Genomic DNA, 144,179 nt, shown 5'->3' on the forward strand with positions numbered 1-144,179 from the left:
CCCAAGTCAGGGCAAGGGAGTTACACGCCAAGATAACCCCTACTCACCCTCTAGCTAACGTGGCGCGAGCAGCAAGGCTAAACTTGGAGGCGATGTAGGCTAAGTATTTGCGCACGCACCCCAGCAACAACAACCAAAGGCCCACCACAAAGGAAACTCCACACAAGGTTATATAAAAATAGCCTTTGTATTACACCAAAACACATTTAGATAAAACACACACTTTACAATGTGCCAGAGGCACGGGCAGAATTTACAAGGGATTATTTACAAGACAGGGCCACCTGGACCACTGTCAGGAATCAGAAGTAGCACTTCCAGAAATAATACTTTCAGAAATAAAGCAATACCTTCAGTAATAAAGCAATACTTTCAGTAATAGCACTTTAGCAATACCTTCAGTAATAAAGCAATACTTTCAGTAATAGCATACAACCAGTCATTACTGGTAACAGGGCCTCACTAGCACCACCTGTACTAGGGAGAAAACAACCACCTACACGTCACACTACCTGTAGGGGTGCAAAAGCAACACACATGATGTCGTAACATTCAGAGGTGTAAAAGGACAAAGAGAACACATGATGAATAATCTACCCATTCAGAGGTGTAAGCAAAACACATGATGCCGTAACATTCAGAGGTGTAAAGGCACATGACGCATAATCAATACATTCAGAGGTGCAGAACAAATACCAATTTCCCCAAACTCACCAGTCACCACCTGTGACTGTCCCGGTGTCCCAATGTCAGGGCCTAAACGTGGCAGTTGCCCACAAAGTGCTGGGCAACTGGAGCAGGGAAAGTTAGCGCAAAGTTGGAGCCTCTCTGGGCTCAAAGAACCACAACTGTGGCACTGGTGAGCCTCTCTTAGGCTCCCTCACCAGCAAGGGGGGCTGCTGAGCCTCTCAGGGCTCCAGCAACAGAAAGGTACAGCCTCGCTGGGCTGGGGGGTCCCTCGCTCTGGGGACCCAAAGCAATAATGCTGGCCAAGAGCCTCGCTGGGCTCTAACGCTACTGGTGCCCCCGGGGCACCTCGTGGCTCCACAAACGCGGAGGTGCTTTCTCTCAAAGTTGGAGCCTCTCTGGCTCGGGTTGGAGTCCCCCTCTTGGGGACTCGGGTCGCTCACCAGTGCCCCCTGAGCCCTCAGGCTCAAAACACAAAGGCGCGAGGTCGCGCTACAGAGAGGGGGCGGGGCGGACACCGGCAATGGGTCCCGACGCTCCCCTCTCTTCTGCAGGCACCTACCGGGTTCGCGCTGGGCTCTCCAGCGACGGCGGGTCTCTCCCGCTGGTCCCGGGGCTCTCCTCTTCACACGGGAGCCTCGGGGACCCGGCCGGCAGCTTCTCTCTCCCCGGCTCGTCGGAGGAGGCGGGACTTCCGGTCGGCCTTTCCTGGGCCGCGCTGCGATTGGCCGGGCCGCTTAACTACTTCCGGGTCGCCGCGGGCAGCGCGGCGGCCCGCTTCCTAGGCAGGCAGGCGGCTTCCCAGGATCCGAGGAGTGGGCTCCCTCGTAGATCAATAAATCGGCACAACACCACAGCAATAAGCGGGGTGGCACCCGCGCTGTCAACTCGCCACACGGGGCGATCGGATGCCGGGTGGGCACCGGCCTCTGCAGACCACAGCGCTCCCAAGCGCTGCAGGCACAAATAAGCGCTCGTAAGCGCTAAAACAGCAGCAAAAAGCGCTCCCAAGCGCTAGGCAGGCAATCTCAGCGCTCCCAGCGCTAGAGGGGCAACAAAGCGCTCTCAAGCGCTACAGGGGAAATCCAAAGCGCTCCCAGGTGCTAGGGCAACAGCAAGTCCTTCAGGGGCCCATCAGCAAGCCAGGGGCTGGGCAGGGCTCAGGGAGGCAAGCCATCCCTGAGCCCAAGCAGCAGCACGCCCCTGGCAGATTCAAGCAGCAAACAAGAACCTTTTCATGGGGTCACAGCCCCTCTTTTATACACCTTTTCCCTTTGTCTTTAGGTGCAGGGTGGGGGCAGAACCAGTCGCAGCTGGTTCTGGAGCACTCTTGATGGCCCAACCACCCATTCTATTCACTGGCAGGGCTTGGGTCATCAGTCACACCACAGGGGGGCGGAGCCAGCATTGTGTGGGGAAAACCCAGCCCATCCAGGACACAGGTACACTCCTCCCACACATCACTCATGCTAATCTCCCACTCACCACCGGGGCAGACCCACACAGACTTCCTGGAGCCTGGCATCCCAGCCAGCTCCAGCCAATCACACGCCAGCACCCTCACAGCACACGTACAGCCATGTCTAGAAATGGCGCTTCGCTACTAGACACATACATGCTGCATACACCATCTCGCAGCATTCACTCTCACGAGTTCACACATACCAGACTCAAGCCTGTACACCCCACGCATCAGGAACTACCAGGGACACATACATTCCCCATGCATTCCTATGGGCGGGCAGGCCTAGCTCAGCACATGCACTCAGAGTGCGCACGCACTTTCCACTGGGACACAGTGAAAGTGCGCAGTATCCAAAAATCACCATCTCCAGGTCACCATTTCAAGCAAAAAGTCTAGGGGTGAACCTGCCCTAAGGGCCAAAGTCCAACATAACCCCCTTCCAGCCAAAACGCAGGGGAGACCAATCACCACCGTGATGGACTTCCCTGCTTGGGGCGATAGAACACGGACGCAGGCCCGCAACTGCAGGGACACCCTCCTGTTCTACGCCACGGTGAACCCATGGGATTCCTTCTAAACACACTGTCTGGACCAACTGGGCTACCCCACTGGTACTCCCAAGCTGTCCACGGCCAGGACCAGGCCCTAGGCCACCCAGATACCACTGGTCCATGCCCATCCACAGAGTGGGGGGTAGTAACCCCTGGCCTACAATAGCCATTCTCCACTCCCTTTCTCAGTCTAGTTCCAACTACCACTGATCCTTCAACCTAGGGTCCGCACCCTCAGGCTGACCAGAGGTCACGGGCAGGAATGCCCCACCCTACCTCTATTTCTGAAGCACCCTCCAGAACACAACTCTCCCACCAGTTTAGGACCTGTCTTCCTCAGCAGCAGTGACCACAGTCAGACCACCACCAGAACGGTGTAGCGAGGCGTTGCACGCCGCGGTGCCCCCCAGTTGCGGTGCATCCTATGGCTCGTTGACGGCGTCGAGACGACGTCGGTGAGCGCAGAGGCGGCGTTGCTCGAGGGGGACGTTGCTCAGTGCGGTGCCTACAGGACACCAGGGTGGTCATGACTGAGTCACAGCTCCCTTAACTGGTTTACCACCTGGGATTCAAATTCACCGGATGCACAGGGGTCAGACTTCCTCTGACCCCCTTCCAGAGTTCTGCACCCTCCCACTGTAGAACAGGGTCCCTCCACTTAAGGTAGGCCCCACCTGCTCTCAGGGTAGTACCACAACACTCAGCCAAGAACCCTAAAGATCCCTGCTAGGCCTGTACCACCCCTTCTGGGAAACACAGGGTCTTCTTCACTTAAGATGAGCCCCACCTGTGTTCACAGGGGTACCCCTAGAAGACAAACCGGCCAGGACACTGGCTACAATCGCCCTGCCGTCCAGGACAGGCAACACCTGACCCTGGCTCCCCAACCTAGGGATGCTACCCTTTGGTTAGATGCCTGGCGCACCAGGACTTCTACAAGTTGGAAACAAAAATCTAAGACTTTCTCTCCTCCTTCAGCAGCAAGGCAACCACTGCAGGTCAATACCCCATACAGCTTACCCGGTTCCTTCTCATCAGGCAGGAGTTCCCTCTTGTAACTTCAGGACACTACATACAGTTGCCCTTACGTCCAGATCCGGAAACACCGGCTACTGGCTCCCCAACCGAGGGACGTACCCTTTGGTCAGATGCCTGGCGCACCAGGACTTCCTTGAGGGTGACACAACTAATGTGTCGTGTACAAGTCTGCCTGACACTCAGGACAGAAGTGGCATCACCATGGTCACTCACTGGCGACACAACCCTTCTGGCTGGCCCCTGACCCACTGGCTCTTCCACTGAGGAACCTATCCCCCTCGCACCCCTCCATCTGGACTTCTGCACCCTCCCAACTGGAGCGGTACTGCCAGACACCAGAACTACTGGAACCCTGGTTACAGAGGTTCCACGTTCTCCAGACACTCTGGAAGATCCTCCTCAAATGACCTATTGGTACAGCCTAGGCCCCCGACCTGATGTTCCCTTCAGAAACACTCCAGGCCCTGACACTGGGTTTCGGGCACCTGGAGACATGCAGTCCCACCCACTCCTTCTCCTCTTGAGACAGGACGTGAGCCCCTACACCGAGACCTAGCTGGGCTACACTGAACCTCTTCCACCACGCTGGGCTGGAAGACACCTCAGACACTCCTTTTGGAATCACTCCATCCCCTATGCCTCTCTCCTCCCAGAACATTACCAACTCCAAAATTCTGTCTCTCAACAGACCACAGAAATCAAAAAGCAGGCTCCACTATCTGCAGACGTTCTTGGGAAAAGTTCAACACAAAGGACTTAGGTATCTGAACAAAACTAGCATTCAGCAAGCTCCCCATCCAGAGAACTCACAAACACATCCAGTGCCACACACCATTCATCCACACACACCCCTCCCCAGACTGGTAAGGCAGTTTCTACCACCCCTGACTTCTCAACCTGACCACACTTGACACAGGTACCATTACTCCAGGGCAGGGACGGGGGACACATGCACTGGACACACTTATGCTGCCACCACTGGATCCCACCCTTCTGGTGAATCCAGAAAACACACTGCACTTAGGGGGATGATCTACCCTCCCGAGCTAGGGACACCTAACTCAAAGTGCACAAGAAACACATTTCCACAGAAATGACATTTTTAGCAAACTCCATACAATAATCCCCAAAATGTTTTTATCTAAAATGCAGAGTTTTGTGGTGCAGCCAGCTGCTACTAAGGTACAACGCAAACACAAATCCTTATCCCACCGCTTGCCGCCAATGTTGGAAATGGGATCCCCGGCTGGCCAGGGCTTTCGCCAAAGTCAGTCAGAGACCACCACTCCCAAGTCAGGGCAAGGGAGTTACACGCCAAGATAACCCCTACTCACCCTCTAGGTAACGTGGCGCGAGCAGCAAGGCTAAACTTGGAGGCGATGTAGGCTAAGTATTTGCGCACGCACCCCAGCAACAACAACCAAAGGCCCACCACAAAGGAAACTCCACACAAGGTTATATAAAAATAGCCTTTGTATTACACCAAAACACATTTAGATAAAACACACACTTTACAATGTGCCAGAGGCACGGGCAGAATTTACAAGGGATTATTTACAAGACAGGGCCACCTGGACCACTGTCAGGAATCAGAAGTAGCACTTCCAGAAATAATACTTTCAGAAATAAAGCAATACCTTCAGTAATAAAGCAATACTTTCAGTAATAGCACTTTAGCAATACCTTCAGTAATAAAGCAATACTTTCAGTAATAGCATACAACCAGTCATTACTGGTAACAGGGCCTCACTAGCACCACCTGTACTAGGGAGAAAACAACCACCTACACGTCACACTACCTGTAGGGGTGCAAAAGCAACACACATGATGTCGTAACATTCAGAGGTGTAAAAGGACAAAGAGAACACATGATGAATAATCTACCCATTCAGAGGTGTAAGCAAAACACATGATGCCGTAACATTCAGAGGTGTAAAGGCACATGACGCATAATCAATACATTCAGAGGTGCAGAACAAATACCAATTTCCCCAAACTCACCAGTCACCACCTGTGACTGTCCCGGTGTCCCAATGTCAGGGCCTAAACGTGGCAGTTGCCCACAAAGTGCTGGGCAACTGGAGCAGGGAAAGTTAGCGCAAAGTTGGAGCCTCTCTGGGCTCAAAGAACCACAACTGTGGCACTGGTGAGCCTCTCTTAGGCTCCCTCACCAGCAAGGGGGGCTGCTGAGCCTCTCAGGGCTCCAGCAACAGAAAGGTACAGCCTCGCTGGGCTGGGGGGTCCCTCGCTCTGGGGACCCAAAGCAATAATGCTGGCCAAGAGCCTCGCTGGGCTCTAACGCTACTGGTGCCCCCGGGGCACCTCGTGGCTCCACAAACGCGGAGGTGCTTTCTCTCAAAGTTGGAGCCTCTCTGGCTCGGGTTGGAGTCCCCCTCTTGGGGACTCGGGTCGCTCACCAGTGCCCCCTGAGCCCTCAGGCTCAAAACACAAAGGCGCGAGGTCGCGCTACAGAGAGGGGGCGGGGCGGACACCGGCAATGGGTCCCGACGCTCCCCTCTCTTCTGCAGGCACCTACCGGGTTCGCGCTGGGCTCTCCAGCGACGGCGGGTCTCTCCCGCTGGTCCCGGGGCTCTCCTCTTCACACGGGAGCCTCGGGGACCCGGCCGGCAGCTTCTCTCTCCCCGGCTCGTCGGAGGAGGCGGGACTTCCGGTCGGCCTTTCCTGGGCCGCGCTGCGATTGGCCGGGCCGCTTAACTACTTCCGGGTCGCCGCGGGCAGCGCGGCGGCCCGCTTCCTAGGCAGGCAGGCGGCTTCCCAGGATCCGAGGAGTGGGCTCCCTCGTAGATCAATAAATCGGCACAACACCACAGCAATAAGCGGGGTGGCACCCGCGCTGTCAACTCGCCACACGGGGCGATCGGATGCCGGGTGGGCACCGGCCTCTGCAGACCACAGCGCTCCCAAGCGCTGCAGGCACAAATAAGCGCTCGTAAGCGCTAAAACAGCAGCAAAAAGCGCTCCCAAGCGCTAGGCAGGCAATCTCAGCGCTCCCAGCGCTAGAGGGGCAACAAAGCGCTCTCAAGCGCTACAGGGGAAATCCAAAGCGCTCCCAGGTGCTAGGGCAACAGCAAGTCCTTCAGGGGCCCATCAGCAAGCCAGGGGCTGGGCAGGGCTCAGGGAGGCAAGCCATCCCTGAGCCCAAGCAGCAGCACGCCCCTGGCAGATTCAAGCAGCAAACAAGAACCTTTTCATGGGGTCACAGCCCCTCTTTTATACACCTTTTCCCTTTGTCTTTAGGTGCAGGGTGGGGGCAGAACCAGTCGCAGCTGGTTCTGGAGCACTCTTGATGGCCCAACCACCCATTCTATTCACTGGCAGGGCTTGGGTCATCAGTCACACCACAGGGGGGCGGAGCCAGCATTGTGTGGGGAAAACCCAGCCCATCCAGGACACAGGTACACTCCTCCCACACATCACTCATGCTAATCTCCCACTCACCACCGGGGCAGACCCACACAGACTTCCTGGAGCCTGGCATCCCAGCCAGCTCCAGCCAATCACACGCCAGCACCCTCACAGCACACGTACAGCCATGTCTAGAAATGGCGCTTCGCTACTAGACACATACATGCTGCATACACCATCTCGCAGCATTCACTCTCACGAGTTCACACATACCAGACTCAAGCCTGTACACCCCACGCATCAGGAACTACCAGGGACACATACATTCCCCATGCATTCCTATGGGCGGGCAGGCCTAGCTCAGCACATGCACTCAGAGTGCGCACGCACTTTCCACTGGGACACAGTGAAAGTGCGCAGTATCCAAAAATCACCATCTCCAGGTCACCATTTCAAGCAAAAAGTCTAGGGGTGAACCTGCCCTAAGGGCCAAAGTCCAACACTAAGGTATTGCCCAAATGGCAAATTATCTTTGAGGCTGCGTGGGTGGTTGCTTTTATAATGTAGCGCCTTATTGCGCTATAGTGGCGGATGTGAGGAATGAGCAGACCTGGTGGAACAAAGTTCTTTCTCAGCTATTGACGAATAATACCTGGGCACAAGGTCTTCAACACATAAAGGAGTTGTCCAGAAATCCATGGTTCTGCTTTATACAGTTTAACTACACACATCATGCACATCTTTCCCCCCAACGTATCAAGCGCATGTTCCCTACATCCACACCAGTATGGCAGAGGTGCAAGCTTGTAGAGGTCTGGTCATGTCCACCATTACAATCAATATAGGGGGAATTTATTACCACCACAGCTGAAATAGCAGACCATACATACACACCCACCCTCAAATTCTGCCTCCTTGGCCTCCGTCCCAAAGCGAAAGGAGATAAACACCTACACCTGTTTATCGACCTTAAGTTTGTTCTTTTTAAGCTGCAATTCGCAATGCAATGGAAAGCACCCTGGGTCCCAGACACTGATAACTGGCTGAAAATGTTACTACAATGGGGACGTGTGGAAACAAGCATGCTGAGCTCACTGCGTGCTAAGGGAATGGCAAGGGTGGGGGGGGGGTGAAAATTGGGACACCTACATTGGAAATACTGAAGCCAAGAATGACACCGCCCACCTTGAAGAGAACACTCTGCAGCCACGGAGACTATCACTACAAAAGTGTGTCATGACTGACCCACGGCCCCCCTATATAGTTAAAATCTACTGGACGACGGATACTAGACATATAGGGCCAGATGTAGGTAATCTCGATTTACCTACTCTTAAATACCGAATCATACCGATTCGGTATTTAAGAGTAGGTAAATGGGACGTAGGTAATTTCACTTTTGAAATTACCGAATCTGAATGATTCGGTAATTACCGAATCGGTATTTACCGATTCAGTAATTGCCATTGATTCCTATGGGCCTTGAGGCCCATAGGAATCAATGCCAATTACCGAAGTAAAATTACCGAATTTGCAAGGGGGACAGGGTGTCACTTTGACACCCTGTTGCACCCCTCAATTGTGCATGGGTGCACATGTTGCTTACATACATGCCCTTAGGGCATGTATGTGCAACATGGCACATTTTTTAAAGTAAAAAAAATGCTTTTTGAACGGTTTTCATTATTTACCGCCAACTTCTAGTTGGTGGTAAATAACGAATTCATAAACCCTTGTAGCACTGATTACAGTGCTACCTACATGTTAAATTACAGAATCGGTAATTTTACCGATTCGGTATTTTACCGAATCGGAAAAATTACAGATTCGGTAAAATTACCGATTCTGTATTTTAACATGCCCCTACATCTCAATATCCAAATACCGGTCGGAAACGGCCGAAACACATCTGGCCCATAGTCAGGACAACAAAATACATGGACGTTGAATTTAGCTCTGTATTCATCGGTTGTGTATACATGGTACTCACCAGGCCCACAACACTACTTGATGAGTAACTCTTACCCTACACCCCTCCCCCACAGGTGAATGAATATATCATGGGAATTGCTTCTATATTACTCTATGACTTTTTAAAGTAACTCGCACTATGACTGTAGTGTATACAGTATACATATGGATCTGCAATATATGCAATTTAACTGCCTTTTACTTTTGTTTTTAATGTGAAATAATAAAAACAAATATACAAAAATTAGCTCACTGTATTTGATGCATTGGGGATAGACCACATACACTACTTTGCACATAGCAAAGTACGCATAAGGGAATACTTTATTCAGGTACACTCACACAATGGGTCCTTATTAATGACCTCCCGTGAATGCTACATATTATCTATTTAAGACCATCTTACTTCATAGATGCACTTGGGCTCAAGTGGACCAGGCGGCAGTGAGTCCAGGACATGGAGGTATATGCCTTACTCATTTGGTCACTCTAGAGCTGTATATCTCCTTGCAAAATCCATGCCACACTAAGCAATCTACCTGTAACTGGGATTTTGTTGCATCACTTTCACTTCACATGTATCAACCCAAGCAGTTTACCAAACTGTGTGCACCATAGATATTCACACGCTTCTGAGATCATGACTAGCACCACAAGGTTCATTCCAGACCTCTATAAGATGGCCATTGGTTTGTAGTCCTGGCTTCTGGCAGTCCAAGCCTGTGCACTTAATTCTGTCATTCTATGTCAAGTTGGTTTTCAGTTCTGCTTGCTTGGATGATGGGTGAGCATGGCTGGCTGAAAATCATGACTGACTTTGTTCTAAATCTGTGAGCTCCAATCTTTCCTACAATAAGGGCTAGTCCAAAAGACTTTTATCAAAATGATGATACTCCTAACTGAGACATGACATGACATGCTCCTTGATAGGAGCCTCCATCACCCTGTTGGTGCAAGATGGGCTCATCTTGAGATCTTTCAAAGGGGAAACGTTAAGTTTTTATTTCAGTTGAGGTTCCAAGCAATTAGACCTGTGTTAGGGTAGAGGAATAAATAAGACTTTATTTGAAAAGTTCCTATCCTGTAAAAGATTAAAGACAGAGCCTGGGGAGTGTGGTAAAAGGAAACTATTAGGGGTTCTCCCTTACTCACCCATTACGGTCAATATGCTTCAGCCCTTTAGTGTACAAACTTATCCCTAGGCTTTCTTGAAGATCGAGGTGTAACCTTAATTATTTAACCGAACATATTAGGTTCCTACCAAATTAGATTCCTGGGCTTAGCTACTGTATTTATATAGCTTCTGGAGTTGGGGTGAGAGGGGGCAGAGGGTGGTGACAATATCTGTACCCACCCTGTGACAGATGCTGTGGGTTGTACTCAAGAAGCTGTCCTCTTTGTGGACATATGTTTCGTCTACCATTTCCATTTGTAAGCATCTTAGGCTTAAAGCAATGACTGATTCCTTGTTCTAGATGCCTGTGCATTTAAAATTCTCATCAACCATCCCACCGAGGTCCTTCAAAGGTTGAGGGGATGATGGACTGGGTATGGACCCCTCGGGCCTTTTGTTGTCTCAGGACTTAATTCAATGACCTCGAAATGTGATCTGCCCAAGGAACTGCTTCAGATAAAGCCGCAAACCGTCACTTATGATATCCATGTATTTTCTAGTGTTGTAGTTCTTATGATCTGTGGCAAGTAGAAAACAGATCTTATGACTTGCTGTAGCTGGAAGCTCATTTCTCAAGTTATATAACATCCCATACAGGCTAATATTTACACCTTCAGGACAGGAACATCACCTGGACATGATCTTTCAGTTGAGCCAGATCCAGTTAAAGCTCATAACAGGGTTACAACTACATCTGACATTACACAAGACCGAAACCTCATTTACAGTCTAGACAAACAGGAGGGGCAGCAACATCCACTGTTTGGACATTACCCAGGTCTCAAAATTATTTCTGTAGGGGTAAGAATGAATGCAGTTTGCTAACCTCAGGTCAATTATAGAGTGCATTCATCAATTACTTCTTGCTAAAAGAAAATTAATTCAGAGAAGGGGTGAAAAAAGCAATACTACAGAGAAAGATTGAACATTTTTGAAAAAGGTTCAAATAAGAAACCTCTCACCACAGTTGAATACAAATCACCGGACAAAGTTTTATATAAGACCTTATCCTCAAACAAGTTCAAGTTCAAGTTAATTTTTTATTGTTTGATTAATTAAAATCATTACAATACCCCACTGGAACAGATAAAAAGGATTACATGGACAATAACGTAACCATTCTGTATAAAAATACACATCATTTTTTTAAAAAGTCACTTGTCGTTAAAATTCATATGTAAGAGTTCTTACTTTTACAACTTTTTTTTTTTATGAAACTCAGAACAGCAGATTTACAGGAGTGTAAACCCCTTAGGGCGGATGATACTGTCAACATCTGTCCACTTTATGGTCTGGGGATTCAGCTTTTACGTAGTTGCATAGATCCAACTTATTTTGTTGGTTCTCCATCGGCTTGCCGTAAAAGTCTACTAACTATTTTCATGAATTTAACCCCCCGGGCAAGCCAAGATGATTGACGTGCCATCTAACAAGCGTATCACTGCTTGCCTGCTAGAGCGAATTTTCAGATTGTTAAAAATTAATTTCAGGTGCAGCCTCCTCTGGTCTAGGACGGCTGGACAGGCACATAGTAGGTGGATTAAGGATTCTTGTTTTCTTGATTCTTGTATCCTCAAACAAAGCATTTGTGCATCTTCTAATTAGACAGAAGAGGTTATACAAATTAGGCAACACGGCTGGGAAACTATTGGCAAGACTCCAGACAATTGGACCACACAACTGAGCACATACAGTCTAGACTGACAGGGGCAATAGCAGTGGTGGGGGACAGAAGGTTGGCTCAAATATTCACTGATCACCATTTCATGAAACCAAACTGCCTGTGCAAGGGGGTAGATGAGGGAAACTTTGTAACGAAGTGTCCTGTCCTGCGGCTAACTGAAGACTGAAGATAATTTCTGAAGACAGAATTATGACTCACGACGAGGCAGAAACTACTCTAATGCAGCTTCTAACAGGGAAAGCACAGAAACCTAGTGATCTATTGGCAGTTTTCCATAAGCAATTGGCATCAGTGGTAACTCCACTAATCCTAAAAATGTTTGACGAGGGAAGGGAAAGAGGAGATCCTGTGGATCTTCCTGTACCTAAATATTTTAGGTATAATCATCATACAGAATCCTCAACTGTTAATATAGATCTTTTGGTTGCATCAGCAACGTATTTCAATTACAGTGAAACCAATGTGGCTCCGCAAAAATGACAGATGATGGCTTTCAAACCATGAAGGTTTATTAGCAAAATTGAGTAAAGTTACAAAGAATTCATTTAGTAGGCCAGCCTATCCAAAAGCATGTATATTAACAAAAATATGCAAACTAAGGGGCTCATTACGATCGCGGACGGACACCCCTGAGTAGGAGGGAACCTCCGCATGGCCTGCGGAGTTCCCTCCTGTGAAATGAGGATGTGACCGCCACCCTGGCGGTCACATCCTCTATTTTTACCATTGCGGCGGGTGCGGCTTCAAGCTGCACCCGCCGCAATGGTAAAAATGCATACATTGCATTTGTATGCAGAAAGCGGCTGGCACCGTGCGGTGCCTGCCGATTTCTGCATACAAATACAGGGGGGGTACCATAGGTACCCCCCATGTGCACCCCCACCCCCCTATCACCCAGGGGGCCCGCAACGGGCCCCCGCAGTGAAGTTCCACATGCTTTTCCACGGCGGAAAACCCGCTGCGGAAAAGCATTTTTTTGGACACATCCTAATATAGCTGGCGGTGTCTGAGAGACACCGCCACCATATTAGAGCTTTTCCGCCGCGGTTGTAAGCCGACCGCGGCGGAAAAGCGGCAGACTTAAACCAGGACCCACCAGCCATCCTAATGTGGCGATGGGTCTTTGGTGGGTCCGCAGCGGTTTTCCCGCATCCTCCGGGCCGGCGGTGGCTTCCGCCGGCCCGGAGAATGCGGGAAAACCGCGATCGTAATGAGCCCCTAAATGTGTATATTATAAAGAAAAAGATGCAAGATATGCAGACAGAGGGCACAGAATAAGAAATAGTCCATAAAGGACTTTCTCTATTCTAAATAAGGCATCGAAAGTGACAAGGGGAAGTTCAAAGAGGACGGTGTCAACATCACCTTACAAAATAAATCTTACAGTACCAGACAGATTAGTCAAAGGACAAGATGTAATACTAATAGCCCTAATATGAAAGGACAGGCTCCCCTGAATAGCACACTAATTGGTCTTCGACCCATATCATGAACAGGAATCAAAAATGAATAGGCATGCTTTAGGCAACAAACGATATGCCCACGTATTGAAAACGGGATAGCCGGAAACACTACCCCCGGACCCTCAACTGGTAGTGTGGTGGTGGCACAAACTAACAATGGAAAAAGGGTGGAAAAAGAAACAGACACATAAAACACCATTATGGGCGGGAACCAAATTGCCGGAACCAAGTAATCTAGAGGAATTCCAGAGAAGGAACACCAGAGGTATGTCAGCACTGGGTGACATGTGGACGAGGTCAGGCATGACATTTTTCGACACTGCAAAGACACTCCCATTAAGAGACACGAGTATTCCATTCCAAAAAATTAAACATGCACTTCGCCCGCTTAGGGGGACAGGCGGCTAACTGAGAGTAGAGGAACGTCTACTGAAAAACAGACATATGGATTCACAAATGACAAAGACTGTCCCATGCATACATAACCTCCCCGTCCACACACAGACACCTAGTAGACCTATAAACACACTTGAAAGGTTGTAGGTGAACTGGAGGAAAGAATCTTGAAGAGGCTTTAAAATATCATTGGGAGGTCAGAATTGGATCAATTTTTTGACGAGTGTAATATAAAAGCCTTAACAGGACCTACTACACGAGGGTCCAGATTGTAAAAGTCAAGAGTGCAGGAATAATAAGTGCCTAAGGGGGTATAGGATGTAGGGCACCTTTAATGACACAATATGGTCCTGCTCCATTCTTGCTAAATACTGGACAAATATTCTGAGGGAAAGGCAGCTGGTATTGACAATGTAACAATCTAATGTAACTGAATCTAAAAAAATGTCAATACTGCTTGGAATATGGCAAACAATACATCACCAGGTATCAAATATTATTCGTTCACCAGGGTCTGGTAGTGGTGAGAAGATGTGGCACAAAAACAGGCAAGCCCAGAGTCAGCAACAATCAAAGGGTGGAGGAGTGAACTTATATGATGGTAGACACTCAAAAAATGTGAAACGGTATAGGGGGCCTTGGACAGCACGCCATCAAACAAAATATGAAAAGTTATAGGGAATTGGATAGCACACCATGGGTTCACTTAGAAAGACCATGTGAATGATACGAAGGACAAAGTAGGATATCTACTTTAACACAAGGGAGGCAGAAGATGGAATCTAGTGAGAACATTGAGACATACATGCTTTGATGGACCCTATATACATTTCGAACGATCACCTATAGGGCACTCAAACTCTCCACCAAACATAACGCGCCTTTACAACTGACTGCTTGTTAATCATAACACAATGACAAACTCTATATGGTTTGTGTTTAAACATTTTGTATATAAGAAAAAGAAAAATGTGGTTTAGAAAATATTATTGCTCATTTGGGTATGCCAATTCCCAATACACATTTCATCTTCTACCTCCATGACAAATTTTGAAACTTTTCACAAAGAACATGTGCAATCCATGCCTCTTAACAGGATCGGACTGGGGAAAAAAAATAGGACCGAGTGCCAAACTAAAAGTGGCCCTCGTTAGCAAACCAGTTAAAAAAGTGGCCCACATTTGAATATCAGGCCAGTTTTGAACTCATAAAGACACGCAGTATGTGTGGGAGACTGCATGCATTTGCATTGGCTGTAGGCAATGTTTGTGGCATTATTAGTGAGAACAGGTGTAGGAAAGTGCCTCTTTTGGACATGGTTAGCCCCCACGTTTTGCCTGGAAAATTATGTTGTTTTGACTGGAAGTCCACAGGGTCCCTGCCAACCAGGTCCCCTGTGCCAGATCTCCTTCCCTAAACTGTATCTTTTGTTTCCACAATTGGGACCCCTTTAGCTCACATATAAGTCCCTTGTAAATGTTAACTCTGGTACCAAGGGCCTTGTGGTTATAGAGGGCCTCAAGAGCTGCAGCCTGCATGTCTTGGTGCAGACAAAACTGAAGAGTTGACATGGCACACATCCCTGTATGCCATGGCCATGGCCACGGACACTGCATGAGATATAGGTAAGACAACCCTTTGCAGGCCTTAGCCCTAAGGTAGGGTACACTATAGCTCCTGTAAGCCTATATGCCCCTGCAATATCGTTGTCAATTCCTGGATATTGTAAGCCATCGTAAGTACATGAACTGGACACTCATCATTGCGAGTTCCCCAGATCTATGAAGGCTTCACTGAAATAGGGGATGTTTGGTACCAAACATCTCAGCATAATAAACCTGCACAGATTACAGTTTCAGATTTATCAAAAAGTGCACACAGAGGACCCCTTACAGGGGTCCCCTGGAACCTACCAGTCCTTTATGTGGTCACTGAATAGCCTGAGACAGTCTGCTACTACCAGAGAATTGTCTGGCCTCATGGGGAGAGTTCCTGTGCACTCTGAGGCCGAGAACAATGCCTTTCCTGGGTGGAGGTGTTCACACCTCTCCCTGGTCAGGAAAAGCCATCCCTGGCGGGGAGTTTCAAAAGCCTTGCTGACTTTGTATTGTGGCCCGAGCCTCTCCTTTTAGAGGGAGCAGGCCCCTTCCTGATTTCACCCCCTTTTTTGCTGGAAGACAGGAGGTAAAACGTAGACAGAATAGAAGGTGTGACCCCCCCCTCTGCTAACTCCATCCCTCAGGGGGTGCAATCTAGATGAAGTATACTTTTCAGTGAGATGGTGGGACTCTTTCAATCAGAGATAAGCCCACCCCCCACGTGGGGTGAGCATTGAGAAGTGTAGTCACCCTTATGGCGAGTAGCTCATTGGTTGCTACCTGGCACTTCCTTTAAATGCCCCTAAATGTAATATTTAGGTGGCACCTCTGAGCCCTGAATTTCAATTCATGATGACCTAAGAAGAACCGGCCACTACAGTGTCGCACCCAGCGGCAGCCAGCACTGATCAGAGGTAGGGGGGGCGGAGGGGGGAGGACGCTGTGGGAAGCGGGTATCGAAAAATCAAATAAAAACGTACCTTTTCGCCGCTTCCTCATCGCATCTCTCCTCCGTAGTCCTCCCTTGCTTGGCCACCTCACTCTTCACCCTCCAGTCATTTACCAAATGGCAGTTACAAGAAGACTAATTAACAGCTGTCTATATCCAAAGGAAAAAACAAGCATTGGCAAAACCAATAGGTCTTGCCTTCGACACTGTTGCCTCTGGCTTTTCCTTTTGTTCCTGTGGAGTGGAATTATTTGGTGTGGAGTGAAATTATGTGATGTGGAATTATGTGGTGTGGGGTAGAATAAGAGGTGTGGGGTGGAATTGTGTGGCATGGAATTGATGCGTTGAGTGTAATTCTGTGAAGTGTAATTATGTTGTATGGTGTGAAATTATGTGGACTATAATTACGTGGCATGGAGTGGAATTATTTGGAGTGACATTGTGGTGTGGAGTATCATGGATTGTAATTACGTGCTGTGGGGTTGAAATATGTTTTGGAGGGTGGAATTAAGTGCCGAGGGGTGGAATTATGTGGTGTGTAGTGGGATTACATGGTGTGGCGTGGAACTGTGAGGCATTGAATTGTGTAGCATGGATTTGTGTTGCTTCAAGTGGAGTTTTTTAGAATCAAATTATGTGGCGTGGAGTGGAATTATCTGGAGTTGAATTGTATTGTCTGGAGTGGAATTATGTGGATTGGAATGGAGTGGAATTATGTTGTGTTGAGTGTTATTATGTTAAGTGGAATTCTGTAGCAAGAAGCAGAATGGAAATATGTGGAGTAGAATTTGTTGGATTGTAATTATGTGGCACGAAGTGGAATGATATAGAGTGGAATTGAGTGGAGTTGAATTGTGTAACATGGAATTGTGAGATAGTGAAATGTGTTGTTTGTAGTGGAATTATGCGGTGTGGATTTGTATGTTGTGGAATTACATGGCACTTAATTTGTGGCATTGTGTTGTATTGTGTAGAGTTGAATTATGTCGAATGTAATTGTGTGGCATGGAGTGGGGTTGAATTATGCGTTGTGGAATTGTGCGGTGTGGAGTGGAATTATGTGGAGTGGGCCGGTACAGGATGGCGGGTGGGAGAAGATGAAGGAGGGACGGGTTCGAGGGTATGCATTCAAATGCGATTCTCCCAGTGCCAAAGAAAATACCATCAGCAATGTAAACATATGTATCTGCCATCTGATATCTGCAAGCAAGCCAGGGGAGAGAATGTGACATAACAGCCATAGCTGCCGACTTTACAGTTGAGGATCTTGTTCAAGTCTGGACGCCTGCTCAACATCTTGTGACTCTGGCCAAACCACTTAATCTTTCTGTACCTACACAAAATAAAGGTATCACACAATTTACTCCCAGGCAGCAGAGCCTGTTTGCCCAATATCAAAGCACTAAATTAGGTATTTGTGACTCTTGTGTCGCAAGAACTTGAATGTTGATTTTGTTATTTTTTCACCTGGTTCCATAGAAAAACCTTAAGATTATACAACTAAATTGAACATTGAATGCGTTTATTTGTAGACATATTCCTCCATAAAACTTTCAGGTAGAAATCAAATGTCAATTATTTTACAGAGAATCTTGTCAACTTGCTTCCCTGTTTCAACACATTTTTCCGCCATGAAAACGTAAACGAAAACAGCGTCAATTTCACGTTACGTCAACTACATTGCCCATGATGCAATTTACTAAAAAATTAACGCTTAATCTGCATTTACTAATTCCTTATACAGCATTTTGAAGCAATTGGTTTCGTTTCAATACATCCATGGGACATGGTGATTATAAACTAGATATGAATTGTTTTAAAGTCATTTCTCTTTCATTTAACACCGCTTCTTTCTCGAACCCAGGTGTTGCTCTGTCCGTGTGGATAGTTGGATGTATTGAAATTTAACATTTTCATGGCGGAAAAAGCTCATTATTGAGCCAATCAGGAGGGTTTGGCTAGGGTGGCTGTAGTTAAAGAAGGGCGGAATCTAGGGGCCAACAGACACTTATTGAAACGGAGAGGGTGATGGACTAGTTTGAACGTTGGAAGCAGGTATGTTAAATTGCCGGAATGTTTGTTTCGACTTAGGGATGATAGCGGAGCATCTGCTTTGAGTGGTGCGAGTCGTGAATGTTTGAATGCATGGAAGTTACGAGCACGCATGGGGGAGTCAAGCATTAAATTGAAATAGGGGGTTGTTTGAAGATAGGCAGTGACGGTTGTCGTAGCGGAGTGACTGATTGATTAATATGTATGGGGAGTGGAGATGTAATGTGAAGAGGGGGTGTGTGAGAAACGAATGTTGATGTAGCACAAGGGTACAGTGAGAAGTGATAAAATGTAAAGGGCAGATGTTTGTTCGGCGGAATGGAGGGATGTGAGCTATCTGGAATGTGTTTGAAAGGAATACCTGTTTGTCATGAGAACAGCGGGGGATCATCTACATTGCTTATAAAAGGGTTCACTGCACCAATTAAGGATGAGTTTAGATGTAATATTGGTATAAGTTAAAAGTGATTCATGGTGATGAAGTAACATATTGATTTATGGTCTTTATGGTAATGGATCTTTGTTTTATTGTTATTCATAGTGACCCCTGACGAAGGGCACGTGCTGCCCGAAATGCATTGGGTTTTTAAATAAACGCTGCTTTTGACGAACTTCTGCATCTGTCGTGTTTTGGCAAGATGTCCAGAGGGCACAGCCTCAACATGAGAAATTTGAACATGGCACAATATCCTGTGTGTGGATTTCAGAAAATGTTGAACAAAAGGAAAGGCTAAGAAAATATGGTCAACATGATTAAAAAAGGATGTATAATGGTGAAAAATATGAATTGTTGCTGAACTGGCGCGATGTAGCTGTGCTTTCGGTCTGGGGCAAGACGATGCCCCATCCCTTCACTTTTTTCATTTCTTGAAAGCCACATGCACAGGCCAATTGATGTGACAACCACATGCATGAGCTATCTGAATGTCTGGAGTGATTCCAAAAGGCCCTCTCCTAGAGCAGCGCATTCACGCTGCACTCTAGGCGAGACCTAAAAAGTAGTCCCAAAAGAGCAAGTATTGTAAGGACTCCAGTACTAGGGTCATGCTTCAGGGGATGGTCACATGTAAGAAGAGGGAACTGAGGACTGCAGAGCTGTCCAGCAAGAGCAAGCAATTGAGAGTGGCTTTGAAAACATCCAGTGGTAAGTAATGGGCTGCCTCCAAGCCTACTGACAGTTAACAACATGTCTCAAAGAGACAGCGCATATGCTGTTTACGCTAGACCTAACAACTTCTAAGGGAAAGCCTGTATACTCTTTCCACACTCAAGTGTCTGGTTTATGCCCTCTCATCTCAGGAATATCATCAATACACTTCTGCCGCCTGGGGAAAGTAAAGTCCCCCATCCTATACATATGCCCACACCAGGGGCTTCAAATTGGAACCCACAAGCCTGTATCATTCTGTCTCATTAAGACACTTATGTATGTATTTTACACTAACACATGCTCAGGATCACAGTACTATTATTCCAGGTTCATCGTGAGCAGCAGAACTGTGAGATGAATGGGCCTATAGGCTCACATGCATACAAATAGGTAATAAGGCTTGTCACTTTAGTCATTACAAAACATGGAATGCTGCCACCAGGGCAGTAAACAGTGAAGCCGGTGTCAGCAGTTTATCTGCCACTATCCGGCCACACTTTAAGCACCCTCCAGGTTTAGGGCACATCCAAAACCTATTGTCAGGTGGAGGCCTAGGCCTCCACCTACACACCAGATTAGTATGCGGTGAAGCCAAAAATCCAAAAACCAAGATTCTTGCACTTCTGGCAGGCAGGGCAGAGGACACGACTGTACATCAGGCAGGAGACATGTCCGTCCCAACAAACACAAATTATTTCACAAAAATTGAAAATTATTTCACAAAAAATTGAATTCATGTCTTAGGCCCTGCCCTTTTACAGTCTGAAAATATTAACACATCGTCACTATTTTACTCCAAGGTAATATTCAGCAACTCCTTTTGATCATACAGTGGTAACTCAGATCGTGGAGCAAAATGTTTTGCAGGTGGAAATTAAACCACGATCCTGTGGGGGGTAAACTGGACGAAGCCAATGATTTTAAGTGAAATTTGACAAAGGGGAGTCGTCCTTTGGACAAAGAGCCATTGGCACTGAAACAAGAGAAGTGCAGACCTGTACATGATCTGCAAATGCACACCCCCCACCCAGCTGCCCTCCTCCCAAAGCCGCCATTGTGAAATGGATTTGCATAGCACTGCAGCCGGGGGATAACGGAGGCACCGAGGCAGAGAATCTGCTGAGCCCTGACAAAGAGGCGCACTTGAAAAGGAGCGGGCTTCGAGAGCAGGCCCCGGCGCTGCTCTGTGAATTATGAGCGGAGGCTAAAGTTAGCTGCACCGGGTCTGCTTTCATTAATCAAAACAGAAGGCTGGGATGCAGATGATCGCCGGGTTCAGAACATAGGAAGGCGCCGAGAGATACAAACATAATTCTTTCACAAGGTGAACGGGCATTGGGGCACCGGGGTGAGGGGCTCGTTTTAACCCTGAACTGCAGCACTTGAAAAAGTTAGAACTAAACTTCAAGGAATGCATTTGTACCTCGAAGAATGGCAGGAATGTGTTAAGTGAGCCATAGTGGCCGGCGATGGGAAAAGGAGAAACCCAAACAGAATTCAGGTTACAAAATCGGGCTGGAGTGTATTTTCTGTGAACAGATGAGTCGCAATTGGAATTAAGTGTGTTTGTTGCCTGAACACTGTGAGGGCAAAAAAACGACAAAGTGGACACATAATTGTTAACTACTGATCCTAATTTCTCGCGTGGGTGGTTTCTGAGGGACACGCCATACACTGGCAGTGACAGCAGTGTTTTATCTCGTTGACAGGTTCTCATCTTCCTCGTGAGCGCGTGCTGGCGAGTGGCGGCGATGACGCGCTCAGTCCAAGAGTTTACGGTCAAAGACCTCCTGGGCCAAGATGTCTGCCTCGACAGGTACGGGGGCGTCGTGCTGCTGGTCACCAACCTGGCAACTTTCTGAGGGTCCACTCTGGAGCAGGTAAGAGACTGTTCTGACACACAAGGCGGAATGAATGACACTTTAGTGTGAAAGCAAGTGGTGTTTACGTTATGGGCGATGCTCTTGTTAAAGATGATAAATAGTTTTTTTAGCTGATAGGTTTCCTTTTGTGTATACTATTTTATCTTTAGCGGCTGTAACTATTACACCAAAACGAATCACTCTATTATAATAGCTACATTTATATCATGAGATGTAATGATAACATTGAAGCTCGCATTGCATTTTGGGTAGAAATGCTGGGAGCTCAGGCCACAACTGTTATTGAGTTAAATATCACACATATACGTCCCCCGCCACCGATTGTCAACATTTTCTTAGGAATAGGATTAAAAGACAACAAATAATAGTGCCGAAAACTGCATAGTAGTCGCCCTCGTAATGTGAGTGACAGAGCTGGGATTAGAATGCATAGAAAAGTACAATGAAAAGAAAGAAGAGGTGTCCTTTTACTGAGACGGGGCCTCATGTGGAGTACTGTGTCCCAGCTTCATGGGCTCACATGGATTTCAGAGGAGAAGCACAGTAGTTGGTACACAACGAGGCGTTCCTAGGAGCTCGGGGCAGCACAGTCAAACCTTGGCCGTGCCTCCTCAGATATATGACTGTAGCTGGACTATGGGGGCCGAGTATCAGCTCTATGCTGTAGTCTCGTCAGTCAGATATGATTGGAAGCAGTGTACTTACTTACTTTCAGAGAGCTACATGAAGTCATAATGGTTCACACACAACTCATTCAAAACACATCGATGGGAAATGAACTGCAAGAATTACTGTAGTTGACAAGCCTTCAAGAGTCATTGGCTAGTATACAAAAAGGGAAATGGCAACCCACCTACAAAAAACACGCTCTAAAAATAGAGTTGTAAATCTAATACAGAAACACACAAACGTAATACAATGGAAATATATATATATATTTCTATTGTTTTTTAAAGCATATAGACACGTTTTCAAAACAGTAATTTAAGCAAAAATCTATATAGTACGTCTCACCCCCACAAACAAAGAAAACATGTGTAACTCCACACAAACTGCAAGCACATCACTCATATCTTTCAAACCACCCTGACACAATAGAACCTTTAAATACATGCAAACTGCTCAACGAATTATCATAACTTAATGCAACCTCAAATGATACATATAGACCAGGCATATGAATTTACAGGTTGATCAGGACATCTGTTTCTGTACGCACATTATATTTACACTGTATTCACCAGACATAATAATGAGAGAAAAAACATATTTCACAGATACAAATTCAACTATTGTTTAGTGTCTGAAAGGCTGTAGCACAGGTGCCGATGCACGTTTCAGTGTAAAGTGGTAAGCCGACCACACACCTTCTTCAGGGCACACAAAGATGTTTCAACAATGAATAAAAACAGAGAAAAGGGGAGGGGGTGGCAACCCAACAGTTCTCTAAAAATAAAAATAAAAAACATATCAATAAAAACTCCTCACGTTTATGTAAATACCTCTTCTAAATCGAACATACAAAACAAAGAAAAGAACAAAGGAGAACACAGCATGGAAACACTTACAGACCCAAAATGTGCTCTCAGAAATCAAGTGCTTTAAAAAGCAGTGTACACTACCGGACACATCAGATCTATTTCAACACCTCTTTTAAAGGTTCTATTGTGTCTTAGGATGGTGTGCAAGGTATGAGTGTAATGTGGGTAGTTTGATTGTATGGAGTTATACATTTTTTCTTTGTGGGGTGAGATGGTCTACATATATTTATGCTTACATTACTATTTTGAAAACTTGTCTATATGCTTTAAAAAACAAAAGAAAGATGTATGTTTCCATTGTATTAAGTGTGTGTGTTTAGGTATTTGATTTATAACTCTGTTTTTAGAGCGTGTTTTTGTAGGTGGGTTGCCATTTCTCTTTTTCCTTAGTTTTTCCTCGTCCCTCTCCAATATCAGTTACTTTTTAGGGACCCACTTTACTCATATTATGGCTGATATATTCAGGGTGGGGCTGTCATGTGCGCGTAGGGACAAAATGCACATTTAGGAGCATATTTACAAGATAATGATGCAGCACAGCGCTGCAAGCCATCTTGCTTCGTGGAACAGCGTCACTGGGGAAAGTGCCGGTATGTATCGTAATTACAACAATATGACAAATCACTGTGCTTTCCTCTGTGCTGGTACACAATAAGCTGTGTAGCACCAAAGCAGGCACCCTTGCACCATGGGTTGGTTATTTTTGTGCAGGAAGGGACACCTTCTGACACAAAAACAATAATTGATGGTGTTTACCTCCTTCTATGTGTGCTGCAGAATGCAGCACATATAGAAAGAGGAACAAAAGTGGAGGAAAAAAGGTATTTCTCCTTGTTACACCACTCTAACCCCATGGGGAGGCATTCAAATCTGACACATTCCCAGGTTTACGAGATCTTGTAAATCTGGGAAATGAGTAAGAATCCATGGGTGTTGGGTGGGAACGCCCCTTTCACACAGAGTAATGCATGAAAGGGTGCCATTTTTACAAGGCCATGGAAAGCCACACAGGGTGACTTTGCTTGGCCTTGTAACTATGGACCAGCACATTGCGCCATCGGAGCATCAAAAAAAGTGACACTCTGGTGGCACAAGGGACTTGTATATAAGCCCCTTTTTTGCAGTTTTTATTGCACAGACCTGTCCCAAGGGTTTTGAGTGCTTTACAACAGATCCAGACTACACTACATACTTTTCTCATTGTTTTAGGCACATTGAGATATGGCAATTTGACCAGAATCACAATATGATGAGCCAAAGCTGGAATTCTCACATAGTCACAAAGTCTACACCTCAATCCACTAGCCCACCTCTCCCTCCATGTGAAGCATATAGTAATGAATTCATCCATTATTGTTATACGGCACCAAGAACAGTTAATTGAAATAAACATGGGTTTCTCACAAGGGCCCTCAGGTACTAAAGGTTTGAGCGAGCACTCATACATTTACCTATCATTTTAAAGGCAGGCTGGACTAGTACTAAATTGTGTTGCATCACACAAGCATCCCTGCTTACTTTCATGAATGAGGTACAGATGCGATTCACGTTTTGTCCGACTCTAGTCACATTTCGTCAGGGGTGTGACACAGACAAAAAAAAGCATTGGGAACATGTGAGTAGGTCTGATTATAAATTAAGGGGCCTTTTGTGTCATTGATGGGTTTAGGCTGTCAATAAGCCATCACGGTACAAAAGGGGGTGGTGATGGACGGAGCATCTGAACCAATCAAACACTCACACCCAGTCAAAAGATCTGGGTTTGATCCATCACCATTCTTTAGCCCACTCTGCCACCCCAGTTCAGACATGGCTATATGCAAATCAGTCTGACCCTGTTCCTCATGGGAACAGTCCAGCCCGTGAGTCCCTTGCTCACTTTGCCACGGGATTCAAGCAAGCCGGGCTGAAGACGGCTGTAATGCCAGAAACCGGTCCTCGGAAGCTTGTTTCCGGTCCAGGAAAGGCATGGCTTGGCAGTTCGGGCTGGACTGTTCCCATGCGGTACATGGTCAGACTGATTTGCATATAGCCATGTCTGAACTGGGGTGGCAGAGTGGGCTAAAGAACGGTGATGGATAAAACCCAGATCTTTTGATTGGGTGTGAGTGTTTGATTGGTTCAGATGCTCCGTCCATCACCACCCCCTTTTGTACCGCTTTGGCCGCCATAAGTGTGGCAGGGTATGCTCGGGCGTGAGTCCCTTGCTCACTTTGCCACTGGATTCAAGCAAGCCGGGCTGAAGACGGCTGTAATGCCAGAAACCGGTCCTCGGAAGCTTGTTTCCGGTCTAGGGAAGGCATGGCTTGGCAGTTCGGGCTGGACTGTTCCCATGAGGCACAGGGTCAGACTGATTTGCATATAGCCATGTCTGAACTGGGGTGGCAGAGTGGGCTAAAGATCGGTGATGGATCAAACCCAGATCTTTTGACTTTGTGTGAGTGTTTGATTGGTTCAGATGCTCCGTCCATCACCACCCCCTTTTGTACCGATTTGGCCACCATAAGTGTGGCAGGGTATGCTCAGACGCGAGTCCCTTGCTCACTTTGCCTCTGGATTCAAGCAAGCCGAGCTGAAGACGGCTGTAATTGCAGAAACCGGTCCTCGGAAGCTTGTTTCCGGTCCAGGGAAGGCATGGCTTGGCAGTTCGGGCTGGACTGTTCTCATGAGGCACAGGGTCAGACTGATTTGCATATAGCCATGTCTGAACTGGGGTGGCAGAGTGGGCTAAAGAACAGTGATGGATCAAACCAAGATCCTTTGACTGGGTGTGAGTGTTTGATTGGTTCAGATGCTCCGTCCATCACCACCCCCTTTTGCACCGCTTTGGCCGCCATAAGTGTGGCAGGGTATGCTCAGACGTGAGTCCCTTGCTCACTTTGCCACTGGATTCAAGCAAGCCGGGCTGAAGACGGCTGTAATGCCAGAAACCGGTCCTCGGAAGCTTGTTTCCGGTCCAGGGAAGGCTTGGCTTGGCAGTTCGGGCTGGAGTGTTCCCATGAGGCACAGGGTCAGACTGATTTGCATATAGCCATGTCTGAACTGGGGTGGCAGAGTGGGCTAAAGAACGGTGATGGATCAAACCCAGATCTTTTGACTGGGTGTGAGTGTTTGATTGGTTCAGATGCTCCGTCCATCACCACCCCCTTTTGTACCGCCTTGGCCACCATAAGTGTGGCAGAGTATGCTCAGACCTGAGTCCCTTGCTCACTTTGCACTGGATTCAAGCAAGCCGGGCTGAAGACGGCTGTAATGCCAGAAACCGGTCCTCGGAAGCTTGTTTCCGGTCCAGGGAAGGCATGGCTTGGCAGTTCGGGCTGGACTGTTCCCATGAGGCACAGGGTCAGACTGATTTGCATATAGCCATGTCTGAACTGGGGTGGCAGAGTGGGCTTAGGAACGGTGATGGATCAAACCCAGATCTTTTGACTGGGTGTGAGTGTTTGATTGGTTCAGATGCTCCGTTCATCACCACCCCTTTTTGTACCGCTTTGGCCGCCATAAGTGTGGCAGGGTATGCTCAGACGTGAGTCCATTGCTCACTTTGCCACTGGATTCAAGCAAGCCGGGCTGAAGACGGCTGTAATGCCAGAAACCGGTCCTCGGAAGCTTGTTTCCGGTCCAGGGAAGGCATGGCTTGGCAGTTCGGGCTGGACTGTTCCCATGAGGCACAGGGTCAGACTGATTTGCATATAGCCATGTCTGAACTGGGGTGGCAGAGTGGGCTAAAGAACGGTGATGGATCAAACCCAGATCTTTTGACTGGGTGTGAGTGTTTGATTGGTTCAGATGCTCCGTCCATCACCACCCCCTTTTGTACCGTGAATAAGCCATCATGCATGCACTCTGTCATTCATCTTTGCAGTCATTCATCTTTTAATCCACCAAATGATTTATTCTACCATTCGCCCTCTGACACCTCAAAAAAACCACTCACAAACTCAGCAAAATAAATTCAAATAATATAAGTATGGGAAAAGAAAGCATGCTGATGTCTAATCACAGTGGTAATATGCTTACAATAACATAACTAATCATAACAGCTTGTGTCCATCTTGCAATAGTATTATACATAGTCTACTGTTGTAAAGTTCCATCATGGGCGCCCTGTTTCAAAACAAAGTGTTAGCCACAATGGAATAGTAAAATAATGATACACAATGGACAACAGCCTTCCATAATGGTTGACTGGTTCAGGGAAAGTGAAAATGCAGGACCTGGCGAACTGCAGATAAAAAATTTAAATAAAAAAAGGAGAAGCAAATAATTCAAAGGGAAACTATAGAACAAGGAAACAAAAAAATAAAAGACATATCAACCTGCCCTAGTGCTGTAGCACACTTATACTAAGGTGGTTGTGCGCATGATCTGAAAATGACACAATTCACAGAACAAGACAGCCAATGACTGATGTGGGCTGAACCATTATCGAATGCAGTACACTGTCATAGATGGAAGCAGAGTGTGAATGGCACTCCTACAGACCAAAAGCTGATGAGTGCTGACCGAAAGGCCCTCTGTATCTATATGGATGTATGTATTGTTTAACTTTTTTTATCATAAGAACCTGGCAGACTGCTAAGCCTGTCAGGCCTTGCAGAGAGATTCTAGCAAGAAACATTACAGGGCAGATCTTCTACCCGTTGGGTTTGTCAAATGTGGTAACCAATTGCTTAAACCTTTTGTACAAAGGTAAGCTGTGAGATATCATGTTACAAAATACCTGACTGCAGGCTTTTAAATAGTGCAAAACAATCCCCCCATAAAGATCTATGGGCTTTAAGATATGTGTTACATGGTAAACACAAATTGGTATGGCCAATAAGTCTCACTTTTGGAACCTTCGGGCTTTGCTAATCCTTTGGAAATGCTGTCCTGCATCACCAAAGGACAAAAACAAAAAAGATAAATAGTGTGATGACAATGCTGTGTAAATGCTTGCATGCATGATGATTTATGCACGAACATGCATCACCATGCACGCGTTCAGCTATGCAATCACTTGGGCACTGAAGAACCGGACCTTTTAATGGCCCAGCGGCGCAGGGCACGCCTGAAATCTCTGAGTTCACCTGTCCAGGTATACAGCGACACGGAACACTCTATTCGTGAGAAAGAGTAAATATTTATTTGGCTGCAGCCATGAACAGTGATCCCAGAAGTAAAATACAGTAAGTTCTCGGGAGACTGCTGCTTCAATCTGCAGCGTACAATCTTTTATAGCGATAGACACACCCCATCCAACCCACACTCAAATAAATCTGAACCAATCACTAGCGACTTTCTTGTTTGCCAGAGTGCGGTGTGATCACTGCGTGTCTTTAGTTTTTTCTTGGTGCAACGTCTTTCGCAACAGAGTTAATTATAAACATTTATTAGTGTCTTACACCACCCACCACAAGGACAGCCGAGCCCAACGACAAACATGAGCCACAATACACAAGGACAGACGAACTCTACCACAAACATGAGCCATAATGCCGGATGGGTTTTTACACAATCCCCTTTGTGTGAAGGACTGAATCCTTCGAGCAGAGCTAACATAGATTAGTTTGTTTTCTTCAACGAGCGTAGCAGATGTTTTCAGGGACTAGGAGTGCTACGTGTTGAGCGTGTGACTCGGACAGCTAGGCCTGGGTAATGGCAATACAAAATGGAGTCTGAATGCAAGATGAACGCGGTATTTCGAGATTTTATATTTCCTCAGTCCTCCCTTTTGCCATACACAGGCAAATTTTAATCAGAATCTATATCGATGGCCATGAGTTGGGAGACTTGTTTTTGTAACATTATTTGTGTGCTCTTTTCTTTCTTATTACTTATCGGTCGGGGTATACACAATGTGGCACAAAGGCCGCAGATAGCCGGACCGCATTGTAGGCAGAGGCAACAAGTAGTTATTATAGCTAAAATGGCTCCAATAAATGTCATAATCCTCCAACCCCATGTGGACAGCATTCCCCAGAACCATCCTGTTAGTGATCAATTTCCCTCATCTTGATGGATAGACTCAGCTATTTTATGGAGTTTTGAGATGGCCTGGTATACCGTAGGGGCGTTATCAGGAATATAAATACAGCGGCTAGATCCGATTAATTTCCATACGCCTCCACGGTCAGCAAGGATAATATCTAATACCATCCGATTTTGGAGCGTGACAAGGCGGTCAGCAGCAAGCTCTGCTGTAATATTACTTAGAGCTCCAGCTGTTTCATTGACAGTTGCCTCTACAACTCAAATAAGTTGTCTTATGTCTCTACTGTTGGCTATTGGACCCCAGAATGGAAAGAGCCCTTTCAAGAAATCTCCTGCCTCTTGTCCTGTTGTGTCTACGGCAGATACCACTCCTCTTTTCTGTAGGTGGTGTTTGGCATCGGCTGTATATGTAGGGGGTTTAACCAGGCAATATAACAGGTGCCTTTCCAGTTACTGGGTAAAGAAGTGTAGGCTTTACTTCCACACACGAAATATGTGTTACGCGAGGGTTCCATGCGAGGCCAGTCTGTTCCATTGGGTGTTACAACATGCAGAGACTTACTAGTACCCTTGTTCTTTAATCCCCCCTTTTTAATACAAAATGGTGCCTGTTCAGACATTACTAAAAGAGTTTGTCCTTTGCGAGGTGTTTTATCAGAGGGCAAGAAACTGGTCACTCCATATACTCTTTTCCCATCTGGCCAACACAAATGGTACATATATAATCCAAAATCCCATACGTCTGTATTATCTTTGTTGGTATTAAATGCTTAACTCCCATCACGCACTACAGGAACCATTAAAAGAAAAGGGAAGAGGGATATATGGTATCCCCGTGCTTACAGATCTCAGCAGAAGGCCGCAAACCCAACAATTAATGGTGTTAATGGCCAGCTGGTGTTGATGCAACATAGAAACAAACATGTTGTTATGGAACTCGTTTCTTCTTGACTCAAGATGCGGGGATAGGGTAACATGGGAATGCATTTCACTAATGGTTTTTGTGGTAGGCTTTGTAAAAATTATGTGGAGCACCCATCCTATATAATAAATTACAATACATATTAGGACCACTATTATTAAAGTTATGATACAATGATTATGTAAAAATGTATAATATTTTCTTCGTTTCATTTGTCTTTTGTCCATTGTCCGAGAGACAGTCAGTTCCATTCTCTAGGTATTGCCCGCAATTTGGTGGTTGTTTCACCCAGCCGTGATTACTTGCAGTCCTATGTTCCTATAGGTCCTGCAGGCCTAAATACCACTACTCGGGTTCACGAGTCTGAAACTTAATCACGGCCCTGCAACTTGAGTCCAATCTCAGAATGTCATTGACAAAATAAAATTAAAAAAAACAAAAATCATGGACAAAATCATTGAGGTAATGCTGGAGTGTTCTTGCTTAATCTTGGCCTCAAATTGTATCTCTGTGAACCAGGTACAGTTTGGTCTTGAAAAAGGAGGTGAGGCTCAGTAGTATCAATTGTCAGTGAAGATGGCACTGCTGCTTGGAGAATCTCGTCGTCCTCTTTCTCAGATTTGGTGTGTTTTAAACGCGCATCGCTGAAGGGCACAAATCTTGGAACTTTTTCGCACTCAACGTCTCCTAGTCCATCTTTCACCCATTGATCATACGGTAAGGGCAGGGGGACCTTTTTACAATGTACCCATGCACCCAGTTCTTTCTTCCGGCAACCTTGACAGCTGTTCTAGTTGAAAGTAGGACCTGCTGCGGAGTCTTCCACCTTGGCTCGAGATTCTTGGTCCTCTGGAAATTTCTTATACAAACCCAGTCTCCGGGTTTTATGGAATGGCCCTGGTCAGTGGAAGCTGGAGGCAAAGCGTCATGCACCTGTTGATGAAGGACAGACATTCTTATAGTTAAATCATGCAAATAATCAAGTAATATAGGATATTCAATATCAGAATATTTTTTTGGTCTAGAGACGCCCCAGACATTGGCTGGACGTCCAAACACAATCTCGTAGGGGCTAAGCCCCATGCGCGAGTGTGTTGTAGTCCTTGTAGATAGAAGGGCAAGAGGCAATGCATCAGGCCATGCTAGGCCTGCGGTGGCCTGTATTTTTGCAAGTTTAAGTTTTAAGGTTCCATTATAGCGTTCCACTAAACCTGCTGATTGTGGATGGTTTGCTGCATGGAATTTCTGTCGAATACCTAGACCAGTACAAACTTTCTGCATGATTTGGCCAATAAATTCACTTCCATTATCACACCAGATGATTCGGGGTAAGCCGAATCTCGGAAAAAATTCCTTTAAAAGGGCTTTGGCAGTTGTCAGGGCTGTGTTGTCTTTGAGGGGGTAGGCCTCTATCCATTTGGAAAAGGCACATACCAACACAAGTACGTATTTTAGGTTGTTACACCTCTCCATGTGAATGTAGTCTATTTGGAGGACTTCAAAGGGACATGTTGGTTGTGCAAAGTGTCCTGCTGGAGTGGGCATTCCTTTTCCTGGATTATACATCAGACACACTATACAGTTTTTTACTAGATTGTCTGCATATTTGGGAATGTTGGAATTTTGCCAAACTGGTGCTAAAAGCTTGCATATCCCTTTGGCACTAATGTGAGCTGAACCATGTGCCATTGATACAACAGGAAGAACATGAGCATTGGGTAATAACCATCTCTGATGATCAGACAAATCTGTCCAACAACCGATGTCATCTAGTCGACCAGTCATTTCTCTCCATTTATCTTTCTCTTCTTGAGTGGCTTCTGCTTGTATGTTTTTCACATTTTCTAGGGTATCCTCACACATTCCTGTCTCCACAATCCACCGTGCTGGACCAGCCATATACATTCGGGTGGACAAATCTCTAGCTGTTTCTTTTGCTACTTGGTCAGCATAAGCATTTCCCCTTCCAGTGTCATCTGTTATCTTTTTGTGAGCACTACACTTAATGATTGCTACTTGTGCGGGCAAAGTAAGTGATTCAAGCAAGTGACTAGCTAACTGTCCGTGTTGTATTTTTGTCCCATGAGAGGCGAGAAAACCTCTTTCTTCCCAGAGGCGTCCAAAATTGTGCGCCACTCCGAATGCATACTGACTGTCTGTGTATATGTTAACTTTCTTTTCCTTCGGTAATTCACAAGCTCTCGTTAATGCTATTAACTCTGCTACTTGAGCTGAATTGTGTGGTATTTTAGCTGTTTCTACAGTTGTATGTAATGTTGTAATCGCATAGGCTGCTGTGGTATGGCTGTTAGGCAATTTAAAACATGAACCATCAACATATAGTGTTCCATCTGGATTAGGAATCGGAGTATATTTAAGATCTATTCTACCCTTTGTCTCTTCTTCGGTTCGAAAAATGCAATCATGATGTTCAATAGTGTCTGAATCTGATGGAAGTGGCAGTAAAGTGAGGGGAGGGGTGCGTGGCGAGCAATTCCACTGACATACAAATGAGTGCCCAATAAGGGATTGCTGCGAGAGCGCCATGGGTACGGAGATGCACACACATGACCAGGGGGAGGAGGAGAGTCGGTACAACAGAGACAGGGGATGAGTAACATGGAAAAAGGAGGGAGTTAGGGGCGGGCCTTGAGTACGGATCTGGAGGGGAACTTTGTACAGAATCCTGGTATTAATGCCGTGTTTAGATGTTGTTGTTTTCATGCAAATGTTTTGTTTGCGCCAGAGTTAAGCCTATACGAGTTGCCTCCCTATGAGGAACTGGGACGCACTGACTCTTGTATACTACGGACATGCCTGGGCGCCAAAGACATTGTCGCATTCCATGTGGATGTAACTGTAGTGGCGCTTCATAGGCTCACTGCACTGTTAGCGCATCGGCGCCTGGACAAGGTTGAAGACTTAGCTAAAAATAATTGATGTACCCAATGTAATGTTGAGAATTGAAAAATGCAAATAAACAGAGTTGACAAAAAAAATGGCAGTGGCAGTTAAGTGGCAGGATTTAATGTAATACATCTCTTTATGGTGATGTGGCTTGCTAGCAATGTTAATTCGTACCCAGAAAGACGGGCACTAGTAAGGTGTTGTGTCTTCGTTCTGTTTAATAACGTATCTACGGCATGGGGAACCATAACAGTAAGTGGAGAATCTAATACCAATCCTGCTGACTGGCGGATTGATACTGCCGCTGCTGCTGCTGCTTTTAGACAGCTTGGTAATGCTCTTGCGACAGGGTCCAAAACAGCTGAAAAATATGCACAAGGGCGTTGTTTGTCACCAAAATTCTGTGTCAATACTGATAATGCACAACCTTCTCTCTCGTGGACGTACAATGTGAAGGGTTTCGTATAATATGGTGTTCCTAGCACTGGTGCAGAACATAAAGAGGCCCGTAGGTCCATAAAACTCTTCTGACATTCTTGTGTCCAAGGGAGAGGGCGCGGTGTATCTTTTAGTGTCAAAGCTAATAGAGGCTTGGCTATCAGAGAAAAATTTGGTATCCACTGACGACAATAAGAGGTAATGCCTATAAAAGCACGTACCTCCTTTTGTGTGCGTGGGATCGTCATCTGTGAAATAGCTTGTATTCTTTCAGGAGTCAGTTTACGTCCTTCCTTTGACAAGAGATGACCTAAATAAGTAACCTCTTGTTGGCAATACTGTAATTTGGACAAGGAGACCTTATGCTTATATTGAAACAAGTGTTGTAGAAGCAAAAGAGTAGCCTCTTTGCACAAGGATTCTGAATCTGCTGCTACTAATAAGTCATCCACATACTGTATTAGGGCAGTGCCTTCTGGCAAGGATACTGCATCAAGCTGAGATTTAAGTGCTTGGCTGTAGATAGAGGGACTCTCGCAGTAACCTTGAGGAGCTCTACAAAATCTAAAACTACGACCTCCTAAAGAGAATCCAAAAATATCCCTGCTATCTTCAGCTATTGGAATGCTAAAAAATGCATTCTTGAGATCAACAACGGAGAACCATGAAGCAGTAGAAGGTATCATAGTTAGTAAGGCAGTAATGTCTGGCACAACAGGGAATTGAGGCAAAACCAACTTATTGATTTCGCGTAAATCAATGACAAAGCGATAAACAGGAGGCTGTGATGGATCTGTACGTTTAATTACAGGAAGAACAGGACTGTTACACATATTACCTCTTGTTTCTTCGACAACACCTTTCTGTATCAGATCAGATATTATTAAGAGCAGAGCCTGTTCTCCTTCACTAGATATCTTATATTGAGGAATGCGTGGTAACTTCATGTTACTCTTCAATGTGATAGAGTAGGGTGGAATTTGTAACAGTCCGACATCGTTAGGGCTTTGTGCCCATAGGGAGACAGGTAACTGTCGGAGCTCATGTGGTAAGGTATTACTGGACAAATATACTGGGGACACTATTCGTTGGCCTAAAGTCAAATGTACTCCTTGAGGAGAGCAATATAGTGTGGCATATAATCTCTTCAAAAGGTCAAGACCTAACAAATTCTCAGCACAACCAGTAGTAAGAATAAGAGGTGCCTCCAAATGACATGGTCCTACTGATATAGGCAAGGGGCTAGAAACATGATTCTTTACAGGTGTCCCAGAAAATCCTACTGATACATTTGTAATGCCAGACAAAGGTGACCCAGGGAGCTTGGAGAGAACAATGGAGCTTTTAGTTGCGCCAGTGTCCAATAGAAACTGTTCCTGTACCCCTAATGTAGTGACGTTAACATAAGGACCACGTTGATCCACAGGAATAGTCACGACTCCCTCACTTTGTCCTAGGCTGTCCTATTGGGAAACAAAAACCTGTCCTTCTTCAAAATAATCATCATTATAATAATTTCTTGTCTGTCCTAAAGATTGATCAAAATAATTCGCATTGGACTGTGGTAAAGGTCGCCGATCTTGTATCAACGTTCCTCGTCATCTGCCTTGTGGTACAGACTGATATCCGCCCCGGCCTCTAGGTACTAGTCCCATATTCTCTTTCTGAGCCAAGTGTGGCCATCTATTTTCCTTACAGTATGCACATTGATTAGGGCCAAGAGGTGGATGTGGAACATTATCTTCTTGACGTTGATACTGATACGGTTTCTGAAATTGAGGCGCATTCTGAGGGATCCTCTGTTGGTCCCATGGAGGATAAGCCTGTTGCAAAAGGACCTTCGTTTTGAGGTCTTTATTTTTCTTATCCAGTTTTTCTTTCTCCTCCAGATCCCTATTCTCATAATATTGGACCATCGTCTAAATCCCTGAGGGCGTTGTTACAGGCCATGCACTCTCAAACATTTTGAGTCTATTGGATAATTCCGGTAATAAGTTAGAAACAAATTTGTCCACAATTCCTCAAAACGAGTAAAGAAGTCGGATACCGACTCATCTTTCTTTTGTTTACATGCGGACAATTTATCCCAATTAACTGCTTGGGCAGGCATCAAAGTTTTCATAAGTGTTACTATTCTGTCGGGCAATTTTGTAATCATTGGTTCTGGTTTAGCTCCACCCACCTGCCATTGGTCTGCTAGCGAAATGGCAGCCCAGTTACCACCTAACTCAGCTGCGTGATCCTCTGTACGAATTTTATTCCATATTTTGGATGGGACTACTTGACCCATCAACATGTCTATATCGGATAATGTTAAAGTACAAGAGGACAATGTCTGCGTTAATTCCTTATAATAACCTGCCGGATTTTTACGTGGATCAGGTAATACTTGTTTTAATGCAATAACCTCTGATCTTTTCCATGGAACATGTACCCAAACTTGCTGGAAATAAGCAGCCACAGGGTTAGCTCCATCCACAGCATCACGCCATCATGGTTGTATCTCTCGCATAGGGTACGTTCTTTCTAATGCAATAATTCCTCCTGCTCCCTTATTTCTACATGACAGAAGGTCTCGAAATGTCACTAAATTTGCTACTGCATCTTGATAATCCTGTCCTACCACTGCTCCAGAAGCTACTTCCATTCGTAATTCCATTAATTCCCTAGGTGGGCCATCCTCGACTTGGTTCTCCCACATTCGAATTATTATTTCACACATGAGGTCAAAAACATAACGCTGAGTGGGTGGAAGCCATTGTATGGTCACAGTTTGGATATCGGATGACCCATACATGTTTCCATTTGTCATCCATTTTCGAGCCTGAGTTTGGAGCATTGCTTTTTCATGGAGATCAAGACGACTCTGACTCCGAAGAGTTCTTTTCATGATAGGGGAATTACGAACTCGGGCTATTATAGGGGAAAAGGCTGAAAAGAATCCACTCTCCTTTCTTCGAACCGTTTGTGAGGTAGAAGCTTGTGGCAAAGGAGTAGAGGTGGAGACATATGTCGATGCGGGAGGTATCACAGGGACTACAGGACCCACAGAAGTTGCTGGACCACTGTTGGTATCAAGGGCTGAGGCACAGGCGGAGGCACAATAGTTACTGGTGGGGGAGCAAGGGCTGGCACATAAGGCGGTGGAGCAGACAACATAAGGGACATTAAAGGGTCTTTTTCATTCTCCTCACCTATTGAAGGAGAAGTAGGCAAAGCCGGATAACACTTATCTATCTCCATTCTATGCTTCCTATCTACTATCTCTATGTTCTTTTCAATTTGATCGTTCTCATGTTTCTGAGCTTTTTGTATTACATACGAGCTTGCCTATCCTGAGATTTCTGTTGCTTAATTTCTTTCTGTTTTGATTCTTTTCGCCAAATGCGAAATGAATCAAACATTGCCGGCCGGGCTTTTCTTTTGTACAATCTCTCTTCTAAATTGTCCAATACACAGGGCTCGAAACTACAGTCTCTCGACCATTGTAAAATACCATCATTCTTAGTGTATTTTTCCCAAAGGTCCGAAAAAATGATAGGCCCAGTCCCATGCTTGGAGTAAACTTCATATTTTGGAGTTCCTACCGGAGGCACTGGACAAGTGTCTTCCAGTCGGGAGTCCCTTGAACAAGAACAACAACACCATTTATGAAATTTGCTAAAACCAGGCATCTTAAAAATCTCTGGCTCGAAAAACAAACATCAAGAGGTAAAATTAATCATGTACTTTTCTCAATTCAAGTACTTACCCCTCGGTTTCGCCTTTTGCAAAATGCGAACAAACAAACCATCTATAACTAAACCAGACAAGTAGGAGCTACCCACTCTTACCTGACCAAAATCTCTTCTCACCGATAGAGGTCCGTCTAATGTCTCGCTCTCTCAGCTAACGGGACCAAGACAGGGCGTCAGTCAGGGCGGCAGTCAGGCAGCCTTCGAGAAGGAGAAGCAGCGCTACAAAAACCTCGGGTCCAAAAAAGACATGCAGGGGTCTTATTAGATGGTGCGCTTCCTTAAGAGTTTGTTCACGAGACCTCTCACCAACCTCCGGCTTGACCGCAACCACTGAAGACGCCGCACGTTGGGCGCCAATTGAAGAACCGGACCTTTTAATGGCCCAGCGGCGCAGGGCACGCCTGAAATCTCCGAGTTCACCTGTTCAGGTATACAGAGACACGGAACACTCTATTCGTGAGAAAGAGTAAATATTTATTTGGCTGCAGCCATGAACAGTGGTCCCAGAAGTAAAATACAGTAAGTTCTCGGGAGACTGCTGCTTCAATCTGCAGCGTACAATCTTTTATAGCGATAGACACACCTCATCCAACCCACACTCAAATAAATCTGAACCAATCACTAGCGACTTTCTTGATTGCCAGAGTGCGGCGTGATCACTGCGTGTCTTTAGTTTTTTCTTGGTGCAACGTCTTTCGCAACAGAGTTAATTATAAACATTTATTAGTGTCTTACACCACCCACTACAAGGACAGACGAGCCCAACGACAAACATGAGCCACAATACACAAGGACAGACAAACTCTACCACAAACATGAGCCATAAGGCAGGCTGGGTTTTTACACAATCCCCTTTGTGTGGAGGACTGATTCCTTCAAACAGAGCTAACATAGATTAGTTTGTTTTCTTCAACGAGCGTTGCAGATGTTTTCAGGGACAAGGAGTGCTACGTGTTGAGCGTGTGACTCAGGCAGCTAGGCCTGGGTAATGGCAATAAAAAATGGAGTCTGAATGCAAGATGAACACTGTATTTCGAGATTATATATTTCCTTAGCACAGATCTGAGATTGTTTGTAAATATTAAAAAAATGAAATTTTACGTAGTTGCACTAAAGCCTTTCTCAAGGAGGATGGACCAGCAGCAATTAGATGCCTGGCCCTCCCAGAAAAATGATATGTTAGAAAAAAGGACGGAAGGCGTCAGAGGGGCAATGGAAGAGCAGGTGACGGTTTAAATAAAACAAAAGTAAAGCTGGGAGGAGGGGAGTAGCAGCACGTGAGGGAGACAACACCACACATGGTGGGGGTGAAGCACATGAAGGGCAGAGCAACATAGGAGGCTACTGGAGAATTCCACGAGGGGGAGAGCAACATTTAGTGTGGGGAAAGGGTGAGAAGTACAGAGGGAAAGAGCTAGAAAACACAAGAACTCTTTTGAAGTGCTTAACCAATAAAGAAAAAAAACGGATCCCTAAAAGTGAGCAGTGGAAGGCTACAAGTCAGCCAATCAAAAGGATAGTTAAGAGGCTATGCTCCATTGAAGGGATAAAAACAAGAAGAGGAATGGCGGCTTAATGAGGAGGTACTTGAGAAGGAGCAACATTGGTCTGCCATTGAATCGGCCATCAAAATGTACCTGGAGCATAACAAGAGGGGGGATACCACTGACTTGACCCGTTGGGAAGCCTTAAAAAGTACGGTCAGAGGGGTTATTATTAAAATAAGATCGGCCATTAACAAGGATCATAACAAGGCCCTAGAAGAACTAGAAAGAGAAATATCGGCCCTAGAGAACAGACACCTGTTTGATAGGAATGAGGATACACTGAATAAGTTGGCCAACAAGAAATATGAATACAATAAAATAGTAAATGAAAGAGCAGGGGTTTGGCTGAATAGGAGGAAACAATTTAAACTATGTGAATCGAACAAAGCGGGCAAGAGCCTAGCTGCATATCTCAAATAAATTTAAGGTGCAGAAAAACACGATAAATTCCATTCAAGACCAAGCTGGGGTGGCCCACTCAGATCCTGTCTAGATCGCAGATATATTTAAAGACTTTTATGAGCGACTTTATGAAAAGAATAAAGAGGTGGAGGAAACCAAAATCCAAAGCTAGACGCCGAGAAGGCATTTGATCGCGTGACCTGGGAGTTCATGTGGGCAGTACTGAGGAAAGCGGGGTGCGGGGAAAGGTTTCTGAAATCAATAAGATCAATGTACAGGGCTCCAACGGCATGTATAAGAGTAAATATGGAACGCTCAAGCTCAATTGAAATTTCGCGTGGCACTAGGCAGGGGTGCCCATGTTCACCCCTGCTGTTCGCACTATATATTGACCCGCTACTGGCTAAGCTAGATCAAAACGAGTTGATACAACCCCTGTCAACTAAAATGGGTTCCCTTAAAGTACTAGCGTACGCGGATGACGTTGCAGTTCTCACACCCACACCCATAGAATCTATCAGGGAAATAGAATCAGAGGCGGATCAGTTTGGAAGGGTGGCAGGGTATGCATTGAACAAAACTAAGACACAAATCATCTGTAACGTATACGCAGAATGTATCGACTCCCGGGTGGTGACAGAGGGGGTGTATCTGGGTGTGACCATCACGGCAGGTTTAGATCAATTAGTAGAAATCAACATTAGACCGATAATAAATAAGGCCAAACGAGATTTGGAAAGGGTACATAACATCCACATGTCTATAGTAGGCCGAGTGAATTTTGTTAAAATGAACCTGCTCCCAAAGTTCTTATATTTATTTAGAACAATCCCTTTATATTTTAATGTTAGCTGGTTCACTCTAATAGAACAAATGTTTAACCGGTTTATTTGGTCCCACGGTAAAACCAGAAGGGCTCTTAGATTTATGTCACTACCACGGGAACGTGGGGGATGGGCTATGCCGGACCTTAAGTTGTATTATTGGGCAGCCGCATTACAACAAATGACAAGTCTTCTGGGAGGATCTGAAATGGAAGCAGTACACCATACCGGATCTACCGAGATTTATGGATTGGTTTTAGGAGATGAGGTTGAGAATGTGCTACTGAAGCAAACGGAGCCGCGCTTTTTTAAAGATACTAAATCTAAGACAGTGGATGCAGCATATAAGATCTGGCAGGCGTTCAAGAAGAGCTTTGGCATGGGCAGATTTAATGCCCACACCAGACTGGCCAATAATCTCACATTACCACAGGAAATATTCGGAGACTCAACTTTTGGGGAGTGGGTAAGGCTCGGGATTAGGAACGTGGGGGACCTTATAGGCCCTGAGGGTATTTACCAATTCTCAGTACTGCAAGGGAAGTTTGGAATGAACTCAAGAAGCTTTTTCAAATATTTACAAGTAAGAAGCTTCCTCGCAGGCAAGACAGGGGGAGAGAGGGGTTTTGAACACAATATAATATTGCAGGTCATCGAGGCGGGGCAAGGATGCACAATTGGAAGATTGTATACAGAGCTGATTAACAATAGAGATGATGATTTGGAGAAGGTAGAACTGAAGTGGATTAACAGAACGGGGATAGAGCGGGGTTGTTTGGGAAATCACTAAAGTATGGCTATGAAATTCTATGCTCCTCAGCTTTGCAAGCACAGCACTATAAAACTTTGTATACGCTGTACTATACACCTGCTAAAATAGCTCAATGGGGGGAACACAGGGAATAACATGCCCCAGGTGTGATAGTAATGAGGGCGATATAATGCATATGTTTGTTGCCTGCCCAGCCTTACGACCACTGATAGAATCTATGGAGGTATTCTTGGATAAAACACTTAAATTGCAAATTAAGCAAACCCCAGAACTGGTCATGCTAGGGGTCACAAGCGATGACTCTTGTCGTAATCATGAATATTTTATATTCGTAGCAATGGCAGTTTATCGCCTATGCATTGCGACAGCCTGGAAAGATAAAACACCACCTCTGTTACAGCAATGGATAGCTAGGCTATTGCACAGCCGCAACTTAGAGAACTCAATTTATGCTAGGCGGGGAAAAAAAGGGAGAGCAATGGGTCAACAAATATGGGCTCCAATTAACAAATGGAAGGAAGGGGTGGGTTAAGACTAACCAGATACTATTGTGCTCTTGGAATGCACAGATTATAACTTTACATGAATATTGTTTCAACTTGACACCAGCTTCTCTCCCTCCCATTCTTATTTTTTTCTTCTTCTTTTTTCTCTTTTTCTTCTTTTTCTCTTTCTCTCTTTTTCTTATTTTAGTTCGTTTTTTATTCTCAATATACATGTCTTACATATTACATATTGTTTATCAATAACTGTGAATTGTGCAAACGAAGTCTGTTATGCAAAATTTATGGATTGCCTCAGGCCCGAACTCAAAGGAAAACTGTCCTTCGGGGGAGGTGGGAGGGGGCGGGGGTAAAAATGTATGAAAATTTTCTATAAAAAAATAAATAAAAGGAAACCAAAATCCAGGATTACTTAGGGGAATGCGACCTACCGTCTCTTTCCCTTGCTGACCAAGCCGACCTTAATAATCCAATCTCAATCTTAGAGATCGAAAAAGTTATCAAATCATTAAAATGCGGAAAGGCCCCCGGCCCGGATGGGTTCAGTGCTAGATTCTACAAGTGCTTCTCTTCTCTCTTATCACATCCACTCCTACTCCTGTTTCAGGAGCTCAATGACTCAGGGGAAGTGAAAGGCACACTAACTGAAGCTATCATTGCCGTCCTGCCGAAGGATGGGAAAGACCCAACACTGCCTAAAAACTATAGGCCTATTTCCCTTATCAACCTTGATTGCAAGCTATTAGCCATGATCCTGGCCAACCGCCTCCAGAAAGTTCTGCCCAAACTTATCCACCCATTTCAGGCAGGTTTTCTGAAATATAGAATATCCAGTGACAATACCAGGACATTAGCACATGTACTTGAAAAAAGCGAAGCTCATTACCACCCCCACTGTGGCAATCACGCTCGATGCCGAAAAGGCTTTCGATAAAGTGGACTGGAAGTATCTGGAAGCAGTGTTAAATAAATTTAACCTAGGAACGTCCTTCACGAGGATGGTCATGTCTCTTTATTCCTGCCCCTCAGCCAGGGTTAGAGCGGGGGGCTCGTTCTCCACATCATTCCGATTACAGCAAGGAACCAGGCAAGGGTGCCCCCTCTCCCCTTCATTATTCCTATTAGCAATCGAACCATTGCTTCACCACATACGAAATAATGAGGGTATCTCGGGAATCCCATTTAATGAATGTACGGTAAAACTAACTGCCTATGCGGATGACGCTCTGGTTGTCTCGGAAAAAGCTGAGGAGGTTATACCTGCCCTCATGTCTACTATTAGCGAGTTTTCGAGGGTATCGGGGTATAAATTAAACAAGGATAAAACGGAGGTTAAATTGCTGAATAATCTGGGCAATAAAGAGGTCTTGGGGGACTCTGGTCTAACTTGGCAGCCGAACTGCTTCAAGTATCTGGGGTTGGACTTTGATAAGGACTTAATTTCTACATTACGCATTAACGAAAATTTTACACTAAAGAAAATATCCAAACTGTTAGATGAGTGGTCTCCTAAGTATCTATCATGGTGGGGTAGGGCCGAAACCCTGAAAATGATGGTGACTCCACTGGTAAATTACCTGGCAAGTATGCTACTGATGACTTTCTCGGATGACTTTTTAACCAGGGTTGACAAGCTTTTTGGTACCTTCCTGTGGCAGGGGAAGAAACCCAGGATATCAATGACGAAGCTGCAGCTATCTAAAGAGAAAGGCGGCCTGGGTCTCCCCAGCTTCAGAAATTATCAAACTGCGTTCCTATGCAAACAAGGCGCACAATGACTAATTGAAGACTCGGCCTACACCCCGCTGTGGTTGGATATTGAGAAATCCCTCATTGATAATGTCCCCCTTCCTGCACTACTCACTATGGATCTCTTCCACCTTCCTCATTCTAAATACATTTTACTAAATACAAGACGTGCTCTCCTAAGGCTTGATCAATCCCACAAAACCGACTTGAAAATCAAAAAGACTATCTTGGTAGCCTTGTGGCCGAACCCCTTACTTAAGATTGAAGGGAAACCCCTCCAATGGGAATATTGGTCCAAGAAAGGTGTTAATCTAGTGAGTGACCTATATGATGGGATACACCCTCTACCGTTCTCCTTGCTCCAGTCCCTACATAACCTCGCACCGATAGATTTTTATGATTTTTTGAAACTGAAAGCCCTCTTATCAACATGCTCTCTTAAGCCCTATGACCCCTGGCTTAAGACTCATATACCACGAATCATGGCGGTTGGTCATTTTGTCTCGAAAGTATATAAACTCCTCCTCCCTTTACCTAGGAAGGCACACAAACAGAGTGAGACTAGGTGGGAGTCGGAACCCAATTCCACGGGCTTGATGTTTGACTGGGATACTATTCACACCACTGCTTTCTCGAACAAAGTCTCTCCGATACTGTCCCAAACCAAATACATGTTGCTAAACAGAACGTACTGGACACCATATAGGCTTTTTAAACTTCACCTGAGAGATAGCCCTAAGTGCTGGAACTGTGACTCAGCTGTAGGGGATCTGGCTCATATGCTTTTTAACTGTCCCTCCTTGAAAGAATACTGGGAGAACATTTTTGATTGAATAGAGCAGATTTTCGGTTTCAAATCTGCTAGGGAATTCGTTTATGTCCTACTGGGTGTCCTAGACCCGAACCTAGTCAATGCACATGAACGCCAATTGCTTGACCTACTGCTCACCCTAGCCTGTAAGGTAGTTTTATGTAAATGGAATAGCACCTCTGAGGTGTCTTTTAAGATCATAGAGGAACTAGCCAAAGCATTGGAAGAACTAACACAAGAAATTTCCAACACAAAGGCCGAGCTAACCAATGCCATGGAACCTGCAGAGCTCGCAAAAATCCTGGAAGACATCAATTTACAACTCCAAAAACATACACAAGAAACGCAAGAACGTAAGATACGCAAGTTTAAAGTTTAAACGAGACACCATAGACTATAAGCTCGGCGAGGTGTACACTTGGGCAGAAGTGTACGCCCGCCGACGCCCCAGTCGTACATATAACCCATACTCCGAAAACGAAACATCATCATCAGAAGGGGACACCAGACCCCAATCAACCACGCGACCAACTCGACAAGGAGACGCCACACCATCCACAGCGACAACATCTGCATCCACTGCAGTTCATTTTTTAGTAGAAGAACAGGCAGACCCAGGTGGGGCAAAACCCGCAGAAACACCAAAAGTACAATTCGAAACCAGGAACAAGAAGGGCAACAAGAGAAAATAACGGAAATTGACAATTTAGTCATCAATATTTCATCATATCCTTTGACTAAGGAAGAGACAAGAGCATTACAAAAAGGACAAACGTTTGTCCCCACGACCATGACTAACACTTTGGAATTGGAAGTCAGTGCATTTAAACTGACACGTAATATCAGATTAAGACACTATTTTCAAAATGTGGTTCCAACATCGATACAAGAAGAAGATATCTTGAGAGGTCTAAGACCGCATAGCACGTATATGGCACCGGTAAGCCATAAAATCATTGATACATTTGAGAACCTCATCAAACGAGACATCATGAACCTGAGTTTCCAACAGAGCACTAAAAGGAGGAACATGACTATCCAAGAGAGAAACATCCTTTCCAAACTGGCCAACAACAAAGACATCATATGTCAGAACGCTGACAAAGGCGGAGCCTTAGTCATAATGGATTCCTCATACTATTCCTCACAAGTTGAAGAACACACATCGGATACCAATGTGTACGGCTCACTAGAAAGCGATCCCACAACAGAGTACGCAGCCATACTCAACAACATCATTACTCAGGCATTTGAAAACGGTACCATCAATGATAAAGCTCAAAGATTTCTCATTCAAATCAACCCCAAACCACCAGTATTATTCATGGTACCCAAGATACACAAACACCCGACCAAACCACCCTTCCGACCGATTGTCTCCACCAGAGGAAGTATTCATGAATCAACTGGAAAGTTCCTAGATAGATATCTACAACCCTTTGTTTTGTCAACCCAATCTCACATCAGAGACACCACTGACTTCTTAACAAAACTCAATGCATGTTACACCTCAATTGAACCACAAGAAATATTGTTGTGTACAGTAGACGTCCGATCACTACACACCTCAATCCCGCACGATTCGGGCATAGAGGCTACTGAACAAGCATTGGTGAGCTCAAATCTAGATGGAGATCTTCAGACATTTGTCATGGAACTTTTGGTTTTCACGTTATACCACAGCTATTTTAACATCAACGACAAATGGTTCCAACAACTCTGTGGTACATCCATGGGCAATTGCGCAGCACCAGCCTACGCCAACCTATTCATGAAGTCATTTGAGGAGACACACATACTGACAGATCCCAACTGGTCAATACATGGCAAACTGTATCTGAGATTCATCGACGACATTTTCCTATTATGGTCAGGTACCGAAGTCACACTGAAATCTTTTCTACAAACATGGAATCAGAAAGACGACCGCATACAGTTTACCTGGGACACCAGTCCTCATCTCATCCACTTTTTGGATGTACAAATAGAACTACGTGAAGGGAAGGCAAAATGTCTACCACACTGTTTCGGAAGTCAACTGACCGCAACTCAATCTTGCATTACAACAGTTTCCACAGACCTGGTTTGAAAAAAAAATCTTCCTTTCTCTCAACTACTACGTGTCAAACGTATTGTTTCTAGCTCGGATGAATGTGAACAGGAGATGAACAGCATGATCGACAGATTTGCCTCTAGAGGGTACCCCCGTCAAGCCCTAGAAACATCACGAGAACGATGCAAAACGATCAACAGATCGGATTTATTGAAAGTGAAAGAAAAGACCACCGATACTAGACTAGTAGTGGTATCCAAATACTTTACAGCAAGTCATAAATACCGTCAGATCATACTCAAACATTGGCCACTTCTCAGTGGTGAACCAGACTTTCAAGGCATCTTTCAACAACAACCCATATTTGCTTACACGCGAGGTAGAAGCCTAAAAGAAATATTGACTAATCCCACAGAAACAGCAACATCAATCAAATACCAAGGCCTGAAACCATGCTACAATTGTAGCAATTGTAACAACATCATTCCAGGAAACTGCACTCAACACCCCATGAAGGGCACCAAGATCAAACTAAAAGTTAACGCCACTTGCAACACACCAAATGTGATTTACATGTTGAAATGCCCATGTGGCCTATGCTACGTGGGACATACAGAGAGGAAAATTCGTACAAGGATTTTGGAACATAAGAGCAATATACGAACAAGGAACGTCAAATCGAACGTTGCAGTCCACTTCATGAACAATAGTCATTCAGTAGCCCAACTGAAGTACTTAGTATTGGAAGTGATCAAACCAACTACGAACAACAAAAATATACTACTGAGAAGAGAAAACTTCTGGATCCGTTATATGGCCACGATGCAGCCTCACGGATTAAATGACAGGATGGAATTTATGTGCTATTTATAAACTGTGCAGCTTTAATGAATATGCGGGCACTTCACGCTTTTTGTTTATCAACATTCCACACATGTGTACTTAGAAATATTTGGTTTCCCAGCACTAGGTTATTTTATAATCATTATTTTTGTATAACCATGATTGTATAATTCTCGCTATGCAGACTATTCTTACACCACACACTAGAAGATATTTGGATGAGCACATTTTCACCATTCCAAGATGGCGCCCACACGTTCCGTCACTTTCTTAGTCCGTCATCGTCACTCATTATTTGTTTAACTCCCGGCAGAGTCACACACACCCACGACCCGGTTACACAAGTGAGAGATCCTTCAAGCGCACGTATCTACTTCACTAGTAAGTACCCCACGGGACCCCTTTATAACTCCTTACAGCCCTTATAACTCACCCGGTTAGCCTATACGTTAGCTATGTATTTATTTCTACAGGCGGAGGACGCCGCAGTGAACCGCCATGTAAGTGATCGTCTAACATCACCTACTTTTAGTTGGACACGGGGTCTTACACCGGAAAACACTTGCTTGTTTATTAATTTTGATATCTGACACTGACTAACGGTGAACTCTTGCAAGTTTATTATTCACTTTGAGCACAGTTATGATGGGATGCATGCCACTAAAAGCCCCGCACTTTTGTCGTTCCAGTTAATGCCTAGTCACCCATAGAGCACCCCCGGTATACCACTGAACATCCTCTCTCACAACGATAAGGACTACTCCTTAGGCACAGACCGATGTAACATATAGGATTCTTGAAGCATGAGCACACGAACATATAAACCATTTCCATCATAATTCTCCACACGGCAAGGTATGATTTCACATGGAATGTAATACGTGAGAAAATATTACATGCAGTTATACACAACAGATGTACTTTCTTTATTGTTTAGAGTGGAATCCCCTGACGAAGGGCAACAGTAACGCCCGAAATGCATTGGGAAAAGTAAACCCATGGCGATGTGATACAACAAAGATATTGACGTTTAAGGATTATGTGACCAATGATTGTGAATAAACAGCATTGAACATGAAGTCCTTCTGAAAAACTTTTTTATAAAAAAATTTAATTGAGACTGTTAAAAATACAAAACCTATTAAGGTTCCCCCACTGCTGTGCACGGAGGCAGCTTCCTCTACACTAGGGGTTGCCATTCATTTATATGTCTTTTAAGATGTGGCAGGAGTGGTTATCCTTTCTAAGGGGAGCTGACAACCCTGCGCTACATTCCTCCCAATGGCGCGCATCCCATAAGAAGCTTTGGAAATCTCTTGATGCATCATCATTTTCATTTGATCCTCTGTGATGTGCTATGGTTATGTGTAATATTCTGTAGTAAAGCGGTGCTTATGTATTATGTATTTGGGAGGGTAAATTGGTGTAACACGTGGGTAAGCACCCTCCCCAACTTAGCTCATGGTCGAATAAGTACACAGAATGTTGGATATAACTGGTAATTCGAGACCCAAGGACCTGGACAAGGACATTGTATATGTGGCATTCGCTTTAGATCCGGACTTCTTAAATTCGGACCTCATGGTATGAAGTTTTATGTAACAACACGAAACTGTGTATTACCCTGCCTGTTATGATTTTGTTATATTTTGATTTTGTTATGATCTTGTATGTAACTCATTTCATGTATTAGAGATTTTGGGTCTTTTATTTGCTTTTCCTTTCTTTTTCCTTTTCTTCTATTTGTTTTTCAATAAAAATGATTTGAATACAAAAAAAACAAGAAGAGGAAGGCAGGCCATTGAATAGGAAGCAAACAAATGAAAGTGATAGTAAAGCCAAAAAATGGTAAACAATGGGCGGGCTCTAAGTTCACCCTAAGTTCACAATTGGTCTTTGGCAATTAGCCAATTTATGTTTTCTAGTATGTGAGACCTCATAAATCAAGCCTACAGCCTTTGTCATAAATTTTCACAAATGATCAGACCAGCCATATGGCATCTGGAATACCTTTTCCCAGTGAACCAAGCAGATATATAACTGTTATCATATGGTTATCATCATAACAGACTCAGACTCAGGCCTAATGCATTGAGAATACATAGTTACAGTTTGCAAAGCAAAATGCCAATTCTCCTAGGAGGGTCTAACAAGGATTCTCACAATGTACATCTTCTATAACCAGGGCCACTGGAATTATGCGATAGGAGAGGGCCAAATTATGTGGCTGGGTTGACTAAATTATGTGCAAGGCCACTGGAATTATGCAATTGTGCAGCCGCAGTGCTTTTCACATTATTATGGATTTGCTGCTTTTGGCACATAATCCATCATCTGTTGCATAATCCAAATGTTTTGTTTCTATCTCAAACTGATCAAAGCTACTAAAAACGCAGTGACATGTTTTGTCCAGCAGTGAAAGGTCCTTTCCAAAGATTGACTGGTCACCTTTCTGTTGCTTAATCCTATATTTACGTTTGCAGCTGATAGCAATGAGGTGCAACCTATGCCTAGAAAGAGCTAGAAATTGTATAAATGACAAAATAATGAAATAATACCATCACAAAATATGACTCATTATGCCGCACAATTTGCCTTTTCTTGTTGGATAATTTAGGCACCCTGCCACATAATTTGGCCCTCCCATACAGCTTAATTCCAGTGACCCTGATTATGATGCAAGAAAAGGCAAAATATGCAGCATAATGCAGCACATTTCCTGATACTATTACTTCATTATTTTGTCATTTATTAGGGCTCGGGCCTCCGCCTCCACGAAGTGGGGAGGCGGAGCTTCCCGAGATCTTATGCTATCAAAAGAAGAAGGAATTCAGAAAGGGCTCTTGCCAGGCACATTCCTTAGATTTTTATGGCATCTGCCTAGTGATTCGTCTTCGCTGTTCTGTTTTTTTTGTAGCGTTGACCAGATAGGCTATAAGTAATTTACGCGTGGCCGATGTGGCATATTGTGTGCGCGAACGAGCACGGCTGAGTGATTAATCTTAATTAGGAGCTGTCAGAGTGGCCGTGTAATGCAATCCAGATGGTGCCGCTTTTAACATTTAAGTTCCCGTGTATGTTCGTTTCCCAGAGCCGCTCCTGACAGACACTGGACTGCGCGCGCCCTCACTACATTAGCATAAAAAACCACAAGTGTTCCTTCAACAGCAGAACACACTAAGCAATCCAGCACATATAAGAGAACGGATGTAAACATACAATTCAGGTCAGATTTATGCGCATGGAGTGATGTTTTCAGTATGACATACATGCAGTGCATAGAAGACCCTAAGATGCTGCAAAGACTAATCAATCGGGTGCCGTAGACCAGTGTTACATTTTCTCAAAGTCACATTTTAAAATCGATTTTCTAAGTTACATTGCAAGCCTGAATAGCAATATAAACGCCTTCAAGAGAGCACATAGATCATAAGGCATGCCCCGCGCTTTAAATCACACTTGATGGCACCAAGTGCCTCAACTACTTGGTCATCTGTCAATTGGAGATTCCATGGACAACTTTATGATCATATGCAGTATTACAGAAACCAATTTTACAGCAAAGATAATCGCTCTAATATTTTGTTTTGAATGCAACAGTGGAAACCAGGTACAAAAGGATTCGATGTGTGAGACGAGAATAGTAGGACCTTGCAGGAAACTGTCACATGTAAGCTGGCAATGGGGAAAAGTTTGCGCATTTCAAACTCCCACAGTACTGGTTTGAAAACAAAACAAAAACAACAACAAAAAAGAGCCAGAAGGGAAAAAAATTATAGATTTCTGACCAAAGGTGAAACAAGCAATATCCGATACCATCTAGTGCATAGTGGCGGTGCAGAGTGCAGAGTGGTGGTGCAGAGTGGTGGTGCAGAGTGGTGGTGCAGAGTGGCGGTGCAGAGTGACAGTGCGGTGGTGCAGAGTGGCAGTGCAGAGTGGCAGTGAGGTGGTGCAGAGTGGCGGTGCAGAGTGCAGAGTGGCGGTGCAGAGTGGCGGTGCAGAGTGGCGGTGCAGAGTGGTGGTGCAGAGTGGCGGTGCAGTGCAGAGTGGCGGTGCAGTGGTGCAGAGTGGCAGTGCAGAGTGGCGGTGCAGAGTGGCGGTGCAGAGTGGCGGTGCAGAGTGGCGGTGCAGAGTTGCGGTGCAGAGTGGGGGTGCCGAGTGGCGGTGCAGAGTGGCGGTGCAGAGTGGCGGTGCAGAGTGGCGGTGCAGTGCAGAGTGGCAGTGCAGAGTGGCGGTGCAGAGTGGCGGTGCAGAGTGGCGGTGCAGAGTGGCGGTGCAGAGTGGCGGTGCATAGTGGCGGTGCAGAGTGCAGAGTGGCGGTGCAGAGTGGCGGTGCAGAGTGCAGAGTGGCGGTGCAGAGTGGCGGTGCAGAGTGGCGGTGCAGAGTGGCGGTGCAGAGTGGTGGTGCAGAGTGGTGGTGCAGAGTGGTGGTGCAGAGTGGCGGTGCAGAGTGGCGGTGCAGAGTGGCGGTGCAGAGTGGCGGTGCAGAGTGGCAGTGCAGAGTGGCAGTGCAGAGTGGCGGTGCAGTGGTGCAGAGTGGCGGTGCAGAGTGGCGGTGCAGAGTGGCGGTGCAGAGTGGTGGTGCAGAGTGGCGGTGCAGAGTGGCGGTGCAGAGTGGCGGTGCAGAGTGGCGGTGCAGAGTGGCGGTGCGGTGGTGCAGAGTGGCAGTGCAGGGTGGCGGTGCAGAGTGGCGGTGCAGAGTGGCGGTGCGGTGGTGCAGGGTGGCGGTGCAGGGTGGCGGTGCAGGGTGGCGGTGCAGAGTGGCGGTGCAGGGTGGCGGTGCAGGGTGGCGGTGCAGGGTGGCGGTGCAGAGTGGCGGTGCAGAGTGGCGGTGCAGAGTGGCGGTGCAGAGTGGCGGTGCAGAGGTGCAGAGTGGCGGTGCAGAGGTGCAGAGTGGCGGTGCAGAGGTGCAGAGTGGCGGTGCAGAGGTGCAGAGTGGCGGTGCAGAGTGGCAGTGCGGTGGTGCAGAGTGGCGGTGCAGAGTGGCAGTGTGGTAGTGCAGAGTGGTGGTGCAGAGTGGTGGTGCAGAGTGGCGGTGCAGAGTGGCGGTGCAGAGTGGCGGTGCAGAGTGGCGGTGCAGAGTGGCGGTGCAGAGTGGTGGTGCAGAGTGGCGGTGCAGAGTGGCAGTGCAGAGTGGCAGTGCAGAGTGGTGGTGCAGTGGTGCAGAGTGGCGGTGCAGAGTGGCGGTGCAGAGTGGCGGTGCAGAGTGCAGAGTGGCGGTGCAGAGTGGCGGAGCAGAGTGCAGAGTGGCGGTGCAGAGTGGCGGTGTGGCGGTGCAGAGTGGCGGTGCAGAGTGGCGGTGCAGAGTGGCGGTGCAGAGTGGCGGTGCAGAGGTGCAGAGTGGCGGTGCAGAGGTGCAGAGTGGCAGTGCGGTGGTGCAGAGTGGCGGTGCAGAGTGGCAGTGTGGTGGTGCAGAGTGGTGGTGCAGAGTGGCCGTGCAGAGTGGCGGTGCAGAGTGGCGGTGCAGAGTGGCGGTGCAGAGTGGTGGTGCAGAGTGGCGGTGCAGAGTGGCGGTGCAGAGTGGCGGTGCAGAGTGGCGGTGCAGAGTGGCGGTGCAGAGTGGCGGTGCAGAGTGGCAGTGCAGAGTGGCGGTGCAGAGTGCAGAGTGGCGGTGCAGAGTGCAGAGTGGTGGTGCAGAGTGGCAGTGCAGAGTGGCAGTGCAGAGTGGCAGTGCAGAGTGGTGGTGCAGTGGTGCAGAGTGGCGGTGCAGAGTGGCGGTGCAGAGTGGCGGTGCAGAGTGGCGGTGCAGAGTGCAGAGTGACGGTGCAGAGTGGCGGTGTGGCGGTGCAGAGTGGCGGTGCAGAGTGGCGGTGCAGAGTGGCAGTGCAGAGTGGCAGTGCAGAGTGGCGGTGCAGAGTGGCGGTGCAGAGTGGCGGTGCAGAGTGGCGGTGCAGAGTGGCAGTGCAGAGTGCAGAGTGGCGGTGCAGAGTGGCGGTGCAGAGTGGCGGTGCAGAGTGGCGGTGCAGAGTGGCGGTGCAGAGTGGCAGTGCGGTGGTGCAGAGTGGCGGTGCAGAGTGGCAGTGCGGTGGTGCAGAGTGGCAGTGCAGAGTGGCAGTGCGGTGGTGCAGAGTGGCGGTGCAGGGTGGCGGTGCAGAGTGGCGGTGCAGAGTGGCGGTGCAGAGTGGCGGTGCAGAGTGGCGGTGCAGAGTGGCGGTGCAGAGTGCAGATGACAGTGCATATCTACAGGCTAGTGAAGCCAATGCATATCTACAGGCTAGCAACGACAGTGCATATCTACAGGCTAGCAACGACAGCGCATATCTACAGGCTAGCGACGACAGTGCATATCTACAGGCTAGCGATGACAGTGCATATCTACAGGCTAGCGATGACAGTGCATATCTACAGGCTAGCGATGACAGAGCATATCTACAGGCTAGCGATGACAGAGCATAACTACAGCCTAGTGAAGCCAATGCACATCTACAGGTTAGCGATGACAGTGCATATCTACAGGCTAGCGATGACGGTGCATATCTACAGGCTAGTGAAGCCAATGCATATCTACAGGCTAGTGATGACAGTGCATATCTACAGGCTAGCGATGACAAAGCATATCTACAGGCTAGCGATGACAGTGCATACCTACAAGCTAGCGATGATAATGCATATCTACAGGCTAGCTACGACAGCGCATATCTACAGGATAGCAATGACAGCGCATATCTACAGGCTAGCGATGACAGTGCATATCTACAGGCTAGCGATGACGGTGCATACCTCCAGGCTAGTGAAGCCAATGCATATCTACAGGCTAGCGATGATAGTGCATATCTACAGGCTAGCAATGACAGTGCATACACTCACAAGGAGACCACAGCCAGCTGAGGTGCAATCTTCACCCACTCACAAGAACGACATCACAGGCAGCAGCAGTGCAAGCTTCTTACACTCACAAGGAGACCACAGGCAGCAGAGGTGCAAGCTTCTCACACATAAGAAGGACATCACAGGCAAGTGGTGCAATATTGGCACATTCACAAGGAGATCCCTAGCAGTACACACCACATGAACACACTCCATAACACATAGCAACAATACATTGGCATTTACAATGCCATTAGCTCAAACTCAAATAAATCCGAGCCCGATTGCATTTCTAATGCTTGTTACACTTGTTAACACTGTCTGGGTATAGGTTGCACCTCAGTTTGATACACAAACATAGAAATAAGCAATAGAAAGGTGACCAGTCAACCTTTGTTAAGGATCTTCCACTGCACGGCAACACATGTCGCTGCGAATTTAGTAACTTTTGAACATTTGAGCTAGAAACAATTATTTACAATAAAATCAGCAGATTATGCAGCAGATGATGGATTATGCCTCACAATCACATAATTGCAGTGGCCCTGTCCATAACCAAGGTTTTTACAGAAACGGGGTAACCATCACCAAAACCATTGCCTGCCAAAGTACCTATCTGTAGGCTTTAATAGAGTAATAACTATCCACCCCTAATTGCCTATTGACTTTAACATACACTTACCACAATAAATATATCAGACCTATTGCCTTTATTTATCATATTAGATCATAGCAAACAACCAGCCCTATAATCTTTATCATTGGCTGATCATAAAAAGGATTATCACAGAGTAAATCTTCAATATCCATGGATTGTCAGAGGATAACCATCATCAAAACACTTGCCTACTACAGTAATCTGTGAGATTTCATGTAACAAAATTATGTTCTGCAGGCTTCTATACAGAGTAATAACATTCCACCCTTAAATGGATTGACGTTAACAAATGCTTTTCACAATAAATATGCCTAGCATACTGCCTTTATCATAACATTTCTTAATAAAAAGATCAGGCCTATAGGCCTATAGGCATGATCTTTCACTTTCCACAACAACAATCTCTGCCCTGCTGTATAAATATAAGGTTTATGACAAGCCAATACGTGCAGTGTAAGCACTGTTTTTCGTCGAAGCAACAAAACATTGGCCCAATCAGACCTTGTACTCAGGGACTCAACATATGAGTGGAGCCTAAGCCGTTCTCAGTAGTACTCTGAAAGCTCTTTTTTTAAGGCATACGTTTTGGTAACAACTGTTCTGTCAAGCCAGACCTAAAAAGCTACTTTCCTACGTGCTTGCCACATAGATATTTCACTAAATTGTTAGAATAAATGTGGGTCTTCAAAGAACATCCATTGCACTTAGATTGAGAAACATTTTTCGTGGTTTTCCATTTTTAAACTCTGTTGAAATACATATTTGCATCACTGATGGGCAGGAATCAAATCAACAACGGCACATCATCCAATGCAAAGTTTTTGCACTAGAATTCAACCAAACCCATGTTTCTTTGGGATAGTAACTTTTCAGAAGCGTATAGCTAATTGATATTACTAATTTGCATCACTTTTAAGCTTTGAATAACTTTCAGATACTTAGACGACATTTGTTATTTTCAGAGATGTGAACTCTGTAAAATAAATATACTCTTTTATCTTTGCCAGTTTCCTTTGCTGAATAGACTGATGACCACCTTCAAGGATTCTTCCTTCTCAGTCCTAGGCTTTCCTTGCAATCAGTTTGGACTCCAGTCACCAGGTACGTGGGTCAAAATGTGAAGTTATCTCACAGCACAGATTAACAAAATGACCCATACACATTTTGTACTTTTGTTATGTTAATTTGTTGAGGGCAGCTAATCACCAGTGAGGGTATCAAGGCGCTGAGTAGGGCAAGGTTTAGTGGGAAGGAGGAGATCATGCCTGTTTCGTCTGGAAGAGCCATGTCTTGGGGTTCCTTTGGAAGTCCATGAGGGAAGGAAAGCTTCTGATGTGTTTCTGGAAGGCGTTCGAGGTTCTGGCTGTGAGGTATAAGAAGGAATGTCCTCTGCTTCTGGTCTTCTTGATGCGAGAGAAGTGTGCTCTTGACTGGGACGCAGATCGAAGGTGTCTGGTGGGTTGGTAGAAGTTGAGGCTGTGGTTGAGGTAAGCTGGACCAGTGTTTTAGAGAGCTGCATATTTCCCACCATAATGACGATTTTGTGTGAGGCAGCTTATGTCTCTTAATAATGTTGCTTCACCCATCCTGGCGATAGTGTTTGAATGATTTGCAGGTTTACGGCTCCTCTGATAGTTCCATAAGTCAGAGTATATCTGTTCATTTTTCCTGAACATGAATCTCAGTTCACCTTTACTTTTTGTGTCTCATCTTGGTAAATTGTATTTTAATTATAGCAATATCATGCTACATTGTGTTGTTTTTCTATACTACTACTTTCATTGCTTTTATGAGTCTTAAACTTCTTTACATAGAGCACTTGTTATCCTGAGACATACATTCTTGCCAGCGACCTCATCTTATAGCATCATAGCCTTCTGCCGAGGGCTATAATCAGGGCTACTGTAATTATGCGACAGTGTTGAGTAAATTATGGTGATGAAATTCAAATTATGCAGCATATTGTGGCCCATTGTGGGATAGTATTACTGAAATATTTTGACTTTTTTAAACTTGTTAACACTGTCTGGGCATTGGTTGTACCTCATTAGTACTAGTAAAACACCCAAATATAGCAATTAGCAACAGAAAGGTGACCAGTCAACCTTTGCAAAGGGCCTTCCATTGCGTTGCAACATGTATCGCTGTGGTTTAGTAACTTTTGAACTGTAAACTATGAGCACATTTTTGTTTGTTAAAACTGCAGATTATCTGGCAGATGATGGGTTATGTGGCAAATGCGACAAATCGCTGCGGCCGCACAATCACATAATTCCAGTGGCCCTGGCAACTGTTTGTTAATGGACCTAAACCCGAACTATAGGTCCGAGCTGTAGGCAGGGGCCTTTAATGACTGGTATAGCAGATGCAGAAGGGCTATCAGAAAAAAGGGAGAAACAGAAAGACAAAGTATGGAATGTTGAAGCAGAAGGCCTGTACCAGACATTATTGGCCCGAAGAGGCTCTAATGTCTTCTGCGGCGCTTTCAACGTTCCAAAGATTTAATATAGGTTACAGACCTGGTTAAGTGATTCTGTCCTATGTGTGGCTGCAAGAGGGTATTTATTGTTTTAGACCAGAGAGTATAAATCACCCATCACAGACCTCAAGCACTATGAGTTTGAGGGCTCTGAGGGCAGTAATTTAAGATCTACTGTATTTTACATAGATTCCTATCCACTTTCAGACATTTTTCACAGAGTTCCATTGTTTGTAGCAACCAAGCATGAATCCAATGGTCTTTTGAATAAAAAAACCTAGAAGTGGTTCTTGAAGATCTAAATAATTTGTAATCTTCATTTCCTTGGGAAAATACTGGAAAGGCAACTCAAGGCTTCACTAAAGGTTTTTGGAACTGAATATCACTTGTTTTATTCTTCAGACAAGATTTAAGACAGAATTCAAAAATAGCCAATAATGCACATTGTGTTATAGACAAAGGTGACTCCTACTGTCCAGAAATGAATCTTCAATGAACAGCCTACATAAAAACGGTAACTCTTCTATAGGGCAAATATTTGACCAAGCATGACTAAAACACAACACAGATACTGCAGAAGGGGCGTGGCTTGGCAGCCGATGAAGATGGACGGGTGAGTGCTGAGCTCCGAGGCGGCCTCCCCTATTAATCCTGATAGCACTCATCCTGACAACCCTGGGACCCTGAAATTGCCCGCATCTCCTCCCGCAACCTTTGGGCCCTGATCGGAAGTGGAGGGATCGAGTCTGCGACCGTGTGGAGCCGCGCCGCGCCTGTGATCTCGTGGGCGGCGCCGGCCATTTTTACGGCCTAGGTGATCGGCCGCATCCCCGGCCTCGATTATACGGGAGGCCGGCCTGCGGTGGTGACCGGCCGGCCGCCAGCTACCGGGAAGGTCGGAGCCCCGGACTTGCAGGCGCTCTGCGGCGGCGGAGACTGGGCTGCCTTGCAGCGGTGCTCCGGAGGGGCCACTCTGGTGACGCCTGAAGGTGAGGGGGCCGGGCGCAATCTTCGGCCCCGGGGACCTACTGAGCGCCAGACGCGGATCGCGGGATCGGGGGGACCCGGTCCTGCGCAGCCTACCCAGGGAGTGATCGACCGGCGCTGCCCCCTAGCCGCTTGCCACCGGGGTGCCCTGCTGACGCCGGGAGGCCTGGCGGGCCGGCGCTGTGGACCTCCGGGGCGGCCCGATCTCTTGGGGCCCTGCTGACTGACTGCTGCGGCCGTGGGGAGCTGGGTCCCGGTCTGGGGCCCTACGGACGTGGCGGGGCCCGCTTCCCGGGACCTGCCCTTGCCAGGTGTGCTTCTCCCTGACTCCCTCGTGGTTGGGGCCTTGGACAGCTGCCCCTGAAGCCATACTGTGGTGACCGCCTTCACTATCGCTCCTAGACTCGGAGGAGCGGCTCGCCCGGGGGGGCCCCTCGCGGCCGGGGTCCTGGGCTGCGGAGCGTGGTGGCCTGGCGCTGACGGGGGGCTGCTGGCCTTGGGGGCCCACGGAGCCGGCAAGTGTGCGACACGGGGAGTGTCCCCTGGACTTGCGACCTTGTGAGCTGGACCTGGGGGTAAACGCCACTCCTGTTACCGAGGAGAAACGAAACCGGTTGCCTCTATGGGGAAGCGCCTAAAACCTCCCCCGGATGCTGCTGAGGGAGTGGCGGACAGCCAAGGCTCCACTCTGGACGCTGGATCGGCGACGGGCCTGCCGCAGGGCCAGCTGGAGCAGATCCTGAAGGCCATCGCCGACACCAGGGAGGCCTTGCACCATGACATTGGGCGGGTGTCCACGAGTCTGGGCCTACTGCGTGCGGACCACGGCAAATTGGCGGATCGGGTCAAGCAGGCCGAGGTACGGATGGACGCCTTGGAACCCATGGCTAAGGCAGCGGAGACCCTGATGGGGGAGCTCCAGCAGAGGGTGCAACTACTAGAGCAGAGAGCGGAGGATGCCGAAGGTCGCAACCGTCGCAATAACATACGCGTGGTGGGCCTGCCTGAAAAGATTGAGGGGACAGACATGCTGGGATATCTGGAGACCTGGCTGCGAGATGTGGTGGTACCGGAGGGTTTGTCACCGTTCTACACTCTGGAACGTGCTCACCGAGTGCCGGCTCAACCCCCAGCCGAGGGTCGGCCTCCTCGCCCGGTGGTGGCGCGCTTGTTGCACTACAGGGATCGAGATCTCATCCTACAAAAGGCGCGGGCACTGGGGCCCTATAAGGTGGACAACGCCCAGGTTTCCATATATCCGGACTATTCCTTGGAGGTTCAGAGGCAGCGGTCGACTTTTCTGGCGGTCAAGAAGGCTCTACGGGAGGAGGGTATCCGCTACTCTCTCCTGTTCCCAGCCCGCTTGCGGATCATGATGGATGGCCAATCTTCCTTCTACGATTCTCCCGACGACGTATGGGACTGGCTGGAGTTGTACAGGACCGGCGCGGATGCACATCAGACGTCTGGGGAATGGCGGAAGGCGCCACCGAGACCTAGACGGAGCAGGAGGCCCAGGAGACGACCGCCGAACGCTCGGACACCCTCGATCTCACAGACTGTGCTGGAACGCAGGGATGCTCTCCGGGCGGTCTCTACTATCTCCAAGACAGTGGGTTCGACGTCTGCAGTGGAGTCCGACGAGGTGGCATCGGAGGAGTCTGGGACTGGTGGCCCGAGCCGCCCCATGTCACTCCTGGAACTGCTGATGGTTTGCTGGACGAATGCTCCTAATGCTCCCCCGAAGTGGTATTGTATACGCTGCTGTGTTCCTGATCTGGGTTTGGGGTGGAGACATGTCACCCAGGTGGGCCCGAGACTGGTGTTGGGCGGCTAACTTACGCAGTGGCTTCTGCCATGAATAGGGAGGGGATGCGGGGCACATAGGGCGCGATGGGGAGAGCTGATTGGGAGAAGTGTGTTGCTTGCGGTCCGTTGGTAATGGCGACAGGCCACCCCCCCCTATCTCACACCTATTGTGGGACTCTGGTAGTTACCAGGGACTGTTCTTTTTGGGATTTAGTCATTTGGATGGGTTTCTACTGTTTGGGACCTATTCTGGGGATGGGTGGGATGTGGGACTGTTGGGAGGTATCAGGGTTCTGGTTTTGGGGTGTTGTCAGTGTGCATACGATTTTTGCTTTCCTTGGAACTGTATTTGTTACTGTGAATGGGGACCTTACCTGAGCTGAAGTGTGTGACCTGGAACGTGAGGGGACTGAATTCCATGCTGAAACGTCATAAAGTACATGCCTATCTTGTTCGCAGGGGGGTTCAGGTTGCCTTCTTGCAGGAAACCCACATTGACCGAACTGAGGGGCGGGCTCTACAGCGCAGATGGCGGGGACAAATGTTTTACACAACCTTCTCAGCCTTTGCAAGGGGGGCTTTGATTTGGGTACGGGCGGGGATTCCCTTCCAGCCTTTGGTAACAGTGGTCGACCCTGAGGGGAGGTTTGTGGCTGTACAGGGCCGCCTAGATGGGAGGGACGTGACGCTTTGCAGCATTTACGCCCCGAATGTGGACCAGCCTGCCTTCTTTGCGCGATTGTCTGGGAAACTGGCGACTGTCCTGGCCGGCACAGTCTTGCTCGGGGGGGATTTTAACTCTGTGCTGGACGTGGAATTAGATAGATCTCACCCACCACTGGCGCAGGCGACAGCTCACAGACTAGCGAAGTGTAGGAGAGAGTGGCAAAGTAGCTGGGGCCTGGTCGATGCATGGCGGACCCAACACCCCACAGAGAGGGATTTCTCCATTTACTCCCCTCCGCACGATCTGCATGTTCGCCTTGACAGCATTCTATGTTCGCCGGACGCTCAAAGCCTGGTCCGCCACAGCGAATACTTGGCCAGGACGATATCCGACCATAACCCTTGCTTAGTAAGGGTCCAATGGATGAGGCGACGCCAAGCTATCCCGACGTGGCGGTTGAACCCACTGGCATTGGAAGACCCGGCATTTAAGGCCGATGTGCGCATTGGGGTGGAAGGCTATTTCAATGCTAATGTGGGCACGGCTTCCAGTAGGGCGCTGGAATGGGACGCCTTTAAGGCGGTGATTCGGGGCGTCTGTATCTCGGCTACCGCGGGAGTCCGTAAGACCCTCCTACAGGATGTGGAGCGAAACGAGGGCCGCTTGCGCGACGAGGAACGACGCAGCCACGCGACTCCTGAGGCTCACGGAGCGGTTTCGGCCGCACGGGAGGAAGTGGCAACAGCTATGGAAAAGCTGCGCTGCTTTGACTATAAGGAGTTTCTTGTCCGAGCTCACGCCGAGCGTGACAAGGTGGGCTCACTGCTGGCGTGGTTGGCCAGCCCCGGGACCCGTGGCACTCCGATAGTGGCGCTAGCCACCCCAGAGGGACACATGGTTTATACGCAATCAGACATCAACGACCAGTTCCTCACGTATTATGCGCACCTGTACAGGAGCAGGATGCCGGATCCCCCGGTGGAGCTGGAGGAGTTCCTGTTGGCGGCGCAGCTACCCCGGCTCGACCCGGAACACGCGAACCATCTGGGCGGGGACATCTCCGAAGGAGAGATTAGGGTGGCCATCAAGCACATGGCCCGCCGCAAGTCCCCTGGCACAGATGGGCTGCCGATTGAATTTTATGCAACCTCCGCGGATGTACTGGTTCCGCGATTGCAGGCGGTTTTGCCGAGAGGCCTGGGACACCGGGTTCTTGCCGGCGTCTACTCGCGAAGCTTTGGTGATACCCTTACTAAAGCGGGAGGGTGATGCGAGCTGCCGTTCGGCGTACCGCCCACTCTCCATGCTCACAACGGACTATAAGATCCTGAGCAAGGTCCTTGCGACGCGGCTGCTGGCCCACATGCGCACCTTGGTACACTGTGACCAGGCGGGCTTTATTCCCCAGCGCACCACCGCCACCTGTGTGCGCCGGTTGCTCCGGATCATGGGGGGCGATGCCGCTACTCGTCCGGGTGCTGCTGTCCTCTCGATTGACATCGAGAAAGCATTCGACAGTGTTGAATGGCCATACCTGCTCCGTGTACTGGAGGCCTTCGGACTGGGCGAGCGCTTTGTGAAATGGACCGCCTTGCTCTACGCCGTGGCCACTGCCCGTGTCAAGACGGGGGCCACCATCTCAGCCCCTTACGCGGTGGGTCGGGGGACCCGACAGGGATGTTCCCTGTCCCCCCTGTTATTTGCGCTCGCTATTGAACCACTGGCAGCTCACGCCCGTATGGGTCGAGCGTATGCAGGCCTTCTTCTAAGAGCCGACACCCACTACATCTCTCTATATGCGGATGACTGTTTGCTGTTTTTGGCGGACACGGGCGGTTCCCTACGTGGGGCCGAGCACCTGCTGTCGGACTTTGGCCGCCTCTCGGGACTGAGAGTCAACTGGGGGCAGTCGTGCCTCTTCCCGCTGACGCCAGGGGCGGATGACTCCCAACCGGAGGGCGAATTACGATGGGAATACCATTGCCTCCCCTATCTGGGTACACACATTTACCATTCGCCGTTGGCCCTCTTAGAAGGTAACATCAACAGAGCAATTCGGAGCTTGCAGGGCTGCATGGGATTCTGGCGGACGCTACCGCTTTCGGTCGCGGGACGAGTGGCGTTACTGAAGATGGTGGCACTTCCCCGATTGTTATATCTGTTTCGCACTCTGCCGATCTGGATCCCTGCGTCGGTTTTTAACAGACTCCGCTCCCTAACCTCTGGGTTCATCTGGGGGTCGGGTAGACGACGAGTTGCGCTGGCCACGATGATGCGCCCCAGGGCGGACGGGGGACTTGCAGCCCCGGATTTCGAATGGTACAACTGCAGTGGCTTACCCAGGCAGTGGCTTTGGAATTCCGAGGTCCAGAGGGAGTAGCGGGCAGACTATTCCCGAGACACGTCATCTCCTTTATAATCCTGGGCCAGAAATTGGACCTCACCCAGCTCACACTGGAGGAACGCATGATTCGCAGCTGCTGGCTTCGTTGCCACAGGCGCTCCGGTGCCGCTCGCCCTTATGCCCCTGAAATCCCGCTGGGGATGTGCACGGCCTTTCCACACGGTGGCGACTGGTCAGCACTGGCGACATGGGAGGAGCTTGGCTTGCAGATGATCGGCGATCTCTACAAGGATGGATCGCTGCTCTCGTTTCAAGAGTTGCGGGACACTTATGGTCTCCCGAGGGGGGGCTATCTGCTGCACGCCTCATTAGTGACTGGTATTCGCCGACATTGGAAGAGTGGGCTCGCCGAACCGCCGACCTCGGAGTGCTGTCAATACGTGGTCATGGCTGCTGGTACTCACAAGGCCGTCACCTGCCTTTATCGGAGGTTGTCGACTGCTACCCTGCGACCCTTAGATGAGCTGCGAGCCAAGTGGGAAGAGGATATTGGGCGACCAATCCCTGAGTCGACATGGCCGCAACTACTGCGACGGGCATGGAAGGGCACTAGGAACGCCAGATTCCAGTTGATCCAGTTTTTCACCCTACACCGAGCATACCTAACACCAATAAAATTTCGCAATATTTCGAAGGTGCATCATCGCTCTGTCCTCGATGTAGGACAACGGACGCGGACTTCGCACACATGTTTTGGACCTGCAGTATGCTGGCGGGTTATTGGGAGGCGGTGATATCCTGCCTGAATGCTGTCACGGACCAGCAGATCGATCCCGAAATGGGCACCTGCCTCTTATTATGGTTCCCTCACACCCCCGTACTCGCGTTACCAGTAAATTTTACGATCTGGGCTTGATACTAGCCAAACGAGAGATCACCATGCACTGGAAATCTAGCCAGGGACCCAGCTACTTGCGTTGGAAGACCACTTTAGAGCGATGGGCAAAGGCGGAGAGTGCTTTGCGGCTGCGACAGGCCAGGAGCCTAGATAGTGACAGGGCACTGGAGGTGGCTAGAGCGTGGGAGGCCCTGGTTGTTGCGCTCCAGCAGTCTGAGGGTGAATTGAGCGAGGACGAGGGGGGAACGCCACGATAAGATCAACGCTTTAAGGGGTCCCTCACACCCAGCGAGGCACACACTACTTACAAGTAACAATAGCGGTTCTGACAGTTCTGATTCCCCATTGATATGCGCTACTTACCTTTTACTACGGTTTCTAACAAGGAAATGAATATGTTAGCACTTAACTGATTGAAAGAAAAGACTATGGCACACTGGCTAGGGGGGTGGGACACGGGGCGGGATCGCTCGGTTGGGGGGATTGTTCTATATAAAAGGTGTCTTGTTGGACTTGTACTGTTATCCTGACTTATCGGCTAACGCCTTTATTGTTTTCTCCTTTATACTGTACTTTCCGAACTTGACTGCCAATAAAAATTGTTTTTACAAAAAAAAAAACAGATACTGCAGAAGATGTGGCCATCTCACTGCTTGGAAATCATAAACGGCAAAGCACCAATCAAGAACAAAATCCTGACTGAAAACAACATGTAGCCATCCTGACACCACTCATCCTCAAATCAAAGTGCTCGCTCACCAATGCCACCTAAGCCCCATCATGCCTTCTAAACTTCCCTAACCTGAATCTGTCTCTCCCATCCTCAAATTTGACCACATCCGCAAAGGTCTGGTAATCACGTCCCCTTAGCCCCCATTAACTGTCAATCATGGAATCCCCACTATGCCTTGGGAGTGCCTTCCCTCCGCCTACTTTCCTGGCAGCACTGAACGATCAGACTCAGCATAACTGCAGTGAAAGCGTCCCTTACTCATTGAACAGGTATTGCGCCAGCATCTTCAGAGCTTTGGAGGCACATAGAGGCAAAAAGCTACTGTCCAGGAAGGGAATGACTAGCTTGGTGTGTGATGTGATTAATTTTTTTGTTTAAATCTGTTTATATTGGTTTCTTGTTTCATTTGTACAAATGCAACCATTAACTGGTGTAAGAGACGACATTACAAAGTCAAATATGTTGATTTTTGTTGGACATGCTCCCACTTTTCATGCATCCACATAAACACTTAAGAACTTTTCAAACATTTTATACATTTAACTGCATTAGTAGTGAGGAACAAGCAAGGGGTAGTGTATGGAAGATTGACTGGTGTAGAGCATGGTGGTGGACAGGGAGGAGAAGCCTCTTGTTGGTAAGTTGCCACGGGCTGCCCATTTGTATAAACAGTAACTTGTCATTTCTAATTAACCCTTTGCCTATCTGGAGGCGGGAGGGTAAGGTAATGGTTCTGGATGTATCCCAGCTAGCATAAGTCATGCGGGGGGTCTACGGGGTCTCCTCATCTTCCCCGCTTCCAGTACTGCACCTCCCACAGGACCCAACTCTCTCGGGAACTCACTCTGGAAGTTATGCATTATAGTGTCCCAGTTAGCATCAATAGGGATTTTGCAGAGGCAGACAGTTTCCGCTTTATGTAGGGTAAAACTTTCAACCTTAGCCCACACCAGTAGTGAGCATCTCCAGGCTAGTGCAGTAGGGGATTCAGGAGACTTCCACCACCTTGTGATTAAGCGTTTAGGCACCAGTAACCCAAGTCCAAAAAACGTGCTTACCCTCAGTCACTTACTCCTAGGAAAAAGGTGTAATATGCCTTTCTCCCAGGTGTGGGTCATGGTGATTCCAGTGCCAGGGGCGTAACACAGGCCACCCGCATCCCTGTGGTGCGGGGGTCCCCAATCTGCAGGGGCACCCCTCAGCACAGGACTCAGGCCTGAGAGCTCTGGATTAAATCCAGAGCGGTGCCCCTCCGTGCACCTTGCAGAGGGGCCCCCTCAACTTTCGTTACGCCACTGCTGGAACCCTAAATATTTGGTGAGACAACCACTGATCAGCAGTGCCTGGTCAACGCCAAAGCTATCAGTCAAGGCTTTCTATAAACAGAGTTTATCAAGAACCATCACTGAGAACTCTGGCATTGAGGCTGAAAGCAGTGCGCGTCTTATAGTGCATCAGTGGGCTAGACAGACTACATCTTCATACGTTTACAGGTAGTGCAAAATGCAGCAGCTAAACTGGTGTGCACCAAGGGCAGATATAGTTCAGCAACTGAATGCCGGAGGCTACTTCACTGGCTGCATATGCGTCAAAGAGAACAATTTAAGCTCTTAGGACATGCACACAGGGCACTCCACCACACTGGTCCCAGGATTCTGCAGAATAAAATTAAATTCTACACACCTCCTAGGCGCCCTTTGGTCGCACCAGCAGGCTCTAGCTGAGACCAAGAGGATCAGAAAGGCCAGGGCAGGTGGACACACCTTTTCATACCTTGCAGCTCTCCTTTGAAACAAGCTTTCACTGGAATTTCGGCTGATCAAAGATTACACTGCATTTAGGAAGAAACTAAAAACCCACTTATTCCCCAAAGACTGATGTAATCTACTGTAATAGCCCTAAACACCACGTGTCCTCTACTTCAGTGTCATGATATCCCTATTGGATGAATCTTGTGCTTTATAAATAAATAAATAAATAATTATAAAATAAAAATGTACTCACCCACTGCATGTGCTGGCTCATCTTCTGTCCTCCTGCTTCAGTCCCTCAGCACTGGTTTGGTCTGCAGGCTGCAGAAGTTCTCCACACCAATCCGAGCACTGCTCTCAGGCTGCTGATAATGTTAGCAGCATGAGAGCAGCAGCAGGATTGTCTGGAGTGGGCTGCCTCAACTCTTCCACAAGCACTGGGGACCTGTGTCTGTTCTCCTTCTAGCTGTCTTAGACAGCTAGGTGGAGAGGTTTCTACTGTGCATGTCAGGCTGGTCATCGCAAGACAGCTGGCCAAAGCGGCATGCTCACTGTTAACTGGTGGAGTGAGCACCACTCACCTGCTGCCCATCAGCAGCAGTGGCCCACCCCCAACACGTCTCAGAATGAGGAAAGGGAAAAATAAAATGTTAATAAATTCATTTTATTACCATTTTATTTTTCACCTTTTGCGGCGCTGGTAGCAGGGTTGCGACGCTCCTCTTACCTAATTGAGGTGCTGCCAATGAGTATTAATGAGACAAACTAATGGTAGCTAATGCTGATATGGAGGTCTGAGAGGAGAAGGTGACTTCCATCTCGGCGTTCATGTTCACAGAATGTCTTGTCTTAAAAGGACATGCGCCAACCATACGTAAATCACACTTGGTTCGTCACAAAATAAGTAGTCCAGGCTAAATTGCCAGTCTGTATACCCTCTAAACTGGAACATAAGCAATCCCAGGTGGCAGGGAAATTCAACTGTGAATCAATTGGCTGCGGTAAGATTAAACATCTCTCAATTCACACTGTAAAGGTGTGGAGCAGTTTCAAACATACCCTCCAGTCACAATATAGCCACCTACTGTCCAGGAAATAAATATAAATGAACATGATATTAGAACATTTCTTTGTTGGGCTGTGCCCTCAATTCCTCTGACTCAGAGGCAAAGGGCCAAGTAGCTGTAAGGATGCATGTGCTGCACAGCATGTAGGACATGACCAACTGAATCCAACATAACCTGCCATCCCATGCAGGCAGTAAGCATCCACTTAGAAAACACACAAGATGAAAGAGGCATTGTTATTCAGAAAAAGTTAATCAGGTTCAAATCCCACAAATAATGGAGGACAGTGATGACAGAAAAGGCCAGTCTTTCGGATAGTTGATTCTGTATATTCTTTTATTCACAATTAAATACACAGTAGCCAACGCGTTTCACACTTGCGGGCTTCTTCAGGGCAAGTAATTTGTGTTCACACTATTTCAAACGATATCCTAAAAACGATGGCCCAGTTCGATCAGCACTATTAAGTTTTTGTTCAGTTTCGGTTGAGGAGTCTTACAGAGTGTTTCCACTGTATATTGGTCCATAATAACTTGTCCCCTTCAGGAACATGTGTGTTTTGCGCGCTTAATCACCAGCCTTTTCATTCGGCCATATGGGAGACTCACGATGCTTCTAGAGTTGCAGGAAAAAATGCGTCCACTTGTTCAAGATCAAGATCAAATAAGCTTTATTCGATTTTAGTTTAAAAATCATAAAAGCAAAGACAAATAAAAACTGTAAACATTTCATTTCATAGGCACAATAAAAGATCATTACAGGATTATTAAAACAAGATTAAATAAATATAACGAATCAGCTGACAATTTTTGGTCCAAAGTTCAATAACCATTAAAGGCTAAAAAGTTGGTTCTATGTAATATGTGGGGAGCACGGGTAGAAATCGTACATATCCAAAATACGAATGGTGCCTTGTCTTTCTTTGGGGGGCAAAATCGTAAAAAGGGGGCAACATTCCTGTTTTTGAATTTGATTAGTACCAGGTCCCCAGCGATGTTTTTGGGGAGCGTCCCTAACCATCCCACCCTCCTGACACTCAAGATACCACCATCTAACTCAGGTGGCAAGGGTCTATTGTTTTTTAGCCAGAAAATGGACTTATTTAGCAGGTCCTGCTGGGATTCGCGTGTTCCCTGGGTGAGGGCAGGGACCCCAGAGAGAACAGACACATACGGGGCGGCCTCAGGGGGCAGGTTGATACGTGGCATTCTTACCAAAACAGATCTAGCCACTGTATGAGTTTTTGATGCAGGTTTTAAGATTACTTTGGGGCCTGTTGGAGTAGGTGTACAGGGAGGCTGTCTTTCAATGACACCGTTACCAGACTTATACTTTTCGGGGGCGATGGGAGGGTTAGGGCAGACGGCTGTGGCCATTATATTAGATGAAAGAGGATACTTTCTGATTACTGTCTCAATGTTAATCAGCCTTTCCCCTAATTCATTGATTTTTGTGACCAAGGGAGAGATGACAGCTAACAGCAGTTGCTCAATTTGAGCCAATAAAGTCAATTTGGGAGACAAAAGAGGGTCCTCTAATTTGTCCACGGCCGGGTCCTCCATAGATGCTGTTGGGTTAGCGAGAGATAAAATTGCGCTGGTGCACAGATTTTGTGTGCTTGTATTGTTCCCATTGTCATTGTCAATTTTGCTGTCGTGCTTCCCTCTATTGTTGGAACCCAGGGGCGCAGCATTTACTTGGTTGTTGTCTTTATATACGGAAGGAGCAAGGACCCGTGGGGAGCCATTTGACTTATCACAAAGCATGCCCACAGTAGGGGAAGTTATAACATCAGGGGCGTACTTTGTGCCACATAGGGCGTTGAGCTCTTCCCAAATGGACATAGTGTTTATGATAGTAAATACGCCAGAAAGGTAAAAAAAAAAAAAATAGCAGCACAATACCTCCTTCTGTGATTAGATCAAGTGGGGTGGCCCGTCCCGTCCTCCTTGTGCCTCTGAGGGCCACAGAGGGCCCGCCCTTTGCCCGTGTTTTGCCCCGCGCGCGATCCCGCGACGCGGGGGCTCGCGCTGACCTTAAGCGCACCTCCGGGGGCGGGACAGGATGCACGCCTTCCTAGGCGGTATACACCTGTTACAACGCAATTTTTACTCCGCACTACCACTACAACGCGACCATTACAACGCATACCATTACAACGCATTGCGCTGGGGGGCGCTCTAGGATAGGGAATAAGTTTAATTTTCTATCCAACACCTTCCCTAGTGTCCACGGGGACTGGAGTTGGAATAGAAAATTATACTTACCACTATCCAGCACCTCTAAGCGCTATGCGTTGTAACGGTATTCGTTGTAAATACCGCGTTGTAATGGTATGCGGAGTAAAAGTATGCGTTGTAACGTCATACATCCTCCTAGGCGCAAGCGGTGCTGGGGGATGTAGTCCCCGGTCCGCCGCCTCGCAGGCAGAAGGGAAGTGGAGAGCCTGGTGGGTGTTGGGTGTTGCAGCAATGCAGCGCTGGGGCTGTGATGGGGCTGTGGTACACGGAGAGCCCAAACGAAGACCTCCCAGGTCAGTGTCAGCCCAAGTCCCCCGCTCCCCCGGGGTTCGCGCTGACCTTAAGCGCACCTCCGGGGGCGGGACAGGATGCACGCCTTCCTAGGCGCAAGCGGTGCTGGGGGATGTAGTCCCCGGTCCGCCGCCTCGCAGGCAGCAGGGAAGTGGAGAGCCTGGTGGGTGTTGGGTGTTGCAGCAATGCAGCGCTGGGGCTGTGATGGGGCTGTGGTACACGGAGAGCCCAAACGAAGACCTCCCAGGTCAGTGTCAGCCCAAGTCCCTTGTTCCATTTTACACCTGGCTATACAGCACAGCTGCCTGCAAAACCTATTGTTAACAATTCATTAAAATATATTTTAATTGAGCTGTGGCTACACCCAGAGAGGTATTTCTCGCTTAGCTCATGCTAATGGCTATTTGGTGCATTATTCCTTCTCCTATGGATTCCTTAAATTGCAATTCATGTGGGACTATTTCACATGTCAAAAGTGCACAGAACCATTGCACAATACATTATTTAGCTCAAAGATTCATTGTTTCCAGAAAGCAATCATTTCTTTAGTTATTTCACTGCAGCTGGCATATGTTTTAATTTTTTCATTAGGACTCAGAATGCAAGCTAGGCATATTGCCTTTGCCAATGCTTCTTTAATGTGTCCTTCCAGGATAATTTGATTTGTAAAAATATAAATTACTATAATAATATAGTATAATAATACTTTATATTTTAGACATACTCACAATATCTCTTTTGATCTCTTTCCGGTAAAAGTGATCCAACTAGTACATCCAACCCTTGATAGAAATTCATGAGTAAAACTAGAGGTCGGAATATGCATATAATTCATCAAAACTGGCGGTAGGATGCAACACGGAAGTGCAGACACCCAGACACCTTTATATACTCTGTCTACAGATGGAAAAGGACCCTCCAATACGCTTTCACAGGGAGTGCGCCTAAGCTATGGAATTCCATCCTACCCACCATCAGAGCAACCATCCCAGAAAGCCTTCAAGAGGGAAATGAAGAAGCTATTATTCCAGTTACATTTTTTAACATGACCTATCACCTTTAGAAACAAAGCGTACAGACGCTGAATTGTATTGAGTTGAATGGTCTTGTATGTGTAGGAGCGGCTGGGCATGAAAGGGTCTCTTCTCATGAACATTCAATTAGCCTATAGCTGTATTACCTCATTTTGTAAATATTGCCAAAACATGTTAACATAATTGTATTCTTACCAGTGACAAGAGCTCAACGTGTTCAACTCGCATAAGTCATTGTTCTTTTTCTAACTACTGTGTAGCTTTTTAAGTTCCCAGACTGTAGTCACTTGTCCATTCATATTTCTTGGCAATGACTTGAATGTCTGTAATGGCCCTTCTTAAGTTTCATCTGTTACTGGCAAGTCACAAGAAAAAGGCAGCAGCTAATAAATATGGCAGTACAAATATACCAAGACACAGGTGTGGGTGGAGGCCACGGGATGCCAAATAAGCTAAATACAGTGACAGAGAAAAAGAAATTATGACTATCGGAGAACAACAAATGAGACCGAGCAAGAAAAATGGAAAGAAAAGAAATAATTAGGCAGAATGGAATGAATAAATAAGAATGGATAGAAGGGTAGAAATGGAAGAAAGAAATTAAGAAAATAAGGAAGGAAAAGTCGAATTAAAGAAGGGTGGAGGAAGCATAACAAAAAGAAAAAGTGAAGAACCAAAAAAGATGGACGAGATAAAAAGGAGGACTGTGGAAAATCGAATGAAATAATGGAAATAAGGAAAGAAATATGGATACAAGACATAAAAGATGGAAAGAGACGGGACGAAGGACATAAGGAATCAAAGATAGAAAAAATTAAGAAGAATAAAGAACATAACTTTTTTTGATGAATTCTGGTAACATCATGCTGTAAAATTCAACAGTTTGAACTATTTTTCGCAAACTTTCCGCGGAGGTAAATTCCCACATGCCTGCTTACAAAGGATAGTGGTCATTCGCTCACTCACTTGGTGTCCTCTGGTTCAAAGTGTGGGGTAGTTTATTTCTCTCGCTTCTCCCTTGTACACACAGTCTACAATCACCTTTATTTAGAAATAGATGTGTTCGAAATGTTTCATTAATATGAACTAGATTGGATATGTTTGCTTCTGTTTGTTAAATTATCAAAATATTTGGTCCATAAATAGGGAATCTTTTGTAAGGTCAAGATGTGTTACTCGATTTTATGCACTATGGAAGGGATCGTGTCTTTTTAAAGGAGGCTATTACATCCTAAACATGGTGTAGAATCTAGATTTGAAATTATATAAATGGCCAGCTTCATCAACAGTATATTATTTTGTATCGCAAGATATACAACGTTATTAATTCGTGGTTGGGGACCAGGGAGCCACAGATAATCATATGAGTGATCACCACTTTCAGACTTCCCTTGGCTCTTGCCATCGCAGGGCAAACAAAGCAATCTCAAAGGTGGAAGTTCAAAGGGCCTGTGGTGCTCATTCATCAACAGAGAGTTGGCCGCCTAAATCCTCTTGACTCCCAAACTGGACAAGGAGTGAAGACCATGATCAAGGAAGGTGGAATAGGTTGATCTAGGTACCAAACAACACATTTTACGCAGTTGCACTAAAGATGTTGACGTCCAGCACAATTATGCGCATGCCACACTTCAATAATTGCTCAAACACATAAATATCCTTAAAATACAAATAGGAGTTCACATAGTAAAAAATACAAAAATGAGCAAAGCACAAGGAAAACCACAGACTGTTAAAATGGTTTGCTGTTTGTGATCACTAAATGACAGTGATCTGCACTGCACTGCAGCGTTGTGATTGGTAATGGGAGCCTGTGTAGCGGGTGCTTCCTGATCCTCGAAGATCAGAGCAGGAGCAGAGATGGGGGACCCAGCAGGAAATTAAGTGTTTTGTTTTTTTTGCGACCCGCATGCCCATCTACTCCCCCATGCCTACCTATCCCCCTGCGCCCACCCGCGAGTCGTGCCAGCCACCACGGGCAGCTTGCGTGAGGGGGCAGGGCAGGGCTGAAGAGCAGGGGAGGCGGGTACAACCCTCCTAAGTGTGCAATGACTGTTTGGATGGCCCTTTTGGGCCACCCAAAACCGTCACACGCACTCTCCCTCTTCTCCATGCAGGCTGAATTACAGCCTGCGTGGAGAGCATGCCCACCCCTACAGCCCCTGGCTGAGCGCCGTGTCAGCACTCAGACCAATCACAACGTGATTGGTCAGGGAAGCCTGTTTGCCGGGTACTTCCTGTTCCTGGAAGACAAGAGCAGGAGCAGAGACGCGGGACCCGGCAGGAAGGTAAGTGTTTTCAAAGATGATGTGTCCCTCACGCCCCTCTACCCTTCCCGCACTCGCCTATCCCCTCCCACCCCCGCGCCCGCCCCAACACTCGCAAGTCGTGTCGGCCACGACTGAACATTGCAATTCAGAACAACATGCAAATTACAATGCACCTTTTTGTTTAACGTAAATTAGTGCGTTGCAGCCACAAAATAAGCTGTGCCTTCTATGTTAATGGAAAATATCTTTGAGAAACTGGCACAAAATGTACTAACAGGAAGGACAAAAGTATTATGCTTTGCACTGTCAAAGCACCACTTTAAACACACTTGGAAATACTGAACTAATTGCTTCTTGTTCTATATTTCAGAAGAGGATGAAGAAACTCAAAGTGTTTTACAATACGTCAGACCAGGGCAAGGATTTCTTCCTAATTTTCCAATGTTTGCGAAAGTTGACGTTAATGGACCCAAGGAACATCCACTCTACGCATATCTGAAGGTAAATAGGTCTGAAATTAAAGAAAAAGCAAGAGATGATGGTAAAACACCAGAGGGGGTGTGCAGATGTGTTTATCCACATTGTTGTAGTGCCCGGTGACTCCACATTAAATTAGATTATTGCTACACTGAGGAGCAATTCTACCACAAACACCCTAGCAAAAGGCTGAAAGTAATGCACATTGGTTACATGAGAACTGAATCAAATGTAACATTGTTACTGCAGGGATTTTTCCAAATTTTCCTCTAAGATCTAAACAGCATTCATACTGTCCCTTGTAGTAATTACAGGTTTTGTCTCACTGCTTGTAATTCTAGGTTTCGTATTCCTGCCGTAAATAAAGGCAAAGGTCCACAAACCAACAAATGCTCAGAGGAATTCATTGATATGTATGCTCCTAGCTTTAAATGATAGATACATTTCAGAAATTTTCAAATCAGCAGGACTCTGTTGTCATACGTCTCCAATTTGTAATTTTTTTATGTTTAAATGGCTTTCAATGCAATATTAATTTACATAATCAAATACTCAAATACATAATAACTAGGTAGATTTGCGAAATTCATGTATGGAAAAATGACTTCATGTAGTGCAAGTAGTACAAAATTATCTATGCAAAGCTCTAATCTCTTTAAGATATATCCTGTGTTAGATTTATCATAGAAATCTGTTAAAGCGAGCTATTGTCCTTCTACACTCCAGGCAGCCAAGAACATCACTATTAGGATTATTTGTGGCTTAAAAAATTAAGTCTCACCGCAGCTGACAATTGATAAAGTGGTTTACCATTGTTGATCAAATTTAGTAGCCTACTGACTTTGAGATAGAAAATGTTTTTATTTAAAAAAAACCCTGTTCCAGTACTGTTGCCAAAGGTACTAATTTTCGAGTTACTTGCAACCATCTTCACTTTAGCTTTGACCCAAAATGATCTGTAGCTAGGCATTCAGAAGGAACATTCGGTGATGGACGATTAATGGTAGCTGGTGCAAAACTGTGTAAAGTTCTGCCACAATGTTAAGAGACTTTCCATCTCAATATTAGGCTAAATTCTTATTTTTGCAGTTGCAGTGCTTTTAATTTCATATTTAGAGGCCAGTATAGCTATCTATCTGGATTTAAATTTGAATATGATTCGGGTTTCATGAATATAATGCATAGTTTTGTATAACTTAAAATGTATTTATGGCGACTCAACTGAGCTTGTCTAGGATATCTAATTGTTTAATTCAATTTAAATTGTTGGTGAAATAGATCTTAGAGTTATTTCTGATAATAATTCCACACGCTGTGCAATATTTTAATGTATGGTATGTTTTTGGTGGAGTTGGTATATTTAGAGATATTTTGGTGTGTATTTGATTTGTAAGAGCAAAGTTCTGTTTTTCTATTGGTTTATTCACTCTAAAGCCTATTTTCACTTGCAAAATTGAGCTTCATAAATAATATGCTGACGTAAACTAAATTCCTAACATCCACAGGACACAGATGTCTTAGTAGATTTTATCATGGTTCCCCAACAACAACAACAGCAAACACTGCCTCCAGTTACCTCACTAGCATTCTACTGGCCGAGTAAATGGCATGCCAAATAATCTAAACAGCACCCAAACAATCTCAGGCCACAAGCATCGAATGCTATAATCAACCACTTGCCAATGGTTAAGATACATTTACTGAAAATAGAAAATGAACCCCAAATGCACCAATGATGATTGAGCGTCACGAGCCACATTAGACTCTGTTCTGCCAAATAATCCACACCACTGACATGGGAAGAAACCTGAACCTGTTAGCGCTGCGAAGTATTACTAAAGGCAGAATGTGTTCTACACAAATGACTCAACATATCATACACTTAACATTTTGGTTTGTAGAATTCATTTCGATACGAGTTTGAAATTAACTAGAAATTAGAATTCTTGCATTTCTTGTCCTTTTAATCAGATACACATCTTGTAACACTCAATGGTGGTTTGGGAGGTTCCTAATATGTTCCGTTTTGAGCATAACAAAAGATTTTCCTACTCACTGAAAACCAACACTCCATCACAAACATGTATGAATGTTTTCTTCTTCGCCAGGGACTTCATGAGGCCTGGGTGAAAGTTTGATGAAACTAGCATGCAGAATGGAACCTTTGTATGGACTTCTACAATTCCTTTGGAATTAATTGTATGTCATTACATTTGGGTGGGAAAGGCTATATGGTGCAACATTTCTGCATAGTTTTCAATCTTCACCTAGCTGTAAACTCAGGTTGAGTGTGGTATTTGTGTTCCATACATTTGCTAATATTTCACGTCATGCTTATGTAATCAAGGATTTGCAAAGTACTGTATTGTTGTTAGAATAGCCTCACAGGTTCTGGTTCCTGCACATACTGGTCTTGAGGATTTCAACAGAGACCAGAGACTGTTGTCTGTTTTAGTAGGAATAACAGTTGTGTCAATGTGGTAATATTTATTCTGTGCGTGCGTTTCGTTGTAAATACGTTTGTGTTAGTTGGTATGTGTAGCTGGAGACCTTGATCGATTACATCTTCTAAAGGACTGATTTGTGCAACTCCCAGCTTGAGCTATGTGTGTGAGGTTGTGCAGGAAAAGCAAAGTGTACGCCACAAAACTAAGCATGGATCTGGAATAGAAGTCAAGTCCTGAATATTTACAGGAAGCTGGAAATTATTCACGGGAAAAGCCAAATGTTAAGGCTTCAGGGAAATGTAGGCCTGGGCATTATGCTGCCACAAAGCCTGATATGGATGCAAAATGAAAGGCAAGTTGCCAAAGAGCTGGAAGTTAGTACATGGATATAGAACAAGGTCAGTAGTTACTGGTACTACCAAAAGCCTTAATCTTCAAGTTTCAACTGGGGACAGCTGGTGTTAAAAGCATCTGCAATCCTCTGATTAAACACCAGATGAGAAAGAGGAATTACCAATGGAATCCGCCATTACATTTCAAATTCCCTTTGTAATTCCTTATTTCTCAATATAACCTCAGGATTCCATGTGTTACCTCCAGTGACTCTGCACCCCTGGAGTTACCAGAACCCCGAAACTGGAAACCCTAGAAGGTCGAAAGAACAGAGGATATATTCGCACACTTTGATGAAATCGAATAGAAGTTGTAGGGAAATTCAGTAGCAATCCTTAACAAGCCCTTCCTCTTTTCTCTGATCGTTTGGCTCCCAATCTGGATAGGTATTAATATTTCTACCAGCAGGGCCATGAGCAGTTGAGTTTAGGGCTGTTAAAATTTTTAGATTCACCCTATTTTATCTTTAACGCAGAAAGCAACTAACATTCATTGGACTCTTGTCCCCCTTAAACAATTTTCAAAATCTAGGTCCAACCGTAGGCCACACATTTGCAGATGTATGTCACCGTCAGGGCCCACTCTCCAGGTCACAAGGCAATGACTCCAATGGTGCATACCTTGTCCAGTGCATCCTGAGTCAGCCTGTATCCAGATGGTGCAATTCTATTGACTGGATTCGTTATATTAGACCAAGATGAATTGTATTTTCAGAACTGTGATGTCTGATACCTCTTCCATTCAGAGGCTATACCCAACCTGAAGCAAAATACCTACCTTGTTTGCGTTTATGCTGCAGTCAATTATTTCCTACAACCTGAAATGACAGGAAAAATAAAGCCAATTATATGTTAGAGCAGGCAGGGGGGAAAGTGAGCAAGAATGTATATAACACAAGATAGATCAACCCATTCCAAGCATATGAGCTAGTCTTAGAGCAGAAACAGATAACTCAGGCTTTTCAGCTTCTATCTGAAGGGTAATAGGCGCATGTGTTAGAGGGTTAGCTGACAGATATTCCGGATAGAGAACGGAGGAAAGAGGTCTCAGATTTATTTTCTCTTTGAATTACTAACAGCCGGGCAAGTGCGGCTCACACCTCCCTCCTGCTTTAGGACAGATTCATGTGTACCCCATGTCACTTGGAGGACCCAGATAAACTGCCTTTAAAATCATGATCAAAGTTTTTTAAATGGATGAACTGTAGTATAGTTAGTCTCTGAAATTCCTTTAATGGCAACCAGATGACAATAAACCTAGAGATTTCTCAAGTGAGTTTGGTCACAAAGTTGTAAACGTCAAGGGGTTGGAGTTGGTCTTGCAACAAAGTGCAGTGTGTGGCCTTTCAAAGAGGCTGCACCCTATATTGGGAGTTGCCTTCTGTTAGAATGGTGGAGTTTCTTTTAAGTGAGTACAGTCGCAAGGAACACATCTACGCCATAAACTATGTAATGGGGTCTAGTGTGTTAGTGGACTAATGCCTGCTTTCAGCTCCCTTCCTCATCGAGCCATGCTGGGCTCTGCAGTTCTGATCTGAAATGCACCTGAGAACAATCTGGCACAATTCTTATGAGAAAGTAAACAAGTGTTGGCACATGTTAGCTTGTGAAAGTGAAACTCAGTTTACCAGTGTAATATGTAGATATATCGCTGTTTAACATCCGGAGACGCCCGGTAAAAGGTTGCAGTGAATTTACTAAACTGCACACCTGGCAAGGACTCCACTTTAAACGTGCACTATTCCTTGAAGCTGATTCCTTGTATGCGGAGCCTGTTATGAGGCAAACTCATAGGAAACCATAGCCTGCCCCTCTCTAGGTGACCCCATCTCGAAACTGAGGGAGTGAAATGACCATTTGTCTTATTGCAATGGAAGAACTCTGTACGGCAGGAATGACCGGTACATTCAACCAATGGCTCAACCATGTGAGCAAGCATAGGACAAGCAATTGTGCCTGAGTTATATGTGCTAACATGTAAGTAAGCACCTTAATCACAGCAGGAATCGACAGAAAGAGCATAGATGTAATGTAGTCCCTCATGTAAGCACTGGAGTGAAAGCGGAAGGATACTTTCAAACTGCAAATAGTAATAGGTGAGAGAGGTAGTCCACTGGGCCGGCCGAGCCAAGATGTGATTGACAAAGTCTCAACCCAATCACTGAAATGCTGGTTAAAGAGAGCAAACGGTTGATAGAGACAGACCTAAAGTTCCCTCTAAGTATTGTTAGCAATAGGTTGACTGCACTGTCAAAAGCCAGACCTAAAAATGACCCCAAACACTACCAGGATAGGGGGGTCACATAATATATGTGTTGCGTGTAGTCACTAAAGCAGTCTGCCAGACCTAACAAACAGCGACTTATTTAGAGTATCATTAGCTGCTAATAAATACGCATTTTCAAAGAAAGTTAATTGAACAAAATCTAAAGATGAAAAGAATTTATTACCACATATGTGTAAATATGAATTTAATGCAAAAATACACAGGCACTCAATATTTTGATATTTTGCCATGAATGTATTACCACTAAATTCTGAATCAATGTACAGTTCTGGTAGAATGCCATCTGATATCTGTAATACTAGTGGGTTATTGCAGGCTATTAACATTAGTTGTAGCGTCACAAAGGAAATTTTCGAGCATTTAGTTAAATAAATAGAACAGGTCTTTCACAGTCAAATAGTATACTTTAATCAAAAACAATTGCTGTTGCCTTTGAATGTTAACTTAGAGAACGTGAAAGACGAGATGTGCCAAAAAGTGTAAGAATTAATTTCAGCAAAAAGATGGGATGGTTCAAGGTTTGTCAAACACTTTATTGGTGGATTTCAATGTGGTTGGACAGACTACTAGATCTGCCACCCTGCGTCTAGGGAAATGACTGCTTTTTCTTGTAGACAATGCTGAAAAAAACAGATTAAGGAATCAAGCTATCACTGAAAGTCTCACATGTCATTATGTACGAGGCAGATTTTTATATGTAATGTGAACTAACTTATTCAAGGTGGTTTGAATTCTAAGGGGTTTAATAATCTATTCAATCTTCCTAGAGATTTAACAGGTTCAGAGAACCAAAATAAAAACCCCAAATTTGGCTTAAGGCTATCAAAGAGGCGTGTTAGATAGCATGTCGATCACACTTTTTATATTTAATTAGAAAAAGTACCTAAAACTATGGCTTGTATTTCCTGTTTCTTTCTAGGAATCCTGCCCTTTTGTGAACCCCATCATTGGTGATACAGACAGGCTGCACTGGTCCCCTTTGAAAGTGAGTGACGTGCGCTGGAACTTTGAGAAATTTCTGGTTGATGCAGACGGCATTCCCATAAGGAGGTGAGGAACACCCCAAGGCAATAAGCTGATGGGCATTGCTTAAACATTTTTCTGCAAGTTCGCTCGGGCCTTAAAAACAACACAACGTCTATTCCATTTTTGAAATGTTGTTAAAGCAGATTCTATTATGATTCAGTGCTTAGTGTCTAGGGATCTGTACCTATAATTTAACCTGTTCGGCAACCTATGTCTCCTGCACCACTTACACCACATGTGCCAGACTGATTTTAAGACCCATTTCTGAAAAGCTCTAACTTAGTTCTTGCTTCCCACTAAACCCTTCGAAACTGGACGTGAGGTGTTACAGAAACGTTAACATCATTCCTACATCGCATACACGTTCTTTATTTAGGAGTGTTTTTTAAAGTGCAATAAATTGGGTAGGTTCAATGCATAGGCTTATGAACACCCACAAAGGTAACATTTTGGTGGAGATTATTAGTTGAAGTGGATGGCATTCCTCTTCAAGTAATAATGACACTATTCCTTATTAGGTCCAGTTTGGTCTCCATAATTTAAACCTGAGCTCAACCGTTGGGAGCTGTAGCACAGACAGGCTTAACTTAGAAGCAATTATTAACGCGTTTATAAGTTAAAAAACGGTTAAAAGGTAGAAACACAACAATACAATAAAAATCCCACTCCAGTTAATTAAAATAGAGAACATTTGAATGAGCAAATAGATACTAAAACAACAATAATCGGTTGTAGGGAACTGGAGACATGATTTTTCAAAGTTTTCGGTGTTTCTGGTGCCAAAAAGATCAAAGTGCCAACTGAGGGTATCTGATCATGCTAGACCGGTTCAAACTCAAAAGTTAAGGCCAACCTCGATAGAGAGCACGTTGGCTACAGGGACCAGGTTTGTCCAAGTGGAAGGTTTACTTTCTGACTTAGTCTATTTTCTGGAGCAAGTCCTCTTCGATGAGGTCATCGGCGGGTCGGGTGCCAGCTGGATTAGAAGAGGGACTCATCGACGAAGGCTGGCTATGGTGCAGGACTTCAGTGGAAGCCTCTATGTTGGCCAGAAGTTCGAGGCTCCTAGGGTCAAAGCTGAGAAAACTCTGAGCGGGCAAAGTCGAAAGATCAGGCCGAGGAAGATGGAAGCAGGGTACTACTCAGCATTGGTCCAGCCGAAGTCCTCTACTTTCGGACTTAAAAACGTTTTTGAAAGTGAAGATCCTTTCAGCGGGGTGAACCAGCAAGCTGAGATCGACAGGCAATTTGACGTTGGCTGCAGATCGGTGGAAGCCTTTTGTTCTTTTTGCAGAAAGTTTGAAAGAAGTTTCTGAGTGTCCAGGCTTGTCGTTTTTAAGAGAGTAAAGAATACTCTGTAATACCAGCCAAGGGTCCAGGACCTTTTGGGCACCACTTGGGGATTACAACTCAATGTCCCAGAAGCCACCAGGAGGGTCCAGGGGCAATCCAGTTGGATCTGGTCAGCTGGGCTCAGCAGAGTCTTGGGCTTGTTGCAGTTTTTGCATTCCTGGAGTTTAACAGGAGGTTAGTTAACTATCCTTGGAGGACACTTTTCGTTCCTGGGTACAAGTGGGAAACAGGTCCAGCCCTTGAGGTTTCTCTCCACAGGTTCAACAGCAGTCCGACTTCTATCTTCCACAGGTCTAGAGGTGTTCTGAAGAAGGTACCCATGGGTACCATTTTTATGTCTTGCATTAACTTGTGGGTGGGGGAAACTCCTTGGCCCAATAGGGAAAAAATTCCTAGGGGCAACCCTACCCACTGTGACATCATTTCCTAGGGGACTGGCCTTAAGCAATTTCACATTCCACTGCCGTAATGCAACATGGCAGAACCTTTATTTCCCTGGTAAGAGCTCTGAGCACACGTCTGAAGGTTGTCTAGGGAAATGAAGAGTTCCCTCTGCAAACCAGTTCTGGAACAGGTTTTCCCCAACTGGTATTCGTGCCACTCTAGCTACTGGGACAATGAAAGGGGTAGCTTTGAGTTACATCTGCCTTTGACAGGGGATGCCCCTTTGAAGCTTGTGCAGTTGTTGGGCATATCTTCCAGGCCATCCTGTAAGGAGGAGTTCACACCTCTTCCAAACATAGGTCCTTTTGTTCCCTTATCTTAGAGCTATTCACATCTGCTTACAGTGAGTCAGCAGGCTGCCAAGTGACAGTTGGAGTTTAACTCTGAAAAGGCTACCAAAGGCTTTAGGCAGGAAAATGGCAACCTTCTAAAAGTGGCATTTTAAAAATAGTAATTTAAAATTCAACTTGAACATTAGATTAGATATTAAGTCACTATTATTTTGAGTCTTTAAACCAGGGTTCTAGTCATCCCCAAACTGAATCTATCTATACTACTATAATAAAGTAAGAACTTTCAGGCTTTGAGGCGGGTAAACTCGGGAACCACGGCGCCAATCTACACACCCGATACACCGTTGAAATTGCCAGGGTGTGTAGATGGGTATAGGCTATATAAATATAAAAAATAAACGTTATTTAAAAAATTTATATTAAAAAAAAAGTAGTCCCTCCAAAGTAGCGCCGGCCGCAACGTGCGTGCTCACGTCAGGAGCACGGGGAGGAGCGGCATCCTAGGAGCAGCGGACATGGCGCGGGGGAGGAGCGGTGACGTGAGGAGCTGCGGACAGGCCAGGGACGGTGCGAGCAGCGGAGAGGCGGAGATGGCGTGGGGGAGGAGCGGCGGCGGACAGGCGGTGAGGAGCAGAGCGGCCAGGAGCGGTGAACTGAGGAGCGGCGGATGAGGTAAGGCTCCGGGGACAATGTCGGGGCAGGCGGGTGTCAGGCCAGGCGGGGGACGGGGAGTTAATGTCGGGGCAGGCGGGTGTCGGGCAGGCGGGGGACGGGGAGTTACAACACAGAGCGGCCAGGAGCGGTGAACTGAGGAGCGGCGGATGAGGTAAGGCTCCGGGGACAATGTCGGGGCAGGCGGGTGTCGGGCCAGGCGGAGGACGGGGAGTTAATGTCGGGGCAGGCTTTGTATAGCGCATAATCACCAGCAGGTCTCTTTAAGAAAGCTTTAAGAAAGTGGCCAAACCCACCAGCAGTTACAAACACAACACTTGGAGAGGTTTTATCTGGGTTTAATACACATGGCCTACTTTTTAAATGTCATGCACCCTGCACTATGGGCGTTTTGGGTCTTCTTTAGGGGTGACTTATAAGTATTAAAAAGAAAGGATTAGTCCTAGCAAAAGCTTTATTTTATGAAACAAAGGCGATATCAACCTGCACACCTATTCAAATGTGTGTAAGATAAGTTTATAGAATCTTAATCTTTGTTCTACATTGAACAACATTTTTGACAATGGTGCTACCCCGGAGTTCCCGGACTATCCCCTGTCAGGTCAAAAAATAATAAGTATAAACACAATGTGTTTAGAAACCGAGGTACACTGTTCAAATTTGCCCTTTAAGGTGCTTAATCTAAATCACAAATTTCTTTGAAATTTTTTGAAAATTTTTTAAGGAAAAAATGAATGAATGAATCTTCATCAGTAATCAATTTGCACTTATGAACAATAAACTTTCAAGTAACAATCTCAGAAATTCACAAATTACAACATTTGTAAATTACTATGTCAGCAACCAGATAAGCATAATTTCAGTGATAATACCAAAATAAATGAGAGAAAGAAGAAAACAACAATGCTTGTGCTGTATGCAACAGGCTTTATGAATAGAAGATATCTTTTACAAGGTTTCTCAGTATTCCAGGGTAATTCTTTCAATCCATCAATAATGCATCCACAACTTCCCAATGCATTTCGGTGAACAAAACACCTTCGTCAGGGGAACACTGCAAACAAAAATCATAACCATTCATGTTGGTAATTCTAAATAACTTCGAAATTTAAACATGAGTAATAAGACTAAACCATAAGTCAGAGCGAACATCTTGACAAGGAAGAGGTGCATAGATGACGTGGAGGTCATCTGGCAAGGCGACCTTGTGCCAGTAACAAATTTCATGACTTGGTTGAATGCCCAAAATACCTTCCTGAAGTTTACCAATTCTGTGTCAAACAAAACCATGGTATTCCTTGATCTCAATATCTACATTGAAGGGGGCTACCTAAAAACAATGACACATTTCAAACCGACGTCTAGGAATTGCCTCTTACGGTTTGATAGTTTTCATCCACGTCATTTACGTGAGAATCTTCCCTACGGCCAATTCCTCCATTTACGGAGAAACTGCAGTGATATAAGCCAGTACAAAGTACAAGCATCTGACCTAAAAGCCAAACTACAGAAAAGAAATTACCCAGATAAAATGATAAACTCGGCAATGAAAAGGACACGGAACAACCACCGCGATGCTCTTCTTGAGGACAAGGTGCCAAAAGACATGAACCCCAACAGGCCAATATAAGTGACCACATATAGCACACATTCAAACGATGTCACAAAAATGATCAACAAACACTGGCGGACACTAACCTGCTGAAAACTCTCTTTTGAAAAAAACCTTTTTGCACACAGACGTGGAAAAAATCTTAAAGACATCCTAGTGCACGCAAGGCCTCAAAACAAACTACCAGACGAACCACATTGCAAGACGTGCAGGGCCATTATCCATGTGGGAATTGTAGTAGTTGCCACCTCACCAAAAAAAGTAAACAATTGACTTTCAGAAATGGCAGTAAGTGGGACCAATGAAAATTCACAAATTGCAACAGCAAACAGGTAGTATACCTGATTACATGTCCCTGTGGCCTTGAGTATGTTGGAATGACCACCAGGGCCGTAAAAGTGAGGATCAACGAGCATAAGAGCAACATAAGGTGCAAAAAGAGCACCACAAAAATGCAAACCATTTTCTACAGGAACAACACTGTGTCAATGTCTTGACATGGACAGTTATAGAGCAACTTCCATCTGAGTCTGGCTTATTTGAAAAGGAGCAACGATGGGTTTTTCGTTTGGGCACTCACATTAATGGATTAAATGATGACATCCCTTGGGGACAACTGCGCTGAAATACTCTAAATAGAAACTATGTGTTTAAAATCTTTGTGATGTCCCTTCTACAGGGCTCAGTATACCAGCTGATGGAGTATTAATGATACACTCCATTATAAGAAGACACATTTTTTCTCACTTTCTTTTATTTTTACTTAACTTGCTCCAAACAGATTTGCTCTTTAAAGAACACTTGGTATGGGATTTAACACCCATATCTGACTCTGTAGCGTACTCCAACCAGGCACACTGAAGGGTCCAAAAAGATTGCGATAAAGATCATCCTTAGATCGTAAGAAGCAAGGGTAATCACTGTCAGAAAGAAAAAAATACCCTCTAGGGATGCGCATGTGCAAGCCCCGAGACGAATAAAGACGCCTGCGCACCTCTCGCGCATGCACGGCAACAGACACGCTATCAGGAACCGGGCACTCATGCGCAAAAATCACGGCGCCTGCTACAACACCGGAGTGCCCATATTTGGCCTTTTTCCGATTCCAATCATACAAGTAACAGGCTCTAATCAGCGAGAGAAAGGGTATTTAAACCCGAGCGCGATACTATCCCGCATACCCAGCGGAGCCGCGCAGGTGGAGATAAAGGCGGAATGAGCTCTTCATAATCGTGAGTAATGGAATTTTAGGAAGGCAACAACCAAAAACCTGTAAGCAGTACGCTTATGATCCTTTAAACCCTTACTCCCAACAGGATGCATAATGGCTCGATTCAGTCCCCTATGACGCATTGAGGCTCATGAGGCACAACCACGAGTATTAAAGAGTATGTAAACAACCTTGTACATAATACCTCTTTGAAAACCCACATTAACTATAATGCCAAAATACAAAGAAAAGCACGAGAACAACATAGATGCTATTTACAAAAAAGAAAGTGTGTGCTTTATGTTTTGTGTCATGTATTTCCTGTCGTTGTCCACTTTTTTTCCTTTATAGGCACGATTACTGATAGTATGATAAAAAATGTTTTGTCTAGGTACCATCGGCCTAACCATTTCAACCCTACACCTCACCCCTCCCCCTTTTTATTCTTAAGGTGATATTACCTGAAGGGGCATACCATTTGAGGATTGAGGTGCATTCCTTCTTTCTTTTTCCTTTTTTTCAGGTTAGCGAAATCGTAAAAACCTCTAATAATATAAATAACAATTAGGTACAATATAGTTATATTGTTCACTTTTCTGTAGAATACAGATTTATAGCATATGTGAGTAAGGTGGGGATTTGTGCCACCCCGTCCTGAAGAAGAAGTCTTGTACTCCGAAACATGTTGACGCACACCAGAGGTTAACGTACATCATACTGCATTAATAACCTCGATTCACACTTTTTAATAGCACCAGCCCGGGGGCTAATTAAAAAAAATTTGTGTCACCCCACGGGCCAGGTGTTTTTTAACTCTCACTTAACACGTCAAACCCCACTACTCACTGACCTTCACACAAAACCCACACACACCACACATAGTCTGTGTATAAGTGTTCCCACGTAGTCGCAGGTCGTAGCACGCCGCATCCCGTAGAGGGGTGCTAAGACCCCAATGATGAAGCATGACACCAAGGGTCTTTTTGGTGTGTGAGGGGTATTTAAAAAACAAACAGTGCTCCCCACCACAGTAGGGACCACCCTGGTAGATTCTACTTTGTTTTTGATACACCTGAAGACATGTTTTGCTTTGTCACTTTAGTGGTGGCACAATCATTACTGCAGTACACTGATGGAGGGATTCTGCTTGGAAGCAGAACTGTGCCTTGGGATAACACAATGTCAGAATGTAGGGACTGAATCTCTCTACATCATCAGTAACTTTAGGCCCAACTCCAATGAGCTCACAGTGCCTCACCCGAACTCCTAACTTTTGCAGAGTAGCAGGTGATTTTGGCAAACCTGGTACAGGAAGCTCTAGTCCCCAGAGGAACCGTGGAGACAGATCATCACCTTTCGTTTCTCACTCATGCATGTCCATAGTACACTAAAGAAACACACAAAGGAAGTTTACAATGTATTTATTTAAACTATTGTAGTCTATTTTGAAGCAGGTGGGCTGCAATAAATAAACAAATTGAACTGAGCAAAGTGATCAGCATTACTGGCATTCTGTATACAATGAACAACCCAACCATGGCAAGTAATGTATCTGTCTAGGCCTACCCTCACTATGTGAACACAGGGAAATATTAGTTATCTCTGGGCTGCAATAACTAAACAAATTGAACTGAGCAATGTAATCAGCATTACTGGCATTCTGTATACAATGAACAACCCAACCATGGCAAGTAATGTATCTGTCTAGGCCTACCCTCACTATGTGAAAGGGAAATATTAGTGATCTCTGGGATGAACAACAGCCCCCTTACATGGTGTGCATAGTTAGGTGGTCTGCATCATAAGTGTAAACTGAATTTACACTAGGCTGCTGCCTCCGTTCCAGCACCAGACTCTCTGCTGAAATTCTCTGCTCTGCCCCCCAAGGGGGCGTGACACAGTTTATATGATAAGAAATACTGCTTTAGAAACCCGCCACTGTGCTACCGTGTTATGTCTTAAAACGTTAGTAGATGTTGCTGACCGTGCACAAGAAAACAATACACCATGTTGCTCGACCTTGTACAAAATATTCAGACTAAATCCCAAGAAGAGGCACTGAATAACAAATTACATCTACAGCATATTTCTAAAATAACATAATGTTACAAAAACAAATGTATGTGTGGCTGTTCAAAGCAGTGGCAGCCTAAATTACAAAATACGCAAAACTAAGTGAGAACCAAAGTGGGCCTAAAAGGGAAATCACTACAAAATGTGACATTTAACTTACAGGCCCTGGGTACACTGGGTACCATATTTTATCGAATGAAAGGTAAGTTACGTGTGCTAATTAGGACTTTTAACCAATTCAACAAGTCTTATGGGATATGTACTGGACCCTGGTTATAAGGGTCTCAGTGCACAGTGCCCAAAAACCAACTGCATCAGTCCAAACAAATGGAGGTGATCATTCAAAAAGAGACATTTTCTTACACCTATTCATCCAAATAGAAGATCAATTGGTTAATGCAACAGCTACATAATCTGTGCTATCAGGGTCGCAGGTTTAAATCTAAAATGACAAATTTGCCTTTCACTCATCTGATAAAAATAGATACACTGACCCACTTGGTGCTTGACACCAAAAAATGTCCAGTGTTTTATTTTCTTCACTCTTCCCATACGCATGACATGGTGCCACATTTCAATGGACAGAGCTTCCTTGTCTTCTTGCTTTGTCTCATTTGGCTCCAGGCACCAGTGACAAAAGCACAACATTAACTAGATCTTTATTGGCTGACTGTATTGCCATGTCTGCCGCATTTAGCAGGTCCTTTTTCTGAGGCACCCGAAGACCCATGTGATCCTATGCATGGCATCTGTTCTGGTTAGATGTGTCTTTCCAAGGCAGGCTCTCACTAAGTAAACTCTGCTGGCAACAGCTTCCATAGTGTGACTGCCACTTAAAGATACACACCCATCTTGTTGCCCAAATTGTTTTTTTGCCCCTCTAGCCCTGTCCTTTGTAATTGCTGTTCATAAGAACTCGTGCACATAATGCGACGTCCCACTCACCTGATATGAACTATAGGAATGGGGGATGTGAAAAGAAGAGGAAAAGTATTTAAAAAATAGGGATAATAATGTTCTTCAATGGTGGAGGGGTCAACTCTTAAACTGCATCCCTAGGCATTTATTCTAAAGGCTTTTTTGTATTCTTCTTTTACAAAAAAGCAATGTTCTCAATTTTATGAGGTGAGTCTGTCCTTTTCTGCTAACCTAAAGTTAAAAATACATGCTGTGTAATCTTGCAGTCTTGTTGTTTTAGACCCACATCATGATTTCGGTTATTCATACTATCAGAATGATAACATAACTCTACCGTCTTATGTTTTGCAAAGAATGTCCGCTTATTAACAACAATTAGTTTCAAACGGATCAAGTGCAGCCTTGTAAAGCAATATGAATTGAATACAATACAAAACATTGCCCAGTGCTCAGACAAGCCTCAAGTGCAAAAACGGAATCCATCACATGATGAGAACTATCATACACCTAAGTCTGTTCAGAAATTAGAAAGATAGATTAATAATGAGACCTGGCTTACACTCGCGCCCACACAAGTTACACACCAATTTGGGGGTGGCACTAGAGAGCTGGCAAGCAAGATGGCCGCACTTGTGTGAGGCCCCTGCTGCCTGGAATCACTGTCTGGCATCATCCTACATCGGCGGCGGCGCTAGCTGTCAAAAAGTCACACCCCTGTCCGGCCTAATATGCAGTGAGTCAGAATAACCAGGCCATATGCGGTGGGCGGCTGATGGCGATGGCGAGGATCAAGCGTGTAAAGCTACCGAGCGGTAAAATGCACTTGAAGATAGCGGCACCAACAGACCAACCTGTGGAGACGAGGAGATTGGGGGGTGGGGGGGCTAAGCGGAGAGCCCGATGTAGCTGACTACTGCCTGAATGGTTTCACTGCATCCAGTAGTTACACTGCCGTGCTGCGGATCGAAGGAGCAGGTTGGGATGGTGGTGGACACATTTGTGAGGTGAAGCCTGCCAAACCGTGGCACCACTGTACGCGGCCCTATGCTTCACGGCCCCTGATGCACGAAGAGACACGCCATCTCCTGCCAACATCTGGGGGTGAACTGGGGCGTCAGCGCCAGTTACCTGCTGAGCCCTGACCCTTCGTGGACATTGCCCGGACGCGGACGCTCTCGCCGACTTCAAAGTCGGACCCGCGGTGAGTGAGGCCGCGCTCCCAAGGGCCGACATGGGGAGAGAGGGCAGCGGCTGTGGAAGATGAGCTGCACGGGCCCCCCTGTACCAGTGCTTGACGTGAGCGCACCACCATGTCCGGCTCAATGGAAACAGCCCATTGACCACACAGCAGACACACTGCGGGCCCCGGCATTACTACGTAAGGCTTCGCTGTATTAGAGTCACGCAGGCCTCTTTGCTGATTGTCTGGCCAAGAGGAAAGCAATACCAGGCTAAGCACAGGCACCAAAGCTGGGACGACAGCGATTGGTCCCTCTGGGATTATACCCACTGCTATAGCGGGCCTCCGGCACTGCACATCGACAGTTTCCTATTTGCCTTACTCCTCGCCCAAGCAGGCTCCACCTCGGTGGTCTGGGCAACTAGCTGCCTTGAGCTTAGTTCCTGCTACCGCAACTCATCTGTTACAATGGGTAGAAGCGAAGGTAAGCAAGCCAAACTGCCCTTTGAATAACGTAAGTCTGTGTGAGTCCCAGCCGGGGATACAGACTTCAACATGATGGAGGGTCCTCGACTGACATCACAGTTGGTAGACACGGACATGAAATCCCTCTTACTGACCATGCGTCGAAGTCTCACATCAATCGAGGCCAAAATGGACCCATGTGCATGGATTTTATCATGCAAAAAACACAGTTGATGGACAGAATGTAGAACAATGTCATACATTCACCCCAGTACAAGGATCTGGGCCTAAATCCATCGGTTTTTTGCACTCCACACCACCCTGGGTTAGACACTGGCTATATGCAAATCAGCTCTGACCCTGTGCCTCATGGGAACAGTCCAGTCCGAGATGGATTTAGGCCCAGATCCTTGTACTGGGGTGAATGTATGACATTGTTCTACATTCTGTCCATCAACTGTGTGTTTTGGATTTTATCATACAGCGTCTAGAGAAACACGACTGTCGCATAAGTGAGGCTCAGTACAGAATATCGACCCTAGAGGATGAGTCCACAATGAGAGGAGAGAGTATGCAAAACATGGAGAGGCTCCTGAAATGTATTTCTGCAAAAAACAAAGATTTGGAGGCGTCTGTCGCACAGAAATAACATTAGAATTTTAGGAATCCCTAAATCCACAGCAACCGGACTCATGGAGGATTATGTGGAGGGCCTATTGTTGGACCTGTTCGAGCCACATCCCTCTCCAAACTATTGGTGTTGGAAAGAGCTCACCTCTCGCTCTCTGCCAGACCTCCCGTAGGTGCCTCGCCTAGGCCTATAATTGCTCACCTGCTCAACTACAAAGACCGAGATACATAGTGCCCACAACGTCATTCGCTCCCGCCCCGCTTCCCACACATCCAGCCCCAAAATGATACACTGGACACGTGATTATGGGTAAGAACTGCTGCAGGTTTATTTTCATACTACAAACGTATGACGTTTAGGTGGGTCATTTGCAGCGCTCAAGCGGGCGGACAGCAGGAAAAGAGGCCGAACCAGGGGCAGTCGGGGCTTAACTATTAGGTACGCCCCCCCCCCCCCGGCAGGTAAGCCCTCCCCTGGCCGCGTGATATGGCGATCGCGGGGAGGGGCAAGGAGTCCTGCATGCCTCCCCTCCACGCCCCCCGTATACCGGCGAGGAACTGTGACGAATGGCCACTAGGGAGCTGCCTCGCTGATGTGAGTTAGAGCGGAACTTCACAGCTTCTACACCGTCACGTTCTTAGTTCCCATCATTCGGCATCCTTCACCACCAGTGGGCCATCACCTGGCAGAACTGCTCATAATGTTACATGTTGTCTCCTTCAATCGTTGCCTTCTTTCCCATTTGAAACACTGTTGAAACCAGAACTGTTGCCAACCGCCATCCTACTCCCGAGCACCCTCATATAAACGAGGTGAAATTCCCTGTCCAATGTTATGGTTTGTGTTTTTACTCTCTTGGACTTCCTTTATCTACACTGATGTCTATTCTGGTCTGTCCATTACAGTATCTCTCTTCCCTCCCTCCACTTCCATAGTCCAATTTTCTTTTCTTCTAGCACTGCAATCTCTTCTGAACAAGTTTCCTTTTGTTTCTGGTATTGTTGGGCTCTATGTGGGCAGCCATTTGCCTACGGGTTTGAAGTGTGGGTGTGGGTTGGGGAAGGGGGAGGAGTTGTCCGTGGTTACAGTGGTACAGCACACAGTTGGCCACAGATACGCCAATGCATTACTGCATACAAACACCAGACTTCATTCTTTACGATACACATAACCATCACGCGAACGGGGGGGGGGGGTTTGGGCCCCTGGGGGCCGTTTTTATTACAGGGCCGTTTTTGCAGCATAGCTGCAAAATCGGCCCTGTACCAAAATCGGCCGAAAACCGGCCCCGTCAAAGAGCTCGGCGGCACCTCCAACTCCCCCGAGTGGGGAGGGGGGCCGGCCAAGCACTTTGCCGGGGCCGGTTTTGTTTCCCAATCCGGCCCTGAATGTAGGCACATACTTGGCTACCTAGATAGACATAATATCCAAATACAGTCCACTGCCTTGCTAGATGATAGCTTTCGTGAAGAGATAAAGCAGGAAATTTGTGATTTTTTCCCCAGGAACCTAGATACTGTCCCAACCCCAGCTAGTGTCTGGGAGGCCTTCAAAGTTTCTATACGGGGATTATGCATTGCCAAAGGGTGGGGAATCCTGCGGGACATTTGGGGATCGCTACAGAAACTACAGCAAACGATGAAGGACACAGAGACACACATCGCAGAGGCCCCAAATTACTCAAAGACAGGTGCAGCTACAGGAATTAACAACAGACTACCTAGCCACGGCGGAATTTGAATCTCTCTTCCACTCCAAGTATCATCGGACTCACAGGTTTGTGGAGGGGGAACGACCGGGGAAAGCGCTAGATGAGGTGGTGCGGATTCCCAGATTCACCAACAATATTTTCGGGTTGGTGGAGACGGCAGGCACCTTACAAACAGATTCTAGAGAAATACTTTGCACTTTCACAGATTACTACCGACACCTTTATGGCACACGCAGAATGCGTCAAATTGACATGGCATCCTACTTCGAGTACATTGCCCGAGGTTGACTCAGTGATCCTCACAGGGAGTTTCAATCTGCAGATATTGAGGAGGAGGAGCTCCGCGCAGTTATACTGCAACAATGCTCCGGCGAAACCCAAGGCCCGCCGGACTGCCGGCAGACTTCAATAAGTGTTACGCTGAAACGTTAATTCCCATTTTGAAACAGGTCTATGAGGAAACTAAACAGACGGGCACTCTCCCGTTGACTATGCGGAAACTGATGATTATCTCGCTCCTCAAGCCGGGAAAATATGCTGTCCAGGGCCGTTTCTACCATTAGGCAAGCCTAGACAGCCGCCTAGGGCGGCAAAAGGGGGAGGGCGGCAAAAAACATTGTTTGGCTCTTGACTCCAGAGACGCTGGGGTCACAGAGACATTTCTGATTTCTGACGTGACTGCTTGTTATGTGATCTTCGCCCAAGAGAGTGTTAAACAAAGCAGCACCTTCTTTGAATGGCTCAAATGAGGGACTTAATTGGGGGCCAGTGACGTTTGTGCCAGAATGAGACACAGCAGCAGATCCCAGTGCATGGGATTCACGGGTGAGACGCCCTCACACTGCTCCTATGAGACAGTTAGTGATTTATTACCTGGAGGAAGAGATGGGCATGAATGGGGTCCCTTGGTGGGAGGGGGGGGGGGTGGCAGAGCAGCCTGTCACCACATGCTTCTTCCCAGTGCCCAGAGAGGCCAGGCTGTTCCCAGAAGGGTGGACGCAGCCCAGGCCTCTCTTACAGCGGTACAAAGGCCGGCAAAGGCCGGCTGCCTTTTCCTGCACTCGTAAATCCTAACATGCAGTTCAGGCACACAGTAGGAGGCAAACTTTGTTGTTGTCATGATATTGATGTAATATTTGCTGCGGATGCTTAATTTAGGCAACTGTCTCATAACTGTGTGCCCCCAAGCCCCCACCCCCCACAATGAGCCAGAGTCTAATTCACATAATCAGAAACTGATTATTCTGGCTTCTCTTTAAAGTTACAATCCTTCACCATTACTACCCCCCTCGTTAGCATCTTTTCTTCTCTTTTGCCGAGTCTTCAGTTCTCCCCTTTTAACTCACACAACCTTTGTCATTGTCAGCCTCCCTCGTTTCCCTACATCTCTAATCCTCCTGAAATGGGAGCCCTACATAGCAGCAATGCAGAGTTTCACTCAATCATCCACTCAGCCAACGCCTTACCTTGAGACACAGACAGTCCCCACCCTACTTAATAAAGCAAGCATTGGCGAAGCCAATGGGTGTGGCTTGCATTTTGAAACCTGACTGATGTATTTTTAAAATGCCTATAGTAGTGCAAAACAAAGATAAAACGATTGCTTTTCTTATACAATGCATTTTGGAGAAAAATAATTTAATGCGACATGATGTCAAAAAGCACAGTGCCCATCGCGTGGAGTGTGCTCTGTGTGATCTGGGCCCAGTCGGTGGGCCGAGGAGGAGGGAGGGAGATGGGCGAGTGAAAGCACGCCAGTGAGATGTGGCTTCGGATGTTGTAGGTACACACACTCTTTGCCACCTAAGCTGACGACTGCAAAAAGAACAGAAGATGGACGGAATGCTGAGCCAATCAATCATTGCCCCAGTCAGTCACAGATCTGGGTTAAATCCATCGATTTTTTTGCATGCCACGCCATTCCACTTTAGACACAGCCACATGCAAATCAGTCTTGACCCTGTGCCTCAGGGGAACAGTCCAGCCAGAACTGTCTCGCCAGTTCCTCCCTGGATCAGAAACAAGCATCCTGGGACCTGTTTCGGGGCATCACCCCTCATTAGCCAGGATAGCTTGAATCTGGTGGCGTAGCGAGCATGCGTCCCACTTCTGGGCATACCCTTTCCACTTAGGATGACAATTGCAAAAAGAACATGATGGATGGAATGCTGGACAATGCAAACATTCACCCCCAGTCACAGATTAGGATTCAAGCTAGCCTGGCTGATGAGGGGTGAAACCCCGAAACCGGTCCAGAGTTTTACGTTTCTGGTCCAGGGAGGACCTGGCCTGGCAGTTCGGGATGGACTGTTCCCAACAGGGGCAAGACAGATTTGCATATGGCTGGGTCTAAAGTGGGGTGGCACTGTGACCCAAGGAACGTCAAATTTAATCCAGATCTCTTGACTGGGGTGAATGTTTTCATTTATTCAGCATTCTGTCCATCACCTAGGCAGTATGGCCTTGAAGGTAGGGACACGTTCCTTGGAGAATAAGCACTCTCAAAACCGTAACAGGGCTTTGGCTGCACTGAGAGTTCAAATCTCAGCCCATGGGAGGGTGGGACACAGTACATTCGGAGACTCTCGTTAACACCCAGCCTGTGTTCTCAGACCTCCCATCGCCTAGTGGCTCTGGGCTTCTTGGAGATCGCTGCATCTAGCAGCCCCCTGCCCTTTGGACCATCCACTGCCCCGGGAGAGTCTCTTGGAGCTACCACCAGCACTCTCAAGGACCACTTCCTCTAGCTGCTGCGCCCCCCCCCCCAACCCTCCCAGAGCCTATGTCTCCTTGCAGCCCGTCCTCTTAGTTCTCGTCCTCAAGCAGTCCTGGTCTTCTCGAAACCCTTTTTGTCTGTACAGCTCCTGTCCTGGCCGTTAAAGGTCCCACACTCCAGCAGCTCCAGTCGTATCAGAAATCCCTACCCCCTGGCAACCCAGGCTTTCCCTGGAACCCTCGGCATTCTTAGCTCCTGCCCCAGAGTTTCCGATCCCTCAGACCTCTCATCCACTAGCAGCCTCAGCACCTTCAACTCTCGTTCTCTAGCAGTCCCAGCCCTCTTAGAGCCCCCGTCCCCTAGCAGCCTCATTCCTCACAGAGCTCCAGTCCCGAGCTCCCAGGCCATTTTCATCTCTGCTTCAATTCATTTTCACCCCAAAATATGCTGTTTAAATATTTACTTTTATATTGAAAAGCCTGGATGACAGGGGGAGAGAGTGATGGTAGTAAAAGGGAGGGGGCAAAATTTTTCAATTCTCGCCTAGGGCGGCAATACACCTAGAAACGGCCCTGATGCTGTCATGCACAGCTTAGAGGCCCTTGTATTTAATTAATAGCGATGAAAAAATACTAGCTAAAGTACTGGTCAAGAGGCTAAGCTTGCTGATAGAGGGCCGAGTTGTGCATGGTCAATCAGGATTCATACCTGGTAGAGCCACTTCTCATAATTTACGCACTATATTTGCATTGCTGCAGGATATTGACCCTGATTTGTCAGCAGTACCGTACCATACAGTTTTAGATGCCACCAAAGCCATTGGTTCGCTAGAGTGGGATTGTATGTTCGCTGTATTGCGTATAATGGGCCTTCCATCTCCTTTCTTATCCTGTTTCTCATTACTCTACAGTCAACCACAAGCCACAGTGCAAATCAATGGGCACCTTTCCGGCCCCTTCCCCATCTCGCGTCGCACTCGGCAGGGATGCCCCCTCTCTCCCCTGCTCTGGACATGAAGTTATACTTTCTATACACACAAGCTCACTATGCAATATACTGGTTTCAGCCCCCTCCATTCATGCCCCACCTGCCCATCGAACAAGACTATATGGCTCCTTTACCTACTACCTTCTTCCTCGGGTCACCTGTCCTTGGGGAGGATACAACCCACTCCATGGTGGCATGCACTAACCGAGCATGGTACCAGCTTGTCAGGAAACTACGCAAACCACTAATATACTTGACACTACTCCCTCGTTCACCCAGTGCTTAATTTGTAAAAAATTAAGTGCCAAGGGCCTTCTCTGTAACCCTCTGCAGCTTGCACCACCCATACCCTGCCAGCACTGCCAACGGTAGCACCAACATAACACCTATCCATCTCACACTCTTGCAAGTTTGAAATTCACACCATTTCAGGCCACACAAAGCTATAACTAGCTAACCCCGGGCGTAGTGGGCATAGCAGGGCTACACAGAGGTCCATGGAGTTGCGAACAACCTCAGTGGAACTCTGCTAAGCTACGCTACGCCACCCGCCTCCACCCCCCTATATTAACAATTAATTCTACATGACTTAAAATTAAATTAAAACCACTTACCTGACATGCAGCGTCCCCGGCCTGCCCTCCTCCCCGTCTGGGTAATTCTTTGAGAGAACTGCACATGCGTGCATGCCCACGCCTACGCCTACGCATTTCTTGCGAGAAATGCACATGTGCAGTTTTCTCAAAGAATTACCCAGACGGTGAGGAAGAGGCGGAGTGCAGCCCGGGGACGCCACATGCCAGGTAAGTGGTTTTAATTTAATTTTAAGTCATGTAGAATTAATTGTTAATATGGGGGGGTGGAGGCGGGGGCTGGCCAACTCCGCTCCGGAGTGTGTGGAGATTTGCCTTCTCTGCGTTCTCAGTGGAACGCGGAGGAGGCAAATCTCCGCACACTCCGCGGGCAGAGAGGAGGTATCCACTCCGGGGTTAATAATAACGGCATGAGAGGCTGATATTACTCATTTTAAAGGTATATTGACTTACTAAACAGGGTTGTTGTGCTCATCTCAAAACAGCGCCACCATGTGGTAGACTGTCACTAGAGCCTGTGCTGACAATTAAGTTCTGGTGCTGATCACCGGAAACCACCAGCACAAATTAAGCACTGCTTTCACCTCATGCTGGTCACTCATGAAGCCATATGTCGCAACATGCTTCGCAGGAGAGGAATAAATATCTGGTGTGACCTCTACAATGAGGGAGTGTTTAAATATCGAGAAACATTGCTAAACTGAGGAGCCGCCCACCATTGGATATCTTTCTCTATTGTATGGTATCAAAAAGGAGGAGTAAAGGGCTATTACTACTTGATTACGAGTAGAAGGTCCAGCCACAGCGTGCCCAAAAGGATACGTCTTTGCAAAAATTACCGTGCTGTTCCTAAGGGAAAGAGGGGATTGGTACAGTCTGTGATGCGAATGATTATGGCAGGGTGACACAAAGGTAACCCTGGGAATCCATTTTGTTGGATTAATGCCCTCACATACCCTTTCAGGTGTCATGCTTCATCATTTGGGCCTGCTCCTTGTTGGGTCGGCGATGCAATACCTAACGGGCAACACCTCATAGAGGGGCTCTTTGGCGGAGATCTTTTTCCAACAGCCGTATGGATGAAGTGCGGGTATGGGGCCAGAAAAGAGGGTAGACGTGGAGGAGTGAATTAAAATAAAACTAGTGGTACCGGGAATGATTTATTCAGAAGGTCCACTGCTTTAATTAAAAACTGTTTTCTAGAGGAGAGTGCAGGAAAATTCTGTTTCCAGAAATCCTCCAGAATTTGTTATAGTCCGGTCAACATGTTTCTCGCTAGTGTGAATTTAACAAGCGATTCTTCAGGACCCAGATGACTGTTTAGCAAGTATCTAAATGTGAACACTGTCTACTCTAATTCCCTAATGTGTAATGTATGTATACTAATGTGAATACAACAACACTTAGGGGTGAATGGGGGAACAATACTATATTACCCTTCTTCTATTGTAACTGCCAATACCTGTTAAGGAAAGAGGAAAAGCAGATCACAAACAGCTTAAAAACAATCGCATCGGTGACTGTATTCCTTGTGTGGTTCGCATGCCATTATATATCAGGCGTGTCACCACAACAATGCACAAGTGTAACATGCACTCTCAAATGTGAAAACTTAGTGAGAGTGGTACGGGATAGACCATTAAAACATATTCAGAGAGAATAAAAATACCAAATTGGTATGGTTAGCAGAGAGTTATCCAAAACTCACCTAAGGTTATTAACAGTCAGATAACAACAGTATCCAGCGGGTAAAGCTTCAGGTAGATCTTCCACTGCAAGGCTATGTATAGGGAAAGATCTTAGTGCCTCATGAACAGTGTACAGTGACATTGATAGTTGTATTGTATGTGTCAAACAGCGTTATGCCAATCTTCAGAAGTGCCTCTGACGGCGCTATATTATAAACTAAAAAGTCTGACTGATATATTTCATGTAACTTAGTACTCAAGACAATGGCCCACGTAGTAATCGGTAAAAAGGCGTGTACAAAACGTGTGGCCCTGCGGTCAGAGTATGTAAAGAGGTTAGGTTATATTTCATGTATCTTAGTACTCAAAACAATGGCCCACGTAGTAAAATAGGTTAACAGGCGTGTATAAAACCTGTGGCCCTGAGGTCAGAGTATGTAAACATGTTAGGTGGTGATGCATACACACTGGATCCATGGGGTGATTATGTGGGGGACCATGGCTCGCTGGTTGCTGGTGTCGGTAAGCCCTTCTCCTGCGATCATAAGTGGGCTAGTCTAACGTCAGAGGGGAAGAAGGGGAAGCTCTGTGCGGTGGTGTGACTGCTCTTGTGAACGCAGAAATAGTGATAGACGAGATTCAATCCCCTTATAACTCGCTGTCTGAAATACTGTACTGGGTGGTCTCAAGGTTAGGTCTGGCTGGGAGGCAAACTGAATATAAACGCCACCGCTGTTATATTCGCTGCTGTTCGAGTTAATGTAAGGGCCAGCGTAGGAAGAGAGATGGTACCAGTTGCCATGTCAGTTTAATGTGAGTTAGTGTCAAAATGACGAGCGGCGAGGAGAGAAGAGAAAAAGAGAAAACAGACTAAGTATGTATCCGCTGCCATGACAGTAGTGTTTATGTCAGTGCCATATAGGATAAGTGCGGGTTAGTGTCAAACTCGCAGAAGGCGATGAGGTAAACAGGAGGAAAATACCTCCGCTGCTGGGACAGTGCCAAGTAGTTAAGGAACCGGAAAAGAAAAGAATAACTCCCCGATAATGAACCTGATCTAACGGGACACACTGGTAACATAAGTGGTTGACATAGCGGAGTACACGGTCTCTCCTAGGAAGAAAGACCAACGCTTCCGAGTCTTTTTGTTGCGCTGTTGCTCACTTACTTGGTAATCCCTGAGCTGCACTTCACGCACCTACCCCTCGCCGCTGGATCCGGGTGGAGGAGGAAGGCGGGGTCAGAGCCGGATATAAAGGAGTGAAGACCTCCACGTGATTAGTACACGAGCGCGGGGGCCATCTTGTAGGGTCTAGCCTGTGGTGAACAAATTGGCTGGCTCGGAATAATGTCAAAAATAAACTTAAGGGGATGATACCCAGAATCACTAAACTCCATTCATGAATAATGTAAAGGTGATAATACGTTTTTAGGGCTCGGCCTCCGCCCACGAAGTGGGAGGAGTTTCGAGCTCCTAATGTTAAAGAGAAAAAAAAAGTATCTGTAGGGCTTTGGCGAGACACATTCCACACATTCCTTAGTGTGTTATGTCATCTGGCCAGTGATTCGTCTTCGCTGTGGTGTCTTTTTAATAGGCTTGAAGTGATAGGCTAAATGTCGTTTTGGTCGGCCATGTTTGGCATTTTTCGTTCGTGTGCGCGCAAAGAAGTACATTAATTATAATTAGGAGCTGTCAGGGTGCCTCCGTAAGTGAATCCAGATGGCCGGGCGCGTTCACCATTCAGCAGCGCTCAGCGCGCAGCTGCTGCATGCCAGGCCGGGAAAGGGCTTCATTAGTTCAAGAACAAGAGTCTGACGTTCTGTCATGGGCTGTAGAAAAGAGAATTCATTTTACAACTTGTAATAATGTCATGCCTTTTGTTAGGCATCACCTAACTCGTGTTTTAGTCATCACAGGAAAATTGTATTATTTTGTTAGTGGGTCCAAAAAAACAACCACGCGCCTTCTACACACAAACTCATTGCACGAGTCTTCTTGAATAGATGCAAATGTTTTTCCAAAACGTTCTCAGAAGAATTTCTGTGACGTCTAACTGTCTGATGTTGCTTCCTTCCTTCCTTTATTCATTGCATATTAATGTTTTCTTATGAGCTATGTACAGACCAGAGCCGTGCAGTGGAAAGATCGTTGTGTGGACTTCTGTTGACATTTAATACTAACAACCAACCCTCCAGACCCTCTTTTTTTCCATGCCTTTCCATTCTGTTGATGTTTTTCTATTTTTTTTATCCGATCCAGCGACTATCGTTAAAAAAAAATGTTAACAGTTTTTTAAACTTTGTTCATAACTTTTTGTCAAGACGCAGTTGAGTGCATAGTAACTTAACTAAGGCTATTGAATTACTATTTCTTTCAGTACTGCTTCACATTCTATTTTTTTTAATGCAGCATTGGTTTTCGAGAAAAATTATTGTTTTTGTGACATTCGATTACACCCAAGAGCTTTTCCTACACAATACGGAACTCCCACCCGCCTTTCACAATTCCAATCCCAAACACAAGTGCACAAGTTCTTGCTGCTGAATTTTGAAAAGGCACGTGAAGTGGGAATCAGAGTGCAGAATCAGAGTGCAGTTTGAGAGTGCAGAGTGCAGTTTGAGAGTTGAGACTGTAGTTTGAGAGTGCAGATTGAGAGTTGAGAGTGCAGATTGAGAGTGCAGAGTGCAGTTTGAGAGTTGAGAGTGCAGTTTGAGAGTTGAGAGTGCAGTTTGAGAGTTGAGAGTGCAGTTTGAGAGTTGAGAGTGCAGCATGAGAGTTGTGAGTGCAGATTGAGAGTTGAGAGTGCAGATTGAGAGTGCAGAGTGCAGTTTGAGAGTGCAGAATCAGAGTGCAGAATCAGAGTGCAGAATCAGAGTGCAGTTTGAGAGTGCAGTTTGAGAGTGCAGTTTGAGTGCAGTTTGAGAGTGCAGAGTGCAGATTGAGAGTGCAGTTTGAGAGTGCAGATTGAGAGTGCAGAGTGCAGATTGAGAGTTGAGAGTGCACGTTGAGAGTGCACTTTGAGAGTTGAGAGTGCAGTTTGAGAGTTGAGAGTGCAGGTTGAGAGTTGAGAGTGCAGTTTGAGAGTTGAGAGTGCAGCATGAGAGTTGTGAGTGCAGTTTGAGAGTTGAGAGTGCAGTTTGAGAGTGCAGTTTGAGAGTGCAGTTTGAGAGTGCAGTTTGAGAGTGCAGTTTGAGAGTGCAGTTTGAGAGTGCAGATTGAGAGTGCAGAGTGCAGTTTGAGTGCAGAGTGGAGTTTGAGAGTTGAGAGTGCAGATTGAGAGTGCAGTTTGAGAGTGCAGATTGAGAGTGCAGATTGAGAGTGCAGATTGAGAGTGCAGATTGAGAGTGCAGTTTGAGAGTGCAGTTTGAGAGTGCAGGTAGAGAGTGCAGTTATAGAGTGCAGATTGAGAGGGCAGTTTGAGAGTTGAGAGTGCAGATTGAGAGTTGAGAGTGCAGATTGAGAGTGCAGTTTGAGAGTGCAGATTGAGAGTGCAGATTGAGAGTGCAGATTTAGAGTGCAGATTGAGAGTGCAGATTGAGAGTGCAGTTTGAGAGTGCAGTTTGAGAGTGCAGTTTGAGAGTGCAGTTTGAGAGCAGATTGAGAGTGCAGATTGAGAGTGCAGATTTAGAGTGCAGATTGAGAGTGCAGATTGAGAGTGCAGTTTGAGAGTGCAGTTTGAGAGTGCAGTTTGAGAGTGCAGATTGAGAGTGCAGATTGAGAGTGCAGTTTGAGAGTGCAGTTTGAGAGTGCAGTTTGAGAGTGCAGTTTGAGAGTGCAGTTTGAGAGTTGAGAGTGCAGTATGAGAGTTGAGAGTGCAGATTGAGAGTGCAGATTGCCTACACCCACGAAGTGGGAGGAGTTTCGAGCTCCTAATGTTAAAGAGAAAAAAAAAGTATCTCTAGGGCTTTGGCGAGACACATTCCTTAGTGTGTTATGTCATCTGGCCAGTGATTCGACTTCGCTGTGGTGTCTTTTTAATAGCCTTGAAGTGATAGGCTAAATGTCGTTTTGGTCGGCCATGTTTGGCATTTTTCGTTCGTGTGCGCACGCGTGTGTAGTTTGAGAGTGCAGATTGAGAGTTGAGAGTGCAGATTGAGAGTGCAGAGTGCAGTTTGAGAGTGCAGAATCAGAGTGCAGAATCAGAGTGCAGAATCAGAGTGCAGAATCAGAGTGCAGTTTGAGAGTGCAGTTTGAGAGTGCAGTTTGAGAGTGCAGTTTGAGTGCAGTTTGAGAGTGCAGAGTGCAGATTGAGAGTGCAGTTTGAGAGTGCAGATTGAGAGTGCAGAGTGCATATTGAGAGTTGAGAGTGCACGTTGAGAGTGCACTTTGAGAGTTGAGAGTGCAGTTTGAGAGTTGAGAGTGCAGTTTGAGAGTTGAGAGTGCAGTTTCAGAGTGCAGCATGAGAGTTGTGAGTGCAGTTTGAGAGTTGAGAGTGCAGGTTGAGAGTGCAGGTTGAGAGTGCAGGTTGAGAGTGCAGTTTGAGAGTGCAGTTTGAGAGTGCAGTTTGAGAGTGCAGTTTGAGAGTGCAGATTGAGAGTGCAGTTTGAGAGTGCAGATTGAGAGTGCAGAGGGCAGATTGAGAGTGCAGAGTGCAGTTTGAGAGTGCAGAGTGCAGTTTGAGAGTTGAGAGTGCAGATTGAGAGTTCAGTTTGAGAGTGCAGATTGAGAGTGCAGTTTGAGAGTGCAGTTTGAGAGTGCAGTTTGAGAGTGCAGTTTGAGAGTGCAGATTGAGAGTGCAGTTTGGGAGTGCAGTTTGAGAGTGCAGTTTGAGAGTGCAGTTTGAGAGTGCAGTTTGAGAGTGCAGTTAGAGAGTGCAGTTAGAGAGTGCAGTTTGAGAGTGCAGTTATAGAGTGCAGTTTGAGAGTGCAGTTTGAGAGTTGAGAGTGCAGATTGAGAGTGCAGATTGAGAGTGCAGATTGAGAGTGCAGATTGAGAGTGCAGATTGAGAGTGCAGTTTGAGAGTGCAGTTTGAGAGTGCAGATTGAGAGTGCAGATTGAGAGTGCAGATTGAGAGTGCAGTTTGAGAGTGCAGTTTGAGAGTGCAGTTTGAGAGTGCAGTTTGAGAGTTGAGAGTGCAGTATGAGAGTTGAGAGTGCAGATTGAGAGTGCAGATTGAGAGTGCAGATTGAGAGTGCAGAATCAGAGTGCAGAGTGCAGATTGCAGTTTGAGAGTGCAGTTTGAGAGTGCAGAGTGCAGTTTGAGAGTGCAGAGTGCAGTTTGAGAGTGGAGAGTGCAGATTGAGAGTGCAGATTGAGAGTGCAGATTGAGAGTGCAGTTTGAGAGTGCAGATTGAGAGTGCAGATTGAGAGTGCAGATTGAGAGTGCAGATTTAGAGTGCAGATTGAGAGTGCAGATTGAGAGTGCAGTTTGAGAGTGCAGTTTGAGAGCAGATTGAGAGTGCAGATTGAGAGTGCAGATTTAGAGTGCAGATTGAGAGTGCAGATTGAGAGTGCAGTTTGAGAGTGCAGTTTGAGAGTGCAGTTTGAGAGTGCAGATTGAGAGTGCAGATTGAGAGTGCAGTTTGAGAGTGCAGTTTGAGAGTGCAGTTTGAGAGTGCAGTTTGAGAGTGCAGTTTGAGAGTTGAGAGTGCAGTATGAGAGTTGAGAGTGCAGATTGAGAGTGCAGATTGCCTACACCCACGAAGTGGGAGGAGTTTCGAGCTCCTAATGTTAAAGAGAAAAAAAAAGTATCTCTAGGGCTTTGGCGAGACACATTCCTTAGTGTGTTATGTCATCTGGCCAGTGATTCGACTTCGCTGTGGTGTCTTTTTAATAGCCTTGAAGTGATAGGCTAAATGTCGTTTTGGTCGGCCATGTTTGGCATTTTTCGTTCGTGTGCGCACGCGTGTGTAGTTTGAGAGTGCAGATTGAGAGTTGAGAGTGCAGATTGAGAGTGCAGAGTGCAGTTTGAGAGTGCAGAATCAGAGTGCAGAATCAGAGTGCAGAATCAGAGTGCAGAATCAGAGTGCAGTTTGAGAGTGCAGTTTGAGAGTGCAGTTTGAGAGTGCAGTTTGAGTGCAGTTTGAGAGTGCAGAGTGCAGATTGAGAGTGCAGTTTGAGAGTGCAGATTGAGAGTGCAGAGTGCATATTGAGAGTTGAGAGTGCACGTTGAGAGTGCACTTTGAGAGTTGAGAGTGCAGTTTGAGAGTTGAGAGTGCAGTTTGAGAGTTGAGAGTGCAGTTTCAGAGTGCAGCATGAGAGTTGTGAGTGCAGTTTGAGAGTTGAGAGTGCAGGTTGAGAGTGCAGGTTGAGAGTGCAGGTTGAGAGTGCAGTTTGAGAGTGCAGTTTGAGAGTGCAGTTTGAGAGTGCAGTTTGAGAGTGCAGATTGAGAGTGCAGTTTGAGAGTGCAGATTGAGAGTGCAGAGGGCAGATTGAGAGTGCAGAGTGCAGTTTGAGAGTGCAGAGTGCAGTTTGAGAGTTGAGAGTGCAGATTGAGAGTTCAGTTTGAGAGTGCAGATTGAGAGTGCAGTTTGAGAGTGCAGTTTGAGAGTGCAGTTTGAGAGTGCAGATTGAGAGTGCAGTTTGGGAGTGCAGTTTGAGAGTGCAGTTTGAGAGTGCAGTTTGAGAGTGCAGTTTGAGAGTGCAGTTAGAGAGTGCAGTTAGAGAGTGCAGTTTGAGAGTGCAGTTATAGAGTGCAGTTTGAGAGTGCAGTTTGAGAGTTGAGAGTGCAGATTGAGAGTGCAGATTGAGAGTGCAGATTGAGAGTGCAGATTGAGAGTGCAGATTGAGAGTGCAGTTTGAGAGTGCAGTTTGAGAGTGCAGATTGAGAGTGCAGATTGAGAGTGCAGATTGAGAGTGCAGTTTGAGAGTGCAGTTTGAGAGTGCAGTTTGAGAGTGCAGTTTGAGAGTTGAGAGTGCAGTATGAGAGTTGAGAGTGCAGATTGAGAGTGCAGATTGAGAGTGCAGATTGAGAGTGCAGAATCAGAGTGCAGAGTGCAGATTGCAGTTTGAGAGTGCAGTTTGAGAGTGCAGAGTGCAGTTTGAGAGTGCAGAGTGCAGTTTGAGAGTGGAGAGTGCAGATTGAGAGTGCAGATTGAGAGTGCAGATTGAGAGTGCAGTTTGAGAGTGCAGATTGAGAGTGCAGATTGAGAGTGCAGATTGAGAGTGCAGTTTGAGAGTGCAGTTTGAGAGTGCAGAGTGGCAGTGAGTGCAGACTGAGTGCAGAGTGACAGTGAGTGCAGACTGAGTGCAGAGTGACAGTGAGTGCAGACTGAGTGCAGAGTGACAGTGAGTGCAGAGTGACAGTGAGTGCAGAGTGACAGTGAGTGCAGAGTGACAGTGAGTGCAGAGTGAGTGCAGAGTGAGTGCAGAGTGAGTGCAGAGTTAGTGCAGAGTGAGTGCAGAGTGAGTGCAGAGTGGCAGTGAGTGCAGAGTGGCAGTGCGTGCAGAGTGGCAGTGCGTGCAGAGTGGCAGTGCGTGCAGAGTGGCAGTGCGTGCAGAGTGACTGCAGAGACAGTGTGTCAGGGTGCACATTGTGTGAGTGTGCAGAATGAGTGTGCAGGGTAAACAGTGTGTGACTATGCAGGGTGACATTGGGAGTGTGCGGGTGAGCAGTGTGTGAATGTGTAGGGGCAGTGTGTGAGTGTGCAGAAAACACCACACACACATACACCACACACACATAACGCACACACAAACCACACACCTCAGTCTCTCAACACCACACACTTGTCACCACTCAACACAACACACTCACCACCACACTCACTCCCCAGGCTCACCCCCACAGACTCACCACCACACACTCACCAGCACACAGAAAACAACACACACAACAACACACCCCAAGCCGTCAATGAATGCTTTCACCATGCACAAACACCAACAACCATCATCCATCTGTGCACGCTTTTACCAAGCACACACCCACCAGCCGTCAGTGCACCCTTCCACCAGGCACACACACCTCCAGCCGGCAGTGCACTTTTCCACCAAGCAATCGCAGTATGGTACACCTTACTTTTAAACATATTCATATAAAGCACAGCATGCCACCATTGGTAAAATTACAATTCAACCAACATACTTCCACTACACACCACATGCACACACTCCATAACACATGGCAAAAAGACATTGGCATTTACAATGCCATTAGCTCAAACTCAAATAAATCCGAGCACGATTGCATTTCTAATGCTTGTTGAATGGGCAATTACGTATTGAAACTGAAATTTAGGCATGGTAGGGATATGTGTCGGCCATCTTGTAGTGGCTAATCCAGGGGATATCTTCATTAAGGCCACGACTGTCAGAAGATAATCTGTGGATCCAACGTTGTTCTTTGTAGAACAGGCCCTGTTTAGATATCTTCTGGGTTGCTTCAAGGATCAGCCATTGAAGAGAGTCTGGGGTGTGGTTCATTTCGAGGAAGTGCCTGCACATTTTTGTATTGTGTTTCTTGCACCTAAAATTGCTTCGGTGCTCCGAAATTCTTGTTTTCATATTTCGGGTCGTCATGCCAATATAATAAAGATTACAAAGGCATATAATCAGGTAAATACAGTTCGTGCTATTGCAATTGGCGTGGCCTCTCATTTCCCACTTGAAAGAGTCTGTCAGAGTAATACTTTTGTATTTTTTAGTGAAAGGGCATGCTGCGCACCCACCACAAGGATAGTGGCCAGTAACTGCTGGCAGAGTCCACAGTGTGGTTTGGCGATTGGTTTCGCTTGTCTTCTTAGGTCTAGTGTGTATCAAGATGTTTTTGATATTTTTAGACCTCTTGAAAGCGAATCTACGTTGGTCTAATGTGAGCGACCCTGTGTTGAGTATAGACCAGTGGCGTCTCACGATTCTTCTCAGATGGGTAGACGCCGTTGTGAAGGTTGTCACACAGGTCATGGGTTGGATAGCCAGGGGGTTTCTTTCTTTAGGTTCTAACAATCCCTCCCAGTTATTGTTCTGTGTTTTTTTTTACATTTTTTGATTTCTCTGGTAGGGTAGCCTCTCTCTCTTAAGTTCCTTGACAGGATAGCTGACTCAGTCTTGTAATTTGCCATTGTGCTGCAATTACGTCGTATCCTGAGGAATTGCCCAAACGGCAAATTGGATCGTAGGGCCTTAGGATGGTGGCTGGTATAATGCAACAGACTATTGCGATCTGTGCTCTTTTTATATAGAGTGGTGCCAAGGGATCCCCCTTCGATACTTATTTTTATATCTTTCTCTATACCAGGATTAGACATGAAATCCGAGCTAATACCCGTGACTTCCCTCAGAAACCTCCCACACTTAATGTCCCACACACCCTACTATGGACAACAGGGCAAAAATATGCAGTATCTATCCTCTATCGTACTGCTCTACTAGAGCGGCCAGGTGCGCAGAATGGGGCTAGAGCTGGGTAGGATTAACATTTAGACACTCTACTCACAGATAAACAGTGGGTCTACTGCTGCACACAAACAGGCCTTATAACAGCCAGCAGCCCCCTACACATTATACATTTAAAATGTATACATTGGGTATACTATACACCAGCAAGACTGCACAGATATAAATTAAGACCAGATGACTGCTGAGACAGATGCCGACAGAACGGGGTGAGCTTCCTCCATCTGGCGTGGCAGTGTGAGTTGATACACAGGTATTGGGTAGAGGTGCTGTCCTCTTTATCTAAGATGGTCGGCTCTCCCATTCCCGTCTCCCCGGTTACGCCATTATTAGGTTATACTGAGGAGTTGCAGACCGCACAAAGGAAAATCATTGTACTGGGTCTGAGAATTGCAAAGTAAAGGGTGGCATGCAGATGGGGACGAGGGCGGGCCCCCGAAATTCAAAGAGTGACTGACAGATCCCATAAGTTGTTAGACCAGCTAACAACGTATGCAGAATTGTTGCCAACGACGTCCCATACATGGGACTTCTGGGACCCCCTGCTAACTTATTTGCGCAAATACCCAGACTGACGGGTCCATTATAGGATCAGTTGGCTTTGACCACTTCTAATTGCAATATAAAGTGCTGATGGCACAGGGGCGGGGCAGATACTCTAGGCACAAGGGTTCATCTGAATGCGTCAAAGTAACTGGCCACTCTTATAGCATGCCACTTCATATCATTAGAGGCCACATGATAGCAGCACTAGACCCAATCTAACAATTGCAAGTTAAAGCCCTGGATGTATGCGCACTGAGTCAGAATGCAAATGTCCAAATGTTGATATTCCAAGACTTCGATATACAGGAATAGGGCTTTTTATTTGTGTGTGTGTATGCATAAGCAAATGTAACCAATAATCAACAGGCTGTGAATGTACTGCTGTGTTTTGTTGGAACAATCAATAAAAACATTAAAAATTAAAAACATACAGACCAATTTAATTTGCAAGGACAAGCTCTCAAGTTCTTCAGGGTGCAGAAGCATGTTTGTTTTTTAATATAATTTAATCCCTTCGCTGCTAGGCCTTTTGCGCCCCTGTGCAATGCCATTTTTTTGGCTATTTGGGGTAGTTGGCACTTAGGCCCCTGAAACTTTTTGACAACATAAGGTATCCACACCAAATTTTCATCATTTTTTCCAACATCATGGGGATTCTAAAGGTACCGAGGGTTTGTGGATTCCCCTGGAGGGGACCCAGAAGTTAGTCAAAATACAGCTACATTTTGTTTTTTCTTGGAAAATGGGAACAAAGGGCTACAGATGAAAGCGTCTGGTTTTTTCCCTGCATTTGGTATCAAAAAAGGGGTTGTGGTGCTGAAATCACAATCTTCCCAGCTTTCAGGGAAAAGCAGACTTTTGTCAGAAAACCAAACATTCTTATACAGTTTTGGCATTTTTCTGGGACATAGCCTATTTTTGCTCTTTTTTGTGCTTTCAACCTCTTTCCAGTTAATGGTAGAAATAGGTATAAAAGCAATAATTGATTCTGAAAAGGTATACATTTTAGAAAAGTGGGCAAAATTCTGAATTCAACAAGGGGTCATTTGTGTAGATCCTTCAAGGTTTCTTTATAGAAACTAACCGTTGAATGAAGGAAAAATTGAAAATTAGTTGAGAAAAATAGCCATTTGTGTCAACGTTTTCACCTGTAACTTCTTATAATTATGACAGCTCTTTGAAAGCAATATACTGTTACATCCGCTGGACCTTTCTAGTAGTGGGGATATATAGGACTTGTAGGTTCACCAAGACCCCGACGAACCCAGAGCCAATAACTGAGCAGCGTCTCGCAATTGTTTTTTATAATGTACCGGGTATATAGTAATTCATTCGGGAAAATATATATATGGAATAATCGGTATGAAATACACCTATGTATTTCTGAAATTGGAACAAAATATAGAGTTTAGAAACAGTAAATATTTGCACATTTCCCATACTAGCATGAGAATTATAGCTCATTTTTCAAAATGACTTCTTTTTTACACATTGTCTTTCATTTGGAAGACAGAAATACATAGAAAGTCAATAGGTAATAACAATTGCTCTCCAAGTCTGTGTTACCCTTTGTCTCCCGATAAAAATGGTACCGCACTTGTGTAGGTAGGCCTAGTGCCCGCGACAGGAAACGGCTCAAAACGCTACGTGGACACACTATTTTTAGAGTGAAAACTGACCCTTTTTTTGTAAAGTGCCTAGCTGTAGATTTTGAACCCTAGCTCTACGGGCACCTAGGGAAACCTAGCAAACCTTTACATTTCTGGAAACTAGACACTCAGGGGAATCCGGGAAGGGGTGATTTCACTCGCTCTTACCAGGTTCTATTACCCAGAATCCGTTGCAAACCTAAAAAATAATTTTAAAAAAACACATTTTCCTCACCTTTCTGTGGTGGAAAGTTCTGGAATCTGTGTAGATCCAGAAAATTCCTCCCACCCCGTGTTGACCAAAGTATTCTGAGAAAAATTGTACCTCACTTGTGTGGTTAGGCCTAGTGCCCACGACAGGAAACGGCCCAAAACGCAACATGGATGCACCCCATTTTCACAGATTTTGAACCCTAGCTCTGCTGGTACCTAGGGAAACATAGCAAGCCTATACACCCAGGGAAATCCAGGATGGGGTGTCTTGACTGGCTCTCACCGGGTTCTGTTACCCAGGATCCCTTGCAAACCTAAAAATATGTCCAAAAAAACACATTTTCCTCACATTTCTGTGGTGGAAAGTTCTGGAATATACGTGGATCCACACAATTACTCCCACCCTGCGTTTCCCAAAGTCTACTGAGAAAAATGGTACCTCACTTGTGTGGGTAGGCCTAGTGCCCGGGACAGGAAATGGCCCCAAACGCAACGGGGACACACCACATTTTCACAGTGAAAAGGGACCCTTTTTTTACAAAGTGCCTAGCAGCAGATTTTGAACCCTAGCTCTGCTGGCACCTAGGGAAACCTAGCAAACCTATACATTATTGAAAACTAGACACCCAGGGGAATCCAGGATGGGGTGACTTGACTGGCTCGCACCAGGTTCTGTTAACCAGAATCCCTTGCAAACCTAAAAATGTGTCCCCAAAAACCCACATTTTCCTCACATTTCTGTGGGGGAAAGTTCTGGAATCTGCATAGATTGACAACATTCCACCCACTGCGCGTTCCCCAAAGTCTTCCGAGAAAAATGGTACCTCACTTGTGTAGGTAGGCCTAGTGCCCGCGTCAGGAAACCGCCCAAACGCAACGTGGACACACCACATTTTCACTGTGAAAACTGACCCTTTTTATACAAAGTGCCTCGCTGTAGATTTTGAACCCTAGCTCTGCCGGCACCTAGGAAAACCTAGCAAACCTATCCATTTAATAAAACTAGACAGCCAGCGAAATCCAGGATGGGGTGACTTGACTGGCTCTCACCATGTTCTGTTAACCAGAATCCCTTGTAAACCTAAATATTTTTATTAAAAAAACACATTTTCCTCACATTTCTGTGAGGAAAAGTTCTGGAATCTGCGTGGATCCACAAAATTCCACCCGCCGCGCGTTCCTCAAAGCCTTCTGAGAAAAATGGTACCTCACTTGTGTGGGTACGCATAGTGCCCGCAACAGGAAACGGCCCAAAATGCAACGTGGACACAACACATTTTCAGTGTGAAAACAGACCCTTTTTTTGCAAAATGCCTTGCTGTAGATTTTGAACACTAGCTCTGCCGGCACCTAGGGAAACCTAGCAAATCTATACATGTTTGAAAACTAGACACCGAGGGGAATCCAGGATGGGGTGACAGTCTACTAGCAATAGTCTTATTCCAGAGGGAGAAATTCCTGTACCCTTTGACCTCGAGCAAGAACCATCCAATGGTGCCCCAGGAAATAACCCAAGCATAGATTAGGTGCCATTATCTGTCTATGCATTAGAATGCTGCACGGCAGAAACTATTAATACCCCCTTGCCGTATCCCCTTCCCCCATTCCAGAAGACCTTATTGCTAAGCTGGAACATTGTGGGAATTAAGAGTAAGCTAGGGGACCCTGACTGGGGTACTTTTGTCGACAGGCACGACATATGTTTATCCAGGAAACATGGGCACTAGAACAAGTGAATAGGTGTGGCTACAAAAGCTATAGAGTTGCATTGACCAACTCGACTGCTGGGCACATTTCTGGTTGATTATTAGCTTTGGTTCACTACACCATATCTTATGTTGTTACCCCTCTCCATGTGAATAACTCCGATGTCCAAGGGATAATTCTTTCCTGTTTCAACACACATCTCCTCATGATAATTAATATTTACAACCGGAGTAGCACTTACAAAGGGGAATCAAAAACACTGCAATTATTGGACAGTGTACTAGGTAATCACTCTAGCACTCACCATGTGCTTATAGCAGGGGACTTTAACCTCACATTTGGGCCGAATAGCCTGGCATGTGAACTATTCAGGGATGAGAATTTCATTTGAGGTATCCCTGACCTGGTCTGCCCTACTAGGAGGAACATCTCCCGAGCAGCACTCCAGGTTTGGACCTTACCCTATAGCATGGAATCCGGGCATGTAACTGGTATTCCCCTTCGGACAAACTGCTTGCACCAACACTTAGATGAGGCATCTACATGAGCACAATCGACTATAGTTTTCTGGATGTAAGATTATGGAGTAAGCTAATCAATATGATTGTGGTGGAGCGAGAGGAAAGCGACCATAACTGTTTAGCACTTAATATAAAAGTATCAATGAGCCTCTGATGTTTGACAGCTATCAAATATCCGTAAATATCAAACAGAGGGAAGGAGAAGCTAAGGGTAAAGAGGTCCCACTCAGCTCCCTAGCATGTGTCAACAAAAATCAAAGGTGAGTGGAATCTGTGTTTTAGAGGATCCCTTTGAAATAAATCTGTGAGACCCTCAACAACTGCTTTCGGTCAGTGGTTTATGCTTTGCCACTAACGTACTAGTAGTTGATAATATCATCATCGGTCTTCCTTTCTCCAACCAGGAGGTGATCTCTTGTAATTAAAGAGATTTTTTCATGGGGATCCACAGCAGACTGAGTAATCTAAAATTACCCCTTGTCTAGTGCTCAAAATTTTAATAAGGGTTATACAAGGATAAGAGTAAAAGAAAAATGTATGGGTGTAATGGACGTGTAATGTATCCTTCGCATCTTGTAGTGAGGTCAAGGTCTACATGTTTCAGCCTCTCTGCGCCCATAAAGGGTTGGCGGCTTTTGTCAGGATCATTCAAAAAGTTGTATTTGGAGGATGCCTTAATGTCAATTAGGGCAGGTGGAACATTATCCCCTGAGTAGTCAAAATAGGTGGAGCCCTGCCCCCTAGATTCTTGTATGGTATAGTACAGCTATTTGGCTCCCGAATGGAGAGAACAATGTTGCCATCTTCGTTATGTTCTATTTGGGCCCTATAGGAACAGGAGAAAGACGTGGTTGCCGCCCTCTTGTTGCGCAGCACCTCCGATTTGCAATTGTTCCTCCAGTTTTCCCACACGCAGCTTGTAGCTACGAACAATAGGAGGAATGTGAAATGGGAAGCAGTGGGTTCCCCACCCGAGGGAATTGGGGCCTATCCTTAATCCTGTCCACCCACATGGATAATATGTGTGTCAATTTGGCGGGAAATGATATGATACTAGTGGAGCACAACATGGTATTCTCTACGTTGAGTTATCTCCTCACCAAGGAGTCAAGGGGACACCCAAACTTATCGCAGGCAAAGGGATGGTTTAATGAGCAGTGTAAAAAGGCAAAGCTAAATCTCCTCTAATCCATAAAAGGGGGGACACATCGGCCTTAAGGGATAACAGGGCCTTCTACCGGGCTAGTCTAAGAGAAACAAAAAGAGCTTGGGAGGATGCCATTTGGTCTGATTTACTGGATGCCTCTGTAGCTAACGAGCAGACGAAATGTTGGGCCCTGGTCAACAAGAGTGATGAGAGGCTAGGCAATCCTGCTGAAACATCTACCTTAACCTGTGACTTTGATGCACATTTTGGGAGCTTGTATTCTACTACCCACGCTCCTGGGCTTGGCTCTGTGCATGCTGGTCACTATGGACCAAAGATATAGCCTTTTCCCCCAGTAGTTTTCACCATGGAGGAAACCGAGCAGGTGGTGGTTTCATTCTAACCCAGTAAAGCTCCGGGGCTTCTTGAAAAAATCCTGGCAGATGTGTTTAAATCAGACCCGGGAGTGTGGATCCCTTGCGTCAATGTGGTCTCCAACGCTATCACGATGGAGGGAATGATCCTTCATCATTGAAAGGGGGCAGAGATAGTGCCCATCTTCAAAGGGGTATTCTAGTGTGTCTTCCAACTACCACCCTATCAGCCTGATCGACAACCTGCAAACAATGTTTAGCAAGCAGGTGTTTGGGCAGCTGCTGTAATTGATGTGAGGAAAACCACATCCTTTCAGGACTACAAGCAGGGTTCAGGCAAAACAAAAACAGTGTGCTTGACCAGACCTTCCACTTTTTCCTAGTAAAGTGGAAGACGGTGGACCTGGCCAAGTGGGAACTTTAAATGGCGTTTATTGACCTTCGCGACACGTATGACCCCGTGCCCAGAGAGAGATTATGGGAAGTGCTTTGGCAGATGGGGACCCCCCAGATCTTTTCCACTTGGTTCAACTGCTCCACGAAAAGAACTTTGCCAAAGTGCAATGTGGTGTGAAAGGAGAATTAACTGAGGCCTTCCCTGTAAACCAGGGAAGCGTCAGGTGTGTGTACTCAACCCTCTTTCTTTTATACATTAACAGTTTTATTGCTTACTTGTTATACCAGCACTCCTCTCAGCTGTCCAAAACTAGGAGGGGCCTACAAAACTTGATTGACAGCTTCAATCAGTTCTGTGGTGATTTTGCTCTCAAAATCAACATGCCCAAGACAAAATATATGATTTATTCCAAGAGAGGCAGAGCAAGAGGGGTTATTAAGGTGGGCCATGAAATCTTGCAGAGTCCAGGAGTTTGACGATCTGAGTATAAGGCTGGATGACACTGGATGCTGGGACCTGCAGACCAAGAAAGAGTACTTTAATTGTGAAGCCTCGAGCTGCAGTTATATATACATTTGCCAAAAATGCAGCTTGGTCCTCTGTCTGTCCAGAAATTTAAATGTATGAGACCCAAGCCAGGGAGCAGCATTATACGGGGCATAGCTATTGGGCCCTTGCAATAGTTCTGCCCTTAGCACAGCAGAAAATAATTTCTTAGGGGCCTGGGCTTAGGAGAGGTTACATCCCTGGTCCCTCTTCACCTCGATCTGGGATTAATGAAATATCAGCGGAGATAAGGCTGAGACCTTTATTGTTCTGGGTTCGTAGATGGAGGACCCATGAACTGTGTCACCTTAGCGAGTGCTTGCAGGTAGTTATTAAGGCCAATATGACGGGGAAAATTAGATGGCTTTTGCTGCTTAAAAATGCGTGGCTGGGGAAATTCTGGAGCATGTGCCCTGTTTCTTCAATTTAGGTAAGGGACTCTCCCAGTACCAACTTACACTTTTAACTGGGGAAAGCAGAAAAAGGTATCTGATCTTTGTTTCCGTTGCAAAACTGTGCAAGTGAGTGGCAAGCACCTTCTGTTCTTTTGCCCTCTCTTTGTCAATCCTAGAATTAAATGGTGTGTTCCTTTGTGCAGATTCCTCAGTCTACAAATTCGATATGAATCCTACAGCGTATCTAAAAGTGATACCACCTCAACTGTGGTTATGGCTGTTTCCAACTTTCTGTACATAGCTTCGGCAATTAGAGTCAAAGCATCTGGCACAGCCAAACATCCATGCCCTAAATGATCCATACATCACCCTGATTTTTTTTTTTTTTTTAGAAATCTTTTTATTAATTGTGCTCAAGGTCTCATACAATTCATAGCAGTGATCAGAAGACATACAGAAAATCAGCAGTACAATTACTTGAAAGGACACACCAAAAGTGAAATGGGCAATTAATACACTCCTCCTTATCCCACCCCTGCCCGCTCGGCCCGGTATCTGCACCAGGGGTCCCACACTTTTTTTCCATTTCTTCACACATCCTCTCAACTTATATATAGTCTCCTCCGCCCTCTGGCACCAGTCCAGGTCTCTCATCCACTGATCCCACTGAGGGGGCGCCCGCGCCCCCCAGCTACTGGCTATGTTCTGTTTCGCCACCCCCGCCGCTGTTGCTAACCAAATCTCGTTGTATCCGGACCAGTCAGTAGCTCCTTTAATCATTAGCAATAGCCACCTAGGCTCCACTGGTACCAGCGACCCCACTACAGTTGCCATTGTTTGGGCTACTTTCGTCCAATAGGGCACTATGTACGGACAGCTCCACAGTATATGAAAAAAGATCCCTTCCTCCTGACAACCCCGCGCACACAACGGAGTCAGGCACCGCCCCACAGGAGAACAGGTGGGTACGCGGATAGTGAACCCAATACAGGATTTTCAATTGCACCAGGCGGAACCTGATTCTAATCGTTATTTCGCGGGGACTTTGCAGGGCATCCTGCCAATCCTCATCCTCAAGGCTAACAATGTCACCCTCCCATCGTTCCCGCAGAGTCATCAGGGGGTCCGGCATATTATTTATGAGCTTGCAGTAGATGGTAGATATGGGTTTCTCAGGGATTGGGTCTGGAAGGAGTCTGTCCTCTAGGGGAGAGTATACTGGGAGCAAGGAGTCCTCGTGTATGTGTGTCCGTGGGGCATGTGTGAGGCGCAGGTAATGGTAGTGTTGAGAGTTGCACAGTTGATATTCTTTTTGGAGATAGGCAAAGGATCTGGCAGCGCACCCCTTCCACACGTCGCCCAGGTAGTCAATCCCAATGAGCCTCCAGCCCTTGAAGCCAGTTAGTCTGGAGACCTGGGCCAGCGTGTCCCTGAACCAGAGCGGAGTCCTGCCCGTTAGAGTGCCCGCCCAACCCAGGAATTTGTTAGCGTCCCTCCAGCACTGCAGGACTACTCGCATATGCGACGGAAGATCTCTGCGTCGCCTACACTCGTATAAGAGAGGCTCACAGTAGCCCCCCGGCATGACATGCCTTTCGACCCCGTAGGCAGGCTCCAACCACGAGGCGTAGACCCAGTCATTAACCACCTGCAACTGGGAGGCCCAGTAGTAAATTGCACATCCGGGAGGGCCATCCCCCCGTCGTACACCCCTTTCGTTAGCTTGCGCATCGCTATTCTCGGGTTCCCCCCCTCCCAGAGCAGCGTTCGCAGTGATGAGGCGATGCGCTTATACACCCCTGCAGGGATCAGATAGGGTGAATTCTGCAGGATATAAAGCAGGCGTGGCAGTGCCAGCATCTTAAAAAGCGTGGCGCGCCCCATCAGGGATAAAGGCAAGCTTCGCCAATGGGTAACATCTGATGCCAGACGCACCAAGTGTGGCTCCAAGTTCTTGCTAAAGAACTCGGCCCTGTCCCTAGTAACATACACCCCTAAGTGTGTCTCTATTTGGGCATTTTGTATGAACTGTCCACTTTCTTCGGTTCAGAGACCACTTCCTTATTTTTTTGTGCGCTTATAATTCTGTGTAGTTGCACACCAGAGTCACTATTTTTATTGATTACACTCTTTTAGAATGATTGGTGTCACATGTTTAATTTCTATGAGACTCCAATGTTGTGTCCATCTAGTTTTATAAACACTATAAATTAGAGAGAACGATCTGTAAGAGCATTGAAATCTCTCCATTGGAATGTTTTAAACTTTTATATTAAAATGATTTTATGTATGCTTTTGTTAATAGCCTTGAGAAAGTCGCGACTAGCGATGAAACACGTGTCGGCTGTAGCTGTAACAATCTGTATTCAAGAAATACTTTGATGAAGATTGCTTGCTGAACAAGAATCGACTTTATGAACTTTACATTAAAATAATTTTGCTGATTAGGCTTGATCAGCTGTTTACATTTGGACTGTTGTGCTCGGTCTTTGTTTTGATTGAGTGATATATTCGGGTTGGTCCGTTTTATATTAGATTATACTGTGGGTGGCACGGTATAAGACATTGAGCATGCTTAAAAGAGGAAGTTATGAAGAGACTTTGATGCAAACTTAACAGAGTTGCTGGCTACGTTGCTAATTTTCTACAGCCACCTTTTCCTTCTATATACACCCCTAAGTATTTAAATCCCTCGGTGACTATCGAAGCAGGGCATCGGGATGGGATCCTCGGGGGAGGGCTGGAGAGGGGGTAGATCAATGATTTGGCCCAATTAATTGTATACCCTGAGTAGCTGCCAAAAAGTTCAAAAAGATGGAGCGCCTGTGCCATCGAGTTATATGGGCGAGCCACATAGAGGACAATATCGTCGGCGTATAATGATATAAGGGAGGGACAGGCCCCAAAACGACCTGTCCCTTCCGGATCCAGTGGGCCAACGGCTGCAGGGCCAGAGCAAAAAGAAGCGGGGACAGTGGACATCCCTGCCTGGTGCCTCTGCGCAGGGGGAATGCCCGAGACATCGCTCGGTTATGACCCTGATTTTTGGCGATTTTAATTGTTTGCTGTCATTTTTACATGATTTTGTAACTATTTATCGATGTTTTGTTTGAACATGTTTAATTTTATTATGTATTTTTGATAATGATACTGATGTTTCCACTGCAGACCTCATAAAAGGTCTGTCAGAAATTAAAGGGTTTGTGATGTTGCTTATCTATGGAAAATGACTGATGATTTGTAACGTATACTTACCTTAGGGTTAATTCCCCTACAGTTCAACTGCTAGGTTATATTTTTCATTCATTGTCTTCTACTGCTTCTCTTCCAGATATGATCTGAAGACATCCTTTGATGTCATTGAGAATGACATCCACATGCTTGTTAACAAGTACAACTCATCAACAGACTTAGCTAACTAGACTGCAAGACACCCTGAACTGTCCTTACCCGAAGACTCAATGAAGAATCTCCAGTAAAAGCTGGGTACCAGCAGCTGGAAGTTTCCGACAAGGTGTGAGAATCTTATTCTGCATCGTCTTCAAAAAGGATTACTTTGGGCTACTTTAAGAATTAAAGCATCAAATGGGACGTTTTACTTCACAAAGCACTAAATAAAACAATATGACTCAGTGAGATGTTCTAAACTTTTTTTTAACTTCTACGGATGCATCTGCCTTTATTGGTCTAAATTATAGACTCTACAATAGAGAAATTGTTCCCGAACTCCTTCCCGCAGCGAAAACCCCCTCAAATATTATATTATTTTTCTGTGCAGCATTCATAAATTACTTGGCCGCTTATGCTGAGGGACATTTGGTTGGGTTGTCATTTTCAGATGACACAAATAGCTAGATCCTCAGTGCACTAAAAGGTGTGTAGTCAACTGTTTGGTAACTTGTTGGTGTGGGTGTGTCATACAGGCAATCTCTCTTGTGGGTGTCCTTGGGAAGCTGAGCCTTCTAATGTCAGGTTGTGGCTTGGAAGATTTGGGTACTGTCATCTAGATGTCAAAAGTCTTTCCGAAGAATGAATGACACCGCTGGTCACCTGGGGAAAACCTATAGGGCCGTGCAAACCTGATCGGAAACTAAGACATCATTCCAGGGGGTATTTGGATTTAGGACAATCAAATAGAGTTTGTGTTTGGGTTTCTGAAACACACTACGTCGACTTCTTATTGTAATGTTGGTAAAGACTGACTGAGCCAGACAAACACCATCTGTGTGAGGATCATGACACTAAGAGGGCCGGTTCTCGAATGTATAGCTATTTTAGAGCTAGTGCTTTTACAAGGCATTAGAATTGCATGTGTGTGTGTCATGGTCATATTTTCTCTGTCTGTGGTTTGTTGTCTGATAGATGAAATTAAACTGTACTCACTTGCGTCAGGTCAACGTGGAGCAGATTATGTGTGCATTGTGTGATAACATGCCTTGAAGAAGAAGACAGGATGCAGCCCTGCCTTCTTAAATTACACTTCAAAAATATTTCATAGGAGTGAAATAGTAAGAAAAAAGTTTGATATATGGATCTTGGCCAGAGTTTACAGTTCTTTCTTTAAAATAGTGAGAAGAAAGTTTGATATATGCACCTAGGCCACAATTATGAGAGGTTTAGCTCACATCGTATTATAGGTACTTTGCTGGGCACAACACCACGTGTTTACACATACTTTGTAGCTGTTGCTCGACTTACCACCCACTAATCACATATCAAAAGTGGTCTCCGTTGGTTGTTTATGTAGTCATTGCTACAGGTCTGCAGGAGGAGCTAGCAAAATGGCCTAAAAAATGTTTGTACAGCTGTATTTACGACATTTTTTCATATTTTGAAACATTTATCTCAAATTTAAAAAATGTCCCATATTATTTTTCTTCTGCAATTAATCGTTGCTTCATACAAAATGAAGGTAGAACAGGCGCAGTCCCAATTGCAAGGACATTTCCCAAGAAAATCACCCCAAAATATACTGTGATGACCAAGATTAGACTTTCTCTCTGGCATTGAACTTCTCTACAAAAGCAGGAGCTAAACAATGCAGCCAGCAAACGCATGGTTTTCTATTTCACGCATGCACCATCCAGTTCTGCTTCAGAATTTGCCAGCTGAATGATATTCATCCAGTTTCAATTTATTTTCTGTACCCAAAAATTCAACCTAGATTTCTCTTCAGCCCTAATAAAGCTATGGGAGGCAAGGAACAGGTGTGAGCATAATGAAGTCTTCAGTAAAATTCTCCAAGTCTAAAGAGTGTATAGCATGATGCCACACAGTGAGAGGAATCAACAAAGAGGCCTGTATCTCATGACATCTTAAGGGTCTCTGCTCTCTAACTAACAATCTAACACCTATTGACACACAAAGTATTCAGGGTAACCAACGTCATCATCTTCAGTACATTTCCATCCTTCTCTTAGAAATTGCCACATTCCATTCCGCTCTTCTCCCACATCTTTAGTTGAGTACATTCGATCGAACTTGAGCATCCATTCTCCACCATTTGAACTCGTCTAGCGCGTCTTCTTGCAAAAAAGTTCCTCCAGTACCTTACTATTGTTACAAATAAACAGTGCCTTCTCACTAACTAAAGAAGAATCTGCAGAGAAGAGAACATTTAGGCAAAACAATTCCCACGTGAAAGTTAAACATTGAAAGTCAGAAGGTTAAGTAAGGCCTCTGGTTACGCTAAGTTAGCACACCAGTTTTAGTGCCTTGACGTTTGAATATATGTGCATGTACAGTTCGATTTTGACATAAACGAATGAATATTATAGGTAAAAAATCACGATTATATATGACTAAATGCTAGATCTTAATACATTCAGTTAACAATGAACAAGAACTTCATTTTCTGTAGACATCTTTCAAATTAGCACTCACCCATTAAATGAGTCTATAATTCTATTATGGAACATTTCAGACATACCTTGAAGACTCCATTGTTTATTTAAATGTTAGGCTACACAAATATAGGAAATGTCAATCTGCAGAAATCAACGCATACATGTGGCGTATAAGAGCAGAGCCAAAACTAAGCTGTTCCAATTCCCCCCCTTGATGGCGAATCAAGCCATAACGTTAATCTCTATTCTTATCAAAGAACTGATTAAAACCTTGTTGTTTTAATTGCCTTTCGTCTAAGTTCTTCTAGTTTCATGTCATCATAGTAATTGCTCTGTTTCTCTTCTAATTCGACATCAGATCGCTTTCTTTTTACTCCCTTCTTTGCTTTCACTGTTTTGTACACCTTAAAAGACACCACTACAACTATTGCACAAAGAGCAATGATAACAAGACATTTCAAGATAGAACCCACTATTCCACTTCCTAAGTTTCCAAACCAATGTCTTACTGCACTAAGTATGTTTCCAATGGCTTCCCATACACCGGTCACTGTCAAACCACTAAAATCTCTCTGTAAATCCGTAATATTCCTGATATACTTCTGCAAGTCCTTGCTCTTACCAGGAATGTAAGTACAAAACTGCTGAACTTTCGACATTCAGCAGACTACGCTTTCTTTTGCAAGAAGAATGTCTAACGCAAATCTATGCAGCAAAACCATTTTAGTATCTACCAGTAAAAAAGCTCCTTCTGTACTAGTAGATAGCTTATCAACTACAATGGGCAATTTCCTAATCTTAAAGTCATTCAGTATCACACCTTCATTTGGGACAATTGCACCAAAATTATCTCCCACTATTTCTTCTGGACTAGCTCTACTTTTGGGTCTATTTTTCTGTTCCCATGCAAGATGAATACAATTCTCTACATGATATATCTTGGGAAAATCTATACTTAAATAACATGTGCCATATCTTTTCTTGGGAAATTTGAAATATTATTCCCACAAAAAAATAAACCCCAGGAGTGACAGGAACGTCTCCATCTAAATATAATTCCCATCCTGCTCTAGCTTCAAAAGTATGATCACATTCACTCTTTCCTACAAACAAGGTATCCAACTTTTTCATGACCCATCTCCTCTTATAACCATTTGGGTATTCTCTCTAATCTAGTGACATTAGCTGCTAATACTGCTCGGAAACAATCTTCTACTAAATCCAAAAATGTATTTTCAATATCAAGTCCACAAGCAAAGTAAATGATGTCTATGGGTGTAAGCTATATCTAAGGTTTTAATAGGGACAAAGATCTACAGACAGAATAACTTATTTGGGAATATGCATGTTTATTCAAATGTTTGAACATAGGAATTTCTGAAAGGAATAAATGGTAATTTGAATAATAGTACAGAAAATTACCCTGTCAATAGAAAAGAATCAGACTACAAGAAACACTATACATCCAAGGTATATGGTGAAAAATGATGCCTTCAGCCAACCGAAGAAGGCAATTCCATATACACATAGCAATCCCTTGCATCCATGATGTCGACATATTCATAAAACAATCTAGTGTATGCGTTCAACATAAACCCTTCTGGTAAATCTGTATGTAAATCCGGATCGTCTGAGTAAATGTTTCTAACAGCTACATGTGATGATTTGGGTTTAGACTTAGCCTTCTCATATACTGCATTACATGTAGGAGAATATAATCTTACAAGCAAGGAAATTAATACTGCGACTATCACTAAGAATGTAATTCCCTAATATATATCTACATCTACAGTAATATGGTTAGTTTCCATAACTTCACTAAAGCCAGACCAGTGGGTGGAGAATAGCAGCAGCAGAGTCTACTCTGTCAGTCTCCACATGTGCAAAAGCAAAACCAACTCTTGTGACATGCACAGGCGATATATACAAATCTTCATGAAACTGCTCTAACCCTACTCCACGTACTTCTCAGAGCAACCCTATTTTTATTCTTTGTCCACTCGGGCCTAGGTAATCTGCAATGACTTTAACAAAGTTCATTCAATGTCTCTCAAAATATAATGTCCGTGTTCAGTGATAACTAGCTCCAGTATGAAATGTTTCAGTTCTTCAACTAGCACAGGGAATTCCCTTGAATCCAGAAAGGAAAATTCAGCTACAACCAGGAGAAGGTGTCTGAAAGCACTTAGTCTTGTCAACAAAGGAAGTTTTAATGTAAGAGGAATCTGTAGATCAAGTTCCAGAAGTTTCAACCGGATGTTCGCTATTATCCCAGAACTCCCAGAATTCTCTCTCTCTCTCTGTCATTCGCAGCAAAGTATGTCCACTCAGGAGAAGAGTATCTCTAACAAGGCACCCTCGATCTATTGGATCTCCTCAAAGCAGGCCCTCCTTCTTCATCAACACTCAAATCAGACTCTTCAGAAGTTTCAGGAATAGTTGAAAGTTCACTTTCAGCTGACTGCTTCAGTCGTCCCCTTTCTTGCCTTCTGGGCCAGGGTTCTCTTGCTGCCACTCGTGGATCCACAACACTAGGCCCTTCGCTAGGGTCTGACTCAGTCTCGTTTACCACCACAAGATAGGCTTCTCCAGCATCATTACCACCTGTCGACTCATCAAGACCCCCCTCAGCCCGATCAAGTGCTGTTTCAGACTCTGGCTGGACCCTTACAGCTTGACCAACCTGCTCTGTGGCTTCTCGACATCCACTGGTGCTTCTGGAAGGGGTGTTGTAATTTCATAAAGGGGACACTGAACTCTACAGTTATGGGCAGCGTGCACCCAGTTGGGGTGACCTCGGCACTACACAACAGATGTGGTGACAAGAATTACTTGGTTGGGACCAACCAACAAGGTTTCAGGCAACTCTTCCACACACGTTTGTTTCACCAGGACCCAGGATCCGGGATTAAGGCCATGGCATGGCTCCTGATAAGACACAGAATGCACCACATCAGTCAATCCTTTGCAGTAATCAAGAATCATGTAATCTGTGATATTGACAAGCATATCTGCAGACACAACTGGCAATCGCATAACCCTTCCCATGATAATTTTGTAGGGCAACAATCCTGTTCTCCGATCGGGAACAATGCGAAGACTTATTAACACAAGGTGCAAAGCATCAGGCCATTTCAGAGATGATGAAGCACACACTGTAGACAATCTGGGTTTCAGGATTCCATTGACTTGTTCCACGATGCCAGAAGCCTTAGGCATATACCTGCAATGCAGTCTCTGCTCCAGTTTCAATGCTGCACACAACAGTCTCGGGACCTCAGTATTAAACTGAGTTCCTCTTTCTGACTCCTGAGAAGGCAGAAAACCAAACTAGGGGATGAGTTCCCTCAACAACAACTCAGCTCTCAGCTACATTGAGACTGTCATTTCTCCTAGTCGGGTATGCTTCAACCAGTGAAAAAATGCAGACTACCACCAGGACGTATCTTAGTCCATTGCACATAGGCTTTCTATAAAGCCTAGCTGCATCTTCTTAAAGGGACCTCCTGATCTCCGTATGACACTCAACAAAACTGCATTCCTTTTCCCTACATTATTCTGTTGGCAAACGACGCTCCTGTGACACAAAGTTTCTGCCATTAATCTGAACTTGGCATGGAACCATGTCTGTCGAAACAACCTAACCATGCCATCTCTTCCCACGTGCATTGGCCCCTGATAATGTCTCGCCATATGTGGTAACAAACTGTTAGGCAATACAGTTCTACTATTTCCTGAAACCTAAATGTTGTCCTCTCTTTTCACAAAACCTGCTTTTACCCAGCTCTGCAGTTCTGTCTCTGTCACTTCTTCTTGCAGCCTCTTACATTCCTCCCAAGTATCAGCAATTGTTAGCAAAAGATTGTACTTGATTTCATCTGCTCCCTCATTGGTATACTCCCCATTAAAGGTAAAAGAATTATGTGCACAGTATTTTGCGACTTAGTTGGCATATCTGTTGCCAACGGTCACGTAATCCTCTGCCTTGCAATGTGCGGAATATTTCACAACTGCAACTTGTGCAGGCTGTAGTCTAGTTCCTATATTCCCAATAGGCTCTGCGTATTGGAATGATATATCCTATAGATTTGACGTAGGACTGAGGTCAACTAGGTCTCTATCGAATATACTAAACTTAATTGTGTGTGTGCCAGCTAACTCCGAGGTCACTAGAAACTTTCTCGAATTCACGAGAAGAGATTAGTTTCTGACAACCGCATCAACATGACAACTTTGTTTCCAAAGAATAAGAATATATCTCTCAGAGTCGTGGAAACAATAGATAAGTATTTCGCTCAGTCAATCGTGCATGCTTCGTTTCTACAGAGTCGCAGAGAAATAAAGAGACGGGCGTTTTCAATAAAAGGTTTTATTGAACAGTCTTCTTTCTCATGCAAGAGAAGTGAACTGCTACAATCGTTAGGCAGACTGGAAAGTATAATGCGTACAGCAAGAATAGTGTTATGAAATAATACTGTAAGAGCATTGTATGGTTTCTAAGCCATATAAAAACACATACATAAATAACATTGACTAAAATACTCAACTGGTGCTTCTAAAATACGCCTACCCCAATGTACCTAACCTAAGTCTAGTATGAGGGAAGAAGTAAGTATTGCGTAGCATAGGTTTAGTTTTTGCCAAAAATCTACCAAAGGTTTCTCTAGGTTCTAATCAGCTCCATACCTTGGTTTAGAATGAAGGAGGTCTGGTATCTTTGTCTCGGGACTCGATTTCCCAAAACCCCGCAAGGGGAGCCGGAAACACTGGAGCTGGATTTTCGTCAGGAGAAGGGCAGCTTCCTGATCAGTGCGTCAGCTGGAGAGTCGGCTTCCTTCTGCACTTGCTGTAGTGAGCTGCGTCGGGCAAGTAGGTCTTCGAACTGCTCCGAACCACCGTATCTTGCTAGAGCAAGTGAAGATATATTTATACCTTGAAGGTGTTTAGGAATGCTATAGTTTGACGTAAAGTCGGGCATATGAACGCCAGGAAAGAACCCCTATGGAATAGTTGTTCTTTGTAAAGTAACTGAGTTCTTGGACAAATCAATATTCAAGCAAGGGGAAGTTCCCTAACTGCTTAAGCTGGTTTTCCAAGAACTCATTGTGACATTTGGTACGGGTGGAACTAGCCATGCCTGTATTTGGGTAGCATGGGATATGCCTAAATAAGGGCTTGATTTATATGCCTACATAAGGGCAATGTGAATTGTACCTATATAAGGGCATGAATTGGGAAAATTCACTCGGAGCTTAATACGCCACACAACACCCACTCCACTTTCTTATGTACGACATTACTAAGTTCTAATCACATAAAAACATATTTAAACATGATGTGTTAAAACCCACCCAAATACATAAAAATGCATTGGTAAAGGTTGTACATGAAAAGCATTTGTGCTGTACGCATTTAAAGCAATGTTTCATTCAAAGCATATAGATGACATTTGAAAATGCTATCCAAATGAATCACAAAAATACATTTATGAAATGGCTCTTAAATACAGAAGAAAAAATCAAGACCATTTCATGGCAGATTATATAAACTGTTTTTTTATTGTGGACAAGGTCAAATATTGTCTCTTGGAAGTTTCCAAAGAATTCGAGTTCTCTATTAATAGTTCTACTTTAAGCAGATTACTTTGTGCCAAAAAATGAAGAAATACAAATTTGGAAAAACAAAAGTTTGATCATAGAAAAAATAGAGTTCCAAAGTTAGAAACTTTGTTTTGAAAAATGAAGTTCTAATTCAGAGTCTCTCAAAACACTGTGTGCCAAATCAAAAGTAAGTGTTGTTGTTTGGAGAAAACATCAAATCTTCTAAGTCTGTAAAGAATTTGTCTACCGTTGTAGGTGAAAGTTGGATTACCTCGTTAAGAAGATTAATTGCACATAGATGTGAAGCATCGCTGTCAGCGTTGGTCGCATTAGCAATGTTCGAATTGGAAGGTACCTGTGTGCCACTTTCCTCTCGTACCTCACCGTCAGCATTTTGCGTCTGTGAGATCTCAATGAATGCAGTCATCAGAATTGGTAGCTGCTGAGGACAACACAGTGCATGAGCCGTCACTGGTACAAGCAAAGTATCAACATCCGTTGGCATGACTGATGGGAGTGTGAGACAGATGTCTAACACGCATTCTTCTCCGCATAGCAGGCATCGTAGAACAGGTAAGATGTAATCTTGCCAGATTGGTCTAAATGACAAACCATGTGGTATTCAATTCTCTTAAATTAGTTAATCCCAACATTTGGACTATGCGCTCACGTCACTTCATCACCAGTAGAGTATTTTCCACAGTGATCTGGGTGTCTGCTGTGGATTGGCTTGCCATATCGAAGCAGTACGAGCAAAAATAGTATCCCTGCAGCGAGTCTCAAAATCAGAGGCAGTCCGCCAAATACAGAGTGCACGTAGTTTGGAAATATGCCTAGGACTGCTTCAAAAGGTGCTAACAGTCCCGAAAAAATCATCTTAAATACATGTACAATACCACTCGTACCAGACATCTCTAAGATATGACCTAACATTTCTGAGCAATGTACAGGGCAGTTTGTAGTTAATAAGGTGTGTATCTCTGCAGAAGTCCTTGAGACTTACAGATCATAGGTCTCTTTGGCCGAGGTCAATGGCACATTTTTCTGTAAAAGAATGGCTTTCATTCTGCTTAAAGTATCAATTTGTTTAGAAGAGATATTCGGTGAAGGCCATAACATAGCGGTCTGTCTCAGTTTTTGGAAACAATACTTGCATACAGCAAGTGACCCTGGCTGACACAGTTATGAGATAGGCTAAACCTGGCAACATGCCACAGCACCTGTGATCATTCAACATAATGTAACTTCCATTAGAAAGTTGCCTAAAAATTGGATCAATCACTGCAGCTGGTGAACCTTGCAGGTGGCAGGATAAATTGTTAGAGGAACCATCGCAGGCCAGGTGTAAAATAATACCCTGACAAAGGAGAGAGACACTTAGTGCGTTTTCACAATTTTTACCACTATGAAACACTTCTTTCGCCCCACTCCAATATCTGTGTGTGTATGGTAATTCCCAGGATGTCTTGATGAATTATTTACCCAACCTTTCATATATGCCTGCTGGAATATGTTCTAAGCAATACTGAAAATTGAAAATTGTAACAGGCAGAGTGATTGTTCCATGTCTTATCCATTGAATGGCTGGCTTTTCAGCGAGAGTAAATGGCAATCTTTCCAGTTTTTCAATGCTCAGCACCGTATAGTCTGCTCCCCCTCTGGGCCAGTTTGATCTGTTTATCAGTGAGATTGAATTCTGAAAACAGTGACGTGGTGTTGATTAAACGCCAAGGCACATAGCCTGAACGAAGGTTTTGTAATGTCCAGCCTAATAGCATTATAGAACGTAGTTGCGACTGACCATGTTGCAACATGACCAAGTCCTGTTCCATTATGTCTATGGCAGAGGATATTATTATGCTGTCCAAAGAATATATCCTGGACGACAGAGTCGTTAACCCATTGTCAACTACAGAGAGAGATTTTTCTAAATTAATACGATCAATTTCTCGTATTCGTTCTGCAGTCTCTGCTTGCGTAATCTTCCATGCTTCATTATAAGCAGCATAGATACCGGTATATATAAAACGTTTATGACACAGTTTAGTAGGTTCTTGTTAGAAGTCCCTCAGATCAAGTAAAGATAAGTGTTGTTTTACTTCCTTTATTGTAGACTTGTGTAGCCATTCAAGGCACAGTTTCCCTACACTGTAGGTTGTTACTATTCCTGGATGCTGTCTCTGAACATATCTTGGATATGGCCTAGTGAATGTGAATCCTTGTGTCTTATTCGGGAATCTATCTTGACAGTTGTGTGTGTCTGTGGGCCAGATTAACCATGTTTTCCAATCTGGATCTGTTTTGTTGTGAAGTAAAACAGTATGTACGTCGACCAACCCCTCTGAAGTGTTACTGCTATCAGGTGTAGGTGTAGGTATAGACGGTTTGTTTAACTCCTTGATCTTAGCTAACCCAAGACAAGATGTCTGTTGGACAGTGTCATTCAAAAACATTATTTGCTCTGGGATGATGCAGGCTCTAAATAAAGCTTCTAAACCCTGCACCTTCCAGTCTTTTGTGCCCCAGACAGTTTTTGTATTAATGTTGTCTTTCCAAAAGTCAAAACCTAACAAAGACAGCTGAGCATAAAAGGCCGCAGACTAAATTTGCTTGGTATTTGTCAACATGCTTTTCATTCCTGTCCTATTAACATTGTTAAAGTAAATTGATTCTGGATTTGAAACATTAAAACCTGAAAAGTATGGAAATTTGCCCAAAAATGTTTTTGAGCTACCCTTTGGTGGCGTAGGATAATGTTCCCATTGGTTATATTTGAGTACATTTCTAGGATTTGCAGATCTGTGCAAGAAATGATGACCATAGTGATTATAACAATACATTTGTTCATAATCTGATGAACCTTCTAAGTATTCATGATTAGTGAATTTTGCAGACATTTCTAAGTCTGACATCATATTATTAATTGTCTCGAAGTCCCAATCATCAGAAAAGGTACTAGAAGAAACAAAGTCATTCAAGGAAATCTTGAACTGGTGTGGAATCTTCAACAGCTCCGCCGGACCGAAAATGTCATAATAGGAACGGCTGTGATGACCACTGATGACAAGTCTCTTTGTTCACGATGAGATGATTTGTGCGCCTTGTGGAGTAAGTTAATGTTCTTACTTGCTGTGTCCTTTTTAACATATCTTCCATTTATCAGCATTCCCAAAGTTATTACAAGAGTCAACCAAAGTAGAAGAAAAAGTACACCCAACAAAATCCAAAATTCAATCCATGGTGAAACCAGATAAGTCTTTTCCAGTTGATGAAAAAGTTATGTTGCTTGTTCTTGAAAGTTCTTTTTACTGGCGTTGTTTCAGGTTCGCTGGGATCCTCGGAAAACGTATCAAAGTTAATGCAATAGCCAGAGGCAGTTCTGTCAAATGTTGGGATTGCTTCCGGCTTCGTTGAAATCGCTGGAACCACCTGATCACTTGTTACATTTGTATAGTCAGATGCTATTTCATTGTAGACAGGCGTTTCTTGACGAACTGTTATTTGGGTCTCAAGAGGTACAAGTTCCATGGCTTTGTTGCATTGTCCTTCTTTTCCCACTGCAGATTCTTCAGAGGTGATGAGTCTCTAAGTTTGAACCTCTTGGATAGTAGCCAGATTAGGGCGTCTGCTACATCTTTGGAGTCCACTTGGCCTACTCCTTATGATCAGCCACATGATGTGGTTTTACCAGGTCGATGGACACGAACCTGTTCTCCTTTTTACCAGCAAGGGGCGGCAGTAATACTGTTCTTGATCCATGGATGGCTAGGACAGGTACTGGTTGTCTGTAAGAAGGCCCAAATTCCTTCTTGTCCGCGATCTTTCCTCTAACTATATCCCCAATCTTTGGAATCCAGACAGGTCTTGCTGGGACAGTCGGTTTTTCTTCAGTGGTTGTTGGCTTCAGGAACACGTTACTTTGGCTTTTTCTTATTTCATTTAAGTCCTGTAAAACAGCCAACCGATCTTTGACATCAAAGGGTTTTTGTTCTACCACTAAAGTCTGACAATCGAGATCCGAAATAATCATTCTTCTTCCAAAAAGGGTTTCATATGGAGTGATACCCCCTAGAGAACTTCTTGGCAGATTGTTAAGACTACGTTGGACACTTATTAGATGTTTAACACACCCGTCACCCGAGCCTAATACCCTAGCTGTTACAGATTGCTTTATGTCCCGGTTTTTTCTCTCCACTACCGAATTTCCCTCAGGACGGAATGGACTAGAGTACCGCAATGCAGCGTCCAATTTGGCCATGGCCTCCTTGTAAGCTCGAGAGCTTAACGCAGGACCCTGGTCAGAATGTAGCGTGCCGACTCTTTATGTGCCGATAAAGACTCGCAAATCTTTTATAACAGTTAGAGCGTCAGCCGAGCGTTGAGGTCACATCCAAATAAATCTTGAGCATGAGTCCACTGCGTCCATTATATATTTATAGTTACCATCCCTCTGTAAGGGACTGCAGTGGTCCAAGTGAATGCAAGCTAATGGTTTATCTGAAATTAACAGGGGCATCTGCGCAGGATGTTTCACTGTAGACACTTTAATCTTTTGGCAGATTTCCCATTCCAAAACATTGTTTCTGGTTTATATCCTCATGCGCGGCCACCAGTATCGCTGTTTTAATAATGACACTGTGGTGGAAACACCTGGGTGTGCGGAGGCGAGCCCTTCATGTGCTACTAAGATTAGTCCTAATCTATGTTCCATGTTTGGAATTACTCTACCCCCCACTCCAGGGATTCGAGCAAACAGAACATTATTTGTATCAGTTATGAATGAGTATTTGAGTGGAAAGCCTTTTGGTAATGTTTTACCACTGTCTTTGCTCGAAGCATTGACAGCCTGCATTATTTCGCTGTCTATTTTCATTTTTGAACGAGTGATTGTAGCTATGGAAGCCGTTTGCACAGCTGCCTTCGCGGTGTCATCAGCCAATGAATTCCCTGCAACGTGAACGCCATCACGTTGATGACTCAGTGTACGTATCACATGAGTCTTTTGTAGTTCTTGTCGTAACTGAACTACTTGTTCACAAGGCAACTTATGCTTGATTGTGCCACCTTTTGCATCTTTGTAACCATTTTGAATCCAGTTTTGCAAGTGTTCATTGTAAGATTGAACACAATAATACGAATCGCACACTATGACTGTAGGGAATTCACGATGGGTATTTTCAAGCGCCATCTTGAATGCTTGTAGTTCAGCTCGCTGAGCTGTACAATCTCTTAGAGATTGTGTTTTAGTGGCCATAGGTCGGAACCATCGCGCCAACGACCTTTAACGTTCGCGCTTCGCAGCACTATATGCTTGTTTCCCCCCCGTAGCTGGTTGAGCTGATCCGTCAGTATAAATTATACATTCATAATTCTCTAGAGGCAGAATATCAGTATGCAGAGGAAATTCTTGTTCGTTTTGTAGAAATGCTTCTGTTTTCAAATAAGGGAATTCACCCATTGTATCCATCTCGGATGTAAAGCTTTAACATTCGGAATGCTCGCCTTTGTCATTGCCTCTAAGGCAGGTACAGGAGTAACAACCATAATGTGCTTACCCTGTGCGAGGGATCTCCCTTTTGCTACTGCAGTTTGAACCGCTGTCAGATTTTTTTCTGTTGAAGTTAATTTAATTTCTGCTTGTGTATACAAATGTGATTTGTAAGCTATTGGTACTTTTTCTCCTTCATTAAAGGTTAAGTATGTGAATCCGCACTGTCCTGGAATGATTCGGATTACTAGGTTGCGTATGTTTATGCGTGTTTGTAAATGTTTTGTTGCTAACATGTCTGTTTGCAATAAACACAAAATTTCAGTGTGTTTTTGAGTCCAATTAACTGTTTTAAAATCAGGTTTGATTAATTCTTAGAGAGGTTTAACCCTTTCTGCGTAATTTAGAATGTAAGTTCTTCCGCAATTTAGGAAACCTAGAATGAACTACGTTTTTCAGCATTTTTGGAGGTTGGAGCAGCGCGCATTTCTCTAGAAAGGTTGCTGCCAGGCTTTTGCCTTCACTTGATAATTCATATCCTAGGAAAAGGCAGTTTGAATGGGCAATTCTCAATTTTTTTAAATTGAATTTATACCCTTCAGAGGCGAATCCAAGTATGATGGTGTTCACCCTGCTCAAGTGCCTATCCAAGTCATTGTCCGTTAGATAGATGTCATCGACATATGATAATGCCTCATCATCATATGTTTGTAGTAATTCTGTTACTCTGGCTGAAAATAACACTGGACTATTCTTAAATCCCTTGGGGAAGACAACAGAATTGACGCTGTGTCCCCATAATTGAGAAAGCAGTCAAATACCTACTTTCTGGTGCAATGTTTTGACAGAAGAAACCGTTAGAAATATGTAATGTGGTTTTATACATTTTCGCGCAATGTTATTCATTAGTGCTGCACTGTGTGCATTTTGTACTACAAAAGGTGTGCAACAAGAGTTTAGATGTCTGTAATCCCATACTAGACGATATGTATTGTCTGGTTTGGAGACAGGAAACAAAAGATTGTTCATTGACGATGTGCAAGTTTCAATCACCCCTTGGTAATCAAGTTGATCTAAGATCTCCTTGACCTGTTTTTAGGTCTCGCCTAAGCCATCGCGTCCACCACCACCATGTCCACCACCATCACCACGTCCACCACCACCATGTCCTCCACCACCACCACATCCATCCCCACCATGTCCACCACCACCACGTCCACCACCACCACGTCCACCACCACGTCCACCACCACCACCATGTCCACCACCACCACTACCACGTCCACCACCACCACGCCCACCACCACTGCGTCCACCACCACCACTGCGTCCACCACCACCACGTCCACCACCACGTCCACCACCACCATGTCTACCACCGCCACTACCACGTCCACCACCATCACGTCCACCACCACTGCATCCACCACCACCACTGCGTCCACCACCACCACATCCACCACCACCACGTCCACCACCACCACAACATCCACCACCACCACAACATCCACCACCACCATCACATCCACCACCACCACATCCACCACTACCACGTCCACCACCACCACCACCACCACCACCACCTCCACAATCACAACCTCCACCACCACATCCACCACCACTACGTCCACCACCACCATGTCCACCACCACCACATCCACCACCACCACATCCACCACCACCACACCCACCTCCACCACCATCACGTTGATCTAATATCACCCTAACCTGTTTTTTAGCTTCTTGCTCGGTACTGCCTTTGTGCAGTTGGTTGATTTTTTAACTGGATTTTATGGTGAGGAGAATCCTCATCCCATCCTACATGATTTTTATATAATGCAGGAGCCTGGGCTACTGCCCATTTCCTGGCATAAGTATATTATAAATGAATTGGAATGTGGTTGGAGAAAGCTGGCATAAAGATGTTTTTGCGATGTGGGCACTCCCTGACAAATTCAGGTGGCCAGTCTTGTTCAGCTAGAAGAATGTCATAACCCTGAGAGAGCCGCTCCCAAAAGAGTGCTCTTATTTTTCTAGTTATGTCCCCACTTCATATAACTTATGTGGGACACTAACCCTGGTATCTGCAGTTTCAACTTGGATGTACTCATTCAAGTCCACTGTCTCCAGATGGTCCTTCAAGTTCTTGCGAGCTATGGTGACTTCTGCAGCGCTGTCCAGCATTGTTTGATAACATTCCCCGTTCTTGAGTTGTGTCCTCAAGATCCTCGGCATGTCTGATTTTTAGACCTGCTACCTTCTTTTTAGTGAATTGAGTTTTCTTATTTTTCTGAACATGTTGATCGTCTTTGGACTTCACGCATTCTTCCTTTTGTTCTGACCGTCCTCTTCTTTCGGATTTCTGTGACAAAGTCTGAAAGGTACGAGAGGAACTTGTATCAGTATCTTGATATCTATCAGGTTTTCTCAAATTATCCCCATTCCTGAGGTTATACCTTTTTTCAGAGGGCTCCTTTTGAGGAGACCTACTTCGGAATTGAGAATGCTTATCTTTAGAAGTTTGTTTAGTGTTTTCCCACTTCTTTATAGGAGGAGCAGGAGTGCTTTTAATAAAGACCTTTAACTGTATAATTCTACTAAATTTTGTATATTACCTAGTAATTCATCGTCTGACATTGCTTCAATGTTAGGGTCAGGGCTGTAGTTGGCTAAAGCTAGCCATGTTGCTCCTGGTCTACCTAGTTGACCGAGCCTGGTAATGTGATTTATATGTTTTAGGGTGCCTCTACCAGAGCGCATGCTCTTGGTATGTTAGTGGAATTTCAATATCCTCGAAAGGAATGTATTCCTCAGGTGGTTCATCTTTGTAGAAGTGAAACACTTTCGTTCCTGGATTTGCTTCAGGGAAGACTATCCAAGAATAGAATACACCTGTCTGATAATATTCATGTGCCTCAATCACAAAAACTACCCTACCACCTCTCGATAATAGGCCATTTTTTATAAGTTTCCTAGTGATGGCTTTCCTTAAAGTTTCTGGAATGCTTATAGCATCATTGTCGGTCTCTTGGAACCTGTAAAGTTTAAAGCTTGTAGGGCGTTGTCGCCTGTAGCTCCACCGGCCTCGGTGTTGTTATCCCCGTTTAGGGACATTTTTGTTTAATGAAAGTTTGCAGAGCAAGTTTCAAGGAAACAAAGTTATGACGCAAAATATTTTGGAACATTGTATCCTTCAACAGTGAAAAAAACTAAAACTAATACATAGGATTTTCGTCCTACTCGGCTATGGCGGATATTATGCTTTTACCCACTCCAGACGTCTATTGGAGTATTATGGAAACCGGGGTCTCGGAGAAAAGCCCGACTAAGTTACTTTAGTATCTAGTGTTAAATTAGTGCCTTACCAAACGATGGGCGCCATGTAGTGTAGTTCCTATATTCCCAATAGGCTCTGCGTTTTGGAATAATATATTCTAAAGATTTAACATCGGACTGAGGTCAACGAGGTCTCTATCGAATATACTAAACTTAATTGTGTGTGTATCAGCTAACTCAGAGGTCACTAGAAACTTTCTCGAATTCACAACAAGGGATTCATTTCTGACAACCGCATAAACATGGCAACTTTGTTACCCCGTAATAAGAATATATCTCTAAGAGTCACAGAAACAATAGATAAGTATTTCACTCAGTCAATCGTGCATGCTTCGTTTCTACAGAGAAATAGAGAGACGGGATAGAGATTCGTTTGCAGAGAAATAGAGAGACGGGTGTTTTCAATAAAAGGTTTTATTGAACAGTCTTCTTTCTGATGCAAGAAAAGTGAACTGCTACAATCGTTAGGCAGACTGCAAAGTATAATCTTGTACACCGAGAACAGTATTATGAAATAATACTGTAATAGCATTGTATGGTTTCTAAGCCATATAAAAATACATACATAAATAACATTGACTAAAATACTCAACTGGTGCTTCTAAAATACGCCTACCCCAATGTACCTAACCTAAGTCTAACCTTTGGCATGCTGTGAATAATGCTATTTAACTTGTACAACAGATCGCGTCCCAACAAACACAGAGTGCTGGAATCGTATGCCACAAATTGATGATTTTCAGCAAAAGACCCTATTTTTACAAGTACTTCTTCTGTCGAGGGACTAGATAATTGGGGCCAGATATTCGACGGATTAGCAAGTCACAAGTCGGTCGCAAATTGTGTTGTGAATGCAAAAACAGCAATACTCTATGTACAACAAGCATTCGCAAAATGAAAATAACAATGCCACCGTCTTGCGACTTGCTCAAGATTGCACCTGGATTTTGCAAGTTGCAATTAGGCAATCTCTAATTGCGAGTCGCAAACGACATGTACAAACAAGCCGCAAACTGCGATTAGTAGCAAAATGACCCATTTGAACATATAATATACCGCCAATTAAAAACAGGTGGTAACAATGCTCAAGCTATAAAAACAGCCCCAGATGCATCTGGGACTTTCCCAAAGGTTGCTCTGTATGTGATAGCGAGGAGGATGAGCATACTGGCTGCTCAGCAGAGGAGGCGGACACAGGAGAGGATATTCCGAGCTGACCATGTTTGAGAAGACAGAGGAAGAGATAAATGAACAATACAGGCTGAGTAGCAATGTGATCTTGTAACAGCCATCTTAAAGCCATACCTTGAAAGCAGTAGGCAACACAGCAATGTAATCCCCACCCATGTCCTGGTTTTGTGCTCCCTCTTCCTACTAGCCAGGGGCAGTTACCAAAATTTGATAGCTGGGGCGGAGGAGTGTCGCAGAGTGCCATTTCACATTTATTCCACAATTTCCTAGTTGCCATGCTCTGCTACATACACCAACACATCCACCTGCCCAGGAATCATGTGGAAATGAAACTGTGAAAATGCAATTCTACCGAATAGCCAGATTCCCACAGGTCATCGGGTGCATTGAAGGGACCCATGTGCCCTTATGTCCCCCATCCCATCTAGAATACGTATTCAGGAACTGTAAGAACAGTCATTCCCTGAACATCCAAAATGTCTGCACTGCACACAAAAACATCACAGATATTGTGGCCAAATAACCGGGGAGCAACCATGACTCCTACATGTTCAGTGGCATATACCAGCTGCTAGAAAGAGGAGATTTTGATGAAGGTTACCTACTAGGTACTGAAATGTAATGTCCAAATGTAAAAGTATTTTCCCAATCATCACTCCCTGTATGTTGTCTCACCCTTATACTTGCTTTACCAGGTGATGGTGCGTATACCCTCAGGCCATGGATCCTCACACCCTACCTGTCTCCCAACAACCCACATGAAAGGTGGTAAACCAGTGCACATAGGCGCACCAAGTGCCATGACTGAGCGCACAATTGGCCTCCACTAATTTCGCTTCAGGTGCCTGCAGAAGTGTGGGGGAGCCTTGCAGTATGTGCCCGAGACTGAGTGCAAGATTACGGCAACCTGGCCATACTTCACAACATTGCCTGCAGAGAGCTTACCCATTGAGGTCACCGGATCAGACTCAGCGGATGATGACCCTGGCCCTCCTGCTCAGCAGCCAATTGAGGAAAGCAGAGCAGCCGAGAGAAGAAGGAGTCTCCAGTAACATAATACTCATACGAAATGCTGCAACAAGTAATTGAATGCTCCAAATGTGCTCCCTCTAATGCCAGGGTTCACAAACACATTGATTGACAACCTGTTCATCAGACAATAGATATGTCCTTTAGTAACAGCAAACAGGAAATGAACAGAACAAAACACAATGCCACACTGTCACTGTGCATTCATTTTTTTAAGTACTTCCTGTTTTGGAGCTAGTGCCATGTGTCAAGACAGGTGGGCGGCTGCTACTCCTGCGCAGCACAGGGGTATATGATGCTGAAAGACTACTCAGGCTTGATACCTCGCTGTCCAGTGCCTCAGCACTAGTCTCACTGGCAATATGGGCTGTTCTAATAGCCTCCACAGCTGCTGTAACCTGTGCCAGGCCCCGTGACACATCACCACTGTAGTGGCCCATCTCGACCTGTATGGCCACGGTACCCCTGTAAAGAACTGTAGTTGCCTGTGCAAGCCTCCCTAAGGCTCTTGTCATGGCCTCAAACCAGACGCCTCGGCTTGTCTCCCTGCGCCTTTACAGGCTCCTGTCCTCAGCCAGCTCAGTGCACAGTTGAGCAAAGGCACCTGTAAGGGCATCAATTTTAGAGTCCATGAGGACTTGGTTTGCAGCCAACAGCTGTGTCAGGGTGTTGAATCTCCGGGCAAGTTTTTGGTTAATCAACCATATCTGTTTCTGCTGAAGGTGCTGAACCTGCAGCATTGCTGCCTCCAGCCCGCCACACACCACCTGGTCGTTGGATGCCGCCTTGAGACAGAAGTCTTGCCTGCTGGCGCATTGTGCCTGTTGAGTGGAGCGCAGCTGCTGGAACCCGGTGACTGGATCGTGTCTAGGAGTGGGTGGCTGTTGGATCTCCTGCAGCTGCCTGTGGGGAGCTGGAGAAAGACTGGCCCGGTCATGTTATGTACTTGGTAGACTCACAGGCACCTCACTCTCCCCTTCCTCCATCTGGCCCTGATCTTCTCCCTCATCTGAAGCTCAAGCCTGTACCTCCACAGGTGTATCTATGTAGCAAATTGGGAGACGAATGAAAGTGACGTGTTAAACACGATCTCATTGGTCATACAACATTATTTAGCTGATGTCTGGCAGTAACTTCACTGTTTATGTATATGACTACATTTCCCACAATGCAACATGTGTTACATTTTGATCAACTACAGGGACTAGCCAGATATGTGTGGGTAAGGGTATGTTGCATGCATGTAAACACCAGGTTTAAGGGCATACATGTTGTCATAGTAGTAGTATAGCACTTACCTGCTGATGGGGGAGGGGCAGACATGTTGAGGTTTCCAAATCCTGCCACTGCCTCAGACTCAAGGTCATCTCAGCCATAGCCTCGCAGTTCTGGGTAGGGGGGCACATTTGAAGACCTCCCCCTGTTCCCCGAGAGTCCTGCAGACGTGTTGCCACCCTCTATTTTGCACAAGAGCGCAGATCATGCCACTACTTCTTGATTTCCTCAATGGAACGGTCTGCAACTCCCAGGGCATTGATTCTTTGCTGCATGCCCCTCCATATCTTCCTTTTTTCAGACCCAGGCACAGTCATGGAGGCACAACCGAATGGCTGGTCATGATTGTTACAGCATTCCTCTGTGAGGATTTTGAGTTCCCACTCAGAGAACTTCAATTGTCTGTGCATCTCCCTTGCTGCCTTCTCAGACTGTGGGCTGGCCATTGAAAAGGTTTGTTTGCAATCTGTATGGGCTTCTCTGCTCAGTTGGTATGTGCTGCTGGTTATCCATTGCACTCTGGCTACTCTCCAGGATTAACCAGGGACACCACTTCCGGTCTTTGGGGTCCTTCACCTAATTCACGAGTTGAAAGGCATTTTTCAAACTTTGCAGTCGCTAATTGTGACCGCTATTGCAAATTGCGACTGCAGTCGCTACCTGCAAACTCATACCAACTCGCTAATAGCGATTTTGGTACTTGCGATGTGACTCGTTAAAGAGCCGCTATTTCGGGCCCGGTTTTGTGCGTACACCAGATTTTGCGAGTTGATAAAAATTGCTTTTTGAGTTGCAAAATCTGACCGTCGTATTTATGGCCCGTGCTGATTTGCTACTTCTACAACTTGGATTCTTCTTCCAAGAGGGGTAGGTTTGGAACCTCCACTGTTCTCACAGTAGACCGGGTAGCACCAGTGTCAATCAAGAATGTGACGGGTGGCCATCTATTTCAGTATTAACAAATGTCCCACTCTGGCCTACCTCTAACTCTGCACCAAGTGCACAATCGTCCTCCCCTCTCAGGCGCAGTCAGGAAGACTGATCAGTGCCATATTCTTCTGCCTTCTCAAATACAGGAAACTGCTGAGTTATATTTTGGGTCTGGAAAGAATTTTGATTTATGTTCAGAATCTGATTTGAATTCAATGTAGGGTTATTGAGAGTCTGCTGTTGCATCAGGGGTTGTGGGACTTGAATCATCAGACCTTGGGGCGCATTGAAATTCTGTGACCTCAGTCTCTGTGCATTTTGGGGTTGCACAGAGTTAATATTCTGAGGCTGAGCAAACCCTATATTTTGTACTTGATTAGCTATATTAAGATGATATTTCTACTTCCAATACCCCCTACCTGTTACTGAAGTGACATGGAGTAGACTTTTTCAAAGTGGCCACATCAATCCCAGGTCAATGGGAATACCTCTTCCTCTACCTTGTGATCAAAAACATCCATCACCTTGCATCACAGAAGCTTAATGCTGAGAAACACACTGCATTGGGACTACATTTCCCATATAGTGTTGATTCTGGTTACCCCTCTGAGCAGCCTTCATCTGCACAATCATCAACTTTTCCTTGATCCTCTTCTGTTTAATCTCAATCTCGTCATGACAGAATTGTCATAATGTAAAATCTCATCAATAGACTTATTCTGCCAACATATCAAATGCTGTTGAATCATCATACTGATTTCAGATCTCAATCCTGTCACAAACTTGGACACAAACTGTCCCATAACCTTATGTTCCAACGTCTCCATTCCACTATACTGCTTAACCTCATCACTGCGGCGCAAATTCCGCCACCGTGCTGAACATTCCTATTGCGGGCGTGGTCATGACGGCTCCCGGCCGTCATTAGCACACGCCCACCGTGACTCATGACGGCCAGGAGCCGTCATGAGCATGGAAGAGGTTAAAAGCCTGCAACAATCTCTCATAGAATGCATGAACCATCTCTTTAGATTCTTGGGTATTCCTATCAATAATAAACTCATCAATATCCTGTGGCGGCACCTTAGCTTTTAACCAAGCCATCCCTTGATTGTAATTTTTCTTTATAATAGCTGATGGGACATGTGTCAGGGCATCTCTTTCCAGCTCCCTGTCAGACCAATCCATGGCTATTTTGCTTGCAGCCCACAAATCACTTGGAATAACAATGTCAGACAAGGTATTCAAATCAGTACACAGTACTTTTGAGATTTGCACAAATCGATCAACCTGCTTATACCATGCCACATGTTTCTCTCTCAGTCATGGCAAATCATTTGTAAATGATGCAAGATCACTGCAACTCCAAAGCACATAAACATAACCTCCACTAGGTACTTCTCATAAGGAGAAACTTGTGGTACTGGCTCCCTTTCCTACTAAAGGAGGCGGTTCCCCCATAGATCTTTTGAGACGCTTCCTCCTTGACCATTTGTCTTCCCATTTATCGAATGTATTCCAAATACTCTGAATCAATTCTCAAATCTTCATTTTCAACCCTGGTACTCTCATACTCTCTATATACTGATTAAAGAAAGAGAGTCTATGGCTCTTTTGTAAAGCCTCTGTCTGTTCTAAATCTACAGCATACTTCTTGGCTAGGTCAATTAGCCTATCATGAGCTTGCCTTGCTCATCTAGTAACGTCCTTGCTCATGAACAAAAGTTAATTTTGCTGTAAAACATCTATTCGAGCTAATATAAGACTCCTGCTTATTTCATTCAGCTCTAGTTTCAATTTGACTACATCCACCAAATGTACCTTCCGTGTTGTCCTGTTCGTTCCCCGACTCAACTCTGTACTTCCATTTCCATTTGACGCTTCATTAAAAGTTTTCAACCACTCATCCAATTCTTGAACACTCAAGTTCCCTGCAAAAGTCATCGAGAAGACCGTCAACAAGCAGCTGGCCGCCTTCCTCGAGACGAACGGATCCCTCGACCTCTCGCAGTCTGGCTTCCGGGCCAACCACAGCACCGAGACCGCCCTGATCGCAGCCACCGATGACATCCGAGCCCTGCTCGACAACGGAGAAACGGCGGCCCTCATCCTCCTGGACCTCTCCGCGGCCTTTGACACTGTCTGCCACCGTACACTAGTGCAGCGCCTCAGCAACGTCGGAATCCAGGAGAAGGCACTAGAGTGGATCACCTCCTTCCTCGCCGGAAGGACACAGAGAGTCCGACTCCCCCCGTTCAGATCAGAAGCCACCGAAGTCATCTGCGGCGTCCCTCAAGGCTCCTTGCTCAGTCCAACCCTCTTCAACATCTACATGAGCCCCCTCGCTAACATCGCACGCCAGCACAACCTCAACATAATTTCCTACGCCGACGACACCTAGCTGATCCTCTCCCTCACCAACGACCCCACCACCGCCAGAGCCAACCTTCACGAAGGGATGAAAGAGGTAGCCGAATGGATGAAGAACAGCCGCCTGAAGCTGAACTCGGACAAGATGGAAGTCCTCATCCTGGGATCCTCACCCTCCGCCTGGGACGATTCCTGGTGGCCCCCCGCCCTAGGCAGCGCACCCAAACCAACAGACCACGCACGCAACCTGGGCTTCATCCTGGACTCCTCCCTCTCCATGACCAGACAAGTCAACGCCGTCTCCTCGTCGTGCTTCAACGTCCTGCGCATGCTACATAAGATCTTCCGGTGGATCCCCACCGAGACCAGGAAGACGGTCACCCAGGCCCTCGTCACCAGCCGTCTGGACTACGGCAACTCCCTCTACGCCGGAACCACCGCCAAACTCCAGAAAAGACTCCAGCGGATCCAGAACGCCTCAGCACTACTCATCCTGGACATCCCCCGTCGCAGCCACATCTCCGGACACCTGAGAGACCTGCACTGGCTCCCGGTCAACAAGAGAATCACCTTCCGTCTCCTCACCCATGCACACAAAGCCCTACACAACCAAGGCCCAGGATACCTCAACAGCCGCCTCAACTTCTACGCTCCCAAACGTTAGCTTCGATCGACCAGCCACGCCCTCGCCGCCGTCCCCCGCATCCGAAGAGCCACCACAGGGGGACGGTCCTTCTCCTACCTCGCCGCCAAGACTTGGAACTCCCTCCCGACCCACCTCCGCCTGACCCAGGACCACCTCTCTCAGGAAGCAACTCAAGACCTGGCTGTTCGAACAGTAGCGGACCCACCTCCCCTAGCGCCTTGAGACCCTCTGGGTGAGTAGTGCGCTATATAAATGCTATGATTGATTGATTGAAGTTAGACTGCCCCCCCCCCACCCTAGGAGCTTTAGGCATTCCTCCGTCTCTAGGTGTACTACTATTTGCATTTAGAGATGGCTCCCATGTAATCATGTCAATATACGGTAATACCTGGAATGTCCTTAAAGGTCCAAATCCAGTTTGATTCATCAATGGGTCTACACTCTCACTACAAGGAGATCTTGCATTGATTGGAACTAAAGGAACAAAGACTCCCACACCTGATTTTCTAGGAGTATTCCCTGAAACCTATGGTTAGCCAGAAGAGCCAAATTGTGTCTCACATTTCCTGCCAAATTAGGAATGTATATAGGAACCACTGGACCTATAGTGACAGGAACAGTAAGGGCATCTGGAGCATTAAGAGCTGTAGAGGTGTGAGGGCACATATCCCTGAGCTCCCTCCCATCATATTTCAATTCACATTCACAGGAGTAGCCCCCATCATATAGGAATTCACATTTACTGGGGCGGTAGCCAGTTCTGTCTGACCACTCACATTAGTGCTTCCCCCACCTATCATGTGAGGTGGGCGTTCTGACCATACCACATCCAACAGACTATAACTTGTGTCACTATCTCTATCCTCTCTCCTCTCTTTGGATCCATTTGACTTGTCCGTCTCCTCCTTCTCTCTCCCTGTCCCACTTTCTTCACTGGTCAATGCAGGGTACAACTTCGCCCCATCTATCATGTCTGATCTCTACCTCTTCTGCTCTGAATCCCATCCAGCATCAATGTATGTGCTCACTGTCTTTTTTAGCTGAGCTTCAAACTATATAGGTTCTTCCTCAAATTTTCAAGGATTCTTACATTAAACCTATATTAACGTGGAAACGCCAGTGCACCTTCTTTCTCTGTGATCTTGTGCCATTGACTAAGTCAAATACATGTGAAACCCCACATTTATCGCCATATAATGACCTGCGGTGGCCTCAGGTGGGGCCTCTTCTCCCTCTCTAACAGGTATCGTCACATCTCCCCGTCACCAAATTACGTAATATTTTAAAACATTTAATTTTCCAACAAATTTAGCAATTGAAATCAGATTATTTTCAACCTTGAAACAATATATTTCTCCACAATTCTCGTACCAATCCACTGACCAATAACATTGCGGCACTCGATGTATACAACTAATTACAGTGCCGCTTTACACCGTCACACCAATCCCAACGCGGCACACTATGATGCCAATATAGCTCCTTGTCGAGGCTCACCCACCTTTACAATTTCCACGAACACTCTCTTTCCATCAGTACACATAAACATCTATAATACAAATAACAATCAATAACAATCGTCTGCTTTACTACAGAAATCAAAAGAATGCAATCACCCCAAAAATATTTCTATTCTAACACACATTCAAAATGTATCCTTGAGCTGCGGGGAATCACCCTGATCAGCAAAAATTCCATCTGCGCAAAAGGTTCACAGTACTGATCATACCTCACTGTCACACATAAAGATAAAGTCCCTATCTCAATTGGGCTATTGACGATGCCTCACGACAAAACCCACAAACCCTTAGCAGACAAATTACAATACAGTGTCTTCTACATTTTTAATATCATCCCCGGACCTTAGGTCATGTTGGACCTGATAATACCTTCAATTTACCGCCACACTCATATTACATTCAAACAGCTCCGCTAGACATCACATCATTTTCATACAACCCATAAGCTACGTAT

The 144,179-nt window shown here is 45.5% G+C and overlaps 1 protein-coding gene across 1 annotated transcript; it reads left to right on the forward strand.

Annotated features, from left to right (window-relative positions):
• The first annotated feature begins 20,730 nt into the window (after positions 1 to 20,730).
• LOC144753329 (glutathione peroxidase 3-like) lies at positions 20,731 to 118,127 on the forward strand. The gene is made up of 6 exons (XM_078641065.1): positions 20,731 to 20,868; positions 21,254 to 21,424; positions 54,925 to 55,018; positions 72,858 to 72,988; positions 79,010 to 79,140; positions 117,826 to 118,127. Exons 3-6 carry the CDS (start codon positions 54,946 to 54,948, stop codon positions 117,914 to 117,916), a joined length of 426 nt encoding a protein of 141 aa, XP_078497191.1. The 5' UTR covers positions 20,731 to 20,868; positions 21,254 to 21,424; positions 54,925 to 54,945; the 3' UTR covers positions 117,917 to 118,127.
• Positions 118,128 to 144,179: the final 26,052 nt, after the last annotated feature.

The sequence above is a fragment of the Lissotriton helveticus genome, chromosome 5_1 (assembly GCF_964261635.1).
Source record: "Lissotriton helveticus chromosome 5_1, aLisHel1.1, whole genome shotgun sequence".
NCBI classification, from domain to species: domain Eukaryota; kingdom Metazoa; phylum Chordata; class Amphibia; order Caudata; family Salamandridae; genus Lissotriton; species Lissotriton helveticus.

What these genes read in the sequence shown, in the direction of transcription:
- LOC144753329 (XM_078641065.1), top strand. Translation starts at nt 54,946, where the DNA reads ATGACCACCTTCAAGGATTCTTCCTTCTCAGTCCTAGGCTTTCCTTGC. An exon ending in GTTTGGACTCCAGTCACCAG is followed by an intron (nt 55,019 to 72,857) that starts GTACGTGGGTCA and finishes TCTATATTTCAG; the next exon opens with AAGAGGATGAAGAAACTCAA. An exon ending in CACTCTACGCATATCTGAAG is followed by an intron (nt 72,989 to 79,009) that starts GTAAATAGGTCT and finishes GTTTCTTTCTAG; the next exon opens with GAATCCTGCCCTTTTGTGAA.